The sequence below is a fragment of the Macaca thibetana genome, chromosome 14 (genome assembly GCF_024542745.1).
Source record: "Macaca thibetana thibetana isolate TM-01 chromosome 14, ASM2454274v1, whole genome shotgun sequence".
NCBI classification, from domain to species: domain Eukaryota; kingdom Metazoa; phylum Chordata; class Mammalia; order Primates; family Cercopithecidae; genus Macaca; species Macaca thibetana.
The window spans coordinates 53,503,338-53,647,516 of NC_065591.1; the positions used below are offsets into that span (position 1 = coordinate 53,503,338).

General features: G+C 36.0%; 1 protein-coding gene across 4 annotated transcripts; it reads right to left on the reverse strand.

Moving 5' to 3' along the window:
- Positions 1-2,691: 2,691 nt before the first annotated feature.
- Positions 2,692-118,440, reverse strand: USP47 (ubiquitin specific peptidase 47). 4 transcript variants are annotated; one of them, XM_050757378.1, is made up of 29 exons: positions 117,968-118,440; positions 86,925-86,984; positions 80,510-80,713; positions 76,277-76,390; positions 68,687-68,825; positions 63,100-63,196; positions 58,274-58,419; positions 57,782-57,861; positions 55,570-55,719; positions 40,943-41,038; positions 40,700-40,852; positions 38,306-38,473; positions 31,580-31,711; positions 31,029-31,105; positions 30,408-30,463; positions 28,032-28,144; positions 27,429-27,533; positions 25,172-25,379; positions 23,254-23,369; positions 21,090-21,209; positions 18,527-19,304; positions 13,715-13,890; positions 13,272-13,352; positions 11,819-11,934; positions 11,341-11,459; positions 8,960-9,090; positions 6,888-6,935; positions 6,667-6,797; positions 2,692-5,822 (listed from the first exon to the last, which is right to left on the reverse strand). In XM_050757378.1, exons 1-29 carry the CDS (start codon positions 118,004-118,006, stop codon positions 5,648-5,650), a joined length of 4,128 nt encoding a protein of 1,375 aa, XP_050613335.1. In that variant the 5' UTR covers positions 118,007-118,440; the 3' UTR covers positions 2,692-5,647. The 4 variants fall into 4 exon arrangements, with proteins under 4 accessions (XP_050613335.1, XP_050613336.1, XP_050613338.1 ...); XM_050757379.1 differs by lacking the exon at positions 86,925-86,984; XM_050757381.1 differs by lacking the exon at positions 117,968-118,440 and having other exon boundaries at positions 86,869-86,949.
- Between the last annotated feature and the right edge of the window lie 25,739 nt (positions 118,441-144,179).

Sequence of the window (144,179 nt, forward strand, 5' to 3'; positions counted from 1 at the left end):
GCATCTGAGTAGTTGGAGTGTCTCCTTTACTCAATCTTCAGTGAAATGTGGGAGGGGCTGGGTGGAGGTGGTGCTTGAATATCTTGCTGCTGCTCTCTCCCAGAGCCAGAGTTCCTGCCAAGCCATGGCAAATGCTATCAGGTAAACTGCTCAACAGCTGTTCCCAGTCCCTCCAGCAGCTAGGGCTGGCCCCATGGTCATGGAAATGTAAGGGGAGGGCTACCAGAGTTTCTGGAATTTTTTCCCAATTGACAAAAGGAGTGGCAAACAAGAAGGGAGCCCCTGCCCTCCATCCACTTCCCCTGCCTTTGAGTATGGTGCTCAGGAGGTGACATTTGGCTCTGGGGCAGCCATCTGGTGATCATGTGATCAACAGGGTTGCACTCCTTAGGTCACTGGCATTGCTTGGCTCATGGCCCCCTTCATCTTCAAATCCTGCAATGACAGTTCTGTCCTTCTCAGGTGCCAGCTCTCAGGCTTTCTACAGCTGGGAAAGGTTCTCCACTTCTGGAGAGTCATGTGATCAAATTGCGCCCACCTGGATAATCCAGAATAATCTTCCCATGTCAAGATCCTTAACCTTAATTGCATCTGCAAAATCTCTTTTGCCCTGTCAGGTAAATAATCACAGGATACAGGGTTTAGGACATGGCCCTACCACAAGAAGAGTCTGAGTCCTCGACATTGAGGAGGAAATCAATCCTGGTCTCCACCATCTCTGGACACCTTAAGTAAACCACCGATATTATTATTGATAAAGCTGGTGTTAGCTTTTCTGTTATCTGAAGCCAAAAGCATTTCTGACACCGGAGCTATTTGCATGATGAACCATAGCCTGCAGGGGAACAAAGCCCAGCTGGTTCTCTGGGCCTGTGGGGAGGGAGGATGAGGTTGAAGAGGGAAGGGAGGGGCCTGCTGTAGTGTGAGGGATGAGGACAGGATGAGATAAAAGGCATTAGGTATTCCTGTGGTCTGCGCATCTTCACCAGATAAGAAATGCAATTCAACTATCTGGAGATTACTTTTTGATAGCTATGCTTGGTTTCTAAAATCAGGACAAACAGCCACGGAGCTAGGCCCCTGCACACAGGGTTTGCTGAAAGTGGCCACCTCAGCAGCAGCAGCACAATTGCCCTGCGTAAAGATGACCAAGGGAGGATGAAATCCCCTTTTGGGAGACTGTGGTGGTTGGAAAACAGATTCTTCCCCTCCCTGACACTCCGTTGAGGAAGGAGAGATTAGATTTTATTCCCTTGGCTGAAATCTCTGAGGGGAACTTTGAGACACTTATGGAAGATCAAATTGAGGGTTGAAGACTTGGTAGGGACTAGTGCAGCATGGGATAGTGATATGCACTGCAGAGGAGTGTCTGCCAGCAGAAGGTTTACAAAAGACGCAGTCAGATTTCGTAAGGGACACCCAATGCTGTTAGGAGTTGGGTTCTTTGCTGATAGGACCCGCAGGGCATCTACCTTCATGTCTACAAAAAAGTTACTAGTGACCAGGCAGAAGGGGACAGTAACCTCACCAGCCCCACTGCCAAGAGGTGGTAAGCACATGTCTTTCCCCGGCTCTTCCTGGCCTTGTCCACCACCAGTCAAGCTAGTGCAGGAGCTGCCAGGGACAGCACATCTCGGAGGCACTATGGAGGTTCAGGGGAGCTTTGAATGAAACCACTGAACTTTAAAATCAGATTGTCTTAATAATGCAAAATGACTTAAAAGTTACAGGATTGCACTCAGCGCTTGAGTGCCTATACAGTATACAGCACTATACTGCCCAGTGCATGTATACAAATGCATTTGACAAAACAATTGGCAGAGTTATGAAAAAAATGTAAGCATTGGGTATTTCTATCTCCATAAATCATACTCTTCAAGCAGGTGACTTAAGCAGTATAAAAGAGGCTGAAAACAGGTGGGGAGAGGGCAGCTGGGAAACATGGAGAGCAGAGGGAAGGGGAGCTTGGTGCCCACCTGTGAGGCAAGGTTTTAGGGTCCAGTAACAATTTCCGACCTGGTGAGCGGACACTCACAGTTGAGACCAATTCTCTTGTGCAGGTGAGCTGGTGAGGAGGTGGAAAGAAGCAGTGCTGTCCTGGGGAAGGGGCAGAGCATTCCTCTCAACTCTCTTTTGCCTTCCTAGCTTGACCTACTGATGGCTGCACTCTTTCCTAAATAGTAACACATGCTCCAATGCATGCTTGAGTTTGTGCAGTATTCTTGTTTCTGAAGGTCAAGTTGTGACAATTAATGCTGTATCTAACCAAATGATCACAGCCTCCCTCTTCCCCATGGGAACTACAATCAAGAAGAATCTTCCAATTTCATGTACACTAAACCTAGGTGGCCACAAGATTCATTTGGGCCACAAACTCCTTTGAAACCCTCATAAAAACTGTCCTACTATCTCCCTGGTAAATCACACATACACACAGTTTTGCCTTTCAGGACATATGGCCTTATAAGATTTTGACTACTAGTGACCAAAATGTCGGTGTTTTTCAAAAATTACACAGGATTAAGACGGAATAGTTTTATTTAGCAAACAAAAAACTTGCTAATTCAGAGTATCCTCTAGTCCACGTACTGTGGTTTAGACTGCATTTGCAAAATTAGGGCCTTGACGCTGAACAAAATAAAATCCAGAGGAAGAACTACAGTATCCAATCAAAAAGGAAGTACTAGCAAATGAACCAGAATAAAATATTTTATTGTATTCCATACATTCACAGATCACTTCCAGATTTAGTAACAACACTGCAATGCTATGATGCTCAAACCACAGTGTAAGTTGGTAGCTCTCTCCTGCTCTCTTGGCCTCTAGATGTATCACAATACAACTACTAACTGTGGCAACCAATGCCTATTTCATTGGATTATTTTCTGACTGGAGCCTGGGTTCATCGCTTTAATTCTGGGAAGAATTTTAAAGTACCTTCCCTTACATTATAAGAGATAACCAAACACTTTAGTGTGAGGGCTGCTTCACACACAGTTTTTATCTATCACTATCATGACTGCTCTTCCTTACATACACGTCCTGTACAGACCAGCTACATACGGCATGGTCCTGAGACCACAGCTTTTGTTTCTTTGGCCAGAATGCACCCCTCACCTTCAGTGCCCGCCTTAGAAACGCAGGTACTTGGTTCTCGTGCATGGTTGACACAAGTTCATCTGCCCCATGGCAAAAGCTCTTCAAAACCTTTGAATGACTTGTGGGGAGCAGGGTCACAATTTGTTGCATGTGACCTACCTCAGCCTCAAAAGATAAGAGATCATGAGCCTCCACTGCCCCTGGGCTCAGGGAACTTGATCCACATTGCTAGGGCTCTGCCTGTTAGGTTATGGGTGCTCACCTGACTCTCTGAAGCAGAGGGAGGCTGACACAGATTAGCTTTTATTGAAATTGTTAAAGTGCAACATTGTGTTTTCACTCTATCAGGCACTGAAAAGCAAGAAGCTTTTAATGTCTTCTTTTCTATAATGAAATATATTTTCTTTACTCTTATTTGTATCTGTAATACACCTGCAATTATAAGCAGCAGTTAAACATAAAACAAACAAAGAACAGAGCAGAAGGCACAGTCTGAAGAGTGGGTATCAGAAGAATTTTACCATTTACGCTCAGGAATACTAAACCAAACCCAATCAGACCAAACTCCAAAGCCCATTTTGTTTACAAATCTGCCTCTTCTGTGCGATAGCAAGTCAGTCCTTTAAAGCAGAAACCCCATTTACTAATCCTATATCCCAAGTAAGCAGGCCTGTATTAGAACCAAATAGCCGTCCTCTTACATCAGAAAATCTAAGTGATCTGAAAGACAATTCATCACAAGTGTTTCCAATTTTCTTCCGAGACCATCACCAATCCCACTAATGCAAACTCAGAACATTACTTCAGTCAAGTTTAGCTAAATGCTATAGCTTCTTTGAAATAAAAATTGGCCAGAAAAATACCTAGAAAAGATTTTTTTTTTTCATTGTGGATTCCAGGAGACTTTTAAGACATGATGGAATTCTCGGTGATTATATTCAAATGGCAGAGTCACATTTGCTGACAGTATTTTCTAATTTTATCTTTCTTATAAGAAAAAAAGGGTAAAAATCGGATCTGAAATACAGGATTCCCCAAAGTTAGATAATAACACATCTTTTCATTTCTCTTATGAGAACTTTACGGTAAATATACCTTTATCGTAGAAATGAGATATCCAATACACATTACAAAATGTTATATTTAAAGATGACAAATCTATTCTTAACCCAGATTCTTCATCCACAGAAGTTTAATGACTAAAATAACACAACAGAATGAACAAACGTTTTATTGGCATGTTCATTGTTGTAAACAGCATCTGGCATGAAAAAGTTTTACCAAAACCTTTTTTTACTGATTTTTATAAATTAGATGGTATTTCAAAATTTATGTAGAATTGTGTTCATTGAATACTTTTATTTAGCAAAGCAAAAACTTGCTGATACTAATAGACTCTGCAATGAAATCATGTTGACTGCATCAGTCTGTACCATGACCTGACCTCACTAGCAAGTTTATTCAAAACAATGTTAAGACGTTTCCCAAAAGTTAAACTACATGTAACTACAAATTGACTCTAAAAATTAAAACTGGACTTACAAGCATTCTAGAAGATTCAAACTTGAAGTAAATCTTCAAAACTAGATGTACAAAGAGAAAAACATTGAAGCCGCTGAACAGAGAAACCTCATTAACAAGGGCAACAACAATCCTATGGGACCTAGCACTGAAGGAACCTCACTGAGGATTACATTTACACAGATTGCTATACTTCTCAATGTACACAAATGTACAGAATGAATGATACGTGAAAAGAATAACCATGGGAGATAGTTGAACTGCAATTATGATAACTCAACAGGATCAATTTTATTTACATGCTGAATAAATGAATGAAACATATTCTCTACATCCATAACTTAAGTACAATCAGTTATAATTACAACACTGCAGCAATCTGAGCTGCCACCTGCTGGGAGCGGTCTAAGGGAAACGTTTTGATGTTCCAGAATAATGTTCTTAATACTCTGCAAAAAATGAAACAAAATAAAAACACAACTTCACAATTCCTTACTGGGTTACGGCTGGTTCTAAGAATTTCCTTTCTTCAGCTCCTGTTTTTGCTGCTTTCCAAGAGTCAACACATGTTGGATTTACTTCTGAATTGTCAATGAGGTAATGTGTGTATCAGTGAAATAAACAGAAAATTCATTCATTCATGGCCTTTGCACAGCTTTTATTATTAAGCTATGAGCATCCTGTTTGAGGCTAGTTTTACTAGCGGCTATGTGCACATTTGTCCGCAATAGAAGAAGTTTACTCATTCCCCTGTCCCCTTTTCTAACAGAAGGTTTGCTTTTTTTTTTTTTTTTTTTGCACATCCCTTTTCACTTTACAGTACATTTGACTATAGTGCACAACATGATTCCGAGTCAAAACAGTGGCCCATTGGGCACTGAGCTTCTGATTGGTGTAGGGCAGTCCAATCAGTGCTGGTGTCACCGGGTTACCCCAACCATGTCCGGCCAAAATGGCACTACCCAGTGGTAGTAAACCATCTAATTAAAACCAAAACTCCCCCAGGGAAAATGCTACACTATCAGAGTCAGTCTTGAGTCAGATCTTTATTTGGTGCTCCATCCAGATATATTTTTAGTGCTTTCTCTTTACGAGGTGAGTATGTTACACGATGTCCAGTCTTCTGGAGTCGACTGCTTTCTTTTTTCATCAGTTCATTTCTTTGCTCATCTGTCAATTCCATTAATTCTTCTGTTTTATCCCTACATATAAAATATTAATCACATATTAGGCCAGTAGAGCCTGCCACCTCTATTAATGTATGTTGAATGCTATGATGCTCCTCAGCAAGATAATGAAATCTGTTACAGGTGAACTAATATTATTTTATATATTGGGATGTCCCAGATTTCTAAGGTGTTTATCACAGGAACGCACTGCTTACTTCTAAAAATGGCAGAGAATAATCTCCATGTTATTAGCAGTAGTAACAGCTATCATTACTGAACATCTATTTATAACAGGCACTGTGCCAGTTATTTTACATGCAATAGCTCTAATTCTCATAAAATCCTGCAAGGTAGACATCACTGTTGCAATTTTATAGATGAGGAGCTAGGTAAATCAGAAAGCTAGTTTTGAACCCAGATCTCTGAGGCTCCAATGAGCATTCTTTTTCCTCTACATCTGTGCTGTCCAATACAACAGCCATTAGCCACATGTGGCTATTGAGCTTGTGAAATATGCCTGGTTCATATTGAGATGTGCTGGAAGTATAACAGACATACAATATTTCTAAGACTCAGTACAATACAAAAATGCAAAATATCTTATAAATGATTTTTTATACTGATGACTTGTAATGATCATATTTTGGATATACTGGATTTAAAATATTTTAAAAATTAATTTTACCTGTTTCTTTTTATTGTTTTTAATGTGGCTACTAGAAAACTTCAAATTATAATCATGCTTGGCTGTCACTGTATTTCTACTCATTAGTGCTGCTCCATATCATAAAAACAGTAAAGATATTTATGGAAAATAAGATATTTATGCACACCAAAACTGTATTACTAACAGCAACAAAAACATTGTGAATGTTACCTATAAAATATGACTGCACCATCATCACAGATATAAAGAGGCCAGACATTCAGGGTAGAAACTTTGGGATTCCAGTCTAAATCTTGATGAATATCAAGGACAGAAATATCACAGGGAAATGTTCCTCTACCCTAAAAAGAAAAAGAGTGAATGAATAAATCATGCCACTAGCTGTGTTTATCATGCACAATACACAGATGCAAACATTCTTAGGGCTTTACCTTAGCAAATTCAATATCTTCCAAAGGAATCCCACTGATTTCACTAAGCTGTAAAATAAAACATTTTATTTGAGTTCACTTAAAAAATAAACTTGCCTAGAAAAGTTATTTTCCTTTTACCCCACCAATAGAAATAGCTCAGTTTAAAAACTGTTTGATATAAAAAAATTAGAAGAAAAAGCTGGAAGCGGCCACCCTGCAAATACTATGTCCCAGAAATACCAAGTTAGTATATTCCTTCCAGACTTTTTCCTATACATACACAAACTACACCCACATGTTCCAAAAACATGTAAAATTAGATTAATATCTCTATATAATAATTCTGTTCCTAGAAGAATAGGATACAAAGTGACCACATGCTCTTCAATAACTGAACAATATACATTTTATCTTCTGTGGATGGACACTGAGACTGTTTTCAGTTTTTCCCAGTTACAAAGCTCTACCGTATACTTCCATGAATATATCCTTGCACATGGTGAAACTCCCTCTCTACTAAAAATACAAAGAATTAGCCGGGTGTGGTGGCACGTGCTTGTAGTCCCAGCTACTTGGGAGGCTGAGCCAGGAGAATCACTTGAACCCAGGAGGCAGAGGTTGCAGTGAGCCAAGATCGCGCCATTGCATTCCAGCCAGGGCAACAAGAGTGAAACTCCATCTCAAAAATAAATACATAAATAAATAAATAAATTATTTTTTCTTGAGACAGAGTCTCACTCTGTCACCCAGACTGGAATGCAGTGGTGCAATCTTGGCTCACTGCAACCTCTACCTCCTGGGTCCAAGCAGTTCTCCAGCTTCAGCCTCCTGAGTAGCTAAAATTACAGGCATGAACCATCACAGTTGGCTAATTTTTGTGTTTTTAGTAGACACAGGGTTTCACCATGTTGGCCAGGCTGGTTTCGAACTCCTGAACTCAAGTGTTCTGCCTGCCTTGACCTCCCAAAATGCTGGGATTACAGGAGTAAGCCATGGCACCTGACCTCCAAATACTTCTATAGGTCAAATTCCCAGATGTTTAATTGCAAATCTGAAATACTGACAAATGATGCCAACCGAACTTGAAAAAAGTCACATCAATTTATACACTTATCAAAGGTATATATTGTCTGTATCCCCTAAACCTTGAGAACTCTAGGTATTTTTCGATTTTCTAAATCTTCACCAATTTAAGAAGTGAAAAATAACGTTATTCTTTCAATTTGTGTTTCTTTTTCTATAAATTGCCTATTCATGCTGTCTTTCTTAAAATTAGATTTGTTCCATCTTTTTCTTAAGGTAGTAGCTCCTTATAAATTATGGATAGCATGTCTAATACATGTTTCAAATAATTTCCTCCTAGTTTACTGTCTTTTAGCTTTATGAGTTGCTTTTTAAATACCTTTTTCTTTGGCTGTGCTGAGGATAGGTTTGTATGTGGTCTACAGTTTCTTTTTTTGGCTTCTGGTATTATGCTTACAAATATCTTTCTCCAGGAATATGAAAATATTTTTAGTATTTAATATTTTACATATTTTCACCTAGTACATTTACTTTTTTAATATATAAACTTAATATATTTAGAATTTATTTTTGTGTTTAGTATGAAGTATGGAAATAAATCTTTTTCAAAATCCTCTTTGTGCTGGTACCACGGATTGACTAATTCACCCTTTCCCCAGAGATCCTTAGATATTCCATCTTAAAATGCAAAACAGACCTTTATCTGGATTCTCTACACAATTCTACTTGTTTTTTTGAGACATAGAGCAATTCAATCTAGTAACTTCTAACTAATTCTAACTTCTTAGGACAAAATTGGTCCAAGCAACAGAAAGTGAGGATCCACTTCTGAATGGCCAGGAGCCAAAGTAATTTTTCAAAGAATCAAGAGCCTAAACAACCACAGTGTGCCACAAGGTGTGACAGAAACCGAAAAGAAAAGTTGCTGCATCAGTGTTTGGTACTGCTTCCTAGGGTTTTCTCTTAGGCAACACAGGAAAAATGTATTGTTTATATATTTTATAAATATTATGATATATATATATATATTCAACATAAGATACACGTTTTGTTTAAAATGAACTTACCTTCTCTCGCAATTCGTCAACACTACTGCTTTCCAATACAACCTCCTGGAAGGGATCCAACTTCATCTCTGAAGGCTTCCACCGTCTTGACAAAACTGCAAGCTGTGACATGGACTTCATCTTCTCTACCCCTAAGAATATGCAAGATTAGGCCATCATTCTATTTCCTCTGAAGGTTCATAAATCGACTTTTCCCTTAGTGCCTGACTAAACAAAAAGATTTACTTCAAGTGTTACTCTTAAAAAGTGGGCACAAGAAAAATCCCAATTATCCCAAGGAGTTTTTGAGAATCAAATATTTACTCTCTTCTCTCCGGTCTCAGAAGATAATTCCTCTCTTCTTCAAACTATTGTTCAACCAGTACTCCTAATTGCACTCCCCCCTGACTCCTGTTGAACGCTGCATTACCAGTTACTCTCTTCTCTGGATCTCCAATCGTCGTTTCTCTATTGGCTACTACCCGTATCTAAAATCATAATCAAATTGACTTCACTCTATCCTCTTTTTTTCACTCAAGCTATTATTAATTCTTCTCTTTCCAGTTAATCCCCAATTTAGTGATTCTTCAAAATTGTCACTTTTACATTATGTCACTTTTTAAGCATCAACTCAATTGTCACTTTTCTCTCTGGTGTACACAAGAACAACTTCTACTGATTCAGTCCCTTAGTACCTATTATTTTAGAATGACAGGTTTGCAGTTCTGTTTCTTCCACAGATTGTGTGTACCTGGAGGGCAATAAGTGGTTCTTACTCATTTTTGTAGCACAAGGGATTGCAGTGTCTGGCAATTTACAGGTCAATAAATATATCTTGGATTTAATCACATGACATTTCTTACTCAACTATCTTGATGTGAAAATATACTGAAATAATACTGATGCAGGCACCCACCATCTAGTACCATTTTCAGATGAATCCATCTCTGCTAATATACTTAATCCTTACAAGGGTTACTTCTTTGTCATTTATGATCTCTTCCCGACTTACCCAGGCACAGTGATTATTCCCTAAGACTCCAGATACTCAAAGAAATCACAATCTGGAGCACTTGCCTACACACCATAGTAGATGGTATCCTAGTTGTTCCTTACCTCCCAACTTAACTTGTCAATCAGAATTTCAACCATTTAAATTTATGGTTGAATTAGACCTGAAGCAGCCTGAAATACATGAGGTGTTAGTATTATTGAGCCCTCTAAAAACTAGTATAATCTTGTAACAAAATATCCAGAATTGACATTTTACTTTCTATAGAAGAAAAGGAAAATTAAAATTTTCCTAAGCAACAGCAAAAAAAGAATATAGAACTAGCTATTTACCTTGATGTGATCTTCTAAAAGCCAACTTTCCTCCCAGAGCCTCCCTCCAAAAACCAATACTTTCAATGTACCAATGTTGATAATGAAAACTGGGAGGTGCGACAAACAGGTCTGCTACTTGGACCTCCTCAAGGTCACTATTATGGGTTGAACTGTGCCCCCCACAAAAAGACATGTTGAAATCCTAATCCCTAGTACCTCCGAATGTGACCTTATTTGGAAATAGGGTCTTTACAGTGATACTCAAGGTAAAATAAGGTCTTCAGGGTGGGCCCTAATCCAATAGGACTAGTGGTTTATGAAAAAGGGGAAAACAATACAGACAGACAAGCCCACAGAAAGAACACCATATGAAGATGAAGGCAGAGACTGGGGTGATGCATCTACAAGCCAAGGTTGCCAATGATAGCCCAAAACCACAGAAGCTAGGAGAGAGTATGGAACAGATTCTCCCCCACAGCACTCAGAAGGAACCAACCCTGTTGACAGCCTGATCTCAGACTGTGAGACAATACACTTCTATTCTTTAAGCCACCTGGCTTAGGACACAAATAGTCATTGTTCTTGAGTCTCTGATAAATTATCAGTACCATGTCCTCAATACAAAATAAGCCATAATAATAAAAAAGAAACTAAAGAACAAACGTGGCTAAAAAAATAATAGCAGAGTTTTCTTAAAATGTATTAAAAACCTAACTTTGTAATTTCCTCATAAGGGGGAATTAATATTCTCAACATTCAAAAAAAGAATACTTAAAAGGCAAATGGCAGCATTTGATAGGAGAAAGATAGAAGGCTGAAAGACACCGATTATTCTTTCACAAACAACTTAAGCAGTTACACAAGGACACAGGGGAAGAAAATAAAACTTCCAGGGATAAGACGTAGGTAGGAATCACATCAATCCACAATAAGGATATCGTTATGCTTAATATAACACAAAACACTATAACGTATATTAGATTCCTCGTAACTCATTATTTGATTAAAAACTATAGGCTTCTATTAGCTCTAGAGTATTTCTAACTGATACTTCCCCCCAAAAATATTGAAAATACCATCAAGAACTTCAAGGAAAACCTCCCAGTTGCTGGAAATATTAATATCTTCTTCATAAATATGATAATCCAAAAAGACAGTGCCAGGATTCTTCCACGTTTTTTTCCTCAGACGAAACCTACAAACATGACAAGACATTTAAAATGACTATAATTTGAAACTCTCAATTTAAAGATTGACACTAAACTGACACCAAAGAAAAATGAACTATGTTCAAATATAAAAGTCAAATAATGAGTTGTTAAAATTTGGGGAAATAAAGAAATGTTCCTAGTAATTCAAATTTAGAATCCTCTATAGGAAACCCAAACAAAATTTTAATACTCTTGCTTAGTCCTTGTAAACTAATCTGTTGTACTAAAATTCCGAATAGTACAGGAAATTTTAATTCTCCCAGTTTTAGAAAATCATACCAGTTCATTTCAACTGACCACACAGTCTTTCTTCAAATCACTGATGACATTAATTTTACTTTACCTGTCAATACTGAGCTCTAAACCACATTGCTCCCTGAGCTGAGGAATTAATTCCTCTTTTGATTGCCGTACAGTCATTCCTTTAGCAAACACAGCATCTAGCAGAAACTTGCATGGCTAGAAATGTAAACACAAACAATCAGAGCGTGAATTACACATTAATTAAATACATTAATATTAACACATTAAAATAAAAATTACCAAAACATTTTATTTGCAATTAAGGGCCTGAGTTTCAGAGTCTATCTCCCTTTTCTGACACCTTAGTTCCACTATTTATGAGCTCAGCTATCTTCAGCAAGTTTACTTAAAATCTGTCTCAGTTCTGCAAATTGGGAACAGTATCTTTCTCACTGAGTCATTGTAAAGGTTAAATAGGATAACACATTTATATTTTCCTTCTTATAATAGTTATAATTTTGAAAGCAAAACAAACCACTTTTATAGACTAAAATGAGGGAAATGTATACTAATTCTCCAAATACATTAACCAATTGTCTCAAAAGAGACACAGTTTCCACAGACTCAGATGAAATATGTAAGTCAAAATGACTGTAATGGGTCACATTAAGAGAAATAACAGGTGCCAGCTAAAATATCTTGTATGAATAAAGGCATTTTATGATAAATTTATGGTTTTCACATTTGTTTAGTTGTTCAATAGGATGATATAACATGTTATAACAGAATGTTGTAATAGTAGGATGTTATAACCTTCTGAAAATATGATCTTTGCCTTATTCTTTTGGGTATTTGTGGTAAGGCTAGTATACCACAGGGACTAAAATATTTTATTATTCCTTAAAAAACACAGCCTGTTTAGATCATTAACCCACACCGTTTACAAGTGGTGACTTTGACCAAGAAATACTTCTTTGTGCCTCACTTTCACTTTCTTCATCTATAGAATGAGAATAAGAAATACTGCTTGTATCTTAGTTAATTGATGAGGATTAAATGAGTTAATATTTGCAAGCACCTAAAGCACACAGTAGACGCTATATAAATGCTTGTTACATACTAAAATGACTTTCAACTGCTATTCACCTGTAGCATTATGATTGTTTCCAGAAAGCAAGCACAAAGAAAAAAAAATTTTTCCTTTTAAAAGCAGGAAAATTTTGTCTCATTTCAGCATTTGCAGCAATACTTTAGAGCACAGGGATGACAAACAGTGGCCTGAGGGCCAAGTTCACTGCTGCCTACTTTTGTAAATAAAATGTTGAGACATAGCCACCTCATTGGTTTATTATTGTCTATGGCTCCTTGTGCTAAAATAGCAGAAGTGAGTAACTGCAGCAGAGGCAGTATGGCCTGCTAAACTACAAGGCCCAGAAAAAATTTGCTGACCTTTGCTTCAGAGAAATAAAATGACTATGAATAAAATCTCTACACTGTATGTTTTTAGTAACTGTAAAAAGTAACCTTATATTGTTCTTAAATGTGTTACTTACCTCTTGTTCATTGACCAAAAGCTGGTACACTTTAACTCTGTATTCTCCTTTTTTAAGTGCTCTCCCCAGTCTAATTGTAATCTATAAGTTAAAAACATTTTTTAGACATGCTGCCTCAACAGAATAAATAACCCATTCTCATCCCATTTTTAAACTTTCCAAAATTCTCTAGATTATAGGCTCTCTGAGAAAAGGCACATATTTTACCTCTGAATCCCCAGCACCTAGAATAGTAACTGACACACAGTTAACATTTCACAAATGTTTGTTAGATGAGGGAAGAAAAATAACAACAAAAAACCCCCCAAATTACCATTAATCATTAAAAAAAAAAAAAAATCCTTCCAGTGTATCTACTTCACCTTACTTGGAAGTAGTAAAAGCTGTTCTCGAATCTATCATTTAAAATGGACTCTAACTACTCAAAGATTATTTTAATCAACCTTATTGTCATCAGAAAATGATGAAAGTGTCTCATTCAGCCGGACGCTCTCAAACTCCTGATTGCTGGCATACACTCGAAAGACCTTGAAGTGAGAGGACAAAACTCCAACAAAGGGCTCTAAATGTTGTTTGAAAGCTGCCAGAGTAATTCTTTTATCAACATGCACCATCAACCCTAAGCATAAAAAAAAACAAAACAGGAACAAAAATGTGAAAGAAACCTCTGAGTATAAATAAAACAGATCATATACTTTTTACTATACTGTATGCAGGAAAAAGTACCCCTTTTCAGTTAGACTTTAGCTAATATACCACACTGAATGGACAAAAAACATGGACACAGAGTTTCTGATAGGTATTATCTGATAGCTTAAAATGTTCTGAGCTATTTAAGTGCTTGTTTGTTTAGGTTGCCAAACTCAAAAACAAGCTTCTAGGAATTCTTTTAAAATACATACACTTCTAGCTCTACACAGTAATAGTGTAAGCACTGGTGGTTCCAATCCCACTTCTTCTGCTTACTTATTATATGGGACACCAGCCTCTGTACCTCCATTTCTTCACTAGAAAAATGGAGATGATAATAGTGCCCACCTGAGTGTTGCAATGTGAATTCAGTGAGGTAATTCATTTATCATGCTTTCAGCACAGTGCCAAATACAGCATGATTGCCTCAACAACTGTTAGTAATATTATTTAATTTTCAGATTTTCATTAGAAAAAAATGTCACAACTGGCATACTAAGATGTCTGATTTATCATGTGGTTGGGCTGTAACAGGAACTGTATTTAAATGGATCAGAAACTCTTACCTCTTCCCGGCTTAAATTTAAGCTCTCTTGGTATTGTAATAGGATTATCTTTGATGAGCTTTGTTTTTCTCTAATGCTTATTATTTTAATCTTTTGTCTCTAATTTTATAAGCCACTCATGAGGACACATCTGGAATGCTTCTATTGACTGTGGTCTTCATATTGTAGCAGAAAGCAGAAACCGGACTCTAAGTTAATAAGGCAGGGCTGCCTTGCTGCCTCCGGCCACTGGACCTCCCTGGCTCTAAGGTTCCCTCCATGTTAGGTCTGGTTTTTCTGCTAAAGCTACATGGAAGGTAAAGGATGAGACCTTAAAATACTCCTGGTTTACATTCCCATGTCATAGCAACACTTGGGTTGAATTTTTCTCAGATGACTTTTTGAATAAATTAATGTTGATTGTTTTCCTAGCTATAAAATATAGGCTCATTAATAGAAAATGTGACAAGTACAAATTAGAAGAAAATATGAAGAGGGTGATGAACTTTATTGACTATCTACCTTTTGAGTTTTGAGACAGTTTTTCTCTTAATTTGTTTAAAATGTCACTTTTTAAGCTTTAAGGAGTGCCCCTCTCTCTATGTCAATAATCCAGCTTATGGCAAACAAGCTTGTCTATGCTATCCAACAAGGTACTAAATTTCTTAATAGAAGGGTGTAATGCAAAAATTACTTGATTAGAAATGGAAAGCCTATGTCTAGATTTCAGTTTTGTCACTTTACTCCGATAAATGGCTGTAGGCAGGTCATCCAATCTCCCTCAGCCTCAGTTTTCCCATGTGATCATAACATATAACATTGTTGTGACAAATGTAGTAAAAGTCTTTTCTAAAGCATTACTCAAATACAAGCTTTTATTGCCATTTTGGTTTCTTTCCTAACCTCTAGTAGTGTCGTGTCATAGGAAGACAAAAATGTTTGTTGGTTATTGGTATAGCTTAATATGGTGATTACGACCAACTGGTTCTGGAATTTGATGGCCTAGCCTGAATGAATTCCTGGCTCCTCTTCATATATTAGATTTGTGACTCTGACTTCTCAACTTTTCTGTACTTAAATTACCTTTATTATAAAATGGAGATAACAGTATTTAAATCTCAAAATTGTGTTCTGGGGTCAATACATGTAAAATGTTTAGCATAGCTTTGGCAAAGAGTGTTAATTTATTGGCTATAATTACTTTGTAGTTTTAGATTACCATTGCACCAGTTTTCCTATCTACCTCTTCACACTGAAGAGTCTGTCTTCACAGAACAACCTTAAAATATATTTATGATTTTCCTTTTTCTGTCCTTTCTCTTACGTATTTCTTCTTTTATTCTTTTTCCTTTTTTTTTTTTTTTTTTTTTTTTTGAGACAGGGTCTTGCTCTGTTGCCCAGGCTGGAGTGCAGTGGTACGATCATAGCTCACTGCAGCCTCTCCCCTCTGGGCTCAAGTGATCCTTCCACCTCACCCTACTAAGTAGCTGGAACTACAGGCTAATTAAAATTTTTTTTTTTTTTTGTAGAGACGGGGCCTTACTATGTTGCTCAGGCTGGTCTCTAACTCCTGGGTTCAAGTAGTCCTCTCACAGTTTCCCAAACTGCAGGGACTACAGGTGTGAGGCACTGTAACACTCCTGGATTATAACTGCTATCTTAAGGACCATCATTTTAAATACAGTTTGATTACTGCCTGAGTGAACTGCCTATACTGTGCACAGCGCATCATTCTTCAAATATCAAATTCATTGTCTACATGTTCTTCCTTGCCATTTTATCACTCTGAAGAATGTGTATTATTACTCATCATCCACATGTTTTCCCAGGGACCTACTTCCAGATGACTGAGGAGCTGCAATGAATCAGTCTTAGTACAGACTCAAGAAAAACCCAGTTGCTAGTTGCTATCCCTACTGCCCTATCTCCAAACCAGTTTTCTACACATGAGAAGGCATTTTCCAGGGTCACATTTTCTTTTCAAACAAGACCTTTTCTATGGCTTCTAAAAGCCCAAATACATAAGTTGTAGTGAATGGTTTCTCTTCTTCACCATGTTTACTATTTCAATGAACACTAGTAAATTAGCTTAGTATGAATTTACAAATATGGCCAATATTCTCCATTTAAAAGATTTTATTAACTGTTCTAGGATGGAAATGAGACTTTTCAAACTATAATTCTAAGTATTCCCATTGAATTCTTCCTACGGTTGAGACTATCACCCAGTCAAATTTTTAGCACACCATTCTAAAACAAAGCAATTAAGAGAAATTTCCAACCTTTTTTACTAAAGAGGAACTACTTTTAATTTTTCTAATGTCCTCGATGGGTTGAGTATGGTAAAAAAGCAGAGTAGTTACTACTATTTTTCCTTTACTAAGATGGCAAGGAAAGAAGAGTGGTAGCAGCTATGGGGTGGTGGCTTATGATATCTGAGTCTCACTCTAGCAGTGTGAGCGACTAGCTATGTGACTGCAGGCAAATTACTTAATCTGTTTGACCAATTTTGTCATCACTGAAAATGGTCTAACAATATCAATTTCACACTGCTGTTAAGAGAACTAATGAAATAATGTAAGCTAGTGAGCCTTATGAGGTAAATGCTCCATAGAAATTTAAAGCATTATTATAATATGATTTCCCTCTATTTGGTTCTGCTAATCCACATTTTCACACTTGAGTTTCTGCAAGATATATGTATGAAAGTCGTATGATTCCAGTGTTATTTAACCCAACTAGTTAAAAACACAAATTTAAATACTTGTATTATTTCATAATTTCTACTACTTCCTTTTAGCAGATAGAATTTTGAGACTACAAGCATCACAGCACTTAACTTTTAGAGTGGGTGACTGTGCACCTCCTCCCCATAAGATGAAGCATAAGGCTGCATCTCAGTCATCTCTACTGCTAACAGTTACATAGGGCCTGGCATCTAGTATGGATTTAGAAAATGTTACTTGGATGGATGGATGACTGGATGGATAAAGAGTGGTACTCTCTTCCAAAGGTAAAAGGAACAATTAGATGCCTTCAATTCTAGTAATGGTCCCACTTAACTAGTTATATATACACTTTTGGGCAAGTCATTCATCCTCTATGAGCTTCAGTTTTCTTATCTGTCATATAAGGATACTAATGTTTGCTTTATGAAGTTTGGAGAAGCTTTAAGTGAGAACGAATAAGTATTTTGAAAACTAAAATATAAAAGTATAAGGAGGTAATATTAATATTTTCTTTGTTAGAACTAATGCAAAGTATTTACATTTTCAGCTACTTCTCTTTTACACTCGAAGAAAGATTTTATATCTTAAACCTGGTTGTCTTGCTAATTATTTGGCTGGTCTTAGTCTAAGGTTTTATAAAGGTTCTTTTATTTTAAGTCTCATACAATGCTGTAATGTTTTTGTTGTTACTGCTTATGCCAAATGCCCAAACTCTCAGATCTCTTCCATCTTTCTGAGATTATGCATTGGAATTTCTAGTAACTCCTTGCTTTGGAGCTACTTCAAAGTAACAAAAAAAATTTTAAGAGTACTTTTTCTTTCTCTGACTTTCCCAGTTAATTATGGACTTTTTAAGGGTATATAGCACGGGAATTGTTGTTTGCACTGGAAATGGAGAGAGGGAAGAGCATGTAGAAATAAAACATTTTCCTGGGCATTGAATATCAAATTTTCTAAAGTGTCTCAGCTTTTAAAAAATATTATTTACTTTTTAATATATTCCCTAATCTTTTACTTAGTAATTATATAATAATTCCTTCCTAATATTGAATACTATTTTTTTTTTTACTTCTTATCTCAGAGTTCTGATATAATTACCATCTAATTTATTGCACAGGTCTAAGAACAGTGTTCATTATAACTGCATTGAAAATCAAAGTCAATAATCTTATAATCCAGAAAGTTACAAATGATCTTAGAACTAAGTACCTAACGCTTAACTGAAAATTTAAATAAACTGACAGAAAAACTGATGCTGTTACAAGGACCGTTTTTCTTTTGAAGTACATACATTTATGTCCTTCCCCAGAACCTTCATCTGCAGCATAGGGTTCAGCTTTGAAATACATGTACTGCATTTCTCCCCTACTCTTGCCACTCTCATCATATTCACTATCAGTTCCAGAGTCTTCTTCTGCTGTATCCCATGTTTCTTTTTTCCCTTCATTTGCTTTAGTTCTTCTACTACTTGTGATACTGTGAGAGTCAAGTCCATTAGCCAAAGGGATCTGAGCATTGTCTGCATTGCACAAAGTATCACTGCTATGACTGGAGCTAAGAATATCACTGTCCACTGAACTTGTACTCCTGTCATTATTCACATCTGAGTCTGATCGTTCTTCGGACTGAAAATTTTCTGGATCAGAAGTCTGAATATGTTGTTCAAGTTCTCTATTATCTACTGATGCTGAAGAGTCCCTCTCATTGAGAGGTGATTCGATGTTTTCAAAGTCACTTGTCTCAGTACTTTTGCTGCTGTCCCCATTATCTCCATCCTGCTGTTGCTGCAGTGACAAGCTTTTGAGTTTTTCAGTGCTTTCTTCTAGAATAGCTTCCACAGACTTTAGGCTTCCTACAGGTCCTTTGACTCTTTCACAATCATCATCCACATTACCAGAATCACCTCCAGCTTTCTGGTATGCTGTCCTTTTGGAATAAGATCCTGGGGATTGTTCAGGTAGCAAAACAAATAATCTGATTGTATTTGCATGCCGATCCAGGAGTTTCCATAAATGAGACTCTGCAAAGGCCATCTGGTAATCCAAAGTCTCGGAACTCTCAACAAACACCTACATGGTAAGTCACAGTTTTATTATATATTAATTTTAGTGACATGCTCATTCATCATCGTTATATTGCATTAAGACAAGACAATACACAGTTATGTTACAAAACGTGTGATGATAAAGTTTCTGAAGGACACTGTATTGTTTTGCAGACTGAATAAAATAAATATTAGGCTCATATGTCTTTGTAACTAGCCAGAAGACTACATTAAGATAGAGGGCATGGACATACACATACACATAAACAACTTGTTTATTGGGTTGTCCAATTTCAGAAAGTTGTATTATATATCCTTCTCTTTAGGAAATTAATGCTCTGGTTTTTCTTTAGATTGTATAAATCTTTCACCTTTAGGAAATCCAAGTTTAGCCTGAATTACAGACACAGGAACATGTGTAAAGACACCCTGTGAATATAATACCAAAATCCAGATCATGGAAAAATTTAATGGGCAAATGACCTGGCTTTGTAATAAATAAACTGCAAGGAAGCAAACAAAAAAGACACAGGAAAATTTACAGAAAAAAAATTTTCTAAGATGATCAGAGAAATCTGAACACTGACTAGATATTGGCTGATATTAAGGTATTTCTTAGGTATATAACGTAATTGTCATTTTTTTTAAAGTTCTCTTCATTTAGATATATGTTCATATTATCTATAGATGAAATGATGAAATGATCTTGGAGAAGTTTATCAAATAATCTGGGGGAAGTAGGTGGTTAAATTATAGATGAAACAAGAGATGATCACTGTAGAAGCTGAGTGATGGGGATGTGTGGGGGGGTCACTCTATTTTCCCTATTTTCTCTATTTTTGTTTATGTTTGAAATTTTCCATAATACATCTTTTTTTAAAATGAAATTCGTATTTGGCATAAATTTGGCAATTATAAAGAGCATGTTGGGTGTTGCATAAAAGGATAACACTATAATTATCCTATTCAGTAAATGTTACAAATTGAAACCAGCTAACCATTTAAGAAACAAGAAAAGTTAGATCCCTACGGCACTTCTTACCCTAAAGTAGTATTGGAGGGGATTAGAGATTTTGAAGTTTTACATATACACACACACATACACATACACATACATCCCCCCTCCCCCACCACACAAAAGTTTCAGAAGTGTAGGTGAATAAAAATTACATATTATTAATAAAATAATATTAAAAAGTTAAATGAGATAAAAGACTAGACTGTACTAAGATGAATGAGACTAGAAAGTGATAAAAACATATATGAAAATGATAAATGATGAAACACATAATAATAGCAAGACAAAAGAAGAGGACTAACATGAACTTTCTCATTTCCAACAGAGAAAAATGAGTAGGCAAAGGGAATAATGTTGGGTGAACTCAAGATTATAATTTTCTCTATACCAGGTATGCCTCTTACCCTCACAACGAAGCACTGCTTTATGGGACAAGCTCAAGAATAAACAAAATCCAGGGGACATAATCACTGTGGACAGAAATGGTTATGAAGGCTTCACCAAAGAGGTAGGACTAAACTGGAGACTGAAAACAAAAAACAAAAAACAAAAAACAAAAAAATACAGGGAGAGGAGGAAGAACACTCCAGGTAGGAGTGCATATGAACAAAGGCAAAGAAGAGGAGAACCAGTAGGACTGATTCACAGGACAGAAAGGAGGCTAACCTGACCTGACTACAAAGGAAGGTAATTATTGGGTTGAGAATTTTAAATTAAGTTCCAGACAGATGTTGAATAGCTGTGGAGGCCAGGCTTATAATGAAAATAGTAATTAAAAAATAAATGACATACCTTGTTACTTCTAAAAAATCCTTCAGCTTTCAGGGTTTTACTGGAGACACTGAGAAGACGCAAATCATTATAGCAGCGTTCGAGCACTATTCTCATTGTTTCAGCAGGTAAATGGATGGCCTATAATGAAAGCAATTTAATAAAAAGTACTCTTTCAAAAATAATTCTGCTTGACTTAAAAATATGGGAAAGCAAGACACTGCTGAGTTCTTCTGAAAAGCAGCAGAGAGAAAAATAATTTTAGTAGAGGTTTTAAAATTTTTGAACAATTGAAGGGAAAAATTAGTTATAGCCATAAATTATGCTGCAAATCAGGAGAACAAAGTACCACTGATAAATATATGCTCTGAAACTATTTGAAAGGTAAGGATTTTCTTCTAGAAACTCTATTCCTCTCAAACTTGCCAAGTAAATGAGTGATATGATTCCAAAGAAACTATATAACTGACTTTTTGACTGCTGGTGTCAAAACGTTGAACTTCTTGGCTTTTGACGGGCCCTTCTGTAGTCTGTGAATAGTTGTCAATACTTTTATCAAAGCAATAAGCAATTTTCCTTTGTGTAAAATGAGAAGATTAGTAGGTAAAATTTTAAGTTATTCTGAAAGTCCACATCTTTAATTTTTGGAGTCATTTTATAAATTTTACATGAAAGCAGCAGACAAAAATACATCATTTAAAAGAACGCTATTTTCAATGCAACAAAGGTCATCAGTTATAAATACCTAATTCTTAAGCAGGCTGGTTAAAAATACTGTATTTGTTCACATGATGTTTTGTGACTGCCTTTATTCTCTATAGACATATTTTTCTCAATAAGATTATTAACTTCTTGGGGAAGAAACTATTGTATCTCTTTCTTTTGTATTATGTGTGAGTGCTCATTAAACTAAATTTTTTTACATTTGGCATTCATATTTTAAAAATGTAATATACAGTATATTATCACAATATAGTATGCATTTACAAGCAATTTCATCACAAAATTTCAAAAAATGATTTGTTTCCTGGTTACTACTTTAGCAAAATTGTTAGAAGTCATATATAGAAGTCAAAATACAGACTTTTTTTAAACATAATAACCACCAACTCTTACATGATACCTTACAATTTTTTTCCACAGAGCATTTATTTATTTTTCATTAATGTTCACTACAACTCTGTTAAACAGGTATTTACAACCCCAGATAATGAGATGAAAGACAAGACTACCATAAGATGAATGACTGAAAACTGGACTCGACTTGTAATTATGGAACAACTTCCACTACACCAGGGGATATTAACCTATGGTTCGAGAACCCTGCAAAATTTGCTGGTTTGTATGCTCAAAGTTCTGCAGAGTATAGGACCCTTGAAAGGATGATAATCATTTGTCTGGTGTGGACTAATCCTTTTGCCCTCCAAAATTTGAATGTTTTCATTGTTATATTTTTCCAGCTCAAAATATCTGAATGAGCCTATTTTCTTTATCACTAGCTCATATAACGGTGCTAGTATTTAATTCATCACCTTCCCTGTCAAGTCTACACCCTCACCTTCCTCCTCTATTTCTATTAAATGTATCCCTACTTTTCTGGTTACCCAAGTTTGAAACCCCTGGCTCAGGTCATTGGTGCATCTGCTTTACCCCAACATTTAACAATTACAAGTCCTACAGATTCTCTCTCTCTTGGAATCTATGCCTTCTCTCATTTCCAGTCATACACCTGCACTTGAATTATTTCAACAGTTTCTTCCTCTCCATTCCTGACTCCCCTCAAGGCATGTGGAACACTAATCTAGTGTCACCAGACACTAAATGCAGCATTGCCGTGCTTAAAAACAACGAAAACAAAAACTCGACTTCTTATTGCCTACACCAAAAAGGAACCCAAACTTTCGTGTTTACTGTTTAAAGCTCTTCATGAAATAAACTGTATTTATATTTCCAGTCCCGTATTTTATGATAATCTAGCCAACACATGTAAGTTGTTATATGTACTTGCCTCACACTTTCTTACCTCTACACTTTACTCAATCTGTTTCTTTTAACTATAGTTGTCTCCTAACTACAAATATTAGTTCCTAGAGGTAGAGCATGTATCTTATTCATAACTATCACACAGTGTCTTGTACACAGCAGGCACTCAAAAATGTATTTACAGACCTCTTTTAAAACTTACCTTTGAAATCAGTTGTTTGAACTCTGTAACTGTCTGATTTAAGTAAGCACGAACAGTTATAGGAGCAGCTACAGATTCTGCCTTTAGGTCAACAACATGAACTTTCACCATCACTTCTGTCACATTTGAAGACATAAACACATAATTGGAGGTTATTTTTTAATGTATTTCACATGAGTAATGCATTCTTAAAGTGTTTCTAATAGATGAAAAATCCAAACTTCCAAGTACAGATGAAAACAACAACACTGAATAAATATAAATCACCAGATACTGCAAAACAAATACTAAAGGCAACATAGCACTCCTGCTTGCTTTTGAACAAACCCCTTATTAAGTCACTCAAGACCTTGTTCATCATCAAAGACTTCCTATCCTCAAAATAATATTTTCTATATCCCAAGGAAAATTCCACACAAAAACTGTTCTGATTATGCCTTTGTTTTCTCACTTAAATCCTTTATATTGAAATTTAATCCCAAATTCTTCTCTTCTGTTTTCAGGAGGTTATGTTTATAACTAAACTCTTAATCACTTGAAAAATAAATGATCTTCAAACACTGTATTTCATACATAGTTATTCTGTATCTGTTTTAACCTGTTTTATGTCAACCCTCAGTTTTTTTCCTACGTTGTTAATCTAAATTTGACAAAATATTCCACTAAGATCTTGATTATTAATGAATAAAGACTACTTTATAAGTCTTACAATCCACACTAGCATTTAGAGTTCTCTTTCAAGTAAGAGGTATTACTGCTGACTCATGTTATATCTTAATCATTCTTCTCCCTGTCTAGCAAAAAGAAAAAAAAAAAAAAAGCAAGGAAATGTCCTTATGGGACTCTTTATAGATAGGGTAGAGTCTTAGAAGTTGAAGTAGGCATCATAAGGTTTTCAGAAATAAAATTTTCCCACTTAAGAGAGGTAGACTCCTTGAAAGAATACTATATCTAACCTACTCTGTAAAGAGAGGCCTTCATTTAAAAAGGAGATATACAGGATCCACAGATGAATATTATTGTAAAAGGGCAGAATAAGGTTTTGTAAGTTCAACTTTTAGGAAAAAAACACAGAAAACCTAAGTCTGAATTCTGACTAACCACTGATGCAAAGGAGTTAGGGTCAAGACACAACAGTAAGGATTTTGTAAAATTATATAAACATTTTGCTTTTCTTCTATTTGTTACAATTTACATATGGTAATTATATAAAACTCTGGACATGAACAGACCATGTAACTGTCTACAGGGAAACTGTCTCTGGGAAAACTAGGGGCATGATATTCTAGTTTTCCTAAACAGTCTCAAAGGAAAAACAAACAAACAAACAAACAAACAAACAAACAAAAAACTCAATGTGCTGAGTAAATGTGATAGATTTAATGAAGAAAGAAAAGCTGAAGTCCCTGGGACCTGTAGAAATAGAGAGGATGAAGAAAAATTTTAAATGCTGACAATGATGGGATAATGAATCCACCCTTCCAAAGAAATCCTGAAAAACAGCCTCGACTTCTAAGACTTTATGGGAATATACTTTTTTTGGACGAAGGTCTTCTCTATAAAGAGAAAGAAAGAGAAAGAGAGATCTTCCTAAGACAGCAATTGATAACTTTAGGGATTGACAGCATCCAGAATGATTCTGTACTGCACACTGGAGAAGAAAAAACCCACTGAAGACCATAAGCTAGAAGTTTTGCTGTTTTTTTGTTGTTTTTAAAATTATGCATACAACTCTTTGCAAGTAATCTAGAACTTAATTCCAAGCTGTTGCTGAGTACTTCTCAACCTGTCAAAATTATTCTACATTTTAAGACCATATGAAAAATTTAAATTATGTTCATTTCTACAATAAAAAAAAAAAACTTTCTCATGAACATTTTAAGTACAGTAAAACTAAAAATAGTGTAAAACTGCTCACCTCCAGGTTTATAAGACTGGAAAACCTGATCAGGCTTTCTCGTCTCCAGCAGCAAATCAAACATATATGTTGACTTGACGCCACCTAGTAGAAGCCCCATTGGTGTATCTTCTTCTCCTTCATATGACCGTTCTAGATAATCATGAAACTCATCATATTTAACAAGGCGACAGCAATCCAGGGGTATTACCTCTTCTAAATCCATCATCTAAAAGAAAGTAATCCCCCAGAAAGAAAAAATATATATACATATATAAATACACAGTGTTCTAGTCTGTTGGGTAATAACACTACAATAGGCCCTAACAAAATCCACACATTTATGATTTGCATCAAAGACATCAAAGTTACAGGCACAACTTAAATGTTATTTTTAAATAATTATGTTTCATTATCCCTCAAATCATATAAAGCATGTACTAAATACATTTTTGTTTTTAAAAAGTAAACTTCATAAACTTTAGATGTAGAAACAAAATCAATGTATTATAACAATTGTTCGTAATCAACTAAGCTGGAAACACAGAAGAAAACAACCGAACAGCCAACTAGAATATGCATCTTTTGTTTTCTTAATCCAATCTGGAGTAGAATTGATAATTCATGTATCTAGTAACAATCTAAGTACAGGAGGACAGCATGTCTCATAAAGCCATCACAAAGGGTATGGCTTCTGTCTCTCAGGTGCCACCTCATTCCTCTCCAGATATCCCCTTTCAATATTAGCCTCCAGGATACTTACAGCTCATGGTATAGGAATTTCTATCATAAAATTTCCTTCTAGCTTATGTCACTAATAGATGACATACCCTGGTTGCAACAACTCTCTTGATAGGAAATAAGCCTCCTAGAGAAACATAGTAGGATTGCTTAGAAGTATTCAATGTTCATTTAAGGTTGTGATTACGATTTTTCAAGAAGGACTTGTAAGGCTCAGTGTATCCCCATTGATCTCTACTCCTCCCCAACTCCCACCCCCAACAATGAAGCTCTAGTTTTGGCATATAAGATTGACTTATTTCTCTCTTCTGTTTGTTTCTTTTTATTTGCAAACTTTCACACTTCCTATTTTCAAGACTAATGCTTGCAGTCCACCATTATATTTAAAGAATTTTTACCAAAATGAGGCAAATCCAGAGCCATCCATCCATCTTAATGTTTGTTCATTCATTTATCCATTCAACATACCCAACCATTTTTGACTTTTCTATATACCAGGGAAGAATACTAAAAATAAAATTATGAGCAAAACCAGAATGGTTTTTGCACTTGTATGTGCTTATAGTCTAGTGAGGGACAGTAATATTAATTAAAATAGTCAAACAATTAAATGTAAAATTTCAATACTGATAAGTGCTATGCAGGACCAGATGTATAATATAAATGATTCTCAAACTTGACTATGTCTAAGAATCACCTGATATATGTGTTAAAATGCCTATTCCCGGGCTCCAACAGAGAAATTCTGATTCATCTGCAGCAATTAGCATTTTTAATAAGAATGTGACTCTGGTGCAGATTGTGCTGGATCACACTTTGAGAAACAATGTCAGCTATCTTGTGTGTTATTTTTAGTTATTTTATTGGTTCCATTATAACTACACACAAAATGATGTAGTATGCAATTTTTTTCTCTAGGTAATGATGGTTTAATTTCAGTCATTCTGTTAATGCTTATATGGAAAGGGGAAAACTTTAATTTGTTAAGTATCATAAATGACATTTAGAATGATCTGGTGAAACAGCGTGACCCCATTTGCCTTTCAAACCTCATTAATAACTTTCCACTACTCTTAGAGAACAAAATGCAAACTTCTATTCCACAAAATCTCTAATCTCATTTTATGGTACTCTGTGCTCACTTAAAACAATCTAAACATATGGCTCCTTTCTTCAGTTTCTTAAACGTGCCAAGCAATATCATGTTGTCTTATTCACTCTAATATCGCTAATGTTTCATACAGTAAACACTCAAGAAATGTATGTTAAATGAACAGAAAGAGCAAATAAACATTCTGTTTCTAATTTTAATTCTGGGATCTAGAAAGTTTAAATGGCTTCCAGAGAGAGAAAATTTTCAAAATCAACTGACTATGCTCCAAAGGAGAGGTATAAATATACTCAGTAAGAGATAAATTAACTGGTTACCAAGGTTACTGCCAGTGTTTATATAACTACTATCCATAATAAAAAATTGGGAAATTATGTTAATACTGTTGTATTAGTAAGTAAATGCCAATGATGCAGTTAAACATACCTTATAAGCCATTTCTACTGCTTCCTTTAATGTCTTATCCTTATGAACCTCCAATTTATTTTCCATCATTACTTGTTTTGTAGGATGCAAACAGAATAATTTTATCTAGAAAATGTAAAATATCATCATCAACTCTGCAGTTCAAGAGTCAAAGTTCAATTCTTCTGTAGACAGCATTTTTTCCTAATTGTCAAAGTACTCTAATTTTTTAAAAGAACATAATTGAGATCATTCTTTCTTCTATCCTTTCTCACTTAGTACTTGACACTGATTATGTCTCACACCATACAAAAATTCAAAAACATTAATTTTAACAACTGTATGTTTCCTTATAGGCATGTATCATGTTTATGTAATCATTCCCCTACTGATATACATTTGGGTTGTTTCCAATTTTTCCCTAATTTGGAAAATGCTATAATGAATATCCCTGTAATCAAAGTATTACAGTAATTATGATTATTGTATAGTTGGTTACACTGTTCGATGATCATGATAGCATAACTGTCTACAGAATCAACCCAGTGAGTCAGTCATTAGAATTGCAGTTAACTAAGCTTAAAGATAGCACTTTCAATTAAAAATAAAATGATGGAATTCAACCTTGCATGTATTGCGCTCAATTTCTCGTTGTCTCTTTTCTTGTTCTTCCAACTCTCTCTCTTTCTGCACCAAGTTTTTAATATGTTCTGGGTATTCATCCACTTCTAGAAATTCTATTAGTAATAAAAACAGGATAAAACAGTGTCACTGAAACTGAGCTCCCTTTATTCATCCTGCTTCACTATGCTATCATGGTATATACTTCTACTATAGCACTCATGGAGATATATCTCCATTATATCCCTCTCTCAACTTGGATAACAAGCTTCGTCCAGAAAAGGGTTAAGAGATAGTTAACAGGGACACATGGTTAGGTCTCATATTTTAAAGAGCCATGTATTTATTCAAAATGGCTCTTGGCTCCAGAGCAACTCCAATACGTGGATTAATATTTTAGAATGAAAAAGCTCTCTGCAACTTGAAAATAGAATAATTTCTGACTTCAAATCATGCCATCCCATCAAACTGTGTGACCTTGGGCAAGTTTACTTCTCCAACATAGGTCTCTTCAGCTTATTAATATCATCTACCCCATAAAGTTACTACCTGAGATACAACAAAACTTAATAAATGCTGCTGCTGTTGCTGCTACCAAATACTACCTATTTGTTTACTATTATCTTTCCCGTGTTCTCAAAGCAGTGTTTACCTGCCTCCTAACCAAAGAATGCAGAGTCATAAAACTCACACCTTCATCTACTGGATTTCTCTCTATATGGTCAAGATTCATTTGAATACAAAAAGTGATGATTATTTGTGATATAGTTTGGACATCTGTCCTCACCCAAATCTCATGTTGAATTGTAATCCCCAATACTGGAGGTGGGGCCTGGTGGGAGATGTCTGGGTCATGAGGGTGGATCCCTCATGGCTTGGTGCTGTCTTTGTGATACTGAGTTCTCATGAGTTCTGGTCATTTAAAAGTGTGTGGCACCCCTCCCCCACACCCAGAACTTGCTTGCTCCTGCTTTTGCCATGTGAAATGCCTGCTCCCGTATTGCCGTCTGACATGACTGAAAACTCCCTGAGGCTTCATCAGAAGCTGAGCAGATGCTAGCATCATGCTTCCTGCAAAGCCTGCAGAACCGTGAGACAATTAAACTTCTTTTCTTTATAAATTACTCAGTTTTGGGTATTTCTTTATAGCAATGTGAAGACAACCTGATATAATTTGTGAGGCTACTTTTAAACAATTAGTTAAAAGAAAGAATTACATGCAAAAAATGATTATTATAGACTCACATATAATCATTTTTACAAAAGTTTTTCTTAATAATCACAACTTCATATGTAACTCAAAGTTTTCAAAGGGACAATATGAAATGATGACATCATTTGATGAAGCCAATGATTATTTGGCATGAAAAAGGGAAAATAATTTTTATCAAAAATAGCATGTGTCTGTAAAAGGTAAAAGCTGTTGCTTCTAGGAAAGAACTCTAATTTAAAAAATATTCCATATCATATAATACAGTGCCCTCTGGTGCTTTATAACAAAACTAGAGTTGGAGGAGTAAAGGAAGGCTGAGTTACTGCGTTATTGGAAGGCTGGGTCCACATGAGGGACATGAATTATAATACTGTCTCTACTTCCAGATAGCTATGACCTGGGACAGCTTACTCTTTGGGGTAGTTTCTTTATAATACAGTACAAATGACTACTTCTGCTCTTAAATCTCTGTTCTGAAATGACTTACATAATGTCCAATTATTTTTTCATTAATTCCATAGTAAATTATTGAATGTTACTATATGACAGATCCTGAAATATACTTTATGTGAAAAGATGACTAAGTCCTAAGCCTTGTACCAACTGAATTCACCATCTAATGAGGGTTTACAAAAATGTGAATAAAAACATAATGCTTGAAACAGATTTACTAACAGCAACGGTAGTTTCTAAACAAAGGAAATATATTGAAATCAAAGATTGTGATTACTTTTTTTAATTATGAAAAGACTATGAGCAAACACATCACCTGTATATATATCTGTACACACCCCCCATACATTTGTAATACAGCCTGAGTCAAAATTAGCAAGAAAAAACAAACACTGCAATATTTTAAAAGCAATAATTCCAAATATGTTATGATCCGTACATCAGACTGCACATAATATAATCTTACTACTAATAAACATTCAATTTATTTAATGTAGTTTTGTCTCTTCATATATTAAAAAATAATTCAACAACATTTTTTTAAGGTCTTTACCAGTTGGTATTATTTTATAACAGTCTTTGTAAAAAATTCTTCCAGGCATAAAACAACTTAATTATCTTATCATTTAAAAGTAGTTATCTGGGTTTGCATACTTAGAAAAGAAATTAGTTTATAACACAAATTAAAATCAAATAACTATAGGTAAACATACTTGCATTTCTGGCTGGATCCTTTAGTCTATAGATCAGCATATATGCATTTGTGGAACTAGCAGAAACATAAAAAAGATTAATAGGGATAAAAAGTAGATTATAAAGATTCCACTTCTAAGCATGAAATATTTACTTTAAATCGTGATTTAAAAAAAAAAAATTAGAAAATCATGCCACTGTTCACAGACACATTCAGATTTAAAACATTCCAGATAAGAGGAAAATCACATTTAGAGAAGATTCCGTATCTCTTCTTGGTAATACAGTAAAGTCTTTAACAAAATTGTGTACTGGAATGTCTACATACAACAGTTAAGTCAGGGGCCAGCAAGTTTTTTCCAGCAAGGACCAAACAGTAAAAATCACAGGCTTTGCAGGCCATATGGTCTGTGCTGCAACTACTCAACTATGTTATTATAGTGTAAAAGCATTAACACATAATATAGAAACAAATGGCTATGTCAGTGTTCAAACTTCATTTCCAAAATGTGGAGGCAGGTTGGATTTGGCTCATGGGTTGTAGTTTGTCAATCCCTTGGTTAAATCTTTGATGATAAAAAACACTGAGAAGCTATAATTAATTCTAACTTTTAAACACTGAAAATTAGGAAATTGCTTACCTTGCGAAAGCACTGGAATAATATCCTCTGCTTCCTGAAGATCCGCCATGTGTTTTCTTAATGTCCTCTTGTGTTATCTGAAAATGTGTTACATGATTTTTTTTTTGCAAATTCTATAACACTATCACATTAATGTCAATATGTAACTCAATCTTTAACCTCAGAGTTAAATGCTTTGAAAGACCTTCATGATTGCTCACACAGCTACCAATTCACAAAATTTAATCATAATCAGTGGCTGCTTACCAGCCAGTCAGTTCTAGCATTCCTGATCACACATGAAGCACAAGTAGCACCTATGAAGGCTCAGGCCCAGAGGAAAATTGGTAGTCTATCTCTGGAGATATTCAGCAAGCCCCAAACAAAACAAAGCAAAACAAAGAAATAATAAACAAATGCAAGAACTTTCTAAAAGCAAAAATTAAAGACAGATTTATATGGGTCTTAAGATGTACCACCAGATTCACTCATTCTTAATAAAACTCACTGTTGTTTAGAAGCATTCTTACTCCCATCTTGCAGAGTAATAATCTTAAAGGACACCTCCTTACCCTGCTGACATGTTGATCATTGAAGCTGTACCACTGCTCATCACTGAATGACTTTATACATGCATAATAATGACCACCAGCAGCACTCCCGGAATGAACCATAACAGAGAAGAGTTCATAGATCAAGGAATTCTAAGGGGAAAAAATAAAAGTAACTCAGAGGAGAAGAAAAACACAACCCTTATTTGTGTATTTCCTATTCTCTGTTAACATGCAGAGAAGTAACATGGTTAGTTGTCCTATATATTATAGGTCAACTTTCCCCTAAGGCAAAACAAAAATGGCAAGTTATAAAATAACTGTATATACCACAAGTTACACAAGTTTCATCAGTGCATTCTTTCACATTTTAATTATGCTATAACCTTTGAAACCATATATATCTGTAAATACAAACTTACATATGTAAAAATTAAGTAAGTCTAACATTTCAGAAGCAGATGCTAATTACAATGCTGTTCTAAAATGCACAGTCGATAAAAAAATTCCCATGTAACATACTGTTTCTTACTCAAATTTTATTTCCTTTACAAAAGAGCTGAGGAATATAATTCTTTGGAACATCTTCTAATGCATTTATGCATTATCTGTGATACCATGATCTACTGATTTATCTCTCTCTTATATTAAGAATGAATCCTGAATTATACTATATCTACAGTAAATTAAAATTGTTTCTTTAGCTTCCTGTACTGCAAACAATTCTTTAAAGTTTGGAGCTAAAGATTATTTTAGGCAAACTTAAGTATTTGTGGAAGAAAATCAAGAAAAGAGGCAACTTGTTTAAAAAAATGAGGTCATTTATAATGACTTGTTTTTATATTTAAGACAATCTTTTCTTTCAGAAGCCCACGCACTTCACAACTCCTAAGACAGTTTGAGATACTGGAGACTTTGCAGACCAGTAACTCTATCACAAAAAAACAACAGGTAGGAAGACAAAAACAGAGAAGGTAAGGAGGTTAAAAAGGCAGTCTGACATCAGAAGATTACCAGTTTATGACGGACAAGCTTTATTTTATTTACTTTTCTACAAATACTAGGGTTTCTCTTCTTTATTCTTTGCCTAAAAAGCATTTTAGAGCCTTCTATAATTTTTAAGAAATTCTAATTTATCTTAAAATAACTTTAAACTGACCACAATATATTGTTAATTAGTGAAATTTCTAGAACAAATTTTGAAAATGTCTGAAAACTTGTTTATGTGGTTCAGATTTTATTTCTACAACTAAAATTAATCACAGTGGTGATAGGAAGTTTCAGAATTTATTTGCAATCCAAAATGTGTTTAAAGCATTGAACACCTTATGAAATGTGGTAACTCCATGTTATTAAATTAAAATGCTTTGAATGCAGTAAATACACTAGACAAAATTTTGATATCACTGAATGATATGAACAATATCTTATGATAAGCAGTCTCCCCACTTAGAAAAAAAAAAAACACAGAAAAAGCCTGCCAACCAATAGCTATACATTTTTTAAGTTTCATCACAATGATCAAAGCCAACATAATTATCTTCCTGGAAAATTCTAATAGTAGCAACTTCTAGACGACAGTAATGGTGATATATTCAGAAGACTGAAACACCTTCCAAATTAGAATTGTATATATCTATTTTAAAGCAAAAGATAATACAGTCATGATAGAGTAAGGGTTCTAACGTAATTTTTTAGTTTTGTAAACTAAAACAGTTTCAAATCAAATACACTGCTAAAAAGTAGTAAGGAAAGTAAAGTACCTTTATCCAAATCTAGCATAGTAATTTGTAAATAAAATTACCCAAAAACGTGTCCTAACATTTTCTTCTCTTTTACTACTATTTAACAAAGTAATACATTACTCTTAATAAAAAGAGGATACATCTTCAAACACAGTACTAGCAAATAGAATTACAAATTTCTAAATCTGGGTAGAACAGAAAGCATCTAGTCCAAATTCCTCCAAAATGTAGCAACTGAAAGGCACACAGATTAAATGATTTGCCCAAAGTGATACAGTTTATTAATGGCAAAGTAAGAACTAAAATCTAGATCATCTGGCTCACTAATGCAAGGGTCAAAGAGTGAATATTTTAGGCTTTCTAGGCCATACGGTTTCTGTCGCAACTACTCAACTCTGTCATCATAGTACTAAACCAGTCATACACAATATGTAAACAACCAGAGTGACTGTGTTCTGATAAATCTTTATTCACAAAAACTGGTAACACTCAGCAACAGACCTGGAAGCTCAACACCAAACAATAAATACCCCCCCTGCCCAATAAACCAAAAACCAAAACAACAACAAAATACAAAAACTCCCATGTTTAGGCATATCATGTTCAAACTGAACAAAACCAAAGACAAAAAATCTTCAGGGGAGGCAGAGGGGAAAAACACCTTACCTACAGACGAACAAGGATAAGAATTATAGCACACTGTCATTATAAACCATGCAAGCAAGAAGAGTGTAATGAAATATTTTGTGTTGAAAGAAAAATACCACCAACCTAGAATTCTATAGCCAGAGAAATAATCCTTTAAAAGTGAAGAAGAGAAACTAGAAATAAATAGCAAAAGGAAAACTGGAAAATTCACAAATATGTGCAAATTGTTTTAAACAACACATTCTTGAACAACCAATGGGTCAAAGAAGAAACCACAAAGGAAATTAGAAAATATCTTGAGACAAATGAAAACAAAAACATAACATACCAAAACTTACGGAATGAAACAAAAGAGGAAAGTTTATAGATGTAAATGCCTACATTTAAAAAAAAAAAAAAAAAGAAGAAGACATCTCAAATCAACAACCTAACTTTATACCACAAGGAACCAGAAATAGAAGAACAAACTAAGCTGGGGAGGGGGGATGTAAAAAAAAAAAAAAAAAGACGAAAAAACTAGACTCAGAGATAGCAGAAGGAAGGAAATAAAGATTAGAGCAGAAATACAGAATAGAAAAAAAAATGAAATTAAGAGCTGGCTTTTTGAAAAGATCAACAAAGTTAACAAACCCTTAGCTAGGCTAAGAAAGAGACAAGACTCAAATAACAAAAATCAGAAATGAAAGAGGAGACATTATACTGAAGCCACAAAAATAAAAAGGATCATAAGAGACTACTATGAACAATTATACACCAACAAATTGGATACCCTAGAAGAAATGGATAAATTTCTACAAACATAACAGCTTAGGAAGGCTGACTCAAGAAGATATAAAAAATCCGAACACATCTATAACTAGTAAGGAGACTGAATCAGTAATCAAAAACCTCCCAACAAAGAAAACCCCAGGACCAGGTTGCTTTGCTAGAAAATTTTATCAAACATTTAAAGAATTAACACGAATCCTTCTCAAACTTTCTGAAAAAGTAAAAAGGAGAAAAACTTCCAAACTGATTCTATTAGGTCAGCATGACTTTGATACCAAAATTAGACAAAGATACTAAAAACTATAGAACAGTATCTCTTTGATGAATATTCATGCATAAATCCTTAACAAAACACTAGCAAGCCAAATTCAATAACACATTAAAGGATTATACATCATGACTAAGTGATCAATGTAATACACTACATTAACAGAATTAAAAACAAAACCACAGGATCACTTCAAATGATAAAGAAAAAGTATCTGACAAAATGAAACATTCTTTCATGATAAAAACACTCAACAAACTAGGAATAGAAGGAAATTACCTCAACATTATGAAAGTCTTACACGAAAACCCCACAGCTACCATCATATTAAATGGTGAAAAACTGAAAGCTTTCCCTCTAAGATCAGGAACAAAGCAAAGATGCCCATTCATACCACTTCTATTCAACACAGTACTGAAGTCCTAGCCAGAGCAATCAGGCAAGAAGAAATAAAAGATATCCAAATAGGAAACAAAGAAGAAAAATTATTTCTGTTCACAGATGACAGTCTTGTATGTAGAAAGTAAAGATTCTGCATTAAAAAAAAAAAAAAAAACCCTAACAAGTAAATTCAGCAAAAAATGCAGGATACAAAATCAACACACACACAAATCTGTTGCATTTCTAAATACTAACAATTTATTGTTACACTAACACTAACAATCCAAAAAGAAAATTAAGAAAACAATTCCATTTACAATAGTATCAAAGAGAATAAAATTCTTAGGAATAAACTTAACCAAGGACGCAGAAGACTCATACACTGAAAAACCTTAAAACATCAAGGAGGCCGGGCGTGGTGGCTCACGCCTGTAATCCCAGCACTTTGGGATGCCGAGGTGGGTAGATCACGAGGTCAGGAGATCAAGACCATTGTGGCTAACACAGTGAAATCCCATCCCTACTAAAAATACAAAAAATTAGCCGGGCGTGGTGGCCGGCGCCTGTAGTCCCAGCTACTCAGGAGGGTAAGGCAGGAGAATGGCATGAACTTGGGAGGTAGAACTTGCAGTGAGCCAAGATCACACCACTGCACTCCAGCCTGGGCACAGAGCAAGAGTCCGTCTCAAAAAAAAAAAAAAAAAAAAAAAAAAAAAAGGAAAGAAGTTAAAGACACAAATAAATGGAAAGACATCCCGTGTTCATGAACTGGAAGACTTAATACTGTTAAAATGTCCAAACTATACAAAGTGATCTATAGGTTCAATGCAATCCTTATCATTATTGAAAATAGGAGAACAACAGAAAAAGTGAACAAAACCAAAAGATGGTCCTTTGGAAGAAAAAAGCCCCAATACAATTGGTAAATCTCTAATTAGGCTAACCAAGATTAAAAAGAAGACACAAATTGCCAATATCTGAAATGAAGGAAGGTTCACCCCGACATTAAAGGACAATTAAAAGGACAATAAAGGAATACTTTGTACAACTCTATGCCTCCAAGTTTGATAACGCAGATAAAATAGACCAACTTCTTAAAAATCATTAACCACCAAAACTCACAAAGGAGAAACAGGTAACCTGAAAAGTCCTGTATCTATTCCAGAAATTGAATCAATAATTAATCACTTTCTAAAAAAGAAAGCACCAGGTCCAGATAATTTCCCTGGTGAATTCTACCGAATATTTAAGAAACAATACCAAGTCTCCACAATATCTTCCAAAAATAAAGGCAGAGGGAACATTCCCTAACTTATCACATGAGCCCAACATCACCAAAAGCAGATAAAGACACTATGAGAAAGGAAAACTACAGATCAATGCATCTCATGAACACAGATGCAAAAATTCTCTGCAAAATATTAGCAAATCAAAACAACAATGTATGAAAAGAAATACACACCATGACAAAGCAGGATTCATTCCACATATGCAAAGACAGCTCAACATTTGAAAATCAATCTATGCAACTCAGGCTGAAGAAGAAAAATTACATACATGATCATATCAACTGACATAGAAAAAAAATCTGGAAAAATTCAATACCCATTCATGATAAAAGTTTTCAACCAAGTAGGAAAAGAATATAAAAAACTGGAAGTCAACATTACATTCAATGGTAAGCAACTGAAAGCTTTCCTCTGAAGACTGGGAACAAGGCAAGGATGTTCTCCCTCACCACTCTATTCAACACTGCATTGGAAGTCCCACCCAGTGCAGTGAGACAAGAAAAAGGCATGCAGATGGGAAAGGAAGAATACTGTCTTTATTTGCAGATGAAATTATAGTGTATGTAAAAACACAGGCGAGGGCCCAGGTTCGGCTCTTGAGCCATAGTTTGCCAACTCTTGCTAAAATGCCATGTTTCTATACTAAGTTACAATATACTTATTACATAGCAATCCCCGCTTAACTGTCTGCCCTGAATGAAACAGATAATTTTAAAAGGTAAAGGGTGATAGTGATAATTAGAAGAATGGCCTTGGTCTAAAAACAGACTTTATAAAAGTAAAACTCTATTTTGAAATATTGCCTTAAAAATCCCTATATTTAATGACTCTGTAATACTTGGGTTAGTGATCAGTCTTCACATTAGTGGTTTATTAGTCACACCATGCTCAAGACATTTTATCTACAATCTTTCCCTCAATAAAACAGAATATATGTGGGAAAAAATGGTCTAAAATAACCCTTAAAGTTATTGACACAGGGACAAGATCCTATCCCAGAGATTATGCAATTCTGTGGTTTTCAAATGATAATCCATGGAACTATATTATTTTTCAAAGTGTCTTGAGGACTATTACAGGACAGGGGAGAAAGAGTGGGGGCTGTGGCATTTCCCTACTCAGAAAGATTAGATCTATTATTAATTGTCTCATAAAGTGTTCCATGGCCAGACTTTTAAAAATCAATGACTAATCCAACATTTTACTTTTCTATATAAGAAAACTCAGGCAAAATTTATAGATACTTGCTGCAACCTTAAAGGCAGAGGTGCCTTTAAGAATAGAATTTTGGTTTAGATATTCTTAGAATAAGAATATCTTAGAATAAGAATATTCTAAACCAAGAATAGAATCTTGGTTTCTTAACTACTAGGCATCCTTTCTATACCATCCAGCTTGCTTAGACAGTTACAGTATGGTCTCCCAAAAATTAATGTTCCTACCTGTAAGCAGTTTCTCCTGAAGTTTAATTACAGTCACATATATATACATATATATGCACAAAAAAAACTATACTTGAGAAGTCTTAACTTTCAGAAATTAAGTTTCTTTTAAAGAGAACTTTATCAGTAACAACAGCTATAGAATTATATAGCAAGTCAGAGATTATCCTCACTTTCAACTAAAAAATGAAAACTATAAAAGGTACCTTTTCAAGTCCAGATTTTGAGATCTTTTCGGTTCCACTATTGGTTTCAAGGCAGATTCCTTCATCAACACCATCATCATTGGAGAAATCATTGCTCATCTGATCGCTGTGACAACTACCTTCATTTTCTGCTCCACTGTCAGTGCAACTTTCAGTCTGAGGAGATTTCTTAATAAGACATAATTATCTTAGTTATAAACCAAATACAGAGAAAATATGCTCAACAAAACTTTGCACCTATATACTGCTAATATTTTCACACAATTTAACATATTACCAAAAATAGTTTAAGTATATTTATTTTCTCTTAAAAAGTGAGACCTTAAGTAAAATTAAACAAGCAAAAGTATATTTTAAAAGCATTTCCATCATGTCCTTAAAATTCTAATACAACAAATTAGTGATTCAGAATTCTATTAAACCTCATTTATGTTTATTGTTACAATGTAATGGTTGAAATTATCATTTCTTTTAGCAAAACACAAAAAATCAGAGAAGCTGAGCTCCAAAATGAGCTTCTGGTGTTCTCAAATCATGAAAGAATATCATTTATTTTCTTGAACAAAAAGTTCAACTCAGTTTATCAGTGCATTAGGTATTATAGATAATTAGAAAGAGAAACAAGACATTGCATTTATCCTTAAGAACTTTACGGTCTTTTTACAGGAAGCAGAAATATAATGGTTATAGCACATTATGCTTTTCTACTTTATGGTTTTTAAACCACATTCACACAAATTTAATTTGAAGAATTCTCTTTGTTAGAAATCCCCAAACAATTCTTTCCCCTCTTTCACACTTTATATACATCCCTAAAAATGTTTTTATTTAAATAATTTGATAATTTTCTAAGATGCAGGCTTTTGAAATGTGTAAGGCATTGCATAGAAGTTCTTGAGTGAAACCAAGCAATACACAAAAAGGACAAACTTTTTGCCAGGAACTCTGTTGTAGGTACTACATCTAATATACAGTCTTCATCTCTCAAGAAGGTTAGGTTCAAGGAAAAATGGAGGTGAAATCCAGCTATAGAATTAAGTCTAGAGAGATATAATTCCTGAAACTCCTTAAGCTGAGCCAAAACATTTCTTGTCCCAAGAACTAAACCTATAATTCTCTAGAAAGTTTGTACTAAGCTTCGTATATAGGTTTTCTTTCTTTGGAAAAAATTTTCCTTTATGAGAAATGTATTAGGCATATGCAGAAGACCAATCTACTACTGATCTCTATTTGAGTAGAAATCCTATAAAGATTATCTCTCCTCTGAAAGTCTGGCACACTTTGGGTAGATATCCTAGCTTAAGCACAAGTATCTGAGACATTATTTTAAATTAAACTTTTCAAAATGTTATCGGTCATAGTTACCATTCAATTAATAGCTACTTCATCTAAGGCACCTGGAAATGAGGCTCAAAAGGTTATATGAATTATCCAAGGTCAAGAGGCTAGCAAGTAGCAGGACAAGAATCTGAATCCACATCTAGCTAGGCCTAAAACATGTGCTCTTCTATACCAAACTGCCTCACAGTACTTAATAGTACTAAATAAAACTTGGTGAATGTTTAAAATTATTTTTGAACTCCTGGGAAAAGGCATTTTTTATAACTATAGCAATCAGTTTCAGTAAAAAAAAAAAAAAAAAAAAAAAAAACGCTTCAGGGTAATTCTGAGAATAATAAAGATTTATCACTTTGAAATAATTAGCCTAAGTGATTATAAATATTCCACATAATAAAATCAGAAGAGTTTCCAAAATAATAGAGTGGAATATTATAAGTCTTTCATTGAATAAGGGTAGAGGAACCAGAGAATTCTGGGAGGCCAAAGTGCGGGAAGAAATTGATATGCATTACATCATATGTCACTCAAAATCCTATGCTTAAATTATTTAAAGTTTCAAATTAAAAAAAGTAAAAAAGGAAAACAGACAAAATAGTAAGTAAATACAAAATAGCAAGTAGGTACAAGAAATTCAGCCCATGCTATTCAGTTGGTTCATTCATTCCATCATAGGCATTGTCTGCATTTATTATGGATCAGAAACATGAGTATGGCTTACCTTCACGCTGGTTTCAACAATGACGAAATTATAAAACATAAGATTATCACTCAACTTCAAGAAATAATTCCAAAGCTGAGTTCCTTATTGTCTTTTCAAAGAGTATCATAAGTTACTCTGATCAAACAAGAATATTTAAAATATAATTTATGCAGTAAGGAAAAGCTTATACAAAGGTAAGTCTTTTATTGAACTCCGCATTAGAAAATAAGAAAAAGTTTCCATCAAGAAGACAGTCTAAATGACATCAGTGCTATTACCTCAAACAGCTCTTTCAAAAACATGACTGACTAATGTGGATTAATGAAAAATACTTTAAAATAACAAATATTTACCTCATCTTCAACATCAATAAATGTACTCATATCTAGTTCCTCGGGAAATGTCATTCGATCATTCAGTTTAATCCTATGCATGGTTGTATAATCAAAATCAAATCTTTTCAGCTGTAAGGTCAGCAGATAAGGAAAATGCAAAAACCGAAGGCCCTAAAAAACAAAAAACAAAAAGGGGGAGACCCTATAGAATATGGAATATTATCTCAGATTCCTAAGTATTAATCTGTACATGGCATTTACCTTCCGTGCATCACACTTCTTCTTACAACGTTCACAAAAATATTGATTTGGGCCATCCAAAATCTCTGGCTGAATAAATGCATGTAATGCTTCTTCCTAGTTAGAAAAAAATGTTTTATAATTACTTAAAATATTATATTAATGACAAAATCCTGAATAAAAAAGACTGCAATTACTAAAACAGTTATAAGTAGAATGGTTAGAAATTTAGAAACTCAAAATGTACCAAGGAATCACTATAAAAATTAAGCAAAAAAAATTATTTCAGTCTACACAAGATTTGTCTTTCTTAGTATTGCAGTATCACAGTCACTTCAACCTGATTTTCATTGACTTTACATTGCAGTGTTCGGCTAAATAATCTCTAAAAAAATCCTCAGTCCTTAGATAAAAAGTAATTCTACACTTCTAAGAAAAGCAGTTGCATGCATCATTTCAATCTTCTTATAAAAGGAAGCATTTAAAACTGTACAGTAAATATCAATGCTCTCTAAAGAATTCACACTTTTCATACACTTAAAAATCATGTAAGCATCCTTAATTGCCATAGTTAGGATCAGTCAGTAATCTGCCAGGTTGAAAAACACTGTGCAACCTTCTCAGTGTGTGTGAGACACTGCTCCATTTGGAAATGTACAATGAGGCTCCTGGATTGTTAATTTGGTAGAACCATGTGGTTCTCTTTTCTCCATACAGCATTACAACAGAAGTAAGAAACTTCATATAAATATTATTAAAGAATCAGTGGCATAAAGTTAATTTTTATTTTAATAACTGGTTTTTCACAATTAAAAACTAGTTAATGTAGCATATAAGATTGGATGCATAATCTCAAATTTCATCTGATGTGTTCTCTCTTTTCTTCACACATGGGCTAAGCAGAACTACTGAAAATATTACACATAAACTAAAAGAAATGGAATCATTAAGACAAAGTATCTTCAAATATTTTCCTTTTGATATAGGACAAGCTGTTCCTCAAAAGATAAAGGAGCTTAATGGTCATAGTTGCAAAATAGCTGGCAAAGCTTAGAAAACTACTGTCCACATAATGTTTGATAGAGCTCACTGTGGAACAAGATAAAAATAAGAAGACATAGATATTCAAAGGTGTCTAAACCCATCTGATCCCCTATTTTGTTCTCAGAACACAAGGAAACACGTGGGGAAGAAACCAAACAGCTGGGTTTTTTTCCACATGACCATGCATTTTATTGGTGGTCAAAGGACACATTTAGAAAATGGTTTTTTTTGTTGTTTGTATCTCTCAGGCATATTTTAGAGGAAAAAAGGCAAGTTCTATAAAAACACAACAGAAAAACAAGCTTTAAAAGAAATTACATCTATAGCTTAACACAGACTGATACTAAATGTCAGGCTTTCCAAATAGTGGTAATTCGAACTGGTAAAAACTCAATATTCAAAAAAGGATGGGGGGAGAGGGAGAGTGAGACAATTATGTAACTCAAATTCTACTTTGGTGAGTGTGTATTGGTCTCTGGCTTATAGTTAACACATAGAGATCTTTTAAAAAAATTTAAAACTTGGAAAAAAAAGTTTAAAGAACAGAGAACTGTCAAATACTTTACTCATATTCATCAACTTTTAAACATTTTTGCCAACTTTGCTTTTATCTCGTCCAACCCAACATTATTATCTTTGTTTTAGCCATTTGAGAGTAGGTTTACACCTTATGCTTTGCCTCTTAACTTCGATATAACTTTTTAAGAATAAAGATATTCTTAAACAGTAATCAAACTCTGGAAATTTTAATACTGATAAAGTACTTTCATCATCCATATTCCAATTCTGTCAATTACCTTAATAATGTATTTCTCTCCATTTAGTACACAATCTATCCCAAGGCCACAGATTTTGTTTGGTCTTTTGAGATTCCTTTAATCTGGAGGTGTTCCAGAGTTTGCCTTTCTTTCATAACACTGATATTTTTTGAAGAACAGAGGCCACTTATTGTATAAAATGTTCTGCAATTTGGGTTTGTCTGATGTTCTTCATTATTAGATTTATTTCATACATTCCTTGCTAGGCTACTACGATATTAGCAAAGATGTGCCCTTCTAAGGGTAGCACAGTCACAGGCCATGATGTACCTAACTTTCTCTTTAGCGATATTAGCTTTAATTATCTGGTCAAGGTATCGTCCAGTCTCTCTACTATACAGTTATTATTTTTACCCTTGCGGCTAATAAGTAATCTGTAAGGAGATACTTGGAGACCATGTAAAAATCCTGAGCCTTACTAAATCTTCCACCCTTGATTTTAACATCCACTTAGATTCCTGCCAAAACCAAATTTTAATGTTTGCTTTCTGAACCAACTTGAAAATCTTTTTAATAGGCTATTTAAACCCACTGATATTTGATATGACTGACATGCTTGGTTCTATCTCGGTCACTACTGTGTAATTACTGTGTGTATTAGGTAATATTTATTGTGTTCCTTTGCTGTTTCTTAAATTTTCTTTTGGTATTTAGCAAGGTTTGTAATTTTATTCTACAGTTACTTTTGCATTTATAGTTTTGTTAGTGCCCTTGGACCCCTTTTTTTCCCACCCACCCCCACCCTGTTTACTTTCTTAAGCTTTCAGTGTCTGCCAGTTTTAAATGGTCTCCTTTATTTCCCACCCACACAATAGTCTGTGATCTTATTCTGCTTTCCCTTTCACTCCCCCTTCTGAAAAGTGGTATTATTTGTACTTTGTCTAACGTGTAACATTTCATACTATTCTGCTACCCATGTTCCCACCCTTGTATTTAGGCCTTAATTTAATACAGTAAGTGCTCACAGTTCTTTTGCTGAAGCTGCCCCAGTAATTTCTTGGTTGGGTTGAGCTCATCCTCTAATGAACTCCTCAATGGCTCATGGATATAATATCCAATGAGTTCTTGAATATTCAAACTTGTCTTTTTATAGCTGTCATAATTAAGAAAAACTTGCCTGGCTATCAAACCCCTGGCTAGTACTTTCTTGAATTTCTAGAAATTGCTACTCTGTTGGCAGGATTTGCATGTTGTTCTTCTGAAATGTGATACCAGCCCAATTCATCTATTTTTTCAGAGGAGGTCTTGCTATGTCACCCCGGCTGGAGTACATTGCTGTGCTGGCTCACTGCAGCTTTGAACTCCCTGGCTCAAGCAATTCTCTTACCGTAGCCTCCTGAATAGTTAGGACCACAGGCACATGCCACCACAACTGGTCACTGTTTTTTTTGTTTTTTTTTTTTTTTGTAGATACATCGTCTCAACATGTTGCCCAAACTGGTCTCAAACTCCTGGGTTCAAGGGATCCTCCTGCCTCAGCCTCTCAAAGTGCTGGAATTACAGGGAGCCACTGCGACTGGCCTTAATTCATCTTTAATAGTTTACTAAAATACATCTCAGAGTTTATCATTCCAGGTCCTTCAAAAGGTAGACTTAACATTTCCCTTATTCCCAGAAAGTTTCTCTGAATTATAGTTTATCTATTAGTTCTGTTGCACTGTTTTATTTTTCTTCTTCACAGACTCCAATTATGTTGGACATCCTTTGCTGGTCTTCTCTTTCAGTATTTTTTTTTCTGAGATCCTGCTTACTTTTACAAAAATTTCATTTCCATTCAATGTCGTTCATTAGATTTTCATTCTTTCTATTTTCTCTTGAGCATTTTGCAATTTATTCTTCACTTCTAAGATATTTTTGTCTTTTTCTTCTGTTTCTTTCCTGAATTTGATGAACTCCCACTTCATTTCTTCCAGCATTGTTTTTGTTTTTTAAATCTATTTCTTTGCTTAAGTTTTTGGATACCAGCTTTTGTTTTGCTCATTTGAGAGTATTTAATTCAGTCAGAGTACCATGTTGATAATTCCAGAGTGACAACAGTTTCATATTCTAGATCTTACTGCTCCCCATATATCATGCAAAATGTAATTCTGCAAATCTATTTATTTATTTATTTATTTAATTTGAGAGACAGGATCTCACCACATTGCCCAGGCTGGTCTCAAACTCCTGGGCTCAGACAATCCTCTGCCTTGACCTCCCAAAGTGCTAGGATTACAGGCGTGAGCCACCACGCCCAGCGTGCACATTCTTTTACACTATAATTTTCAGAATTCAGGATAGAACATAAAGAATTCTTACATCCTTAGTTCTCCAACCAAAAAAAAATATGAGTTATCCCAATTTTAGAGTTAATGCAGATAATCTAGGCACAGTGCAATCGAAAGGTATATGCAAGGAATGGTATTGCCTACAAATCCTTTTTTAATCATTTATATGTATATATGAATTATTCATCAATTAAAATCTATTTAATTTTGAATAGAGAAATGAGTGTTAAAACACCACACTTCAATTTTTATATGAAAAAAAAAAAGAAAGATCCACCACTGAGAATTATTTCCTGATTTTGATGTACTAAGCAATTTTTGTGCTACTGATATACAGGAACATGATGTTTGTCTTAAAAATATATTCAACTGTCTTTCCCAGAATATATACTTTAATAGTACTCTTTTTTAACTAGGAAAAGGGCTATATACTTTTACCTAAGCTGTCATTTTTTTTTTCATTGAAACTTTTGAGACAATTGTAAATTCATGCGCAATCATAAGAAATAATATAGAGACTTCTTGTACACTTCCCCCAGTTTACTGGAAACATTTTGCAAAACTATAGCATATCATAACCATGATACTGACATTCATACACCTATCTAATTCAGATTTTCCCAGCTTTAGTGCACTCATTTGCCTGTGTATATGTGTCTATCAAGTTCCATACAATTCTATCACCTGTAGAGGTTCATGTATCCAATGCCTGTCAAGAGACTGAACAGTTCCTATGCATGGGTAACTTGTAGCCACAACCACCTGCTTTTCCTCTCCCTGCTCCCACCAAATCCATAAGACCTGGTAATGGTTAATCTGTCCCACAGTTCTAAAATGTTGTCATATCAAAATCATAAAGTATATAATAACCTTTTGGGACTGGTTTTTTTTCACTCAGAATAATTCCCTGGATATTTTTTCAAGTTTTCGTGTTTATTAATAGTTTGTTCCTTTTTATTTCTGAGTACTATTTCATGGTTTGTATGAACCACAGTTTGTTAAACCATTCACTTACTGAAGCAGATATGGGCTGATTCCAGTTTTGAATATTAAAAACAAAGATGGAATAAATATTTGTGCACAGGTTTTCATGTAAACATACATTTCAATTTTTCTGGGATAAATGACCAAGAGTTCAACTGCTAGAGTTTATGGTAATTGCATGTGTCATTTTATAACAAACTACCCATAACATTTCACATTCCCACCAGCAGTGTATGAGTGATACAGTTTCTCCACATAGTCACCAGTTTTCCATGCTATCATTATTTGTAGCCATCTGGCAGGTAAAGAATAATATATTCACTATGGTTTGAATTTGCATTTCACTAACAGCCAGCAATGTTGAATGTCTTTTCTGTATTTGACATTTGTATATCCTCTTCGATGAAATGTTATGCTTTTTGCCAATTGTCTAGATGAATTTTTCTAAACTGATGTTTTGAGAGTACTTTATACATTCTAGATATGAGTCCTTTGTCAGACAGACAGCTTGCAAATGTCTAGAGCTTCTCTTTATCATATGGGGTTTCAGAGAGTAAATATTTTTAATTTTAATGTTTGCTAATTGTCCTGTTTGTAGACTATGCTTTTGATAGAAAATCTAAAAACTCTTTGCTTAGCCCAGATCTGGAAGATTTTCTCCTATGTTTTTTCTAAAAGTTATATTAGTCTTACGTTTTACATTTATGACCCATTTTGAGTTAATTTTTGTATAAAGTTATTTAAGTCAAGGTTCATTTTTGTGATATGGATGTCCAGTTGTTCTATCACCATTTGCTGGAAACACCATTTTTCCTCCATTGACTTGCCTTTGTGTCTCAGTCAATAATCAGTTAGGCATATTTGTGTGGATCTATTTCTGGGTTTTCTATTCTATTCCACTGATCTATTTGTCTACCCCTCTGCCAATATCACATAGTCTTGATTACAAGAACCATATAATCCATCTTTTTGGCTAAGCAGTATTCCATTTCAAATCACGTAGATTGATAACTTCATTTTTATTTTTGAAAACTCTTAGCTATTCTAGTTTCTTAGGCTTCCATATACATTTTGGAATAAGCTTGTATACGTCCTCAAAAAATCTTGCTGGACTTTGACAGGAACTGCATTAAGACTATGTAATTATCTTTACTATGTTGAATCTTCCAATTAATAAGTACAGTATGTTTCTCCATTTACTTAAATATTCCTTTCAATGTTTTTTTTTGACACATAATACTGTAAATATTTATGAAGTACGTGTGATACTTGACATATGCATAGAATCAAGTCAAGGTATTTGGGATATCCATCACCTTGAACATTTACCATTTCTTTGTATTGGGAACATTTAAAATCTTCTAGCTATTTTGAAATACACGATATGTCACCCTATTCTGCTGTCAAACACTAGAACTTACTGCTTCTATCTAACTGTATGTTTGTACCTATTAACCAACCTCTCTTCGTCCCCATCTCTCTCAAACACACTGTTTCCAGCCTCTGGTAACCATCATTCTACTCTCCACCTTCATGAGATCAGCTTTATTTTTAGTTCCCACATGTAAATGAGAACATGTAATATCTGTCTTTCTGGTCCTAGCTTATTTAACAAGATCTTTTCAAAGTTTCGTAGTTTTGAACACATAGGTTCAGTACATTTTTTGTTGGATTTCCATCTTTTTTCTTTTTGCAAAATTATAAATGGTATTGTACTTTAAACTTCACTTTCTACATGTTTATTGTTAGTATCTTGAAATACAATTTATTTTTTATGTTTATTTTTATCCTGCTATCTTGCTAAACTCACGTATTGGTTCAGGGTTTTCTTTTTCTTTTTTTTTTTTTTGGTAGAAGCCTTGGGATTTTCTACATAGATAATCATGTCACCTAAAAATACAGACAATTTTATTTCTTCCTTTAGTAGTGTTTTTTTCTTTTCTTTTTTTTTTTTTTTTTTTGAGACAGAGTCTCACTCTGTCTAGTAGTGCTTTTCATTTCCTCTTCTTATCTTACTGTGTTGGCTAGGACTTCTAGGACTATGCTGAAAAGGAGTGATAGGAGCAGACATCCTTGCCTAGACAAGCTTGCCATTCCCTAGGAAGAAGGCAGTCTCTCACCATGAAGTATGATGTTAGCTATAGATATTTTAGATATGTTTTTTAATCAAGTTGAGGAAATTTCCCTCTATTCCTAGTAATGAGTTATTATAAGTGAATTTTGAATTTTATTAAGCGCCTTTTCTAAATCGATATGATCATGTGAATTTTCTTTTTTTGCCTGTTAATATGGAAGTTTATACTCATTGATTTTTAAAATATTGACTAGTCTTGAATCCTGGAAATCAACCCCACTTAGTCACAATGTATAATTCTTCTTATAAATTGCTTAATTCCATTTGCTAATATTTTGGAAAGAACTTTCCCAACTATACATATGAGGGATACTGATTTTTTTAAAGAACTATCTTGGTTTAATATCAGGTAAGAATAGTGTCACACAACTATGGGTTTCCTCCTCTTTTTTTCTTTTTTTTGAAAAGAAATTGTATAGACCTGGTGTTCACTATTCTTCGAATGTTTGATACAAGTATCCACTGAAACATTCCAGACTCGGAGATTTCCTTTTCAAGAGGTTTTAAATTGAAAATGTAATTACCTTAACAGTTACAGGGCTATTCAAATTATCTAATTCCTACTGAGTTCTTTTCAAAGAATTGGTTTATCTAAGTTGCCACATTTACGTGTGCAGAGTTGTTTGTTGTGATCCCTTTGGTATCTGCAAGATCTATAGTTATATCCTTTTCACTCCTGATACTGGAAATTTTTGTTTTCCCTTTTTCTCTATCAGTCTTGCCATTTGTCAATTTTATTGTCTTTTCAAGGAGCCAGCCCTTTGTTTTGTTGACTTCCTCTACTGTTTTCCCATTTTCAATGTTACCCGATTTCTCTGCTTTTCTTCATTATGTCCTTCCTTCTGCTTGCTTTGGGTTTCTTTTGCTCTTTTTTCAGGTTAGGTGGAAGCTTAGATTACTGATTTGGCCCTTTTCCTGTCTTTTAGTATAAGCATTTAATACTGTAAGTTTCCCTCTCGGTATTGCTTTAGTTGTGCCTCAAAAAAATTTGGTTATGTTTTAATTTTCATTAAGTTCAAAATATTTTTAAAATTTCCCTTGAGACTTCCTCTTTGGCCCATGGATCATTTAGAAGCGTTATTTTCCAAGTGTTTCGTGATTTTCCTGTCCGCTAATCTGATTCCACTGTTGTTGAAAAAAATCGCACATTCCATGATTTTAAATTTTTTGAGGTCTTATAGTCCAGAGTATATGGTCTATCCTTGTATATATTTAATGGACACTTGAAAAGGACATGTATTCTGCTGCTGTTGGGTGAAGCACTTTAGCAATGTTCATTAGATCTGTTGGTTGATGGTGATGCTGAGTTCTACATCTTTGCTATTTCTGTCTAGTTGTTCTACCTATGTTAGTAAGACAGGGAGGCATACTGAAGTCTGCAACTGTAATTGTAGATTTGTCTTTTTCCTTTTAGTTCTGACAGTTTTTCCTTCATGTATTTTGGCAGCTGTGTTATTTTCTGCATACACATTTAGGATTGTTGTCTTCTTGGTTGTTTGACACTTTTATTACAATATAATACCCCTCTCTGTCTCTGGTAATTTTCTTTGCTCTAAAGTCTTCTTTATCTGACACTAACATGGCCATTCCTGATTTCTTCTGGCTTACTTTGTTTGGGGTTTGCTCAGCTTCTCAGATCTGTAGGTTTATGCCTTTTGCTACATTTGGAACATGTTCATCCATTATTTCTTTGTACCTGTCTTCTTTTTCCTTTTTAATCTCCTTCCAGGACTTTAATGACACAAGTGTTATACCTTTTGCTCTCCTTCCAGTATTCCATCACACAGTGTCAAACCTTTTGTTATAGTCCCATAAGTACTTGAGGGTATATATTTTTTTTTTCAGTCTATCCTCTCTCTGCTGTTTAGATTGGGTAATATCTATCGTTCTATCTTCAAGTTCACAGATTCGATCTACTGTCTCTTTCATTCAGCTGTTCAGCCTATTCACTGGGTTTTCAATTTTGCTTATTGCAGTTTTCAGTCTCAAAATTTCATTTCTTTATATCTCTGATTCCCTAAAATGTTCTACATTCCCATTGTTTTCAGTGTGCTTAGGATTGCTCACTGAAGTGTTTCTATGATAGCTGCTTTAAAATATTTATCAAATAATCCTAACATCTTTGTCACTTCAGTGTTTATGCCTACTGGTTTTCTTTTTTAACTCAAACTGAGATTTGTGATTTTTTAATTGAAACCTGGATATTTGGGGTGTTATGAGATTCTGGACCATATTTAAACCTTCTAGTTTAAATGCTTCCTTTGACACTGTACCATCTGGGGAAAGGGCTCTGCCATATTAGTGCTAGATGGCATTAGAAGTCCACGTTTCCCACTTGGCGTATGTGGACATCTGAATGGAGGAAGCTCCTTGTTAGTGCTGGGTAGGGAAAGGAATTCTGGCTGTTCAGTAGGCCTCTGCTGATATAACCTTGGCTGTAAGGGGCAGGAGTATCTCAGTACTACACCCCAACACTGAAACAAGCAGGAGGGGCTCACCTCCTTACCCCTGGGAGGTGGTGAAGGAACAGAGAATCTAGGCTCCCCACTCAGCACTGGCAGGCACAAGTTGATGTAAGGCCATTTTTTTCTGTGGTGTTTGGTTAGAGCACAGCAGTTATGGTCTAAAAGTTTTCTGGCTTGCTAGGCTTTTTCCTCCTGGTCCTTCAGTTAAAAAGAACAGAGTTTTTCAGTCTGTGCCCATTGTTGTTTCCAGGCTGCCAGTTTCTTCAGTTCCAAGTCTGGGATATATTAGGCAAAAAGAAAACCCACGGAACTCACCACCGTGCTATTCCTTGGGTGCTGAGGTCCCTAGTGTGTATGCCTTCTCTCCACCTTTCAGTCTTCTTAAGTTTTTTTTATATATAATGCTCAAGGTTTTCAGCTGTTTTAGTGGGAGGAATAGGGATTGCCTCATCTTCCTGAAAGCAGAAGTCCCCACTGTTTAAACTTGTTCCCACTATGTCCAACCATACACATTCCTGGAAAAATGAGGGTACAGTCTGTGGAAGAGATTTTTCTTTATCTGATGCTTACATATTTGGACAAATCTGGACCACTCCTTCACCCAAATGAGTTCTGTGGCTGAGTCAGCCATATAAGAATGTCCAAACCACCTGTTATGTCAGGGTAGGACTTATAATATAAACTTGTGTAAACAGTTGAAATGCTTTTGATTTCATAAATACTTACTAATTTAACAATTTTCCATTCAAAACTTTAAAACAATCATTAAACTATGTTTACTTAGGGAACAAGTCTTTTATATAATCTTATTTCTCCAAAGGCACTATATGAAATTAAGCAGCTAAACCCTGATCAAACTTTTGAACACATTTTTTGTCATAATAAACAGGTATTTAAATGTACATAATGAATAACAGAATAAAAGTATCCTAAAAGAAAATGTCCTAGAACACTGTCTGCCATAGAGTAGGTACTAAATAAATGTTGTATGACAAAATATACCAATAAAAAGACAATGTCTAAAATTTTACTGTTAAATAAAAAAGCACTTCCCTAGATAATGTCAAACATGAGGCTACATCGTTTTTCTTTAATTTATAAATTATGCTTTCATAATTAACAAACAAAAAGTTAATATATCTAATTTCTATGTATTACTAGAATGTACTTAGAACTATCTCCTTATTTAATACATTCTCACATGGGGTTGGCAATAAGCACAAAGTTACTTTGATCTAGTCAGTGAACATAGAAGGTTCTGTCTAAGAAGTCATTAAGAACAAAATTATTTAAGGATTACTACAAGTAATTCTTCAGCTGATATTTTCAGGATTAATAAAAAATATGTAAAACAACAGAAAATTGTAACACATATTTTAGTATTCTCACTCCCTCTCAACATCCCAAGGACACAAATATAAACAAAGTAGTGATATTCTTAAATCACCTTAATCTAATGTAGAATGTAGAGCTTCCCATATTACGTTCCTCAGAATCCTAATGTCTCTTGAAATATTAACAGATATCCCACAGAGAAAGAAAATGCTAGGTTAAACACATTTAAACAAACTTCTCAACTACAGGAATCACTGGGGCATTTACAATATAATATGCACTGTGGTATTTCCAAAGAGGATTATTGTTATAGTTTCCCAAATCTATTTAATCAAGGATACCTTCCCCAAAATATTTACTAAATCCTTTTACAGACTAGTATTCAACAGAACTCAATCTGAGATATACAGAATGGCAGAATAGCCTTTCGATATTGATTCCCTACTTGGGTGAGTAAAATGAAGATCAGAAATCTAACAAATATCAGTTATAATAACTAAAAATCTATTGAATAAAGAAAATATTATTTAAAAAAGGCTTTTTTTGGCCTCCCTACTTTACCAGAGCTTATTTTTAAAACTGCAGAAGTCTCCCAGCACTCATTATAAAAATAATCTATTATCATACTAAAAAAGTCCCATGAAAATTGATTGTGGATATTATAATAAATTAGATGAGTGCTAATTTCAGTCCTATTTTAATCCTCCCTGTTATTTGACCATAAAGATAAAACAACTCCAGAAATTGGACATTTTAGATGAAGGTTTAAAAAAGAAAATCCCTGGCTGGGTGTGGTAGCTCACACCTGAAATCCCAGCACTTTGAGAGGCCGAGACGGGAGGATTGCTAGAGACCAGGAGTTTGAGACTAGCCTGGTCAACACAGCAAGACCCCATCTCTAAAAAATAAAACAAATATTTAATCAATTTTTAAAAAGAGAGAGAGAGAAAAAAGAAAAACCCTTCAATTTTTAAAAGACCTCACTCTCAATTATCTGAAATTAAACCCATAATATTGTGGCACACTAAATGAAACATACAATAAACAGAATATATAACCATCAATGTGTATGCGTGTGTGCACATGCATGTGCTAGTGTATTATGTCTATATTTATTTTTTTTTTTTTGAGACGGAGTCTTGCTCAGTCACCCAGGCTGGAGTGCAGTGGTGCAATCTTGGCTCCCTGCAGCGTCTGCCTCCTGGGTTCAAGCAATTCTCCTGCCTCAGCCTCCTGAGTAGCTGGGAATACAGGCATGCACCAACATGCCCGGCTAATTTTTAGTAGAGATGAGGTTTCACCATGTTTGTCAGGCTTGTCTCGAACTCCCGTCCTCAAGTGATCTGCCCGCCTCAGCTATCTAAAGTGCTGGGATTACAGGTGTGAGCCACTGTGCCCAGCCTACATCTATATCTAATATATTAAATAAGACAAAAATACCAGTCCACTAAAAAAGGTAGAATAATAATTTTAAGAGTCCAGTTAAAATTCAGGCCAATTTTATATAATCTGAATGAGTGATTTTTATGATACCTCTTTTAACTAGATTTTTGCATTCCATAATTCCAATTCTTTTTAAAACATATACAGTCCACAAAACACAAAATGGCAAGCAGTCACATATAACCAATTTTAGATGCTGTATGATGATATTTGTGGACTACGAAGAGTTAGGCTATAGATTTGAATTCAGAAAATAATGAGAAATCACTTACCTCTAACTAAAGTTCTCCGAAGGTAGTATCCTCCTTAGAACCCCTATCTTGGGTAGTTTCACCTGCTGTAATTTCCCTCAAGAGATTCCAGCAAAGTCTAGAAAGTTTTAAGTTCTCTTCTGCAAGCCCTATTAGCGCATGTGTGTTATAAACCTGCTCACATACTGCTTCATAGCTGCAACTTCCAATTCCCACTGAACCACCACCACTACTACCACCTATGTATCATCAGTGGAGGATACTACCTTTGGAGAATTCCATTTAGAAATGTGATATTGTTCACATCCCCAGAAGTATCCTCCAAATCACTCCATTACTTTGTCTATTAATGTACTTAAGAGAGTGGTGGCAAATCAGCAGGTGAATACATAATGACATAAAGATTTAGCTAAGCAATTATATTCGCTGAATACTCAAATTAATATGTTAAAAACTAACCTAAATGTATATATGGAAAATTTTTCATAAAAATACTTTAATAAATAAGGTAGAAAAAATAGTCCACATCACTTGGGACTACCGAATATTTCCCTAGTATATACGTCAGAAAAATGCGAGTATTTAAAAATTAGTGGAAATCAGTCATTGAAAGACAAATGTTTATTTTTCAATGATTTTTTCAGTATATCATTTCTACTTTGAACTGCCAAATTAAAGTAAAATAAGGTTTAAAAAATAAAAACCAAAACTAGCCACCCAAACGAAAGCTCATTTAACACACCTAGATGGCCATTTAAAAAGGTAGTACTAAACATCTAAAAAATGTGTCAAATATACTCAGGAAGCTGACTATGAAAAACAGTAGCGGAAAGGAGACTTGATCTTACACTACCCAGAAAAGGTCTTTTACTTAGATGTTTGCTTTGGATCCCCATTGACTGATTCCATAATTTATTGCTGGTTATTTCCTAATAGCCACATAAAGGTAGGAGAAAAAAATCAAAAGGAATCAATCGTCCTAGAGGCCAGAGGACTAAACCATATTTGTAGCACTATCTTAGAAGTATAGAAAAGCTTTTAAAAAACTGATTTTTAGCTACAAGCCACCATCAGTTTAATAACAACATAAATAAGACCAAAACATAAAACATAATGAAATTCTACTTCTTAAAGATATCTTGTTCAGCTTTGAAAGCTTCCCGTGGCACATGGTAGGTTCAAATAAATGTTTTTGAGCACTTTACTTTTAAATATCAACTTAAGTCTTTCCATGATTTTCCTGTCGTATAAGTAAATACGCATACGTACAGATAAAATACAATTAAAAAATTATTAAAAAGCAATTAAGAAATGGATGACAAGCAGAATGAGAAAATCTCAGCTAATCCCCCAATTAGATACTCAGTATGTGAATAATTAAGGTGATTACAGTTTTGATTCTTCAAATTATCTGTGCTACTACAGTGTATGTTTTTTAAACTAAATATTTAGAGTAGGGATGCTTCTTTTTAAAATACGGACTGTTTGTCATAAAAACCAGAGGTGCTTTTTCCAATTTTAAAAGTGTGTGGACTAAAACAATCCCCCCAAAACAAAAAAGTACTTTCCAATGCAAAAGGTGGTCATAATAACAGCATTTATAACATAGACTGTTTAGAGGTGAAAAAAAAGATAAAAGTGAAATCATCTAATCACCTCTCCAAAAGAATAAAACACTGAACCATGAGGCAGTACATTTGCATTCACTTTTTCTCTTATAATACATGCACTATTAGGACTCACTGAAGGGTCAAAAATCTTCTAGATCTTGCTAATTTAAATGCAGGAATGACTAACAACCCAAGAAGGTGTATCTAGGATGATACTTACCTTACAAGAGATTATACCACTGTGCTATTATGTATTCTGTGTAAGGATACACAAGCAGTCAGGTGAAAGGTACACACCACACTAGCAAATGCTTGGCTGGACCCATAAGGTCGGATGACCAACGGAATATCAAGATATGTGTCGATTCGCCAACCCTCATAACCACATTCCAGACATCTCACGTAGTCCTTCAGCTTGCCTTGATATAGTTCATTTATAAGATCAGCCTAAAAATAAAATATTTACATTTTTAAGTGTTCCTTAAAAATAATCTTTAAAATATATAACAATCTACACTTTTTAGAATGGTTTACAAAAGGATATTGATATTTACAGCTAAAATCTTAGAAAACATTAATATTTATCTATAATTATTATATATTTAATATTTAAATTTATCTAAAATTTTATAGAAAAAATTAAAAAACACAAATCACCTAAAAATATCAATAAAATTAGATTAACACTAACGTGAGTCAGTGTGCAAAAATTAACGATTTCAATACTCATCATGAGAAAACCTATTAATGTAAGTTTTGATGAAATTAGTTACCAATTTATTATACCATTAAGCCTCAAATTATCTTTACATTAAGGTAAGAGTAAATCCTAACCTATCACTTTAGGCATGTTAATAATTATACAGCTAAACAACTGGTTGAGTTTTAATAACTTACATATGTCTATCACCACTTCTCACAATAATATATTCTGATGTATAAATCATATCCTCTAGCTCAAGATGCAAATCAAACCTTTTAGCTTTCAGTAATATACATAGAACAATTTTATGTAGAAATATTACACAACAATCTTTTAAAAATGTATGGAAATTCAAAAAAAATCTTAAAATCCACTTCTCTCAAAATATCCTCACCTAAAAGAATGGATCTCTCACCTAGGCCCCAAACTTAGTTAACTAGGGCTTTTCTGACTCAAAGGCAGCAGGTAACTCCCTAAGTAAGAACCAGAGTCTTGTTACAAAACTTAGGAACTCAGTAGGAATGCCCCAACTGATCTTAATGGAAGTGTTGACCCACAGAAAGGGATGTAACAAGGAAGAAGGGTAACTTCAGACCTATGAAAAAGAAACAGCCCCCAATACCATCTACATAGTTACTAAAACACAGCCCCATAAGACTATGGAGAGAAACTAGATCATTAAATGAACTTAAATTTTTTTCGTTATCTCCTAAGTAAGAATAGGCATGAGGATAAGTGTACTACATTTTGCCTCTTTCATAAATTTACATTTCTTCAAACAAATAGGATTTATAAGCCTTTAAACTGGATTGACCATCACTGTCTACACTAATACCACTTATTTAATGAAGCCTTCTTCATTCATCAGCATCAGTCATATGTGACGGTCTTCTTCACCTAGGCCAGCCTTTTGAAGTGGTTCAAACCAGTGTTTTTCAAATACTGAATAGCAAATCACCACAAGAAATTAATTTACACTGCAACCCAGTGCACGCAACTTCAACAAAAGCTTCATAAAATAATACTTACTCTAATGTGATGTTCTCTTGTGCTCTATTCTATTCCATTTTTTGAAAATGCTGTTGTAGGTCTAATAAACTGATTTTATAAGCCATGAATACATTGTAATCTACATTTTGAAAAACTCTGGTACAAGCCATCACAGTAGTTCCAATCAGATATCAGACCCTTCTAGCTACCTTATATACTCTTCCCCTTTTATCCCTGTGACCTTCTTTTAGTATACCCAGTATAAATCCTCCCATGTACTGAGCCCCATCCCATTCAGCCTTACTCCTCATCCTAATATCTAATGTTCTTTCCACTCCTAACCTGCTCTTCTTTCCATTACATAAGAATAGGGTCAGATTAATGAGGATCCTAAATGTCAAATACATAAGACTATACTTCCATTGGTCAAAATAAAAGTAATGCTTCATGACTAGTGTTACAGATCACAGGACATATAATTTACCTAATTATCTGAAAATGCTGTTCAAAAATCATCCCCAAAACACATATATACAGCTTTTAAATGTATAATTTTCAGAGCTAAAAGACAGCTCCCAGGTTATACAGCCCAATTTCCTTAAAGATGAGAAAACTGAAGTCTAGGGTGGTTTAATGATGCTATTTATAATTCAGTTAATGGCTAAATGAGAGCTCAGTACTTTCAATTCCCCATTGGGTACTTTAACCAGGAGACTAATCCCCAAGTTCCAAAACATTCCAATGGAATAAAAGTCATTTAAGGTAATGAGTGATTTATTAGGAAACAGTCCCCTGGATTTGAGAGATGTAAATTACCTGTTCTGTTTGCTTCCATTTCTGTTCCAAAGCATCAAACATGACTCTGCATAGTTCTTGTACATCATGCTGCTGCCAAGCTATTTTAAGATAAAATTCAATTAGAAATAGCAATAAACTTAATGTAATGAAACAATCTGTTGTTTAAAAGCAAATAGGCAGAAATATTGAAAAGTCTACTTTAAATAATGCCAAATTTAAAAAAGAACACAAAAATACATATGACAGTCACGAAAAGGCATTCATACACCAGAAAATAAAGAGATTGCAGCATTCTACAAATAGTATATACTTTATGGTGCTACAATATTTGTCATGTTTGTTATTTTTCATTGTAGAGTTATGAAATGTGTTAGAAAATCTAGGACAACAAACTTGCAATGAAAGGTTTAAGATAAAGGTAATTAAGTTATGTGTAATGTGTTTGTAATATTATTGTCTCCTAGAATTGTCTGAATATTAGAACACTTATCATTACAAGAGAATTAGTACCCTCACTACTATCCCATCCAAAGCTCCTTGTAACATCTGTGGTTTCAATTGCTCTCTTTTTGCTGGTTTGTAACAAAACAAAAAGCCTTTGAAGTTGGTATGGAATACTTGTCACTGGATCTTCTTCAGATTCTTCAAATTCCCACCTATTAAAACAAAATGTTAATAAATTATTTATAAAATAATTTTATTATTTAAAAGCATAATTAATAGCAAAATCATAATAATTTAAGATTTTAATCCTGGAAGCTATACAGAGTTTGAATGCTAATTGAAACGAATAATATCTAATGAAACATTAGTGTTTCCCTAATTCATAAATTCAGAAGAACTTTTGATTTTAATAAGAAAAGGCGTAACAAGGCAAAAGTTCTCAAGAAAAAAAGGCAAAGCTCATTTAACTGTGGCACCTGAATCTGACCATAACCTCTGTCCTAATTATTAATTCACAAAAATACAGGAAACAGAAGAATACTATTACATGAGATACTACAGCATACAACCACCAAAACCCAAACTGTGGAAAACTACAGGATAGATGACATCAGTTTTCTTTCTATTTTTTGTAGGGAATAAATTGCAAGGATGAAAAAAGATAAAAGAGGATTATAAACAAATTAAACAGATTAAGAATTTTATTAATCGATTGCAACATACAGCTCATATGGATCCTGATTTAAACAAACTGTTAAACAAGGCAATCAGGGAAATCATAGCCCTGACCTGAGATATAATTTACAGATGATATGATGGAGGTGTGCTTCCAAATAATCAAGTTGGAGGGTATAGACAAAAACGATTGATTATGAGTTGACATTAATAACATTCAAAGCTGAATGATTGGTGAAGAGGGATTCATTACACTTTTTTTTTTTTTTTTTTTTTTTTGAGAAGGAGTCTCGTTCTGTTGCCCAGGCTGGAGTGCAGTGGGACAATCTTGGCTCACTGCAATCTCTGCCTCCTGGGTTTAAGCGATTCTTCTGTCTCAGTCTCCCAAGTAGCTGGGATTATACACATGCACCATGAAGCCCGGCTAATTTTTGTATTTTTAGTAGAGACTGGGTTTCACCATGTTGGCCAGGCTAGTCTCAAATTCCTGACCTCAAGAGATCCACCCACCTCTGCCTCTCAAACTGCTAGGATTACAAGTGTGAACCACCGCACTCAGCCTACTTCCCTTTTTTTGAATGTTTAAAATTTTCTGTAATAAAAAGATTTTAAAAGGGAATACAAGAAAGTAAACAAAATAATAATTCAGGTAAGATTTTCACCCTCACAAACTTACGATAAACAGCAGTCTAGCCCTAGCTACAGCTACTGTCTCAATAACAAGTGAATTCCCAACTGAAGAACTTAAGATCTCATGGAAAGAAATAAGATTGAGGTACTAAAGTTAGTAATGTACCCACAAAAGTCTTTAAAATAATTCTATATTCATAATATACATCTAAGACAAAATATTAAGTGACAACAATATTAAAGTTATTTTATATCTTAAGTTAGCATTAAGATTGCTGTTTCCCCACTTTTTAGTTTCAAAAGGAGGTTTGAGCTTTAATTTTTCTCTGTCACACTTTACAGACATACTAAAAGGCTTTTTTCTTTTTCTTTTGGGTATGGCTTTCTATTAGAGTGTCCAATATTTTTCTTACTTTAGGACTGAGAAGTCACAGCTCTGTTCTCATCTTCCATTTTTCACACACTGGCACTCCCTTCTGCCTCACAGAAGTGAATGAAGTACATTTCACCTTTTTCTTCTTAAGGCTTCCCTGCAAACACCTCTATTCAATACCTGACTTCTGCTTTAATCCTCCACTCTTCTATTCTCAATCCCCAGCTCCCTTTTTTCTGGTTATCTTCAATAGCGGTTACTTATAACTGGCATTATGAGATCAAAAATTCTCTTGGTAACTGTGAGAAAACATTAGTTAAAACAGAAAATGCTCAAATTTCTTGTGTGGGAAATTCACTAATAGGGAGGAATTACTGTAATAAGACTGAATTCTCACCTGTCCTTTAGTCCTGGTACAAATACCTAAAAAGGTTTTAAATCTTGCTGGTACTTGCCGTTACTTTAGTCACCCAAGTTAGAAACTTTGGTGCATATGTGATTCTTTCCTTTCCTCTACTCCTAAGTATAATTTGTTACTAAGCCATGTTAGTTTTCAATCTCAAATATAACCACTGCCACCATCATCATTCTGACTCTAATATATCCATGCCTGGTTTAATAACAGATTCCTCCAGGGTTCTCTGTCTTTCAAATCAATCCTGCACACTGCACTATATAAATTTCCCTAAAACAATGTATTTAACACATCACATACAAGACTCCAAATCAAGTGGCAGGTTATCTATTGGCCTTCTTCACAAAAAGTAAAGAAAATAAAACCCTATCCTTTTATGCTAGCGCTACTCTCTGGATAGTTTATCCTTTTATGCTAGCGCTACTCTCTGGATAGTCAATTCTTTTACACTAGCGCTACTCTCTAGTCTATCCTTTTACACTAGCACTACTCTCTAGTCTATCTTTTTACGCTAGTGCTACTCTGTGGCTAGTCTATTCTTTTACAGTAGCACTACTCTGTGGATAGTTTATCCTTTTACACTAGCACTACTCTGTGGATAGTTCAATGAGGTTCTTAGTTCTACATTAAGAAACATCATGAGTGCTCTCAGGCTTTGTTTCCCTACCTGCTATAAACTTCACTCTATTCTCACAATCTCAAGGCCTTCCTTTCTGTTTGACCTCATGTCTAGCTCCCACTTCCTTACTCACTGGGATTGTCACAATGGATTTCTAGTTTCTTTTGTTCTTCAAAGACCTTCACACTTCTGGCTTCTTATGCCTTGTATGCTCTTACCATAAACCTTTAGAGGGCTTGTTCCTGTGAAGTTCCTGGAATGTCCTCAGGGAGGCCCTTACTGTCTACTACCTGAAGCTGTGACCCTCCCCGCCTCTTCTCCTGACAATTACTCCTTCCACATTATTCTGCTTTATTTTCTACCTACCATATATGATTCTGTGAAATGAGCTTATATATAGTTTTATATAAGCTCTAAATGAGGTACTTTGTCTTACTCATCACTCTAATCCTTATACCTAAAAAGAATGCCTGGCACACAATAAGTGTCCAATACATGTTAGATGATGAATAACCCTGGCTATGCTCTTAATTTCCCCTACAGTGCTGTAAATTTACAGTCTACTTTTCGAGTATTAAAACAGATGGTTAAACAAGTGCCCATGATCCCCGTTCCTATGCATACTCTCCAAAACAGGCATATCATCCAACTATCTGGTCTGTGCTAGTTTTGAGAGCAGGCTCTGAACTCTATCTATTAACCTCATCCTCCAGTACTCTGACAAAACTCTGGTGATGATCTCCTGGACCCCCCTGCAACACACTGTGCTTGTTGGCATCAGCTAGTGTACAGGCAGAATAGGGTAGTGAATCCTGGCATCTACTAGGTGCAACTTCTAACAGTGTGCTTTCAGGCAAAGCTATTTCTCTGTGCCTTCAGTTACCTTCTTTATAAAATGCTGACAGTAATAGCATAAAATTCATACAGTTACTATGAGAATTAAGTGAGTCTATATATAAAGTGCTCAGAACACTACCAGATACAAACAATAACTAACACTCAGGTAGCTCTTACTATTATTTACTTTCACTTTTGACAAGCCTCCTATCTGCACAGTGTATTCTCTTTCTTCTCAACGTGGCCAAACTATACCTAGCTTCATGACCTACCTGAAGCTTACTTTCTTCTCCAAGTTTCACCAACCTTTCTTCTCTTTAAGCTCTAATGGTATTTGGCTGTCTTTAAATGTTATTTAAACTATTTCAAATATACACATATTGCTATTGTAGAAAGATTTATAAATTACTCAAGAACAAAGATCTTATATCTAATTCCCTCTCTATCCACCAAGTGCCTAGCATTTAAACACTACAGGGCGATACATGCATACGGAATGACATACATCAACTTTTACAAGTTAAGTTCAGATGACAAGCTGATAGATGAATCTAATGGTGATATAATGTTGTTGAGTAATACAATCAGCAATATTAAAAGTTCCAAAAATAACCTATATACATATTGACAGTAATTTAAAGATGTTACTGGAAAGTAACACAAAAAAAGGAAAAAAAAATCAGTTTACTTATACTTAAAAGTATCCTTAAAAACTAAAAAATTATGTGTTTATCTTAAAAAAAATATACAAAGCAAAGGTGTGTTAAATGTGTCATAATAGGATATTCATAAAAATAAATGTCTGACTTCAGGGTTTACTTAAATATAGACTTCCTCCATAGAGCATTTTAAACCATCTGATGTATATTTTAGAAACACATACACACATGCACACGTACACACAGGTACATGAAACAAGCTGTAAATATTATATTTTAATTAGAAACAAAACTTGCAAGTTAAAAAAAAAAAACCCTCTGCATTCTTAAATTGACAGGTGGAAGGAGAGTATGGATTTATATATTCAAATTATCTCAAAAGCAGTCATTTATTTATTCATAAAGGGTGTTAAGGCTACGAGAGAGGGAAGATTTTTACCCTATATGTAAATCTTATCAATTTTATCCTTTTGCTCTCTATATACTTCTGATTCTCTCTTTGCACACATTTTCCATATACCTGTTTTTCACAAGATCTTTGTTATTATGTAAAGAAAGAAGTTATATCTTATGGTGTGAGAAATGCCCCAAATTTTAAAATAACTGCAAGAAGATAAATTTTGTTAAAGGCAATATTTTCATTCTTAAATCAATTTTATTTATAAAATTTTTTGGAATACTCACTTATATAATGCATTCCTAAATTCAGGAGTCATAAAAAGTGTTTGCAAAAGGCTATTCAAATAGCAAGTCATTGCTTGGTTTACTAGTCCCACATATCCTTTAAAGAGAAAATACAAATATACATTAATCAGAATTTACATTAAAAATAACAAAAACATAATAAGAATTTAATTCATAGTAAAGATTCAGAGGTTAAAGTTACAATTCATTTGGAAATTATTTCAATTTGTTCAATAGCACCTAAGAAAAGATCCCTTTTCTAATATGTGCTCTAAGTAGGCTTTGTTTTGCAGAAAATGTCAGGATACCTTGTTATAGATATGTCCAGAGATACACATGGAGATTATATGACATTAAATAACATTTTAAGGGTAATATGTTTAGTAAAGTATGTGTTACTGGCATAGACATAATCTTTTTCCCCCAAATCTAAAAGTTTAAGCATATTAAACTTTTAAACATATTAAACTAGATTATAATGGAAAAGTATAAACATATTCACTTTAAATAGCATCACACACATCCAATGTAGAAAGACTACACAGAACCAGTTATCCCTGTCATTAAGTCCTATAAACCAATTTCTGTAAGAATGAATAACATACAAGATAAATTCACTACATGCAAACTCACAAAAGCTGAGACTCTAAGTAATGCGGAGTGACTTCGTCTGTTTCGACAAGCCTGTCAATGAAATTCTATAGATCAGCATGCTGTGCAAAGGGTAATATGGATCCCACACCATCTGTACTTGTATGATTCCAAGAAAAGACCAAGTATGGTAGCTATCTGCTTTTCACTTTGTACTAAGGTTCAAATTTTTATTTTTTTCATCTTTATTTTAAGAACCGTGTATGCGTGGGTGGTTTATATCTTAATCTACATCATTGTATTATTTTAAAATGCTTCTATTCCAGACTACTCCCCACTTGAGTTGTTCTCATAGGATCCTATATTTAATCCATATTAGAGCCTTTATCTCACTGTTTTGTAATGACCTGTTTGCTTATATGTCTTCCCCATCAGACTGTGAAAGCAGGGGTTGAATCTGATTTCTATCTCTCCTATTAGCACAGTAGCAGATGCACATGAGGAAGCAATGTGTATGACTTACAAGTAACCCAAGTTTGTATGGTATCTAACCTGATTATTAATAATAAAAAACACTATTTCATTAGTTCATACAAACAGATCCTTTCCCACAAACAACAGCACTTTGGACAGGAGACCAGGTTGTTCTGTATCTTCTTCTGAGCTGAGGCTGCCCTGGGATTTCCCTTCTTCTCCATCCTCCTCCTCCTCCCAATTCCTCAACAGTTTGGGGTAGAACCAATCTACTTGGAGCCTTACAAGGTAAATGAATACTATTATCATCCTTTGTCTACATACACATCAATCATGTATCACTTGTTTGTGACCTTGTTTCCCTTTACTGGGCTTAAAAAAATGTTTCACGGGTAGGCTTGAGAAGAGAAGAAGAGAGTAATGGCAATTAATTTTTGCCATAGCTCTTTATTTTACCATTAGCTATAAAAATCATATATAACTCTATGATCTTTTGTACTTCATTTGGCACCATATTTAAAAAGAATGAACACTGTGTCACATAAATGTACTATTTTCCAAAAGTATGAAGATTTTGGCGACACTATTAAAAGTGCTAATGAATTAACAGAAACCTTTCTCATTAGGCATTGTCTAAATCAACAAACTTCAAATGGCAGCTATTAACAAGTGGATTCTACATCTGACATAGTTATGAATCAATATTTTTAGTATAAGTCAGTAAGCGAGAAGAATATAAGAACATATACCATCCAGTAGAGGGCACATGCAAAAAGAAATCCTAAACAGAACCAATCACTAGGAAAGGAGAAATCAAACAGGCCCAGTGAAGTAGAATCAAATAGGCCAACTCTTGAAGTAGATAAAAAGGTTGTTAAAGAAACTGGCCAAAGACAGGTATCATGGATTTAGTTTCTAATCACTTGTAAGTTCACATTAGCCTTCCATCTACTCTTTATTTCTCTCCCACCCACCATCTCCTATCAACAGTGGCTGCCAGTGGGACGTGGTAGGAAAGAGACAGGAAAGAGTATGTTGAGTACCCAAACCCATTGCTTTACTGAAAAATGTGCTTCTAGAGCCCTAAGTTAAAATCATGAGAGCACTGTCTAATAGGAAAATTTCACACATGGTGCCAAAATTTATAACAATTTCTTAAGGAAAATGCAAACTCAGTACTTTGATAAAATAATTTTATCTGATAAAATAATTTCTGAACACAACCCTTGATAAAATAATTTCTGAATATAACCCCTTTGGAAGAGTAACTCAGAAAGGCGGGACCTCTAGAACACTGCAGGAAAACGTACAGGTAGGGAAAGGGAGTGAAGCAGAGGTGTGTGAGGAATAGTAAATGTGAACAAAGACTATGATTACATGGCAATGTATAGCAAAGACTTCTAAAAATATTTTTTAAAGTAAACTTCAACTTACTAATATAATTTCTGGGAATTTTTATCTTTAGGAAATAATCAGAGATGAAAACAAAAATGTATGTATAAGAATGTTCATAATAGTATCAGTAATATTAATAACTATAGTTTAAATATCTAAACCTATACAATGAAACTATTTTTCAGCCATTTAAAGCCCCATATTAAAATACTATTTAATAACATTAAAAATTACTCCTCATATAGTATTAAGTGAAAAACATTGATTAAAAATCTACTCATGATTCCCCCTTTTCTGAAAAGTACACATATAGAGGAAAGATAAGATAAAAATATGCAAAATTGCTAGAAGTGATGCTAGTAACACTGTAAATTATCTTCACTTTTTTATTTTATAGTAAGACAATGACATGTATTATATTTGTATAATCAAAGAAAGAGCGTTTTTAAAAAGCATGTCTTAGTCTCAAGGAATTCACAGGCCTCAGAGAGCCACAGGAAGTTGAAGTTAGTACACAGCACAAAGTAGGAGTTCTGTAAATACTTGGTGCAAAAATGACTGAATCAATTGTCAGAAGACAAGGCAAATACCGCAAGAATCTTGATTTGTTAAATCTGGAACTCTCTCACAGTGTTTCAGTTATCTCAGAATAATCTAGGGTGCTTATTTAAAACAAAATGGAATTTCTTCCAGGCTACTACAGAGCAGCTGTATTAGCATTTTGGGAAGTAATGCCTTGGAACCTACATTTTTTCTTTTTTATTTTTTTGAGACGGAGTCTTGCTCTGTTGCCCAGGCTGGAGTGCAGTGGTACAATTTCAGATCACTGCAACCACCTCGTGGGTTCAAATGATTCTCCTGCCCCAGCCTCCCGAGTAGCTGGGATTGCAGGCACCTGCTACCATGGCCAGCTAATTTTTGTATTTTTAGTAGACATAGGGTTTTACCATGTTAGCCAGGCTGGTCTCAAACCCCAACCTCAGGTGATCTGCCCGCCTCGGCCTCCCAAAATGCTGGGATTACAACAGTGAGCCACTGCGCCCGGCCGGAATCTACGTTTTTAACAAGTATCCCCAAAATTAATTTTTAAAGAAATTAAAATCTGAGAATCACTACTCTACATAGTGTAATGGGAAACAGTTTTATTATCTCCTATTATCTGAAATCAAAGATAATTTTGTATTCTTTTTTATTGCGGTTGTTTGCTACAAAAAGTTCTACTGATAGAAAGGATCCTAACTACCAAACATAATCAGGTTTTACTATTATTTCCAGAACAAATAAACCATTAAAGCTGCACAATAACTAGATATGAGGAAATTATTCTAAATTCTAATTACAAAATACAGTAAATGAAAGATTACAGATGACATTAGAACAAAATCTGGAGTTGGGCACCATGGCTTTTACCTGTAATACTAGCTACTTGGGAGGCTGAGGCAGGAAGATCACTTCGAGACTAGCCTGGGCAACATAGTGAGACCTCGTCTCTACAAAAATTTAAAAGCCAGGCATTGTGGTGCACACCTGCATTCCCAGCTTTGGGACGCTGACGCAGAAAGATTACTTCAAGACTAGCCTGGGCAACACGGTGAGACCTCATCTCTACAAAAATTTAAAAGACAGGCATTGTGGTGCACACCTGTAGTACTAAGCTACTTGGGAGGCTGGGGTAGGAGGATCATTTGAGCCTAGGAGTTCAAGGCTACAGTGAGCTATGATCTTACCACTGCACTCTAGCCTGGGTGACAAAACAAGACCCTATCTCTATAACATAATAAAATTAAAAATAAGAAATCTGCAATGTAACACTATAGTGTTCTTTTTACACTGATATTTGTAATGTAATATTTAAAATCACCTCTGTTTTGAAGTTCTAAGAGTTAAGTTTCTGAAGCCACACTTAGCATGAAACACCATTAATGAGATACGCAATCAAAGGCTTCTCTGAACCCCAGTTTCCATTTCCTTCAACATAAAACATACTATCTATTATTTTATGCATACTATCTATTGCAAAGATTTGTTTTAAGATGAAATAATATGTAAATTTATCAAGATTTATTCATTAAGCGATTACACAATCTTATATGTAAATAAACCTTTGCATAAAAAAGCCATTTTACTTGCTCAATAAAGTGAAAAAATTGAAAAATGTAGGCTTAATCATATTCAGAAAAAAACAGAAATTTCAAAATGATATGATTCATTTCAAGCACAATTAAACTAAAAGATAACACAACAGAACCATAAAATAAGCATGGCCCATGTGCTTCAAAATGGAAGTACTGTTAAAAGTAGACAACACAGACTTTCCTTTCTGGAGGAAGTCTACTTTAAAAATTTAAGAGTATAGTCAAAATAGAAAATTATTAAAAAGAAGTCTTGAACTTTTTTTCTTTTTTCTTTTTTATTTGAGACAGGGTCTCAATCAATCACCCAAGTTGAGTACAGTGGCATCATCATGGCTCACTGCAACCTAGACCTCCCGGGCTCAAGCAATCCTCCCACCTAAGCCTCCTGAGGAGCTGGGACTACAAGCAACAGCGACCACGCCCCACTAATTTTTTTATTTTGATTTTTGTACAGATGGTGTCTGGCTAGGTTGCCCAGGCTGGTTTCCAACTCCCAGGCTCAAGCAATCCTCCTGCCTTGGCCTCCCTAAGTGCTGGGATTATAGGTGTGAGCCACTGTGCCCCAGTACACTTATAATCCCAGTTACTTAGGGGACTGAGGTGGGAGAACTGATTGAGTCCAGGAGTTCAAGACCGCAGTGAGCCATTATCATGCTTCTGTGCTCCAGGCTGGGCAACAGAACAAGACTCTGTCTCAAAAAAAAAAAAAAAGAAAAAAGAAAAAAAAAAAAGAAAAGTCTTCCTTCAAAACATAATATTCGATAATGTTTATGTTATTATTAAATAGTTGCAGCAGCAATATAGTAGAAACAACAATGGGTTGAAGGAAAAGTAAACCACATACTTTTCCTAACTTTGTGGCTGCTAGCTAGTACTCCTGCTCTGGTCTCAGTTTTCTTATCCATAAAGTAAGAGGATTAGGCTTGAAATTGCTAAGATTACTTTGGAGCTAATGCCCTATGATTTTATGAAAACACAACAACAAATCTTACCAGTTTCTGATTTATTCAAAATAGATGAGTAGGAGTAGCTTTGGCTGACATAATCACTGGTAGAACCCACAGAACCTTCTCTTGGAAGCGGACCTATAAACCTGTCATGAACACTGTCTTCCCCAGCACTGGAATCCTCCTAAAATGCAACATATTCAAATAGTTAGTAAATAGCAAATCTTGCTGAAACAACAGCACTCACCATTTCCTGTAGGAAGGTTTGAATGATGCCTGATACAAAACACTTTGGAAAGTTGCTCATGTCCCCTTCCAAAGTGTTACTTTCTAAATTTTCTTTCAAATTTTCTGTTTACATGAGAGAAGATTTTTGGTACTAATAAGTCAAAAGTACCATTGTACTCCCTGATGACAGTCTATCAGTCATTTTTATATCATCCTTGCCAGGTAGGCCTAGCACACAGGGGACACACAATTATTGTTGGATGAGATGGATAGCTTCCTACTGTCTCTAACAAGAAACTTCATTTTAATAAGGAAGATGCTGAAAAGGATTAAGGGACATAAAAACGGCACAAGCAATTGGGACAGAATTGAAGAATTTTTATGCATTTAAAAACATGAATCCCTGTATTGTGAATCCAGAGTTCCCTAATTTAATAGTTATTTTAGATTTCAATGTCACTTGGACTAATCAAAATCTTCTCATGATGTCATAAAAATAAATGATGCAATTAATGAAGATCAGAGAGCATGTTCTGTTACTGCTTCAGTACAGATGGACTGTGTTTAATTACTGTCTAGTGTCCAGACAGGCATTGTTATTCACAATAAACTTCTAAATGAAAAGCATCAAACAGAACAATCTTTCCTGAGCAAAGTGTCATTAAACAGAAGGATTCTGAAAAAGTCCATAAAGCCTTAGATTTCTCAGCCTGTAAAAGAGTGTGGTAAATCAGACCAGGTTTTCTTAATCTTTTTTGGCATTTTAATTTTTTTAATTTTTATTTTTTTCAACTTTTAAGTTCAGGTGTACCTGCGCAGGATGTGCAGGTTTGTTACACAGGTAATGTGTGCCATGGTGGTTTGCTGCACAGATCATGCCATCACCTAGGTATTAAGTCCGGTATCCCTTAGCTATTCTTCCTGATGCTCTCCCTCCCTCCCCAGTGTGTGTTGTTCCCTCCCTGTGTCCATGTGTTCTCATCATTCAGCTCCCACTTACAAGTGAGAACATGTAGTGTGTGGTTTTCTGTTCCTGTGTTAGTTTCCTGAGAATAATGACTTCCAACTCCATCCATCTACCTGCAAAGGACATGATCTCGTTAGTTGTTATGGCTGCACAGTATTCTGTGGTGTAAATGTACCACATTTTCTTTATCCAGTCTATCATTGATGGGCATTTAGGTTGATTCCATGTCTTTACTATTGTGAATAGTGCGGCAGTGAACATATGCGTGCATGTATCTTTACAACAGAATGATTTCTACTCCTTTGCCTATATACCCAGTAATGGGATTGCAGGGTCAAAGGGTATTTCTGCCTCTAGGTCTTTGAGGAATGACCATGTTATCTTCCACAATGATTGAACTAATTTATTCTCCCACCAATAGTTTAAAAGCATTCCTTTTTCTCCACAACCTCGCCAGCATCTTTTGTTTTTTGACTTTTTAATAACTGCCATTCTGACAGGTGTGGGATGGTATCTCATTGTGGTTTTGATTTGCATTTCTCTAATGATCAGTAATGTTAAGCTTTTTTTCATCTTTGTTGGTTGCATGTGTATCTTCTTTTGAGAAATGTCTGTTCATGCCCTTTGCCTACTTCTTAATGGGTCTGTTTTTTTCGTGTAAATTTATTTAAGCCCCTTGTAGATTCTGGATATTAGACCTTTGTCAGATGGATAGATTGTAAAAATTTTCTCCCATTCTGTAGGCTGTCTGGTCATTCTGAGGATAGTTTCTTTTGCTGTGTGGAAGCCCTTTCGTTTAATTAGATCCATTTGTCAATTTTCGCTTTTGGTGCAATTGCTTTTGGGGTTTTCATCATGAAATATGTGCCCATACCTGTGTCCTAAATAATATTGCCTAGATTTTCTTCTAGGGTTGTGTATAGTTTTGGGTTTTACATTCAAGTCTTTAATCTGTCTTAATTTTTGTTTATGGTGTAAGGAAGTGGTCCAGTTTCAATTTTCTGCATATGGTAGCCAGTTCTTTCAGCCCCATTTATTAAATAGAGAATCCTTTCCTCATTGCTTTTGTCTGGTTTGTTGACGATCAGACAGTTGTAGATGCGTGGGCTTATTTCTGAGTTCTCTATTCTGTTCCACTGGTCTATGTGTCTGTTCTTTTACCAGCAGTATGATGTTTTGGTTACGGTAGATTTGCAGTATAGTTTGAAGTTGGGTAGCATGATGCCTTCAGCTTTGTTCTTTTTGTTTAGGATTGTGTTGGCTATTTAGGCTCTTTTCTGGTTCCATATGAATCTTAAAATAGATTTTTCTAATTATGTGAAGAATATCAACGGTAGTTTAATGGGAATAGCACTGAATCTATAAATTACTTTGCGTAGTATGGCCATTAACAAGATATTGATTCTTCTTATCCATAAGCATGGAATGTTTTTCCATTTGTTTATGTCTTCTCTGATTTATTTGAGCAGTGGTTTATAGTTCTCCTTGAAGGTGTCCTTCACTTTCCTTGTTAGCTGTATTCCTAGGTATTTTCTTTCTGTAGCAATTGTGAATGGGAGTTCATTAGTGATTTGGCTCTCTGCTTGCCTGTTGTTGGTATACAGGAATGCTAGCAATTTCTGCCACTGAATTTGTATCCTGAGACTTTGCTGAAGTTGCTTACCAGCTTAAGCTGATTTTATGAAAATACATCATAAGACAATGGGGTTTGCTAGATATAGGATCATGTCATCTGCAAACAAAGATAATAATCTGACTTCTTCTCTTCCTATGTGAATATCTTTTATTTCTTTTCTTGCCTGATTGCCTGGGTCAGAACTTCCAATACTATGTTAAATAGGAGTAGTAAAAGAGGGCATCCTCGTCTTGTGCCAGTTTTCAAGGGGAATGCTTCCAGCTTTTGCCCATTCAGGATTATATTGGCTGTGGGTCTGTCATATTTATTACTGCCTCATTTTCAGAATTTGTAATTGGTCTATTTAGAGACTCAATTTCTTCCTTGTTCTGTCTTGGGAGGGTATATGTGTCCAGGAATTTATCCATATTTTCTACTTTATGTGCATAGAAATGTTTATAGTATTCTCTGATGGTTGTTTGTGTTTCTGTGGGGGTCAGTGTTGATATCCCCCTTATCATTTCTGATTGTGTTTATTTGATTATTCTCTCTTTTCTTATTAGTCTAGCTAGCAGTTTATCTATTTTGTTAATTTTTTCAAAAAACCAACTTCTGGATTTGTTGATTTTTGAAAGGTTTTTTGTGTCTATCTATCTCCTTCACTTCTGCGCTGATTTTGGTTATTTCTTGTCTTCTGCTAGCTTTGGGGTTTGTTTGCTCTCGGTTCTCTAGTTCTTTTAGTTGTAGTGTTAGGTTGTTAACTTGACATCTTCCTAGCTTTTTGATGTGGGCGTTTAGTGCTATAAATTTCTTTCTTAACCCTGCTTTAGCTGCATCCCAGAAATTCTGGTATGTTGTCTCTTGGTTCTCATTAGTTTCAAAGAACTTCTTGATTTCTGCCTTAATGTCATTATTTACTCAACAGTCATTCAGGAGCAGGTTGTTCAATTTGTAGTCATGTGATTTTGAGTGAATTTCTTAATCTTGAGTTCTAGTTTGTGCTGTGGTCTGAGAGACAGTCTGTTGTGATTTCAGTTCTTTTGCAATTGCTGAGGGGTATTTTACTTCTGATTATGTGACCAGTTTCAGAGTAACTGCCGTGTGGTGATGAGAAGAATGTATATTCTGTTGTTTTAGGGTGGAGAGTTCTGTAGATATCTATCAGGTCCACTTGATCCAGAGCTGAGTTTAGGTACTGAATATCTTTGTTAATTTTCTGTTTCAATGATCTGTCTAATACTGTCAGTGGGGTGTTAAAGTCTCCCACTGTTATTGTGTGGCAGTGTTAAGTCTCTTTGTTGGTCTCTAAGAACTTGCTTTATGAATCTGGATGCTCCTGTATTGGGTGCATACATATTTAGGATAGTTAGCTCTTCCTGTTGGATTGAACTCTTTACTACTATGTAATGCCCTTCTTCGTCTTTTTTGATCTTTGTTGGTGTAAACCCTGTTTTGTCAGAAACTAGGATTGCAACTCCTGCTTTTTTCTGTTTTCCATTCGCTTGGTAAATTTTCCTCCATCCCTTTATTTTGAGCCTGTGTGTCTTTGCACATGAGATAGGTCTCTTGAGGACAGCATACTGATGAGTCTTGACTCTTTATTCAGCTTGCCATTCTGTGCCTTTTAATTCAGGCATTTAGACCATTTACATTTAAGGTTAGTAATGTTATGTACAAATTTGATCCTGTCATCATGATGCTAGCTGGTTATTTTCCCAGCCTGTTTATGTGGTTGCTTAATAGTGTCACTGGTCTGTGTACTTCATTTTTGTAGTGGCTGGTAATGGTTTTTCCTTCCCATATTTAGTGCTTTCTTTAGGAGCTCTTGCAAGGCAGGCCTGATGGTGATTAATTCTCTCAGCACTTGCTTGTCTGAAAAGGATCTTATTTCTCCTTTGCTCATGAAGCTTAGTTTGGCCAGATATGAAATTCTGGGTTGGAAATTCCTTTCTTTACGAATACTGAATATTGGTCCCTAATCTCTTCTGGCTTGTAGGGTTTCCACTGAGAGGTCTACTGTTTGTTTGTTTGTAGGTGACCTGGCCTTTCTCTCTGGTTACCCTTAACATTTTTTATTTCACTTTGACCTTGGAGAGTCTGATGATTATTGTCTTGGGGTTAATCTTCTCATGGCATATCTTACTGGGGTTCTCTGCATTTCCTGAATGTGAATGTTGGCCTGTCTTGCTAGATTGGGGAAGTTCTCCTGGATGATATCCTGAAGTATATTTTCCAACTTTGTTCCATTCTTCCTGTCTCCTTCAGGTACTCCAATCAGCTGTACGTTTGGTCTCTTTACATAATCCCATATTTCTTGGAGGTTTTGTCCATTCCTTTTCATTCTTTTTTCTCTATTCTCGTCTGCCTGTCTTATTTCAGAAAGACAGTCTTCAAGCTCTGAGATTCTTTTCTCTACTTGGTCTATTCTGCTATTGATACTTGTGATTGCACTGTGAAGTTCTTCTAGTGTGTTTTTCAGCTTCATCAGGTTGGTAATGTTCCTCTCTAAACTGGCTCTTCTGGCTGTCAGCTCCTGTATTATCACAATTCTTAGCTTCTTTGCATTGGGTTACAACATGCTTCTTTAGCTCAGCAAAGTTCGTTATTACCCACCTTCTAAAACCTACTTCTGTCAATTCAGCCATCTCAGCCTCAGCAGTTCTGTGCCCTTGCTGGAGAGGCACTGAGGTCATGTGGAGAAGAGGCATTCCAGTTTTTTGAGTTTTCAACATTTTTGTGTTGACTCTTTCTCATCTTTGTGGGCTTATCCACCTTTGATCTTTGAGGATGCTGACCTTTGAATAGGGATTGTGTGGGGTCTTTTCTGTTGATATTATTGTTATTGTTTTCTGCTTGTTTGTTTTACTTTTAACCGTCAGGCCACTCTTCCGCAGGGCTGCTGCAGTTTGCTGGGAGTCCACTCCAGGCCGTAGTTGCCTCAGTTTTTCCCATACCTGGAGGTATCACCAGTGAAGGCTGTGAAACAGCAAAGGTGGCCATCTACTCCTTCCTCTGGAAACTCTGTCACAGGGGGTCCTGACCTGTTGCTGGCCTGAATGTACCTGTAGGAAGTTGCTGGAAACCCCCGTTGGGAGGTCTCACCCAGTCAGGAGGAACAGGATCAGGGACATGCTTAAAGCAGTCTGGCTGCCTTCTGGTAGAGAAGGTGTGCTGCATTGTGTGGGGACCCTTCCTCATTTGAACTGTTTGGACTCTCCAAAGCTGGCAGGCTGGATGGCTGAGTCAACCAAACCACAGAGACAGTGGCCTCCCCTCTCCCCTACCCAGAGCTCCATCCCAGGGAGAGATTAGAGCTCTGTCTGTATAACCCTGGCTAGAGTGACTGAAGTCCCTGCAAGGAGCTCCTAGCCAGTGAGGGTGAATGGATCAGGGTCCAGCTTAAAGAGGCAGTTTGGCCACGATCTGGCAAAGCAGCTGTGCTGCACTGGGGGGAATCCTTCCTGGTCCAGACCATCTGAATCCTCCAAAGCCAGCAGCTGGAATGACTGAGTCAATGGAACCACAGAGATGGTGGCCACCCCTCCCACCAGGAACTCCATCCCATCTTGGGCAGACTCCAGCCTGTTGCTGTTGAATTCCAAGCCAGTGAGTCTTAGCTTGTGAGGTGCTGTGGAAGTGGGGCCCGCAGAACAATGCTGCTTGGATCCCTGGATTCAGCCCCCTTCCTAGGGGTATATATATGGATGGACTTCCCACCTTGTTGGGGATCCTGCGGTCGGAGTGTGTAAAACTCTTGGGTCTTTATGTGTGCCCAAGTGGCTGCTCTACCAAGATTCCACACAGCTCTGTGTATAGGACCCAAGACCCTGGTGGCGTGGGCTCCTGAGGGGATCTCTTGATCTTAGGGTTGCAAAGATCCATGGAAGTAGCGTGGTTTCCCGGGCAGAGTCATACAATCATTCACAACTTCCCTTGGCTGGGAGTGGGGATTCCTTTGGCTTTGTGCCTCTCCTGGGTGGGCCATCGCCCCACCCTGCTTTTCTTCATTCTCTTTGAGTCCAGTTGTTTGCCTAATCAGTTACAATGCGAGAACCTGGATATTTCAGTTGAATGTGCTGTATTCACTCGCCCCTTTCATTCCTCTCCATAAGGGCTGTGGACCGCAGCTGTTTCTCATCAGCCATCTCGATCCCTCCCTCTTACTCTTTTTTAACTCATGTCCTCTACAATGGACTGAGAGAAAAAAAAAAAATCTCTGGTGGAATAGCCCTCAAATTGGGAGTTATTGCATTAGATATCTCTAAGGCAATTGGGCTGAACAGGAAAGTCTATTCACTGAAATGTGAATTGGGATAAGTATTAAAAGAATAGAAATGAAACATGTAATGTATACACCAATCATTCCAAAAAAGGTGGCAGGTTAGGGGAGGAAGTGAGAATGGAAATGACCTTCTCATAGATACTGAAAAACCAGACGAAAACCACCGAAGATTTACAGCAACCAAGCAAATGCTTAAACAAAGGAAGGGTCACTACTGAAACACAGGAGATCCTTGTGGCACTTTGACTTATCCTAGACCCACCACCATCCCTGGTGTGCCAGTGGTCTTGAAGATAGCAGTATATGTTAAATCCAACGTGGCAAGAGACTACGGTCTATATACAGTCTGTATACACAAATAATGTTGCTATGGATGTCCAGTGTAACTATGTTATTCTACACACTTATAACAAACCAACAGAAAATTAAAAAATATTAATATATTACACAAATTACAAAACACATCTTATTTCCTTCAGGAAACTGCCTCCTCAAGTGACAGTGCATAAAAATTATAAATACAGGGTTTTCTAAGTAGCTTACCAGCAGTATTTGAGGTTGTTCACCATCTTTATCTGTCAAATGCAGAAAGTTCTTCTTTCCTGGCTCAAAATTAGCGTCAAGAAGTGACTTGTCACTGGTATGATCCAGTGGCGCCTATGGACATAAAACATAATATTTCAGATTATGAGAAACATAAAATAAGTAATCTATAAATGGACACATATCTACATTTAAACAGTATTTGTTTAGCAATGATCTGGTAAAATTCTGTTCATGTAGGCTTGGAATTAACTCATTTATTCATTAACTGGGATAGCTAAGCCCAGTAACAATGCATATACTGATAGGTATCCCAGAGACTCACATTCCCCAACATCTAAAAAACTAAAAAGAGAAAAGGTGAAAGTTAAGAGTGTTAAGTACTACATACACATAAAAAGAATCTATAAACATTTCTCTCCATGTTCTATACAATATATGCAATATGATATTTAATGGAGTTTCATGAAAATTGACCAAAGATAATTTTACATAACTAAAAACCAAAATGTTTTGATATATAAATATGATGAAAAATACCAGATAAGCAACATACTAAGCAACCCAACCAAAATAATTATGTAACATAATTATGTAATGTAACAAAAATATAACTAATGCAGTATATATTATAGCCTTTAGAAAGACTCCTTAAGGAAAAGCCTCTCCTAGTAAATGATACCTATTTCAAATGTACCGCTAGGATTCAGAGGACCCAGGGGGTATGGAAGTGATTGTGATCAGACCTTTGAAAATTAAACATCTAAGATTCAAGTCTTCACCTAACTTATATGGTAGGGCAATTTCAACTCTAGCTGTCATTCTAATATACTCTAGTTGGTGGATGAGAGAGGAAACTCTCTATGCCCCAAGCCCTATTCACTCACTCCAGACCACTATAGAGAAAAATGAGGGAGCAGAGGTAAATATCTTTAAAACTATTTTGTTGCATTAAGAAATGTTTTTAATGTTTCAAAGACATGGGCAGAGTCTCCTTATACTCATTTTATGAAAATGTCTTTATTTCTTAGGAAATTAACACTAATTAACATTGTATAAAAGTGCAGGTACTGAGGACAAAAAAAATTAACCGTAAGAGATTCCGCCACTTACTATCTAACTTTGGAAAGTTATTTCACTTCCCCATGACTCAGTTTCTTCACCTATGAGGGTGTGGTAGCACCTACCTCATAGAGTAGTAGTTAATAATATAAGGATTAAAAAAGATTACATTTGTACAGAGCTTAGAATACTATAAACACAGTGCAAAAGACGTGTTAAGTAAATAAAATAGCGAATATATGTTCTACCTATTAATTTTGGCTAACATCTATCAATCCACAAGAAAAACAGGACACAGAAAACCGGAAGCTGAAAGAAGCCACATGGAAAGAAGAAAGGGATTGCTGGGTTCCTTCAAGTCACTGGTGGGACATGATCAGATGATATAGCTGAAATACACAGGGGTTTTACCTCAGTAAGTGTCTGTATACAAGGTCGTGGGTAGCTAAATGGGCTTAGTTTTCTGAGGGTATCCATTCAGCACTATGTAGTAAGCAGGAGAAAGTAGTCATATTTGTAGAAATGTACAGGAGGCAAATAAAAATACAGAAATAGAGCTCTTGAATACAGTCATAGCTAAAGAAAGAGTAACAGGTAATCCTGACATACAGCTATTTAAAGCTATTGTGGAAGATAATTTAACAAATGCTTTTTGAATGCCTAGAAGGAATGTTTATGGAGGATACGAAATTTACACGAGGTTCCTGTCATGAAAATGCTTACATTGGAAATGGAAAGACATAGATGAATAATACCTATAACAAAAAAGGAACTATGATAAGTGGCTCAGCCAAAGGGGATAGGAGGTCAAAGAGAAAACAATTACATTTAAAGCAGCATGAGGAAACATCGAGTAAAGCTTTTTAAGGGTAAAAGATGAATAGGACCTGGGAAGACACCTAGGACAGTACAGAACTATCCTTTAAACTGAAAAAGGACAACACTAGAAATTATGTGGTGATGTACCAGAAACTATTCAAAGTCTCAGATTAAATATTGTTTATCTTTCTATGTCTTGTCTGACTACCAATTTTACTGGTTAATTTCAGTTTAAAACATTAGTTCTATATTTAAAAAAAAACAAATATATTATGGAATAAAAAGTATAATATGATTTTAAGGGCAAATCAGGCAACATCAAACATCTCTGATTCTCCTGTGGAACCAACTTAAAATATGTACTCCAAATACCATAGGGATACACATTCAACTTCATTGACTGTTAGAGGTATTTTCCTGGAAAACTTAAGACAGAAAAATATGGAAATCTATGTTAAGAAAATAAATCAATGCAGTATCTGGGATTTCAGAGTATAAAGCAAAGCCTTACAGAGCCAATAGTAGCTTGTCTGAGATTTTTAATCAGTGGGCAATGAACAGTGATAGACGGTTACTGAACTAGAAGGTGATGTAAGTGCTACAATTTTGGATGATAGAAAATAATTCTAACTATTATGTAGGATGGATGGAGAGAAAGGAAACAAAAAAGACTATCTAGAATATTATTCTAATAATGCAGATGAGATCCAACTCAGTGGTCTCCTTCCTTAACCACAATCCCAGGCAAAAATGATCAGTGCCTCTGCTATGTTCTGAAGATTTATGTCTCCCCAAAATTCATATGCTGAAACCTAACCCCCAATGCAATGATATTAAGTGGTGGGGCCTTAGGAGCTGATTAGGTCTTAAGGGTGGAGCCCTCATGAATAGGATCAGTGCCCTTATAAAAATGGCCCAAGGAGAGATGTCTATCAAGGATTCCTAGAAATTTTTTTAGTAATTGCAATTGTTTATTTTGGTAGTAAACATTAATACAAAATTAGGTCAAATGATGACCTAAGTACATGTCTCCCAATAATCCTCCCCAAAAGTCCATAAAATGTCAAAAAAAAAAAAAAAAAAAAAAAAAAAAAGCATGCTTAGCAAATCAAAAATTTTGAGAAATTAAAAAACAGAAAACAGACAGGATCAGATCTAAGGAAAAATAAAACTAAAGGGACCCATAGCCCCAAGATCCTATAAGAGAAGACTACTGTGGGGATAAAGGTAGTAAGGAACTTCAGACTAAGGTCAAGACGTAGAGGCCAGGAAACAGTTAAAAGTGAGCAAGTGGGAAAAGGCATTCTGATCAGTTTGGTATCTCCTCTCTTTTTCTCCTTGGACTATGCAGCAGACAGCAGTGCCTATTTCCTGTCAGGGTAAAGAGTGGGCACTGTGACCAGAGAGGCAGTGCAGTGCTGTCTAACTAGGTGCTGATCAACTCCTAACCCTAAAGAGTCAGAAACCAGTCAACCCCAGAACAAATTATAAACACATCACATCTAGCAGCATGTCCCACCCTTTTTCCACAACCACCAAGAACTGAATATGGTAAGTTCAATCAGCATCCACAGAGAAGTATATCAAATCAAATATAAAAATGAGTAGAAAGTAAGAATCACTAAATATTTAAAGAAATGCTACACCATGAAAGAGAGAAACTAAATACAATGGATAAAGGATAAACACTTAAAGAAACAGTTAATAGAACGGAATACTAAAATTACAAAGTATACCCTCAAAGAGATCTGAGAAGACTGTAGTCGTTAAAAATGTTTTTAAGCTTGAGAGTCAAAAGTCAAAAGCTATACACGTCCATACAAAGAAAAATAAACATATAAAAAAAGTTGCCCAGAAATACACATAGACACACAAATAAAAAGAAATAAAATTCAGCAAGAGATAATCTTGGTTAATGTTGGAATGTATGAGGCATATACGATTCCATTTTTCTTACTATGAATATTTTTTCTTCTTTTCCAAAAATCAGATCATAAAATATGATTTTACAATCTTTTACCATGGAAAAACATACGATGATCATCATTCTGCTCAGCAAATACAGACAATATTACTGAATATTTAGTTGAGACAATATTATGAGAGTCACCTTTCATGAATGAAAAAACTGACGAAATGACATTATGTAAACTTTAGGACAAGCAAATGTTAAATCCAGAATGGAGGCAAAGGAAGACGAAGGATCCAATTACTGAGCTGCACATAGGCTCTTACTGTAGTTGTTATACTTTTGTTTATGATTTAAAAAGAGTTCCAGGATTTAACATTATCATTAGTAGCAACAACAACGGCTATAATAACATTTTTAGAAGCTTAAGTCTAGGATTTTACCATATCAGCAGTATTGATTCCATTTCCCCACACCAAATCAAAGGTTCCATTTATGTAGCCTACTTTGTTGGCCACATCTTCAAAGAGCTTTCTGACTGGAGTAGATGCTGGTAAATTTAAAGTGATCCGTTCATTCACTGTCTTTGAATTAGTAGTATCTTGTATTATACATAAGACTCTAGGTTCTTCAGCAGCATTTTCTATCTGAAATTTTAAGAAAAATAGGACTTTATATATTATCTTCAAGGCAAAACAAAAGTATAATTAGCCATAAAATTTTATGATTAAATGTAAAAGACCTCACAAAATATTAAGTATTTTCTCTGTGCTATTTTCTCTGTTTTATTGTAGCCTGAAACACATTCTAATGGATATGTCATACATATAAGCACCATGTAAGTTTGTTTTGGAAACATCGGGGCATATTTCAGAATCAACAATCATTCTTGGAGACATTTGCTTTCACCTTTAAGACTGTAAATCCATGGTCAATAAGCCATGAAGATAGTAATATTTAAGCAATTTTAAGTTAAAAATTATAAAATCTGATCCTTAAAAATGTGTCATTACCATGCTAGCCACAGTCAAATCAAGTATTTCTGGGTCCCCCAAGAAAACAATGGGAATTGTGCAAAAATGCAGTAAGGATTGTCTAAAGATTACAAAATCTGTAACTAAGGGATACAGGCTACCACATCTCCTGATCTTTACGCTGCTGTACCCATAAGTCCAGATGTCCAAAAAGCTCCATTTATTAATGTGTTGGGAGCTGACAAGCTTATCCAAACAGATGAGCCAGGAGGAGCGGGAGGGAAAAACAAGGAAACAGTTTCAATTACCAATACAGAAAGGAATTAGGGTCACGAATTCTCCTTCCTGCTTAAACTTTCTCAAATAAGCTATGCCCTCCCTCAAGCTGTTAAGGTACAGCACTTTTCCACTTTCCACAGGGGTAAAACACTACATCAAAGATACTTTATTGGAAGAAATTCCTTTCCCTCCTTCTATAATGGCTATCTCAATGAATGGCACCATCATCTGCCTAGCTGCTGAAACCAAACAGCTGAACTGAGCATCTTCCTCATCCTTCCCTCTTTACCTCACATAGTCTCCAAATCCTGTCAATTCTACCTTTTGAATATCTCTTGACCTACCTCCTTCACTTTATTCCTGCCTGCAGCAATAAGAATATCCTACAACAAAATTATGGAACAGCTTCCTAAGAAGTTTAACTTCTTCCAATCTTATATTCCTTTAACCCAGAATAGTATTTCTGATACACAAATCTGATTATGTAAATCTCTTGCTTTCCCTGAAAGTCAGGTGTGGCATTAAACTGGGAGATGTCTCACCATCTCCATAATGGGCTATTCAGAAATATGATCTTTACAAACTGGTGGTTTACACAAAAATTTATTTCTTCCTTAGTTTTTACAACACTATCAACCCCAACCTTTTGTTGCTTCTATATTATCCATTTTTAAATAAGAAAAATTATAACTAGCTAGTACTGAAGATGGGATAGCCACAAAGTTTTTTGTTTGTTGAAGTAATACAATTATCATCTGTTTCTGTGACACACACTTTTGGGTTTGCAAGAGATCATTTAAAGTTATTCCAATTAGTTTAGAACAAAAAGTAAGTTGATATAAAAGTATAATATTTAAAATAAATTGTGTAGCACTACAATTCAGACACATCAAATATTTAATTACCAGTAACTTAGTTAAAAAATAAAAAGAAAATACATTTCTGTAAAATAAAAGAAACAAAAGAACATTATCAATATACATTTCAAAAGAGATAAAAAAGCCTTCACCTGTACATTTTAGATGTTATATTAACACATTTAATAGATCATTTTACACATTTTAACTCTAAACTAAAAAACATAGATCTTTTTTAAAATGCTGGTTTATGATGAAAGAGTAAATAACTCAAAATAAATTTCAACTATAAAAGGTACACTTTTATAGATTCAATAGTATACTTCAGGGATAGCTCAGGTCTGAATGATTCAGTGTTCCTGGTATAAAATACTGTAGTAGCCAGATTTTAAAGCCTCAAATAGGCTGGAGTTGATGGTCAAAGGAAGACAACTCTAAGAATTTAGAAATCAAAAGTGCTGTGATAGTAATCATACATAAGAATGGTGATGTGGCAACATCATATGGCCAGACACTAGCAGTTCCTGGTTCTTTCCCTAAATATATGAATGCAGGGTCCAAGCACTCCAGATGCCTCTCCTTCCATGTGGGAAAATTATCCCTCAATGGAAACCTATCTGAAGACTAAATGTATTATACATATAAAAACAAAATTCAATCTCATGTGTGGCTTATATTCTTTTTAGTAATAGCCCTTCTTTTCCGTACATATACATAATTTTGCTTTTTAAAAAATAGTAGGAGTATAAAGGAAAAAATGGAAATAATCTGCAACTCTATAACCCACAGATAACTATTAGCATGCTGGCATATATCCTTCCAAGTGTCTTATCTGCAAACACACACATACACACACACACACACATACACACACACACACAGAGAGAGAGGCTATGCATGCATGCTACATAATCACAAACACTGGATTAGAAGACACATGCTGTTTTCTAACATCTTTCTTATATCATGCAATCTTTCCCTGTAAAGCTTTTCCTAACTCATCATTTTAACAACTAAGTAGTATTTGTTAGTACATGGATTAATAATAATTTACTGAATATTTTATTGACTCAGACTTTATTATACTTTTACAAATAATTCTGTGATGAACACCTACATAAAACTTCATATACTTTGTTTCCTTAAACTCCTTATACATAGAATTTCTCAGCAAGTTACATTTTCCTCTTGAATTCTGTTGTAGGATGATTTAAACAGATAAAAAGCTCTGCTCTTCTTTAAAGCTCTAAGCTAGCCACTGCTAAATTCTACTTTACACTCAACTTTCTGGGCCCATTCTTATTTCACCTAAACTTTAATCTATTATGTGGACTTCATCTGAATTTTAGAATCACCATTGCTAATAGTAATCATACTAAAGTAAAATTTCTCTCCTCCTTTCCCCTCTCCAATTTGGGAACTGAGAAGAAAACAATTTTTTTGTTGTTGCAATTTTAAGATACCACCAATAAGATGTGGCAATAGATTTTTTTTAATAGCTTTTCAAGAGAAAAAAAAACCCTATACATTATAAATTAAACATGTAAGAAACATTTCCAAAACATTTAAATGTAAAAAGTTTTTTTTGGAAATGGGAAATTAGGGCAGCTACCTTCTTAATTTCTTTGTGGCTCTAACCAAGACTGATCCTACTTATGCCCAAAGGTAAAAACAATTATGTCTTGAGATGAATTAAAAATAGCAAAAAATTCTTTGCCATTCTTTTTCCTTTTTCCTTTTCTCAAGAAACTGACCTGGCCACATGACCATCTAAGACCAAGAGAATGTGACAGAAGTGACACTGTGTAACTTAAGGCAGGGCCTTAAGAAACCAGTAGTTTCTGCTTTTGTATTTCTTGGAATATTCCCTCTTATAACCCAGCCACCATGTAAGAAATCCAGTTACCCTGGGATCAGCATGCTGTGAGGAGGCCCTAGCAATCCACATAGAGAGGAAGCGGCCACTTGGTGGAGACACTGAGGTGCCTGATGTATGAGAAAAGCCTTTTGGACATTCCATTCAATGACTGCCACCAACTTAATGGAGCCAAGTAATTCTAGATGATGCCACCTGGAGCAGAACCGAATAGTTGGTGAGCCCTGGCCCCAATCCCATCCCGCAGAAATCTGAACAAATAAACGAATTGCCCTATTAAGTCACTAAACTTTAGGGTCCACTGTTACATAGTAATAGATAAAAAATAAATATACCTAAACACCTTCAAGCACATCCAAGTTCAAGCGGGGAAAGTATGATGATGGTGCTGGTAGGGAGGGAAGGGTACTACTTTTCATTTAAGTACTACATCTAACATTAAGAAAAGGCATCTGAGGATATATCACGATTGAGGGAAGGGAGCAAAAATTTTTAATTAAAAGAGTTCTCTGATGAACCTGAGGTAAGAGAAAACAAGTGCAAAATTCTAGAAAAGCCTAAAACATGTTCCATTTAGAAAAACATTTAATGTAGTTTAGATGCGCTATTTGAAGAGCACAAAGTTTTCTACACAGAAAATCTAGCCAAGTACAAAAAAAAGGTATAAATCCTAAAGTTGAAACTACTTATTTTACAGACAACTCATAGCAATATTACACTTGTGAGACTAGGGGGAAAGTCAACAGCAGTTATAGTTACTCTATAGGCTAATAGAATGCTCGGTGTCTATGTTCATTGCAGAAACAAAGCTAGATTTCCTAGCAAAGTCTGAAGAAAAAAAAACCTTTTTAAAAAAGTAAAAAGGGCCAGGCGAGGTAGATCACATCTGTAATCACTTTGGGAGGCCGAGGTGGGAGGATCACTTCAGGTCAGGAGTTCGAGATCAACCTGGCCAACAGGGCAAAACCCTGTCTCTACTAATAATACAAAATTTGCTGGGTATGGTGGCACATGCCTGTAACCTCAGCTACTCAGAAGGCAGAAGCAGGAGAATCGCTTGAACCCGGGAGGTGGAGGTTGCAGTGAGCTGAGATTGTGCCACTGCGCTCCAGCCTGGGTGACAGTGAGACTCTGTCTCAAAGAAAAAAAAGTAGAAAGAATAAAACCATAGCCTTGTTTATAAAAGGTAAAACATATTGGGATAAAAAACACTGAAAACAGTTTTCTTCCAAAGATACACTTAACTGCTAGAAACATCTAGAAGTTGTTGGCATAGTTCTAAGACATTTTAGAGCCCGCTGAAGGGATCTTCGCCTCTTAAGTCATCTTGTCTCCTTTTCTTGACATTCCCAATACTTTTAAGTTTAAATCTGAGTTCTCTGATAACATCATAATTTTTGTTTCAAAAAAATACTTCCTATGTGTTTCTTATTAAAGAATACAAACTGAGGTTTAAAATTGATGGTATATGTTCAGAATGGCATCAGCATATAGAATATAAGCTAATATCAAACAAAATTCAAAATTATCAAGATTTAAATATTTCTAAGAGAAAAAAATTAAGATAAAGTATTTTTAAATTATGAAGGTACCTCTTTACCTCTAAATTCAACCTATGCTCTCTAAGACTTTCTTCCTTTCAATGTTATTGCGAAGAATAATATGGTTACAAGTTTTACACACACACACACACGCACGTACAATGAGTCCATTTTCTCTCCCTTTTGGTACAGGAGCTGCCATAAGCTAAGTAATAAGGCCTTAGAGCACTACCCATCTGGGTATCCAGAGTTCAAGATTAATGTATTGCCACAGATTTTAAAAGAGAATTGATGGTATGAATATTTTTGCTGGTTGAAATTTATAAAATGTATCAGCTGCCAGGCGTGGTGGCTCACACCTCAGCACTTTGGGAGGCCAAGGCGGGTGGATCACCTGAGGTCAGGAGTTCAAGACCAGCCTGGCCAACATAGCAAAAACCTGTCTCTAGAAAAAGTAAAAAAATTAGCTGGCATGGTGATGCACACCTGTAATCCCAGCTACTCGGGAGGCTGAGGAAGGAGAATTGCTTGAATCCACGAGGCAGAGGTTGCCATGAGCCGAGATCGCACCATTGCACTCCGGCCTGGGCAATAAGAGTGAAACTCCATCTCAAAAAAAAAAAAACTATCAGCTTCATTTAGACTCTGCATTTTTATTTTAACAAGTAACATTTCTAGGGCTATTAATGAAGGTCCTAACTTACATTTGAAAAAAGAGATTTTATTTTTAAGATCCTCCCTTCACCCCACCTCAAAACCGCAGCCAACTCTGATGTTATCTACGTGATCCTTTTCTAATTGGTCTCTTGCCACACTTGGGAAGGACAGGAGAGATTAAATGAGCAACTCCGGGGAAAAAAACAGAGCAAAGGGACTGAAGGAAAAATCAAGTATCAAGTAAAGATTATACCAGAATGCTACATCACATGGAAGTTTAAGTCTGTATTGCACACAGGCTCTCAGAAATTTAGTAGTAATAGGATTTCTGGATTTTGACTTTGTAAATTTTTAAATGATTTAATTTCCTACATTATTAATATCTCAGAAAATAAATATATCTGGGAAAATAGGCAACTATCATACCCAACATCATAACAAAGGGTTCTTTAGTTTTTCCATCAGTTTTTTCTCCCTCATTCACTAGCTAAAAACAAGGTACTATCAGACACAAATTCATATAAGGTGACTTTTTTATTATTAAAATTAGGTAGAAATAAAATAGCCAAACAAGCATAAAACATAAGACATGCCTTGATATTAAACAAAAATACTAACATGCTGTTACTTGCTCTGCTGATTATCACACTAAGGCAATTACATCAGCAGTCTACCTGTAAAAATTTCTTCTTCATTTCATCAAAGATATTTTGTCTGCATCTCCAAAACACATCCTATGGTATATAAGAACAAAATGAATTACAAATTATTTATATAAAATAAAGGGAAAAGACAGTGAAATGAGAACAATTAACCTAAAAACATTTTTGCAATAAAATATTAATTAAAGTATTAGTACATCATCTAGAATTTTATTCATGAATGTGCAAAGTTACTAAAAATCTATGATAAAGAGGTGATAAAGAATAAGATAAATATGGAAAATAGCCACATTTTAACAAAGAATGATAGCTTAAGAATTGTGTGTAAATCAAATGTTGTAAGTCACATAATATTTTGTGTCCAGTAAAGAAATTCTGCAGTTCTCTGCACTAAAGGAAACCAAGAGAGCTCTTGATTTTGCTAGTCTCTAAATTTAAATTTTTCACATGATAGCTACCCTTAAAACAAGGCTGCTTAACAATATCCTTCACAACTATTTTATTTTAATATATATCTCCTTCTTATGAGTTTAACAATTAAATTACAATTAATACAACAATATATAAAAGGAAATAAAAGTAACCTATAATCAAGAGATCATCTCTTGAAAAACTTTGATTTTACATCACTCTACACTTTTTCTGTACATATTTTGTTTTATTCTCCCTTCTTTACTTAATAAAAAGAAATCAACATATTCTTTTAAAAGGTGCTTTTACTTTGACAATAGAAATATATTTCTGTTATAATAGCAACATACAGTTTTCTGAAAAGCAACTCTAAAATAGCCACCATTGCTCTCATCTCATCTTCTCCATTCTATGCACATATTATATAGAGAGAGTACTTTTAACCAAATAGGACAATTTTATATACCAGTATTTGAAATCTACTTCTTGTCCCTCAATACTCACTTATTTTTCTGTGCCAAAACATTTAGTTTAAAAACTGCAGTGTTCCATTATATAGACAAACCATAATTTAATTAATCTGCTATTAATGGGCATTTAAGCACCTCCAAATACATTGCTTGTTTGTATACTTTTTCCTTAAGATAATTTCTTAAAGAAAGAATTACTAGATCAAAGTATATGTACTCATTTTTAGAATTTTTAATACATGGTGCCTTCAAAAAAAAATTGTTGAACTGCAACTATCTTTCAACACTCTTCTCCCAACACTGTTCACCCTGCCCTCAAGGAGGTGATGTTGTGCAGTGGTAACTAAACTATAAACAAATCTAAACTATCAGGCATCCACTATCCTTCAGGGTCTTTATGTATCTGTACCATGTACCTGGAATACTTTTTCCTGGATGTCCTCACCTCCTTTGCTCAAGTATCACTGCTTTGGGACTTTAAAACATGTCCAGAAATTCTTTGACTTGCCTCCCTACATAAAGTAGGAGTCTAACTTGCCTCCAGCAAAAGTAGGAGGCTAATTCCAGTCCCCTTCAATACAGACCAGCCTTAGTGACTCCCTGTAATACACAGCATGATTTTCAAGGCTGGATTAGAAAAGGTGTAATAACTTCCTCCTGGCCCTCAGATCCTTATTATTAGAACCCAGCCTCCATGCTGTGAGGAAGGAAGCCAAGCAGCCACTGGAAAGACTCTGTGTAGATGTTCCAGCCACATCCCAAATGAGATCTCAGCAGACAACCAGCATCAACCACCTACATGTTGAGTGAGGAAGCTTTCAGACGATTCCAGCCCCCCAGCCTTTCTGCTGCCCCCAGCTGATGTCTAGCAGAGCAGAAACAAGCTGTTTCAGCCTAACCTTACCCAAACTGCACATCTATGAGAAAAGTCACTAGATCTGGGGGCAGATTGTTATATAGCAAAAGATAATCAGAATAGTTAATTTCTCAATCAAGTCCTTCTCTCACCATCTTATCTAACATTCCAATCCTGTTGGTGCTCCTTATCTCCCAATGTATGAAACAATGATTTTCAAACACTGAACAAGAGGCAACACAGGTAATGACCCCTGTGAAAGCAGAAACAAAAATGGTGAGCCACCTTCTAGGCTGCAGTGCAGGGAGGGAGAACGCAGGTGGAGTCCAGCAATCTCCCTGAGTTACAAGATAGAGTTGGGAGTTCAGGGGGTGGAAAGAGCTACAATTCGCAGGGCAGGATACAGGGCAGAAGAAAGCTGGACTCTGTGCAAACAGCAAGCTCCAAGAGACCTACAGTGCATCCCCCTAGAGTGTTCGGCTGATTTCTCATCAGCATATGTGTGTAAAGAGAGTGCCTGAGGCAAGGGAAAGAACCACAGGAAAGAATCCCTGGTTCCACAGGAAAAAGAACCACAGGAAAAAATTCCCACCAATCAGAATTTTTTTTTTTTTTTGAGAGAGAGAGTCTCGCTCTGTTGCCAGGCTGGAGTGCAGTGGTGCGATCTCGGCTCACTGCAACCTCTGCCTCCTGGGTTCAAGCAATTCTCCTGCCTCAGCCTCCCGTGTAGCTGGGACTACAGGCATGTGCCACCACGCCCAGTTAATTTTTGCATTTTTTAGTAGAGATGTGGTTTCACCATGTTGGCCAGGATGGTCTCAATCTCTTGACCTCATGATCTGTTCCGCCTCAGCCTCCCAAAGTGCTGAGATTACATGCATGCGCCACTGCACTCAGCCGCCCACCAACCAGAATTTTTTAAATCTCGTAATACACAGGGCATCAGATAAGGGTACTCAAGAGGGTACTGTCTTAGTAGTGGGACCAAATTAGACCTAATCTAAAGACTACTCTGGTCCAACCTTAGAAAGCTTAAAAGCAAAACTCAAAAGGATCAAACTGTTTACAAATAAACCATCTGCATCTAAGAACAAAACTCAAGAATATTTGCAGGAATAAAAAACATCCAGGACCCATCAAGGTAAAATTCTCAATGTTTGGCATCCCATTGGAAAAAAATAAACATGCAAAGAAGCAGGAAACTATGACCCACATGAAGAGAAAAAAAATCAGTATCTAAGATAACAAATAACATTGGATGGTATTAACAAATGTAAGCACTGATGAATATGAATGAATGAATGCTTAAGACATAGCACAAGAAACTATTAAAATTAAAACAAAGAGAGGAAAAAGAATGAAAAGAGAAAGAACAGAAAAGCAGGATAATTTTCTTACCAGAAACCATGGAGGCCAGAAGGAAGTGGCACAGTATTTTTCAGGTGCTTACAGAAAATAACCGTCAAACCAGAATCCAATAACCAGCAGAAATGCCCTTCAAAAACGACCCAGGAATTGCTTTAATAATCAAGTGGAACTCAAGACATTCTCAGATGAAGGAAAACTCAAAAGAATTTGCATCCAGTGGCACTACCCTACAGGAAGGAACAGCTAAAGACAGTTCTTTAAACAAAAGAGAAATCATCAAAGAAACCTTAGAACATCAGGAAAAAAGAACACAGAAAGTAAAAATACAGCTAAATGTAATACATTTTCCTTCTCCTCTTGAGTTTTTGTTAAAGACTTGACAGTTGAGGAAAAAACTAAAACATTGTCTAATGTGGTTACAAGTCAAGCAAATATTTAACACAATTATAAATAGAGTAGGGTAAAAATACATAAAGGGAGATAAGGTTTCTACATTTCACTTGAACTAGTAAAATAACACCAGTAGACTGTGATAAGTTGATATACGTTGTGTCATACCTAAAGAAGCCATCAAGAAAGCTATACTAAGGGAAACAAGAAAAATACTACAAATTACTCAAAATAGAATTAGACAAATGTTCAAATAACCCACAGGAAAACAAGAAAAAGACAACAGAGAAAAAAAAAGAAACAGAAAACAAAAAAATAAAATGTCACACTTAAGCTCTAATATATTAATCATTACATCAAATATAAATGATCTAAATACACCAATTACCAGCATAGAAATTGTTTTAGCTCACAGTTTTGGAGACTAGGAAATCCAATATCAAGATGCCAGCATCTGGCAAGGGCTTTCCTGCTACATGGTAACATGATGAAAGGCATCACATGGTGCAAGAGCAAAAAGAGGGTGAAAGAGAGGGTAAACTCACTCCCACAATAATGAACCCACTCCTGTCCATTCATGAGGGCAGAGCTCTCATGATCTAAATACCTCTTAAAGGTATTTGACATCTCTCAATACTGTCATAATAGAAACTAGATTTCCACATGAATTTTGAAGATGACAAATATTCAAACCATAGTAAAGTTTGATGTAAATCTTATCAAAATCCCAGCAAGACTTTTTGAAAATTTTGATGATTATCCTGAAACTTACAGGGAAAGGCAAAGGAATCAGAATAACTAAAAGGATATTGAAAAAGAATAAAGTGAGAGGTCTCAGTTTACCTGATTTTAAGATTTAATATACACCAACAGTAATCAAGACTGTGTAGTATTGGTAGAGAGATAAACAGATCAATGTCACAATAGAGACCTACACAAATATGCACAACTGATTTTTGCCTAGGTACAAAAGCAACTCAATGGAAGAAAAATAATCTTTCTAAAAATGATGCTAGAACATTTCATTCAGACATCCAGAAGCAAAAGAAAAAAAAAAATTCTCAACCTAACTCTACATCTTATATTTAAATTAACATAAATGTGGACCATAAACATAAACGGAAAACATAAAACTATAAAACCTTTAGGAAAACACATAAGAGAAAATGTTCTCCGAATACAGGCTAGGCAGAATCCTTAGCCTTGACACCAAAATCATAATCCATAAAAGGAAAAATTGATAAATAAGACTTCATCAAAATTTAAAATGTCTACTATGCAAAGATTATTTTAAGGATTAAAGTTACAGACTGGGAGAAAATATTTCAAGCCACATAATTAACAAAGGATTAGTATGTAGAATATATAAAGAACTCTGAAAACCTACAGTAAAAAAGTAAACAATCCAATTAGAACATAGACAAAAATCATGAAAAGACATTTCAATGAAGAGTATAAACAGATGCAAATAAGCACATAAAAAGATGTACAACATACTAACCATTAGATAAATGCAAATTAATACCACAATGAAATATTACCACATAGTTTACAGAATGGTTAAAAAAAAAAATAGTGGCAACATCAAATACTGGCAAAGAAGCAGAGAAACAATCTCTCATGCCTTCCTGTAAAATGGTACAGCTACTCTGGAAAACAGTCCAGTAACTTAAAAAAAAAAAAACTATATATACAACTACCATACAACTTAGAAATTGCACTTTTCAACATTTATCACAGATGAAATAATTATGTTCACACAAAAACAAATACAGGAATGCTTATGGCAGCTTTACTCACAATAGCTCAAAACTGCAAACCCAGATGTTTTTCATCAACTAAATGGTTAAACAGATTACAGTACATCCATACCATGGAAAACTACTAAGCAATAAATAGGAACCAACTATTGATATACGTAACAACCTGAACAAAATTCCAGAGAATTATACTAAATTTTAAAAAACCAACCCCAAAAGACTCTACAATCTATGATTTCGTTATTACAACACTCTTAACCAAGTATAGAAATGGAGAGGAGATTAGTGATTGCCAGGTATTAAAGAGGGAATAGGGAGTGAAACGGAAGTGAGTGTAGTTACAAAGGGCAACATGAGGGATCCTTGTGGTGAAGAAAATGTTCTATATCTTGACTCTACCACTGTCAATATCTTGGTTCTGATACTGTATTATAGTTTCATAAGGTGTTACCATTAGCGTAGATTGGGTGAAGAATACATGAGATATCTCTGTTTTATTTCTCCAAACTACAAGTAAATGTACAATTATCTCAAATGGAAAGTTAGTTAAAACATTGTCTATTCCACTATTTTTCAACCTCTCCTTCCTGGAGACTGAAAGAGGACTGCCTGTTTAAAACCTTGGAGCTGATGAGAGGAGGGTACTCCTGAGAATGTGCAACCACATGCTGGTCTTCATGCTGATTTGCAGCCCCAATTCACACCATCTAGTGGTAAAAAAAAACTCCAAGCCAAGAATTGCTTGGAAAATGGTTCTAAAATAGAGATATTCCCAGGCACATGGCAGAAACAATCATAAATTCTTCCTGGAAGGAATCACATAAGTGCAACTAATTTCCACAAAAAGTATTTTCATAAGAAAAATGAACCGCTCACATTTTTAAAAAACCACTGTGTGCATACGTAAACATGATACCATTTTAAAGAGAGTCAGCTAAGAATAAAATACAGTAGATGACATCCACAAAAACTTCAATACTGAAACTATCAGTTACATTATAAAATAAATGTTTAACATGCTTCAAGAAATAAAAAAGTGGGTTCAAAATTGAGTCTTGAGCAGAATTCCTAGAAAATAATAGAAATTAAAAACACAAAATTTAACAGCATATTTAAAATATATGAAAAAAGAATTAATGAACTCTATGTAAGAGAACTAAAGACATTTTCTAAACTTCTAGTGACACAGAGATGTAAAACATTAGAGCATTAAGACATGAAGGATAGAGTAAGAAGACCTAATATCTATCCTGAAGAGAGAGAATGAAAGCAGAGGGAATATTTAAATAAATAATGGCTTAGAACTTAGAGTTAAGAATCTCAACACATCTCAAGCAGAGTAAATAAAGGAAGAATAATTTATATGTAGTCAGAGAGGGCCAGGCACAGTGGCTCAGGCCTGTAATCCCAGCACTTTGAAAGGCCCAGGTGGGCGGATTACCTGAGATCAGGAGTTCAAGACCAGCATGGCCAACATGGTGAAATCCCGTCTCTACCAAAAATACAAAATTAGCTGGGTGTGGTGGCACACACTGTAATCCCAACTACTTGGGAGGCTGAGGCAGGAGAATCACTTGAACCCTAGAGACAGAGGTTGCAGTGAGCCAAGATGGCACCACTGTACTCCAGCCTGGGCAACAGAGTGAAACTTCGTTGCAAAAAATAAAAGCAAAATTAAAAATTAAAAAAAAAAATGCAGTCAGAGAGAAACAACAGATTACCTTAAAAGAAACAACTAGACTAACGCCTAATTTGTCAATAGGAAAAAATGTGGGTCATAAGACTGGAGCATGATATTTTCATTGTTGTGAGAGAAAATAACTGTTATCCCAGAAAGCTACAAACAGCAAAAATATCTATCAGGAATGTAAAAACAGAGATTTCTGTCACCAATAGATTATCATTAAAGAAACTCCTTAAAAAATGTATTACAGGAAAAAAGAAAGTGACCCCAGAAGGAAGGTGATGAATCCTGACCTAGCCACCCAGCCTGATGACAGTGAAGCATGCCTGATTTCTATTAAATTACCATAGTGCCATCTTCATCTAGTACTATAATCATGTTCATCACCATGACAACTTTCTAGAAGAACCAACACCAACTCAGGGGAACACAATGCCTAAACAATTAGCTCATATATGCCATCTAATCAGGCACAGACAGACTTTGCTTATCTGATATGAAACAAATTGTTCATGGGTTTCAGCTCTAAAAACACCTATCACTTTCCCTCTCCTGAGCCTTGAGTCTTATCCTGACCACCAACCCTTTGTTATTGGATCTAGTTCCCAGCTTAATAGTAAAATTGTTACTCAGTGTTCAATCTTTGGTCACGAAGCTTTTATTTTCTCTTTAACAAAGGAGATAGGAGAGAAATGAATAGCTACAAAGATTAACTCAAAATAGATAAAGACCTATATGTAAGAGCTAGAACTATAAAAACTCTTAGAAGAAAACAAATGGGAAAAGTTTCATGACGTTGGATTTGGCAATGATTTCTTGGACATGATACCAAGACACAGGCAGCGAAAGAAAAATAAATAACTTGGACTTCATCAAAATTAAAACTTTTGTACATCAAAGGGCAGTATCAGAGTAAAAAGACAACTCAGAATGGGAGAAAATATTTGCAAACCATGTATCTTATAAGAGATTAATATCCCAAATATACAATGAATTCTTATAACCTAACAACAGGAAAACCCAAACACCCTGATTAAAAAATGGACAAAGAACTTAAACATTTCTCCAAAGAATATGTAAAAACAAACAACAAGCACATAAACACATGGTTAACATCAGCAATCATCAGGGAAATGCAAATCAGAAATCACAAAGAGTAACGACTTCACACTCATTACAGGATGGCCACTGAAATGAAAAAGAGAGAGATAAGGAAAATAAATAACAAGTGTTGGTAAGGATATGGGGAAACTGGAACTCTGGTAGGAATGTAAAATGGCGCAGCCACTGTGGAAAACAGTTTGGTGGTTACTCACAAAATTAAACATAGTATTACCATAAGATCCAGCAGTGTTTCAACAAGCAATTACTAACATACATGAAACGCCTGAAAAAAACAAAGTCTCAGCAAATAAATAACAGATAAAACTGAAATGAAAACTAATTAGGTGGGCTCAATAGCAGAATGAAGATGACAAAAGAATCAGTGAACTGAAGATAAAAATAATGGAAATTACCCAGTTTGAACAATAAAGAAAAAAAAACAGACCCTAAAACAATGATCAGTGGCAAGCACCTGCATGACTGTAACAAAAGATCTAACATTCATGTCATTCAAATCCGGGAAGAAAAGAAGAAAGAGGGCAAGTTTAAAAAGTACTCAAAGAAACAACTGCTGAAAACTTCCCAAATTTGGCAAAAGACATTAACCTACATACTCAAGAAGTTGACCAAACCCCAAATAAGGTAAACCTAAAGAAATCCATCTCAAGATGCATCATAATCAAATCCTTTAAGAACTAAAGACAGAGAAAGATTTTTTCAAGTATTTAGGGAAAAACCCATCTTAACTATAAGGGTAAAACAATTCAAATGACAGCAGATTTCTCTGATCTCATCACAACAGAGGCAGAAGGAAGTGGCACAACACTTCAAGGGCTGAAAGAAGAGCTGTCAACCCAGAATTACACATCCAGTGAAAATATCCTTCAGGAATCACAGAGAAATCAAGACATTCTCAGATGAAGAAAAACGAAGAGATTTGATGCCAGCAGACCTAACCTAAAAGAAAATGGTTAAGGAAAGTTATCTAAATAGAAATAAAAATGCTAAAAATCTACTTTACATTAAAAATAAAATATGATTATTATATTCTATGATAATGTATAAATATGATATACACACATACACAGTTTCAAAAAGGAATGAAATCCTGATACAATTCCACAACACGAAAAAACCCTAAGGACATGCTAAGTGAAATAAGCCAGTCACAAAAGGACAAATACTATATGAGATACCTACACTAGTCAAATTCATAGAGATAGAAAGTAGAATGGTGGTTGCCAGAGGTTAGGAGCAGGGAGGAATGGCAAGTTGTTTAATAGGTACATGGCTTCAGTTTTGTAAGACGAAAAGAGTTCTGTGGACAGATGATGGTGATGGTAGTACAACAATAAGAATGTACTTAGTACCACAGAACTGTACATACTTAAAGACGGTTAAGATGGTAAATTTTATGTTATGTGTATTTTACAATTTTTTAAAAATAAATTTTTTAAAAATAAATATCTTAACTCCATAAATTTGTGGAAGAAGCAATACTGCCAGCAGACTAGGTTTCCAACATGTCTACATTACAAACACATACTATATATATGCATATTATAAATATGTATAAATATATAGAAGCATAAATAAATTCCTACATTTTTCTTGTAATAAAAAATTTTAACTGTTTATTAAAGAAATTAATATAATTTGAGTGGATATATCCATACATATATAGAGAGAAATAGATATAAAATAAATACAGCTCTTACTCATATATGTGTTTGTGTGCATATTTTCTAGCTCCTTCCACTGAAAGGACTAGAAGCAATGATATCACTGTAACAGTAGTACAATTAGAACCCAGATCTCAATTTCTAAGTATCATTCTTCAGAAAAAGAACCTAGAGGTCTTTGCAGAAATGGCTAATCTTAGAATTAGGGCTGAGAAATTACAAGAATTTGGGATATCTTGTACTGCCAGAAAACAAGCACTCGAAGAATGGCGTTGTGTATCTTAAGAGGTCATAAAAAATCAGATGAAAGGGTTCTCACTGGCCAAATGTGGAAAAATTTAAACATTAAAATAAATAAATGATTTATTCAATGTAAAAGTTAACGTTAAAAAGATAGTTACACAGCATAAGAAATAATCAAATAACAAAGAATGTATTTGTAGGTATTCTGAAAATTTAAATAAACATGTCCTATTTGCTAAATAATACTAAAATACTGACAGTGGACAGTAAAGATTAAAGAACAGTTATAATTGGCTTATTACTCAAGGATCCCTTCAAAAAATTTACTTTCAGTATTAAAATTCACTTTGCTTACTTAAAATCTAAAATGTTAGCTATAGAAGCTAAGTGGCAGAAAGCTGTGTTCTTAAATTAAATATGACAAGTCTGATCATATTCTTTAAAAATCTGACTTTTTACTCAGTGTATTTCGATTTAGGAATAAATGTAAATAAAAGAGAACTAAAAGTAAAAACATCAAATTTGACATTAATCAAGTTATAATTTTTTAGCATTTTCTCAATTTCTAAGTTTTTGAGAATCAAATTGCTTTTCTATTTTTGTGATTTCATGTTTTGAATGCTTCCATTTTAAAGTGAATGAAAACTGAAGCTAAAGTACGTTATTAAAATATACCACATTTCCCATGACTCGTCAATTTAAAAATCAAATCTCAACATTTCTAAATAATCAAGCCTTTCTAATAAACATCTCTAGAAATCACTATATCAGAAAATAATGCAAACTATACTAACATAAAAATTCAAGACTTTCTTAGTATCCACTTTATCTTCAACTCCATTCCCACTAGTATCCCTCTACAATTTCCCCTAAATGGCTCAGTCTTCTTAGCCCTAAGTGGATGGGAGGTGGGTAGATGATGAGAGATTACTTAAAGGGTACAATATATGCTACTCAGGCAATGGATACCCTAAAATACCTGCCTTCACCACTACACAATCTATGCACGTAATAAAATTACACTTGTAGGCTGGGTGTGGTGGCTCATGCCTGTAATCTCAATAATCTGGGAGGCCAAGGTGGGAGGATCACTTGAGCCCAAGAGTTCGAGACCAGCCTGGGCAACATGGCGAGACCCTATGTCTAATAAAGAAAAAAAAATTATACTTGTAGCCCATACATTTATACAAATTAAAAAAAGAGAAAAGTCTTCTTAGCCTTAGCTTTTCTACCACTGTCAAATTATATCCAGAATATCTAGCTGTAGGTTCAAATTTCTCAAAAAATTTTATTTTCTTTATCTAGGATTTATATCAGTTTTTCTAAAAATGTGTAATTTATTTCCTCTTGCTTATATACTCAAGGAAAACAAACATGTCAAAGGATGTGAGGAGACTTGTCAGGAATACACAAACACTTCAGAAAATCATAAAGACACAACAAGAACATGAAAAAAACCCACAATGTATATAAGAAGATAAGTAGATTCTTATGCACAATTCTGCTTAGCTAAGAAATGAAAACAGCTATTTTACAATGTTTACTAGTAAAAACAAATCACAGAATTAGAAAATCTAAGTTCTACACAGAATTCTGTAAGCAAAATACATTCACTCAGAAAAATAATTTCATAATGTGTTATAGCTGAAGCTTTTGGAAGCATAAAGTGTGCTTTAAAAAATTCTAATTTCTAGAAACTGATTTTGAAACAGAAAATTTTGTAATCTCACTTTAAATTGTGAATTTTTTAGTGCAATAAGGGCTTTTACTACTGAAATGAAGTTTGATGATAATCACACTCTGTTTTAATTTGCTTCCTAAATTCAAATCCTCCCATGTGTGTTTTCCTCAAAAAAAAAAAAAAAAAGACTTTGTACCTGTTCTAAAGGCCTAAAGCAGTAAAGAAATTATAAGTAGATTTGCTTTATTATTCTAGTTAAATACAAATTCTGTGATAAAGTAATCTGTTTTAGCACGTGGTATGAATTTTCTGAATTTAAATTAATAAACATGTTATAAATTACATGTCACTATATGACATTTGTTTCTAAATTATATACCATAAAAACACTCAAGTAATAAAACATAACTAGACTGACTTGGATAAAGTATACTTTTAAAATTTTGTAAAAATACTTATTTTCATACCTGCCCACTGTGCTCTAGTATTAGGGTGTCCCTCAGGTAAATGCATTCCATTTTATTCTAAAACAGTCATGAAATAAGCTCCCAGAACCCCACAGTATTAAAATTAGAAAATAAATACAACTCTTTTGATCCTATGTAACTTATTTTTAGTTGTTGCAACAAATTACATCAAGTACTCATTCAATTAACAGGAAACTAAAAATGCAAAGTTTCAGAACTTAAAAAGAATAGTTTACAATCCATTTAACTATGATTGACCTATTTTGACAATTAAAAACCAACCAACCAGATGGCTCATCACACTCAACATAGCTGTATTCAAAGTTGGATGGGGCTGAGTGTGGTGGCCCACATCTATAATCCCAGCACTTTGGGAGGCCAAGGCAGCCGAATCACCTGAGGTCAGGAGTTCAAGACCACCCTAGCCAACATGGTGCAACCCCATCTCTACTAAAAAATACAAAAATTAGCTGGGCGTGGTAGCACATGCCTGTAATTCCAGCTACTCAGGAGGCTGGGGCAGGAGAATCGCTTGAATCTGGGAGGCGGAGGCTGCAGCGAGCGGAGATCGTGTCACTATACTAAAGCTTGGGCGACAGAGCGGGACTCGTCTCAAAAAATAGATTAAGATAAGACAAGACAAGATAAAATAAAAGTTGGATGGACCTTTGAACATCAGATGAGGCTCCTTATTTTACAGATGAAGACAAAGAAATTGGGAAACCTTAAGTGACTTGCCCAACATCACATTTAAACACGGGTCTTTCTAAATAACAGAGGCCTTCTGATGACTGTAAAATGCTGACATGTTTGTAGCATTAAAATTGTGATGTATTACTTTTCCTCTCACTTTTATCCTAATATTCTTCCCACTCTGCCTTGCTTCTTTTAATAATAGAATTGGCCATGGGTAACTCACTAATAATATACTGTAGGTATCTAAACTTAGAAACCAAAACTATTCTCAGGAGGCGAAATAAAACATCCTTTACTATTTCTGTTATCTTTACTTTTGATTACAGCTAAGATTTCCTCTGAGAGTAGGCTGTTGTTGAGAAGCAGTGACTCAGCTTGTGAAATTACTGACTTGTTTATAGGTTATGAACATTCTACTCATTATTACTAAATCAAGGGAGCTTGTTTATATTATCTGTTACCATGCATTTTATTTAAAAGCATGGATAATTCTTAGAATATTAAATTGTTTTAATACTTTAAACATGAAATTATACATCTAAAAAAATGTTAATGCTACTTAACACTTTTTAAAGATTGTTTATTTCCTATTAGAGTGACCTATGGTACAAGAACAATGGACTGCAAAGTCAAAAGATCTAGACTAGACTCCTTAAGTCAAAGTGGCTACTTTTCATCTAGCTGTGTAATCCTACACAAATCATTTAACTTATCTCTCACTCTCAGGGTCCTAAAAGTAAATATATCCTCTGCTCAGTGGTAGGCTGGGCAGGAGAATCACTTGAACCCGGGAAGCGGAGGTTGTGGTGAGTGGAGATTGCACCATTGCACTCCAGCCTGGGCAACAAGAGCGAAACTCTGTATCAAAAATAAATAAATAAAAAAATAAGAAAAGAAAAGAAACAAAATATATCCTCCACTCAGTTTTTCCTTTTTTTTTTTTTTCCCTTCTGTTGACCAGGTTGGAGTGCAGTGGCGCGATCTTGGCTCACTGCAGCCTACACCTCCCGGGTTCAAGCAATTCTGTCTCAGCCTCCCAAGTAGCTGGAACTACAGGCGTGTGCTACCACTCCCAGATAATTTTTGTATTTTTAGTAGAGATGGGATTTTGCCATGTTGGCCAAGCTGGTCTCGAACTTCTGACCTCAAATGATTCGCCTGCCTCAGCCTCCCAAAGTGCTGGGATTACAGGTGTGAGCCACGGTGCCCGGCCATCCACATAGTTTTTCTATCAAAGGGGAGAACTTCTTGAAAATGCTCTATAAATTATAGTAACACCATACAAAAATAAGGTATTATTATAGAACTATCAGTTACTACCCTTGAGGAACATCTGCAAAGATCTTTTGTTTTCTGACCGGCCTTCTCACAAGGTTTCAAAACCTGCATGGAAAGAAAAACTATGTAGATACAGAATTTAGAGACAAAATTTATACCTTATGTGGTCTTACTCATTCATTTAACAAATGAAAGAATAAAACAAAGACCAGAAAGGTTAAGCAACTAAGGTAAAACCAAACCACTGAGTTTTCTGATTCCCAAACTTTGCACCAGGTCAGTTACTATGTAAATCCCTTTCTCAAAAAACCTACCAAAATTATAACTAGCATCATGCTAACATTATTATCGGTTTTCCCTATATAAATCACAAACTCTTTGATGATACTCTTTTTATTCCTCTCCCTCCTATCAGTACCTAGCAAAACCTTAAATATGTAATACATAAATAAAGGACCCTGGATTAAGCTTAATAAAAACCAGTATTAAGCACATGAAAAGATGCTCTACGTTATCAGTCATTAGGAAAATGCAAACTAAAAGCACAAACAGATACCACCGCTACACACTTATTAAAATGGTTAAAAAAAATAATAAACTTAAAAAAAAACCTGACATTGCCAAGTAATAACAAAGATGCAGAACAACCAGAATTCTCAGACATTGCTGTCTAGAATGCACAAACGTTACAGCCATTTCAGAAGAAAGTTTGGCAGTTTTAAAAAGTTAAACATACACTTACCGTATGAAGACATATGTCCACCCAAAAACTTGTATACAAATATTTATAGTAGCTTTATTCAGAATCAACAAAAACTGGAAACAACCCAAATGTTTATCAGCTGGATTAACAAATTGTAGCATTCAGCAATAAAAAGGAATAGACTACTGATAGAATCAACAACATAAATGAATCTCAAATGCTTTATGCTAGATGAAAAAATTCCTACCCAAAACGCTACCATACTATATGATTCCATGTACACGACATTCTGGAAAAGGTAAAACATGAGGTCAGAAAACAGATCAGTGGTTACCAGAGCCTGGAGGAAAGGGAAGGGAACTGATTACAAGAGACAACAGAGAACTTTTTCGAGGTGATGAAGAGACAACGGAGAACTTTTCTGAGATGATGGATATATTCTATATTTTGACTATGGTAGTGGTTGTACAACTGTGTAAGTTTCTCAAAACTTATAAAACTGTATACTTCAAAAGGATGAATTTTTCTATATATAAATAATACCTCAGTAATACTGATTAAAAAAAAAAATCTCACTTATGCCCTTTCATTACCTGAGACCCTAAGTAACTTAATGAGTTTCTATGGCCTTTATAGTTTTTCTTACCGAGAAAATGGAGGGGCTATAACATTAGTATTTAACCGTCACCAGTGGAGCATGTCCAGGTTCTTGGCGTTTTGAACAAATAATTGCACAAAATGCACTGACAAAGCAAGGAAAAGAATGAAACAAGAGCAGAGATGTACTGAAAACCAAAGTATACTCCAAAGGGTGGGAACCGCACCAGCAACAGCTCAAGGGCCTGGATACAGAATCTTCTTGGGTCCAAATACCCACTAAAGGTTTCCCATTGGTCACTTGGTATTCACCTCAGGTAAATGAAGTGGTGCCCAATAAGAGGCTGAAGTGAAGCTACAAAGGTCACTCTCCTATGCAAACATCTGATTGGTTGTGGAAAGCAACCAATCAGAGGCTGAAGTGAAGTTGCAAAGTCGCACTTCTATGCAAACGAAGATTTGGCCTGCAATCAGTCTGTGCGCCAACAACCAATCAGAGACTGAAGTGAAGTTACAAAGTTACACGCCTTTGCAAACGTCTGATTGGTTGCTTTCTGCAACCAACCAGAGGTACTTTCAATTTTCCCTCTGCCACGCAGAAAAGGTAGGGATCCGAAAAGGGAGTAGCCTCCGGCTCTTTTGTTACTTAAGCATGGAAAGTGAGGGTTTTCCTTTCAATTTAGTTCTAAGAAGTCAGCGTGAAATGGCCTTAAGTTCCCTGAGTCCAGATTCTATTCTCCTGCCTCATAACTACTGCCTCCCTTCCAGTGTTAAAATCATATTACTCAACTGTAGAAACATTTTTGTATCCTGTCTACTTTTCCTAGAACTCTTAAAATTACATTTGTGTTGTGTTAATGGTAACTAAAGGTAAATAAATATTTCAAGACATATGAATTTAAAATGTCAAAATTAAAGCAATATTTCTCAGATATATTTTAATAAGGTGTGGTTGTTAAACATAATTTTTCACCAATTCTCTTGTTATCACAAAGTACTATATATAGACATAAAATAATAGATTATATAAACTGGTGTAAACTTAAAGGCAATACAAGTAAAATATCTAAACACATAAAAGGACAGACACTATAAAATGAAGGAAATGTATATAAATTCATTGATAGCTTATTTATATTTACGAAAGCAACATGCTGCATCTTTCTGGAGATGAGTCATACAAAAATTCTACTTATTAATGCAACCTGGAACTAGGTTTATAATCCAGAGCTTCTCTTGATTAAATATCTTATTTTTATTAAATATTATTTGGAGCACTGTGGATATCCTTAGTAAGATTCCATTAATTCTCAAATTAAAGACATTACTTATGTTGTTCTCAGTTACTGCACTGTGACTGCCACCAACAGTCATCACTGCCTAGCACGGTGTCACTTTTAGCTTGCAGAGCTTCAGCCAAGAGGAGAAGTAAATAGGGAGTTCTCTACGCTACAGTTCCTACCAAGCCAAATGCCCACAAAAAAGCCAGTGGTAAAGCACACAGGAAGTAACTAGCTACAAAAGCCACTCACAAGAATATGTTGCATACTAGAAAGGTTAAGAAACCACATCATTATAAGCCTTGTACTGTGGCTCTCAGTGAAAATCAGAAGTTATCAAATGTACACTGAACTTCTCATTTGCAAATTTCCCTTCCAGCATCAGCTGTGAGAACTTCAAAACAGATCTACACTTCCAGAGTGCAGCCTCTGACACTTTTCTAAAGGCAAATGAGGCCTACCTGGTTAGCCTATTTGAAGACACCCACCTTTGTGTTATCCATATCAAATATGTAACAATTATGCCTAAGGACATCCTGCCAAAAAGTCTCGTATGTAGAAAATGTGCTAAAATGTATTATGAAAGGAAATTTTTATTCTTAAAAAACAAAAAAGTACCTAATTATGAGATTGCAAATGGGGAAAAAAATGGATGAGAGAATAAGGTATTAGCAAGTTTTTCCCCCACTTTGATTTGTATGCAAATTTTTGGTATTAATGTTGGGGACAAAAAACATTCAAGCAAGTAAAAAATGTTTACATGAACAAGTTTCAGCAACTAAATTTTATAATCATTGTAAACAAATCTGTTGACTTTTTCTGGGGAAAAAATGTGTTTTGCCCCCTAATGTCTACACAATAAAAATATAAACTCTGGACACACAAAGCCTTTGGAATTTTTAGACACAACCTGCCAGAACGAGGCGTCCCATGCGTCTACACTAAATTTTTTGCCACTTCCTAAAATGCACTACAAACTTTCTTGTTTCGAACACTATTCCTCCTTCTCTACATAATAATCAAGTCAGCCTTTGTGATTACTTTCTCACAGAATCCCCTAGAGAAAGCCAGCTGCTCCCCGCTCTATGGTCCCACTTTATTTCCACATTATATATTTGTCTGGTCACCTGTTTGTCTCTTCCATTAGCCTAGACTAGGATCTAGAACTAGGCCAGATTCCTTATTCATCTTTGAATATCTCTGTAGTAGTTCTTGTTAGCTACTAACTCAATGTTTAACTGAATGAATTCTATAAAATCAGGAGCCATGGAAATCTACACTAAAAATAATGAAAGTGTATTCATTATTAAATACAAATAAGTATTTAAAACAAGAAAGGTATTTGTAGTAAACTAGAATTCTTTGGTTGTACTAAAAATTTTCACAGAGTTTGTAAATGAGGTTCATTATTTTCCTGAAGTTAAACCTATAATCTTACCAAAGGTATCGGATTCACATCTTTATATAGAAAGATTTAAGTTCTAGACCTTTTTCTGAATTATGTCACTTAGCCTTTCTTTAATTTTTCTCTACTAGAAAGCCACTTTATTTAATATAAGCATATTACACTAATATTTGAAAATTATTAGTATAGAAGCAGTCCACTACACAGCATCAAATCTAAAGCATCATCATAGTACCACTGATAGGGACAGTCTCTTCTATCCATGTCAACTAGTTCTACACCAGAGCTACAGAAAATCAGAATTATCAAACACATCAAGTTCTCTCAGAAACTTTGTCTTAATATGGATCCTGCTTTAAAATTTCGCACTGAATCCTACTAAACAAGAAATGTGTTAATCTAGTGAATTATTTTGACAACCACCTATATAAACCAAACTAATTTTTCTCAGAAGCTCATTAGCTTAACTCAAAATTTCTTTTACTTTTAATACTTTCACTTTGTTATGTGTTCCAATTTTCAAAGCTGTAACAGTAGGTCTTACTTGATCATATAAGAGAACCTGTCAAATCTAACAATAATTTAGGATTAGTGCTATAGACATTAAGATATGTAGCTGACAGGCTGTAATCAGAACTATAACTTCAAATGACTTGCATAACTAAAATATAATTTCATTTTCATTTAATCCACAAATATTTGTTGAATAACAACAACGTACAGCACATTGTGATGGCCCCTGGGGGAGGATATAGAAATGAAGGTAATAACAGAAATGATGGTAGTAACAGAAGGTGGTAATACCTAACATCTATTGATAGCTTATTGTGTGCATGACACATTACATGTATTAACTCACTTAATCTTCCCACCAATGCTAGGAGGTAGTTAGAATTATCCTTAATTAACTAAGGTACTGACAAGTTAAGGAATTTGTCCAACGTCAGACAGCTGGTATTTGAACCTAGGGATTCCAGCTGTAGTGTCCTGACTCTGAGGAACCTCCAATCTAATAGAAGGTATTAACTGAAATAACAAATAACTTATAATAAAGACGCAGAATTTTTCAAATGCCAAAGGTGCTGTAGGATTTTAGAGTTAAGAATATGCAATCAGGTTGAAAGAGGAGAATTTTCAGGCTGGATTTTGCTGGTTGGATAGGATTTTAAGAGCATGTTTTAAAGAACATCAAAACTTGAGACACAGCTCAGTAATTTTTACAAAAACTGTAATCTCTCAACAGCAGGTTATATCAGTAACAGTTTTGCATAAATTAAAACATTCATATACATGGACACTTTATGTATGCATGTTTCAGTTTAGTTTCATTAAATGAAAGAAGAGGGCAATTATTACTTCCATACCTAAGGACAAAGTAAATGGAAGTATGCAGTAAGGTACAGAGGACATATCTATTTACTCACACTACAACTACATCCGTCCCTTCTTACACTATACCAGTAAAAACCAGGCTCAGGAAAAAACATATTCTTCAAGAATGTTGATGTGAAAGATCACATCGTTTTTTGTCAGTCATCTGCCATCACTGCCAAGCACAATCATTTTGCCAAGTACTTTGTCACAATGGAGAATGTCTGTATGTTAGATTTGAAAATCTGTGTCATAAACCTCGTAACAGAATACGCCTCTGCATATCATGCCACCTAAGCATGCTGCCTGAACTGAAGAAGGTCCTTAACACCAAGGAATTTGTTCCAAAAGTAGATGTCTTTTGCAACTTTAATTCACAATAGGTATTTAAATATATATTTAATGCTATGTTTTTTGCAACCCCTGTTTTTGATACAATCTTTTCTTTCTAATTTGGGCTATCACCATACCCTACTATTCTTGAGATGCAGGAACTCCTCCTTTCCATTTGGCAAAAAAATTACAGTATCTGGGCACTAAGAGACAAAAAATTTATATGACTAATCCAAAAAAGAGAAAATAGAAGATAGGCAAGAATCCTAATTACTCAAATAGTTGTTTTCATGTAAAATCAAAGTCCACCCACTTAAAGCTCCTTAAAAACTGGAGGACAAAAAGAAATACTTCATGGTATTCACTCAGGGCAAGGGTACAGAAGTGATACATGAACATGTAACAGCACATCTGGGGAACAGCAACTAATGTAGTGGAATGTGGTTTGTACAAAACTGGCTTGGGGCATGAGACAAAAACATTAAGAATCTCTGGTTAAAGAGGATAGACTGAATATAAGGATTTAGTTCTGATGCTTCCCAGTAAAGAAATTTTTGAAAGACTATTAACCCCAAAGAAACAGAAACATAATTTTAAAAGCTAGAAAACAGAATAAGTGGCAATGACAATTACACCTGGGAAGGCTGAATTCCACATTAGCCTAGAGGAAAGCCAAAGACACCTAGTTTATATCACATTGACATTTAGTATACCAAAAGACCTCTAAACTCCTTGGAGAAGTGTTGGGGCAAGGAAAACATAAGATGGGCTGAAGCATTATGTGGTGTTGGAAAGTAAAGAAGTGAGTGCTCAAAAAGCAAAGATGAGCACAGAAGCCCACCAGAAAAAGTGCCCCCTGGCCAAAACTGGAACAGCTTGATCAACAAAATAAATGACAGAAAACTGGATTATAATCCAAAGAAGAAAATAAATATCCATAAGTCTACACTGATATAAATAAGTAAATAAATGGGGGGGAGGGACAAATTCTCCTCACAGAAGAATTTCAATTAATAAATGTAGAAATAATGAGAGAAATAGAAAATCACTATTATTAAGCCTCAGTAATAATTGCTGCAGACAAGATCACAGATAGATGATAAAATTAGTGGGCAGAAATTTAGGGGGAAACAGGATATCTGCATGGTCTCAAAGAATTTGATCTTTAAAAGCTATTTTATTTTTAAAGTTTGACCCGCCTGGTTGAATAACTTTAAATCAAAGCATTTAATAATTGTTACAGGGGAAAATAGTAAATTGACAGTGGAGAAACCTAGCAGACACCCTCTTACCCAAGTAAGTGATCAAGGGTAACATCATCAGTAGTACATATCAGCATCATGCCCACACCCCTACAACATAATGCACTGAAAGGAACACATCCCGTCTGTGATAATCCTTCTTTTCAATTCACAACCTCAATCTATTCCTGAGAGAACACCCACAAACCCAAATTGAGAGCCATTCTACGAAATAACTGACCAGTATTCTTCAAAAGTGTCAAGATCTTGAAAATGAAGACTGAAAAATTATCACAGATAAAAGGAAACTAGGGGATATAAGTAAATGCCATGTGGTATCCTAAATTTGGATCTTGAAACAAACAAAAACTATGAGTGGGAAAATTGGCAAAATCTGAATAAATTCTGCAGTGTAGTTAATAGTATTATACTAAGGTTAATTTCTTACTTCTGATCATCGTTCTATGGTTATATAAGATGTTAAGATAAAAAGAAGCTGGGTGAAGAGTATATGGAAACTTTGTACTCTTTCTGCAATTCTTGTGTAAATACATTAAAGCAAACAAATAAAAAATAAACTAAGGGGCTCAGGAACTGGAAGTTTCAGACACTCTGGGAGTGAGAGTGGAGTCCAAACTAGAACTGACTGAAATCTAAGAAGTAGTGAAAACCCCCAGACCTCCTCTTCTACTCTTCAACCCCTTCTGATAAAAGACTAAACAATCCCTGGAGAGCATATAACAGGACATATCTAGACTAGAGGACAACATGCTCAATTGAATTTGAAGGGTGCCATAATGAAAACTGGGGAATTAGGTTAATCTGCATGCTTAAAGATGAGACCCATGTCCCCTTTTCCTACTCAGCTCTCAAGCTTATTCTCTCCTGGCAAAAGATGAGAAATTTTGTCTGGGAAAACAATCCAGCACAAGAGAAAAGATGTGTCACTGGGTGCCCTGGTCTAAATGCCTATGTCTCTTCACCCCAAAATTCACATGTTGAACCCTACTTACCAATATGATGATATTAGGAAGTGGGATCTTTGGATGGTGACTGGATCAAGAGGGCAGGGCCCTCATAAATGAGATTAGCGCCATTGTAAAAAAGGCTCCAGAGAGCTTCCTTGTCTCCTTTCACCATGTGAGGACACAGCGAGACGGTGCTACTCTGTGAACCAGAAAGCAGGCCTTCACTAGACACCAAATCTGCTGGCACCTTTATCTTGGACTTCCCAGCCTCATTCACAGAAACTGTGAAAAATAAATTTCTGTGGATTACAAGCCACCCAGTTTATGATATTTTGTTTTTGCAGTCCAAATGGACTAAGACTGGGAGTCTGCAAGGAAATCATCCAGATTTACCATTCTACAGAGAAAACCATAATCACACAGAAGCAGAGCTTCCATTCAGCCTAGGGCCTCTCTCTTAAATAAGCACAGACTTCCAAGGATCATGAGACATCTAAGAAAAGCAACAAATATGAAAGATAAAGACCAAAGTAAACAAACAGAAAAAGGAAATTTGGAAGAAAAAGAATACGCAGACAAAAAAAAAAAAACTACCAATATTTCCTAAGAGAGATAAGACGCTGCATCCATAAAACAAATATAGGATTTTTTTTTCAAAAAAAGGAATGGAAACCATACATATGACAGCAGAAATAAGGACTTAGTAGAAGAACTGGAAGACAAAGTTGAGAAAAATCTCCCAGAAAGCAAAGAAAAAAACATAATGAAAATAGACAAGAAAATTAGAGAAACCCATCAGTAGGCCCAACATCTAACAATAGGAATTCAAAAGAGAGAGGAGAGATAAAATGAAGGAGAGGAAATCAAAGAAATAAAGGAAAATTTATAGAATTTATGAGATAAATTCCAGATTGAACAGGAGTAGCAGAATGAATTTAAAAAACACACATATCTAACTACATAATACAATAATTTCAGAACTCTGGGGACAAAGATTCTCTCTCCAGCTTGCAAAGAGAAAAAAAGAAAGTTTCAAAATAGTTGAAAAGGATCTTCTAAGCATCTGATCTCAACATCAACACAGAAAAATAGAAGAGAGTAGAGCAATGCCTTCAAAATTCTTCTGTTCTCTGCCCAGTCAAACTATCCATAAAACAAGAGGGGAGAAAAAACATTTACAGACACATAGAGTCTTGAAAAAACTCTATCCCATCCAGAAAACAATTTAAAGTGGCCCTTCAAAATGAGAACGTAAACAAAGACAGCCAAAGATACCAGATACAGAAACAGCGGCTCCAAAACAAGACAGAACTGAGAGAATCATTAAGATGACAGTAAAGCAAGTCCAAGACAACAGCTGCACAAAAGTTCTAGCTTTAACGAGTTCAAACTGGAGCAGGTCAGAGGGCCTGGGAAAGAGCTTCTTATGAAGTCAAAATTGGTAGGTTTGAAGATAAGCCATCATACACTTGAGAGATAGTTTGGACTAAATCAGGGTTTCTCAACAACAGCTCTATTGACATTGCGGGCCTTTTAATTCTTGGTTACAGGAGGCTGTCCTGTGCAGTGCATAAGAATACTTGGCAGTATACCTGGCTTCTACCCACTAGATGTCAGTAGCACAAACCCACACTCTCCTCCACTCCCCCAACATTGTCAAATGTCCTCTGGCGTGAAAATGGGCCCCAACTGATAACCACTTGGCTAATTTAATAAGTATACAGAAAACTAAGCAAAGCAAAATTGTTAAAAATTACTAACTCTGGCCTGGCTAACATGGTGAAAATGGAGTCATTATAAACTTTGAAATACTGATGTATCCAGGCCGGGCATGGTGGCTCACACCTGTAGCCCTAGGACTTTGGGAGGCTGAGGCAGGAGGATTAAGTCCAGGAGTTCAAGACCAGCTTGTGCAATAATAGTGAGACCCCATCTCTACGAAATACTGATGTATCCAAACAACTTGCAGTATGACAATATTGGGAGTACTGGGCAGGGTTAAAAAGTGTGTTTGTGTGTTGTTGGGGATAGTGGTAAACCCTCATTTTTACTTAGACTGAAAAATACCTTAAACTGAAAAATCAAGAAGTAACACTATAAAAACGCTAGTTTCGGCTGCGCATGGTGGCTCACACCTGTAATCCCAGCACTTTGGGAGGCCGAGGCGGGTGGACCACAAGGTCAAGAGATCAAGACCATCCTAGCTAACACTGTGAAACCCTGTCTCTACTAAAAATAAAAAAAATAGCCAGGTGTGGTGGCGCGTGCCTGTAGTCCCAGCTACTCAGGAGACTGAGGCAGGAGAATCATTTGAACCTGGGAGGCAGAGGTTGCAATGAGCTGGTGTCATGCCACTGCACTCCAGCCTGGGTGACAGAGCAAGACTCCGTCTCAAAAAAACAAAAAACAACAACAACAACAAAACGCTCATTTCAAATATGGAAGTAAGTATCAAAAGCCTGAAATGATGGGAAATTTGCAGAGACCTACTGTTTTTGTAAATACAGTCATGTGCCATATCAAGACATTTTGGTCAACAGTGAATCACAAATATGACAGTGGTCCCATAAGATTATAAATACCGTATTTTTACTGTACCTTCTGTATGTTTGAACACACAAAGACTTATGATGTATTACAACTGCCTACAGTGTTCCATACAGTAACATGCTGTACAGGTCTCTAGCCTAGGAGCAATAGGCTATGCCATATATCCTAGGTGTGTAGTAGGCTAAAGCATCTAGGTTTATGCAAGCACATTGTATCATGTTCAGATGATGTCTAATGATGCATTTCTCAGAATAGATCCTCGTCATTAAGTGACAAGTGACTGTAGTTCTGCAGAGCTATTTGACTCTTATAAATATGTGCATGTATTAAATATAACTTTGATAAAAATAAATTTAAAAAATCAACTGAGTCCATATTATCAAGGACTTTCCCACTGGTTAAAGCTACCTTGATTTAGAATCAAACAGCTATGTAACTTTGAGCAAGTTACTTAACATCTTTAAGCCTAGTTTCTTCATGTGTAAAATGGATAATGAAGAATAATAGCTAATACTATCATACTGTCAAATGAGATAATATATGTAAACTGGTTAGCATAGTGTCTAGCACATACTGTTTACAAATAGTACCTATCATTCAAATTGCAATCAGAGGGTAATAATTATAAACTTTAAAACAGGTAAATATTAATCTCATCTGTTTTGGTAAGGAACCCTGGCAGTTGTGGGGAAGATGGTTAGGAAAGGAAAGGCCTTGGAAGCAGAGTGACCAATTAGAAAGGTTACATTGGAGAAAATACAATAATTAGACAAAGGCAGAGCCATGGATAGAAAGATAACGACACAGAAATATTTTCTTTTTGTGTGTGTGTGTGTGTGTTGAGACGGAGTCTCGCTCTGTCCCCCAGGCTGCAGTGCAGTGGCGCAATCTCGGCTCACTGCAAGCTCCGCATCCCGGGTTTACGCCATTCTCTTGCCTTAGCCTCCCTAGTAGCTGAGACTACAGGCACCCGCCACCTCGCCTGGCTAGTTTTTTTTTTTGTATTTTTTAGTAGAGACGGGGTTTCACTGTGTTAGCCAGGATGGTCTCGATCTCCTGACCTCGTGATCCGCCTGTCTCGGCCTCCCAAAGTGCTGGGATTAGAGGCTTGAGCCACCGCGCCCGGCCCACAGAGATATTTTCTAAGTGGTGAACTACATGTGAGAAAAAGGAAAAGAGAGGAGTCAAAAACGGTTCTAACTTAAGCATATAAATAGATGGCGATAACACTAACTGAAACAGGAGAACACCAAGAATTGGGTTGCGAGAAGGAAAGGAGAAATAAGCTTGATATTACCTATATTTAATTTGTGGGTCCTAGAGTACAACCAAGTAGAGATATCCAGTATGCAAGTGGAAATCTGAATCTAGAAGGGCTCAGGGCTAGAGATATAAATGTGTAAATCACAATCAAAGGTTGAAGTTATACAAGTGGATCCGATTACTCAAGGCAAATACACAGAGTAAGAGGAGAGGGGAAATAGGAAAATTGTGAGCACAAAAAATTAACAACACTATGTAAATACCCCCGAAACTACAATCAGATCATCTTAATTTGTTTTTGAAAATAATGTACATGGTCATTTTTAAATATGAAAGTCTAAATATGTATCCCAATAATCCAGACATCCAGAAATAGCAACTCTTAATATTAGTGTATTCCTTCTAATCTTTCAATGCATATAACCCTAAATTGTTCATTTTTTCCTTGACAAAATTAGAATCATATACAACTCTGCATTCAGCTTTGCTTTCATTCATTAAATGAGCATTTCCAATGATATCTAAAATAATGACTTTTATTAAACACTCCAATTTGTTTACAACCCTGGCAGGTATAACTTGACAAACTTGTCTCTTACTGGTAAGAGACAGTCAACATCTGAAATTTAAGAAAAAGGCTCATTTTAAAAGAATCACTAAAATCAAGAAGGACAATTGCAGCACATTTCCTCAGGTAATTTAATTAGGAAAAATAAAATTAAAAGAACATGCATTTGATATGTTCTATAAAAGATACTGATGAATGGATTTTATAAGAAGTCAGACAATAGAAATAAAAACAAGTTGTTTTTGCTATCAATATGTCTTATATATGTACTCTGAGGTTGCTGTGAAGCTCAAATGAGTTAATACAAAGTACAACCAACAGTATCTGGTATATAAATAAATGCTCAATAAATACTGGTTATTACTATCATCATCATCATTAGATGCCAAAACCAGTTCCAGACAGAAGTAGTGATTGCATGAAAGACAGGAGAAAAAAATCCAGAGATAAAGAATTTACATTTCTACTCTTTTTCCTTCATTTTTTCCATTTTCTCTGGATTTACAGAGTCCATGAGCACTACTTTAAGTACTGCAGTTTAAGTATTATTTTTGAAGCATCAGTAAATGTGTACCTTATCCTTGATTATTCTATAAGATACTTGAGAGAACAAATTTTTCTATTCTCAGTTTTTCCTATTTGGCAGAATACAGTAAGATGCACAGTGAGTACTCAATGAATATTAACGACACACATCCTTATAAGAAAACAGAATAACAAAATAGCAACCAAACAATAATTAAAATTGGGATGATATTAAAAGAGACCTCAAAGCCAAAATCAATATACTACAATTCAAAGACATATAGCAGAATGAAACAGGTGAAAAGCTTTGTTCTTCACCACAATGAAGATACCACTCTCTTTGCTCTTTCTGGGTACAACAATTTAGGAGGAATACCAAAAACCCTGGATTATGTCCAAAAGAGAGGAACTAAGAAACAGTTAAAGAACTGAGGATGCTCGGAACAGAAGAGGTTAGTTCTCCTGCTGCCCTCTTCCATCTTCAATGATGAGAAAAACTATCCAATGGGAAATGCTTTAACATTTCTGTAAGGCAACTATCAAAAGATGGCAGCTATAGAGATCTAGACTTCTCTCAACTCAAAAACTTAAAAATAACATCTCTTCTAAGACAAAGATGTTATCAAAGATTAGTCATGAAAGTATGTATTAAAGCAAAAGTTGGAAAACAGCTTGCCAATGATGCTGTGGAAAACCTCCAAGGACAGGATAATTGGTTAGAATGCTAAATTTGCTTACAACCCTGTCACCACACCAACGAATATTTACTGAATATCTGCTCCAGGAAAGACGCTGTCTTAAACCTATAATACAAACCTACAAAAACGAAAAACAAAGAAAGAGAAACACACACAGTCTTTGTTGTCAAGGAATTCACAACAAATAATATATAAAATGTAGATTACAGTTTCAGATCATAATAGATGTCGCCAAGCACCATCTTGTAATTGCCAAATGAATTCTATTCCCACATAAAGGTCTTCTAAGAGTGAGAAATCTCTAAGGTTAAAATGGTCAGAAAAGGCTATTTAGAATAACTGAGATATGAGGTACTTATGGAAAAATGTGTATGAAGTTTTGAACAGGAAGGAGGGGACAGCACAAATAGAAGCAAAATGCAAGTTAGAGAGAAACCTGTTTGACTACATTAAAAACCTGTTTCATGGGAGAAGAGATAAGCTGGAAGGACAGGTTGTGGCCAGAATCAATTGTACTGGGCCTTGAATACCAACCTAAGTAATTTCAAATTTATCCTGCATAGAGTCTCTGTAGCAACTACTCATCTCTGCTGTCGTAGCGATACAAAAATACTAAATAAACAGCATAGCTGTTCCAAGACTAAAATTTGAATTGCATATTATTTTCATGTGTCACAGACTATTATAATTCTTTTGACTTTTTTTCTTCAACAATTTGAAAATGTAAAACTCATTCTTAACTCACGGGCCATACAAAAACAGGCTATGAACTGATCTGGACCACTGGCCGTGGTTTGCCAATGCCCGTACTACACTAAGCTGTCTTCTTCAAGAGTCCTCTAAAGGTACATTTGTCCTTGAGTTTCAGGGACCAAAATATATTATTCACTGAACAACTATACACATCAACACATGCATGCACACATGCCCACATCTAACCAAAATCTAAATCTAGTAGGGGTCAGAGGTTCCCTATACAAAGGTCCTCAAAAAAAAAAAAATCTTTAGATTGATAAGTCATTAAAATAAATGCAACAAATTTTTTAATTTGCCATTTATTTTCACATGGTATATGTACTTAGAGTTACAAACTATTCTTACAGAGCCTCTAAATTACATGGAGGGCTCTGTAAAATAGAGTATAATCAAGGGAATAGTAGCAGAGGACGTGAGTTCTAGCACTAGGTCTGCCATTTACTCATTATTTGACCCTGAACAAGTCACTTTCAATCTTCTGGGCCTAATTCCCTCAACTGTGAAGTGGAGGGGTAACTTAGATGATGATTATGCTTTCTCTTAGCTTTAGCACTGTATGATTCTACTACTACTTAAAAAGACCTGTCCGGGAGCTTCAAGGATCACACAAAAGTGCTAATTAAGAATACAAAAAAGATGACAAAGGCCTTGAACAAATGAGTGGGCAGATAGGACAAACAGGTGGGAAAATGACCAGAAAAGTGGAGTATCACTAAAATAAAGAAATTGGTTTTAAAAAAACTATCAAATCCTGCAGAGAATTCAAAGAGCAGAAGAGGCAAGGAAAAAAAAAAAAAGCCAAAGATTTTGGTCATTTAAGAGATAACTGGTGACTTTCAGAAAGTTTCCAGTAATCCAGAAGCAAACATGGAAGTGGAGGCAATCACTTTAACAAAGAATGAGTGTGGCCATCAAAGAAGAAAAAGCTAGTTGGCTAGCTATAAAAGGTAAGAACCACAGATCATGCTTCCAGGAATCACGAAAGGAACCAGGGAAAAAGAAGACTAAAGATGAGACTAAGGAATAGACAATAAAGGCATACGGTCCATAAAAAGTAGAAAGGGGGGGGAAAAAGTTGTGATGAATGTAAAGCCTCAGGGAAGGGATTTAATCTTAAAGGACAGGCATTTAATCTTTAAACTTTCATTGCTGCTATCACTTTTTACACAACAGATGTTTCTGCAAAGCTCGGTATCTATTATTATATCATGTTTTCTATAAATCAAGTTAATAGGGAAATAAATCTAATGTTGAGTTTTCTTAAAGCAGAGTTCCACCTATATGATATTTTTCTAACGATCAAAAAAATTGAGAAAGAATATTTTTATAAAAATGAAAACCAGCAATATGAAGCTCTAAAACGAAACACATATTTACACCTTTCTTACAGCACCTATCACTTCCTTCCTTGCATAATTACTTATGTGGTAAAGTACCTAGTCCCTAATTGGAGTTCAACAAACACTAGTGTTCCCTTTCTTAGTAGCTCAGAAAGTTCCCAAGGCAAGAATTCTGATTAACTCATCTGCTTATCTGCTTTGCACAGAGTTGGTGACGCTTGATGAACACACACTGACACATAACTCTCAGCCTTTTACAAAAATCGTCCTTGCAAAACAACTATCACTGTCCATCTGACAAAGCTGGGAAAATACCTGTATCATACAGGTACATAACTCCAATAATATCACCTTTGCATGGTGTCAGTGCTTGCTTAAGTAGCAAAGAATTGCTACAAAACAAGTAAAACAGGCACAAAAAAATTTAAGAATCTGTAAATGATCACTCATAAATTTCAAGATTCCACATAGCTAATTTAATCCAACACTTGTCTCTATTTAAGGTATATGAGAAATAAAAATCCAAAGCATTAGCCTGATGATCAGCCAGTTAAAAATACACGTTTGAATACGCCGAAGATATTTATAAAGCCAACAGAGATACTATTAATATGTTGAAATTCGCTGGCCAGTGCTGGATTCTACCCTTAATCTTCTACTACTATTCAAGAGAACCCAACTAGTCAAGGCTTCTCGTATCACTTAAGTCACTCAAATTGGCATACACAACCCAACCTCAAAAAGAAAAAAAGAGTTCAGCTCTCCATATGGTAATGTTCTCCTATCTCCTTCCTTTACATTAATGTCCCATGTACTACTTTTCCACGATCTTAGGTAGGCCTCATTTAAGCAGGCCAATAGTACTACCAAGTAACAGGAGTTGAAAAAAAAGTCGTAACAGTTAAGTCTGCCCTCCCACAGATCTCACTTGGGTGTAGATTTCACAAGCGCTGAAAGCTATACGCTGCCACTGTCAAACCCTGAAGCCGCACCGTCACCCTGCTGTGCCCATAGGCAACTGTTCCAGAATGTTTTCTTTGAAATGATCTCTCTCGGCTCGACACGTTAAACAAGAACTTAAAAGGCCACCTTCTCCCCTAAAGTAGAACCTGATTCCTTCCCGTCCGCTCCTTTATTCGTCCAGCCCATAAAACCCGAGGCGGGAGGTCCGCTCCCCGACCCCTAGAGCCAGCGGGTCTCCCAACTGCTCGCCGCACCCACCGTCCACCCCCGACTGCCTCACGCCTCCTCCTTCCCCCACGGCAGAGCCTGCACCCCGGCCGGGCCCGCAGCCGAACCCCGGCCCGGGCCTGTGTTGCCGGGAGCGGCCGCAGGCCTCAGGCCTAACCTCCTGTGGGGGCCCTCACCTCTTTCGGGACCAGTTGGTTCTCCTCGCCGGGCACCATCGCTGACTCCGGCCGCTTCTCTCCGCCCTGCCGGGGGAGGGTGGAGGGTGGCGGCGGCTCGCTAGCTCAAGAGAGAATGGCAACGGCAGTCATCCTCTCCACCGCCTGCGCTCCAGCAATCGCGGAGGCCTCACCCTGGGCCTCAGACACCAGCGCGCAGACACCGACCCAGGGCTCCGCCACCGCCGCCGCCGCTACCACCGCCGCCTTCGTCGTCGGCCCCTCCCCCAGCCCGCTGCAATCAATGGAAAAATGGCGGCGGCCGCTCTCGCGAGAATTCGGCCCGTCGGGCTCCAAGCCCGGCGCCTGGCGCCCGAGGTGGCCGGCACTTGTCGCTCGCTTCTAGTCACCTTGGCTCTTCCTCAGTGCCGGGAAGTACAGAATTGGCAAGACAGCCATGCAAACGCTTTTCGTTAGAGGAGAGCTGGACGTTCCATCTCGGGACTCCCTCTGCCGGCCGGGGAAGGACCAGGCCCACTGTCCTCCCTGCCTTCTGGGGCTCTTCCGACTCTGCCCAGCAGGGAAAGACCAGCCGAAAGTTCCTTCTCTGCCCCTAGCAACTCATACCCTTCTGGCTTCCCGTTAGCAAAGCGCCTGGACGTCATCCCCTCTTCAGATACCCCAGGCCTCGTCCTGGTAGAGACACCACCGCGGGTCACCTCCCGGCCCCCGCGCTTAGACACGGCTCTGGCCCTTCCAGTCGGAATGAACAGCGTTTTATTTGCTCCCGTTCACTCTCCTGACGTTCTTTTCCCCTCTCCCCACCCTCCTTCTCAACGGCCCCCAGCTGGAGGGACCTCAGGGGCCACCCCCTGCTGGGGGAGGCAGCCACCCCTTCCCTTATGAAGCGGTGTCCTCACCGCCCGCCCCCCGCAACTACATTGGAGAGGCGCTCCCCTGCCCCCTTCCACAGAACTTCCTTCTCCATCAGGGCCAAGTCTGAGACTGAGCTAGCCTCCAAGAGTAGAGCTGTGTATGCTTCAACCTGTGATCTCCGTTAACGTTTTTGGAGAACTTTAATCTTCTCTAGCAGTAAGCATGGTGCTTTGTGTTACACTAAACAAAGTTTGCTGTGGTCATTTTTCCAAATCCTACTTCCATTATGGAGACTCAGCGGGGCTCCTTCATGAAGACTTTTATGGATGCAGTGATCTTACAGCGTGCTGAGATAATATAATCTTGTCATGTTCCTAACACCCACAGCATTAACTGCCTGCACTTGTGTTCTCCAAACTTTTTTTTATTGTAATCCCGTTACCAAAAAAAAAAACCATATACTTATGTAAGTTTTATACGTGTCCTTCTGTGTGCAGAATTACAAAACATTTGTAAAATGTAAAAAGGCTAAGACAAAGATGAAATAAACATTTAAAATAACTGAGTTATTTTCCATATTAATGGTATAAAAATCTTTGTTATTCCCACTAAAAATATTTAGGGAAATCAATATGATTGACTAAGTTACATTAATTTTAAAAATAATACTTCGTGAAATAGTTATTAAAATGTCTGATTCAACGTCAGGTTACTTCTGTATTTGGTTTTAATGACTGTCATAAACTGGAAAAAAAGGTAACTCACAAAGATGTAGATCCTAAAGGAAGAAGTACATCCTTGAGCATTCTTCCTAATGCATGTTAAGAAAGATTTAAAAAAAAAGTTTCATTTTTATCCATTCCATCCACCAACCATGCAAAGGTTTTTCCTGAAATTCAACTAGTAGTGTTCCATCTTTCCTGATGTCAACCAGAAGACGTTGCATTTTTATATTTTTACAAATGATTCAAAGCTCTTTGGAATAAATTGCTTAGAAGATTTTTAAGAGGTTGAAAATTTCTGTCTTCAAGTTTTAAGCATTCATGTATGAGTTTTGAGGGGTTATAGATCTTGTCTTTAAGGTTTTGATAGTTTGATTATCATGGATTAAGATGAATTTTGACTTTTTAAAATATTGCATTAAAATTAGTTGTCTTGATTATTGAATTTTTGGCACCACCCCTTAAATTTTGTGCCCAGGGTGAATGGTTTTCACCTTGAAAACCATTTGCTTCACCATAGTTCCAGCCTTGGGTGGCTCACATATATCATTTTTGCATCAAAATCACATGATGGAAATATTTCCAAACTTCTATTTACAAAATGTCATCCCATGACTTAGTAAGGTGTCTTCTGTAGTGCTGGCCACTGCTGTGGTGCTCACACTAGAAGTAGAAATGTCATCTGTCATCATCTTTTTTGCTTATGCTTGCAGTATTGTTTCAAACTCATGTTGTCTTTCCAGAAATCCTTTTTAGCCACTTTCATTTTAGTACAGGTTGATATAACGAAATAAGAAGGTAATTGATAAATCTACTTAATTCAGCACACATAAACTGGAATAAGTCACAACATACTAAAAGAAAATGAAGGAATCTCTGAATTCTCTACATTGCAGAACTCACACTTTTCATTCAGGAATAGTGAGATGCCAGTGTTTATATATTCAATATAAGTAAAATTTAATTTTGTGTTTTTAGATTAAAATAAATAGAAAAAGAAAGTCTAACATTTTCTTCCCACAATCCCCCTTTTCTGATTGCACACTCTTTTCTTTATAGGCCACTGGCTTGACTATTGCAGGAGAGCCTAATAGGTTGGTAAGTATACAATGAATATTTGTGGAATAAGTATGTGGATTCATGAATGGATTAATGAATAAATGGACAAATACAAATATATGCCTACTCTTCCTAATATATTGTTACTGAGATTACATGGATATGTGTTGATTTACTTTATATGTGAATTTTATTTCTCCAGTCCTTACCTCTCCCATAGGCTGTAAACTCATACATCTACCTTTTTAATGGCTCAATACATCCCAAATTTAAACTTGACCTGAACAGAACATTTGATTTCCAAGCTTTCTCTACCTCCTGCAACATATCCTCTATCAGTTCTCCCCAACCTTGCTAAATTACACCATCATCAATTCAGTTTATCAAACCAAAAACCTGAGACTTACATTCTTCATCTTACATTCAGTCCTTTCATATGGGCTGTTGCTTCCACCTCTGAAACACATCTCAAATCCATCCACTTTTCTTTCTATCCACTACTGCACATCCCACTCGAATTACTTTATTCTTTTGCCTGAACTACTGCAGTTACCTCCTAACTGGGTTCCTGTTTCTAATCTTATCCCTCAACAATCCATATTCCATAGAGCAACCAGAGTGATCTTTCAAAAATATGTCATATCCCTCCCAAATCTTCCAAAGACATCTCATCCCTCTTAGAATAAAATTCATATTCTTTGCCATAGCCTGTAAGACCCAATGTAATCAAGCCCCTGTCTGTCTTGCTCCAGTCATCTGCCACTCTTCCTCTTACACTTAATGACCCAGCCACTCTGCCTTTACTGGGGTTTCTAAATACATAAAGTTTGTCTCTGCCCCAAAGCCTTTGTAGTAGTTATTTCCTTTCCCTGAAATGTTTTTCCCCCAGATCTTTCTCTTATCTAGTTTAATCTTGTCATTTGGGCTTCTCAAATGTTAAATCTTCCAAGAGACCTTTTATGATAATCCTGTCTAAACTGGTTGTCCTTAATGCATCCTCAATGTCTAGAACAATGCCTGACACATAGTAGGTCATTAATAAATTGTTGTTGAATTTAAAACAGAAAAACAAAAAACAAGACTGGTGTGGGTCAGAGGCTGATGATTTTTCTTTTAATTTCTTTGGGAATATTTTCCTTTTCCTTTTCAAATGAAAAAGTTCATAGTATAACCCCAGTCAAAGTATGAAAAAAAAAAAAAAATCACACAAACCCAGTTTGGAGGACATTCTACAGGATGCCTGGTCAGTACTCCTCAAGACTGTTAAGGTCATGAAAAACAATGAAAGAATAAGACACTGTCGTAGACCAGAGGAAACTGAGGAAATATGACAAGTAAATGCAATGTGGGACTCTGAAGTGGATCCCGAAACAGGAAGAAGCCATTAATGAAAAAAAATGGTAAAATTCAAATAACATCTGTATTTGGTTAATATTTATGTACTAGTGTTCTTTTCTTAGTTTTTAAATTTTTTAAAAAAAGTTAATACACTTCATTTTTATTATTATTATTATTATTATTATTATTTAGACGGAGTTTTGCTCTTCTCGTCCAGGTTGGAGTGCAGCGGCGTGATCTTGGCTCACTGCAACCTCCATCTCCTGGGTTCAAGCTATTCTCCTGCCTCAGCCTCCTGAGTAGCTGGGATTACGGGCGTGCACCACCACGTCCAGCAAATTTTTTATTTTTAGTAGAGACAGGGTTTCACCATGTTGGTCAGGCTGGTCTCGAACTCCTGACCTCAGGTGATCCACCCACTCAGCCTCCCAAAGTGCTGGGATTACAGGCATGAGCCACCACAGCCAGCTTTTATTTTTGTTCTTAACAGCAAAGACTATATTTAAATAGTAAATGAGAAGAAATTGTAATTAAACTGGTTTTTTAGAGCAATTTTAGGTTCACAGCAAAATTGAGCTGAAAGTACAGAGAGTTCTCATACACTTGCTGTCCCTACACATACACACCCTCTCCACTATTGACAACTGCCACCACAGTGGTACATTTGCTACAACTGATGAACCTACATTGATACATCATCATCATCCAAAGTCCATAGTTTACATTAGGATTCATTCTTGGTGTTGTACATTCCATGTGTTTTGATAAATATATAATGATATATATCCACCATTGCATTATCATACAGAATAGTTTCACTGCCCTCAAATCTGCTGTGTTCTGCCTATTAATCCCTCCGTCCCTCCTAACTCCTGGCATTCACTGATCTTTTTACTGTCTCCATAGTTTTACCTTTTCCAGATTGTTTGAATCATATGGTATGTAGGCTTTTCAAATTGGCTCTTTTGCCTAGTAATATGCATTTAAGTTTCCTCCATGTCTTTTCATGGCTTGATAGTTCATTTTGTTTTAGCACTGAATAATATTCCATCATCTGGATGTACCACAGTTCATTTATCCATTCACCTACTGAAAGATATCTTAGTTGCTTCCAAGTTTTGGCAATTACCAATAAAGTAAATACAACCATCCACGTGCACATTTTTGTGTAGGTATGAATTCTCAATTCATTTTGGTAAGTACCAAAGAGCATGACCGATAGATTGCACAGTAAGGGTATGTTCAGTTTTGTAAAAATACAGAACAAAACAAAACAAAAAAACTGCATGCTTTACATAGTATTTTTACATAGTTTTGTAAAAAAAATTAAAATTTAAATTTAAAAAACTGCATAGTTTTACAAAACTAAACATTTCAAAGTGGTTGTGCCATTTTTCATTCCCACCATCCGTGAATGAGAGTTCCCATTACTCCACCACGTCTTTGCCAGTATTTGACATCATCAGAGTTTTGACTTTGACCATTCTGATACATATATAGTGGTATCTCTCGTCGTTTTAATTTGCAATTCCCTAATAACATATGATGTTGAACATCTTTTCATATACTTACTTGCCATCTGTTTATCTTCTTTGGTAAGGTGTCTGTTCAGGTCTTTTGCCCATTTTTTAAATTGGGTTGTTCATTTTCTTATTATTGATTTTTAATAGTTCTTTGTATATTTTGGATAACAGTTCTTTATCAGATGTGTCATTTGCAAACATTTTCTCCCTGTCTGTGCCTCATCTTCTCATTCGCCTGACATTGTCTGTCACACGGCAGAAATTTTTAATTTTAACGAAGCCCAGCTTATCAATTACTTATTTCATCGATCATGTCTGTGGTGGTGTATCTGAAAAGTTATCACCGAATCCAAAGTCATCTAGGTTTTCTCCTTTGTTATCATCTAGGAGTTTTATAGTTTTAAAGTTTACATTTAGGTCTATGATCCATTTTGAGTTCATTTTTGCATGGTATAAGGTCCGTGGCTAGATTTGTTTCTTTGCATGTGAACATAAAATTGTTCCAGCACCATTTGTTGAAAAGACTTTTTTCTCCATTATATTTCCTTTGCTCCTTTGTCAAAGATTAATTGACTGTATTTACGTGGGTCTGTTTCTGGGCTCTCTATTCTGTTCCGTTAATCTATTTGTTTATTCTTTCACCAATGCCACACTGTCTTGACTACTGTAGCTTTAAAGTAAGTCTGGAAGTCAGCCCTCTGACTTTGTTCTTCTTGAATATTGAGTTGGCTATTCTGGGTCTTTTTCCTCTCTATATAAACTTCGGAATCAGTCTGTCAATACCCTCAAAATAATTTGCCAGAATTGTGATTGAGATTGCACTGAATCTGTAGATCAAGATGGGAAAAACTGACATCTTGACCATTTTGAGTCTTCCTATCCATGAACATGGAATATCTCTTCCTTTATTTAGTTCTTTGATATCTTTCATTAGACTTTTGTCACTTTCCATGAATATATATACCTCATACATATTTGGTTAGGTTTATAGGTAAGTATGATTTTGGGGGGTTCTAATGTAAATGGTAATGTGTTTTATATTTGAAATTCCACTTGTTCATTGCTGATAGTTTCTTAGTTTTTATAAGTGTAACATGGTAATGTAAGATATTAGCAATGGGGGAAAGTGGAGGAGGTATATATAGACTCTCTGTCCTGTCTTCATAACTTTCTTGAAAACATAAAATTATTCCAAAATAAAAGGTATATTTTAATGTTCATGGCAATACTTAAGATTTTATTTTCTTTCTTTTATATTTCAAGACTCTTCATTGCACAAGTCTAAGCATGTAGTCAAAGTCATACTATGCAATTTAAGAATCAGTGAAAATAGAAGGTTAAATGTGTATTATAAAAATGAAAAGAAAATTTCACCATGACTATATTTTAATAAGGTTAAGGAGAAAATCTTTAGTCAGTGTAATGTGGCTTTGGAGCCAGATTTACCTGTTTTGAAATCCAAGCTCTGCCACTTCCTCCATATAAGACCTGTCTGAACCTCCATTTTCTCAACTATTAAATGGGGGCAATAAAGTAGACCCTTGGCATTTATCAGTTTAACATTTGCCGTGTTGACTGGAAAAGTCCATGACATGTAGCACAATTGTTATAGAAAGGAAATTTGAACTTTATACGTTAACCAGAGTACAGAAGACCAAGGAGCTAAGTGTTTGAAAGAATAAGCTGAAAATACATTATTTGAGTTTGAATCCTACCTCTGTTATTATTAACTGTATGACATGCCTTGGGTAGATCTCTTAAATCTACCAAGCTTCAGTTTCTTATCTGTAAAATGGGGATGATAACAGCCTCATTTCACAAGGTTGTTGTATTAACTAGTAAGGAAAGTAATAATCACAAAACTACAACACTTAAGATTGGTTGAGGCAGGGCGCGGTGGCTCACGCCTGTAATCCTAGCACTTTGAGGGACCAAGGCGGGTGGATCACCTGAGATCAGGAATTCGAGACCAGCCTGGCCAACATGGTGAAACCCCGTCTCTGCTGAAAAAAAAAAAAAAAATGCCACACATGGTGGCAGCCGCCTATAATCCCAGCTACTCTGGAGGCTGACATAAGAGAATCGCTTGAACCCGGAGGGCAGCGGAAGTTGCAGTGAGCTGAGACCGCACCATTGCACTCCAGCCCGGGAGAAAGAGCAAAACTCTGTCTCGAAAAAAAAAATTAAAAAAAAAAAAAAAAGATTGGTTGAATAACCAGGTATGGTGGCTCACGCCTGTAATCCCAGCCCTTTGGGAGGCTGCCGCGAGAGGATCACTTGAGCCCAGGAGTTCAAGAGAAGCCTAGGCAACATCGGGAGACCCCATCTCTACAAAAAATAAAAAATTAGCCAGCTGTGGTGGCGCACCCCTGTAGTCCCAGCTATACAGGAAGCTGAGGTGGGAGGATCCCTTGAGCCTGGGAGGTTGAGGCTGAAGTGAGCCGAGATCACACAACTGGACTCCAGCCTGGGTGAGGAGAGAGACCCTGTCTCAAAAAAAAAAAGGTTGAATATGTAGATTGAGTCCTGCTCTAGATCCTTCCTTTGATCTTTTTTTTTCCCCCCCGAGACAGCGCCTCCTTCTTTTGCCCAGGCTGTAGTGCAGTGGCACGATCTCGGCTCACTTCAACCTCCGCCTCCTGGGTTCAAGCGATTCTCCTGCCTCAGCCTCCTGAGTAGCTGGGATTACAGGCATGCGCCACCATGTCCGGCTAATTTTTGTATTTTTAGTAGAGACAGGGTTTCACCATGTTGGTCAGGCTAGTCTAGAGCTCCTGATCTTGTGATCTGCCCGCCTCGGCCTCCTAAAGTGCTGGGATTACAGGTGTGAACCACTGCGCCCGGCCCCTTTGCATATATTTTTTATTCAGTTCTCTCAACAACTTTATGCGTAAGTACTTCTAATATCCCCATCTTACAAGTGAGGAAATGCATGTAAACTGTTTAAAGCACTCAACACACACTGTCTGACAAATACTAAGCAATCAATATATGCTGACTCTAATTATCCTAGCAGTAGACTGAGTTTCATGAGGGAATGCACAGCCCTCACAATACCTGGCATATAGTAGGTGCTTTTAAATTCATGTTGAATAAATGAATAAATAAACTAGTCACTTAGCTAGTGAGTAAGTCTAGTTAATTGTATGGCAACTACACTTTGATATAGTTTCATTTCTACCTAGTCTTCTCCACTTACGTAGTTCTTCCATGAATTTTCTTTGTGGAAAATGACTCTGAAAAGAAATTCAATTATTAATAATGAGATTGAAGAAATTATTAAAGTGATGGATCTTAGCCACAAAATAGGCCTTCTGTCTAAGTTAAAGAGTGGGATGTAAAATTAGTCAATGACTTATATTTATGGTGGAAAAGACACCATCAATAAGGAACAAGAAAAAGTAATTTGGGAAACTATTTAAATGAGTGCATCCACTAAGGAAAAAAAGCTCATCAATTAAGTTAAAAACCACTGAATATTGAAAAGATGACTAACTTTTGGTGTGAAGATGAGAATAGAAAAAATGATGCTCAAGAAAATGTAATCTGGGAGAAACCTAGGAACATTTGTATAAATATTTTCATGAGGTAAGCAAGTGAGGACATTTGTGGGGCTCTTAACCCATTGTGACCTCAAAAAAAAAAGATTGTTTCTGTGACCTAAAGTAGCATTTTTCTATTGACATTTTATAAAGATAAAAGTCACTGCCACAGAAGTGCTTTCTGGCCTCTTTCTAAGCTGAAGAAATTCATAAAGAAAAGGTTAATAGGTCAGTGTGTTCAACAGTATTAAAAAGAGGCTCTTGTCAACAGAAAATGCCTTGGTAAACATATTGAAGGAGGAGAGGCAAATATCAGCGCCCAAGGCAACCAAAGACAAACTGACCACGATTCACTCAGCTTTCTTTGGGGTCAACAAGTGCCCAAATTTTAAGGTGCAAGAATAGGAAGGAATCTAGCAAAATAAAGTTGGGGTCACAGTGTTAAACTTTCTGAAATGATTTCGTAATGTCTTTGAAATAGAGTAATATTTGTAAATTTGTCATTTGAAGAGATCTCAACACTCCTTGAGAATGTGAAGGCTGAGTTGTAATAATTACTTGGCAGCATTGTGAGAATTAGAAATAATGTATACAAAGGTGAATATTTTATAATAATATTGATTTGAAACAAACCAAAAGCCAGAAGTGTAAAGGGAAAGATGGTAATTTAAAATTTTTAACTCATGTATAGCAAATATTAATATAAACAAAGTCAAAAGACAAAATATCATCTGGAAAAATATTTGCAACAGATATGCCAAATGGCTATTTTTTTCAGTGTAAAAGAGTGCTTATAAATCAATAAGGAAAAGATGAACAACCCAAGAGAAGAATGCTTAGAAGGTAAGTTAGCACCTCATAAAAAATGAAATATAGGCCAGTCACGGTGGCTCACACCTGTAATCCCAGCACTTTGGGAGGCCGAGGCAGGTGGATCACGAGGTCAGGGGATCAAGACCATCCTGGCTAACACGGTGAAATCCCGTCTCTACTAACAGGTACAAAAAATTAGCAGGGCGTGGTGGCGGGCGCCTGTAGTCCCAGCTATTCGGGAGGCTGAGGCAGGAGAATGGCACTGACTCAGGAGGCAGAGCTTGCAGTGAGCTGAGATCGCGCCACTGCAATCCAGCCTGGGGGACAGAGCAAGACTTCATCTCAAAAAAAAAAAAAAAAAAAAAAATTTAAAAAATGAAATATAAACTGTCAATAAATATCTGAAAAGATGCTCAAATGTACTTATAATTAAATAACTGCAAATGAAAACAATGAAATGATATTTTCACTCTTAGATTAGCAAAATTTATGGGGAAATAAAAGCTCTCATTTGAATTTGGTGGAATATGAGCTATTAAAAGCATTTTAAAGGCAATATGTCAACGTGTATAAAAAATTTCAAATGTGCCTATTCTTTGACCCAACAATTCTAAGATCATCCTACAGCACAAGTGTACAAAGACATATGTATATTGATGTTCATTATAGCATTGTTTGTAATAACTCAAAACTAGAAATAGCATAAATATTTGTCAGTAGGATCATGTAAATTGTGGCACACTCATACTATATAATACTATGAAGTTATGCAAATAGAATGAGGTAGAAAAATAAAAACTGTTAAGGACTAAATACAACATGATGTGTTAGACTTGATCCTGGAACAAAAAAGAACATTAGTGAAAACACTAGTGAAATTCAAAGTCAGAGTTTGGTTAATATTAATGTACCAATGTTAATTTCTTATTTTTGACAAAAGTACCTTTGAGAGGTGAAGCCAGCTGGACTTCCTGGGTCCAGTGGGGACTTGGAGAACTTTTCTGTCTAGCTCCAGGATTGTACATGCACCAATCAGTGCTCTGTGTCTAGCTAAAGGATTGTAAATGCACCAATCAGCACTCTGTAAAATGGACCAATCAGCAGGACGTGGGTGAGGACAAATAAGGGAATAAAAGCTGGACACCCCAGCCAGAAGTGGCAACCCACTCGGATCACCTTCCACATTGTGGAAGCTTTGTTCTTTCGCTCTTCACAATAAATCTTGCTGCTGCTCACTCTTTAGGACTGTGCCACCTTTAAGAACTGTAACACTCACCACGAAGGTCCACAGCTTCATTTGTGAAGTCAGTAAGAGCAAGAATCCACCGGAAGAAGCAACTCTGGACACACCTTGATTATGTAAAATGTTAATATGCAACTCTACTGTAAATCCAAAATTATGCAAAAATGAAAAATTTATTTTAAAAAGGTGAGATAGCTCAAGATACAATAAATAATAAAAAGAAATTTGCAGGATATTATGTATGGCATTTGTGTACTAAAAGATGGTGTTATAAATATGTGTACCAGTATAAGCATAGAAATCTCTAGAAGAATATGCTCCTTCCCCTTCCTCCTCTCCTCAAAAATGTTTGTAGTGATTATCTCTAAGTCACTGGAATGGAAATTCTCAATGTTGGTGGAAGTAAGGAGTTAGTTGGAATCTTCTCTTTTTCTTTCTTTTGGTTTTTTGTTTTCATTTTTGTTTTTGTTTTTGTTTTTTTGAAACAGAGTCTCACTCTGTCACCCAGGCTGGAGTGCAGGGGCGTGATCTCGGCTCACTGCAACCTCCACCTCCCAGGTTTAAGTGATTCTCCTGCTGCAGCCTCCCGAGTAGCTGGGATTACAGGCATGTGCCACCACGCCTGGCTAAGTTTTGTATTTTTAGTAGAGACAGGGTTTCACCATGTTGGCCAGGCTGGTCTTGGACTCCTGACCTCAAGTAATTCTCCCGTCTCGACCTCCCAAAGTGCTGGGATTACAGGCGTGAGCCACGGTGCCCAGCTGGAATCTTCTCTTTTTCATTTTCACACTAAATCATACTGTATTCTTTTAATTCTTTTAAAATAATTCAAAGACAACGAATTAAATAATGTATGAAAACTTGTTAGCATAATGACTGACATAGATGCTCATATAAAAACTTTCATGTTTTCTTACTGGCCACTTTGGTTCATAACTTTTTATTATATCACTAATGACAATCACAAGTTTTTGTAGAGTACTTACTCTTACTATGATCCAGGCTCTGTATTGAGTATTTTATACACCCTATCTTATTACTCCCCATAACAACTTTATGATTTGGGAACAATTATTATCCTAATTTTCAGACAAGGAAACAGGAATTGAGAAGTTAAGTAACTTCCAAAGACATAAAGCAAATAGCTAAATGATGGAACTGGGATTTAAATCTAAGCAGTCTGACTCCAAACTCTTTTATCATAGGTGAAGCCTTAGTTGCTTCTACAGATAGTCTTTAAACCTTCTGGTTGGTTATGTGGTAACTGCATCTACCAATAGTGGAAGAAAGCAATGTCTAATCATTTTCACTCTTTAGCAGAGTTGGATGATTTGAAATCTCTGGATCTTTCTTTAAAAATTTTAGCCAATGGGCTTTGTAGCTTGATTCTTTAAATTTTAAATGTTCCTACTTGTCTAATTGTTTGGTGATTTTCACTAAACTAAATGATCCCACTTCCTCATCATTTTTTAAGAGATTTAATTGTTTAATTCTTGTAGTTTCTTTTCTGGAAGACTAACAATCTCCTTTCCTAAAAATGAACTTTTTTTTTTTTTTTCTTTTGAGACAGAGTTTCACTCTTGTTGTCCAGACTGGAGTGCAACGGCATGATCTCAGCTCACTGCAACTTCCATCTCCCGGGTTCAAGCCTCCCAAATAGCTGGGATTACAGGCATGAGCCACCACACCTGGCTACTTTTGTATTTTTAGTAGAGACAGGGTTTCTCCATGTTGATAAGACTGGTCTCGAACTCCCAGCCTCAGGTGATCTGCCCACCTTGGCCTCCCAAAGTGCTAGGATTACAGGCGTGAGCCACCGCGCCTGGCTGAACATTTTCTTTAAGAAGGTAATGAACAGCTGCTATTCCTTTCTTCTTCCTCTGTCTTCATCTGATAGATCAGGTAGTGTTTTTGCATAATTCCACCTAAACTTGTCAAAGTCTTTCACAGACCAGTACATGTTAGTAAAGGAATATCATCTTATCTTTTTACATGAGTCCTCTGGTAGAAAAAATTGAAAATGATACTTAGATGCTAGCTGTTAATGAAATTTTCTACCGGCACAGCTAACTAGGTCATCTTTTATTTAAAAATATTTCAGAAATGTTATCTAATTTTCTAATGTGTTGGCAGAGCATAGGCTTTTAAACCTAATTATCATCACCATCGTTGCCCATAATCAACACTTATTGGATTCTTGTCGCTTACATGGCACTGTTGTTTATGAAGAATCATAAATTCCTAGCCAGACTCAAAGTCTCATTTGATTTAACCACAAAAACTTTAAAATTTATTATGTGTGTGAGCACTGCAATTATACAGGCTTCTTTGGAAGACAAAATATAATAAAATTTAGAAGGTAGATTGTAAAAATAGATCAGAAAATGTGATAGAAAGAACAGAAAATGAGCAAGGGTCATTTATCCTAATAAATTAATCTCCGCTAAATATCCCTAAGATGTTTGACATTGTGATAGATGCTTAAGAGAGCATAAAGTCAATTTGGTGACTTATTGCCTGCATAATTGAATAAAGGAGATTAAAAATGATGGAGCATGTCAGAATTTTATGTTGGAAAATGTACTCTGAAATTCAATTCAACAGATATTTATTGAGTCTTCTGACAAGGCATGTTGCCAGGAACTATGTCAAACAGACGACTAAGAATGTTCTCTACTCTCAGGAAGCTCACAATTTAATGAGAACGGCGCTAGCCAATGCGAAAATTGGGGAAGGCACTCCAGAACTCACAGCTGGATGAGAACAGCTTCGGCTAGACTTGAACCTTCACTCACCCTTAGCCAGGCATCTGCGTACATTGCACAACTTGAACAATCACACACAGAAGCCCTAGCTATAACTACAACAAACAAACATGATGGAAAGATGGAATAATAAATGTGCACATATAAACCTGAGTGTAGAGAAATGGGTTCTGTGTGAACATGACAATTGAACCTCAAGATGATTGGTCAAATGTTTTACAGAGAGAAAGAAGGTCCCTTTTACCTATGATTGGCCCAGTATAGGTCATATGCCTCATGCAGTGGCCAAGACTGAACTGAGTGCTGATTGTCCCAATAGACACACAAGTGTAAAGACATTCCTGGCAGACAAAAGCAATGTAGGAATCCTGGAGAAGAGAATTACAAATGTCATGCTGAGAAGTTAGGCATTTTTTTGTTATTAGTGGAGAGATCTATTAGAAATAAATTTTGTCTTTATAAAATGTTTTATAGTAGTTTGGGAAAATTCAGTATTATTTAAGTCTACATGTAGCAAGTGGAATTTGAATCTTAAAACTGTTTTCAACACACAATCTCATTTTCCAGAAAGTAAATGCAATAAACATTTTGGAATGTAAGCTTCTGGACTATCACAGAAAGTTGTTTAGCTGTTAATTTTGGGGGCAGTGGTCTCCAATTTTTTTTGACCAGATGTTTATTTCATAAATCACTAATATATATTGATTAATTTGTTTATAAACTCAATACATGTCTTACTAGTATTGGCTAATGTCCTGAGACTTAATAAGCAACTTAGAGCAAAGTTCATCATTAAAGACAGTGGTGGCCACATGCAGCGGCTCACACCTATAATCTCAGCACTTTGGGAGGCTGAGGTGGGAGGATTGCTTGAGCTCAGGTGTTCGAGATCAGCCTGGGCAACATAGGAAGACTTCCATCTCTACAAAAACATAAAATAAAAATAAATAGCTGGGCATGGTGGCGTGTGCCTATAGTCCAAACTACTTGAGAGGCTGAGGTTGGAGGGTGGCTTGAACTCGGGATGTCAATGCTACAGTGAGCAGTGATGGCACCACTGCACTCCAGCCTGGGTGACAGAGCAAGAACCTGTCTCAATAAATAAATAAATAAAGACAGCGATTGCAAATCCATATTTCAATATCTTCTTGATCATTTTGCAACACTTTGTTTTACTGATGCACTTGTCAGACTTGACAACACTGTCACAGATTTAGCTTCCTAAGATGGCCCCTGAGGTGTTGTACCAAGAGGAAGAGGAATGTTTGCTCTGCCATTTTCTCATCTCCTTGTGTTTACAAGCAGCATTATGTTGTGGTTAAGGCCACTGACCCCAGAGAGAAACTGCCTGGGTTGCATTGCAGCCCTGCCATTGACTAGCAACATCTTTAAGCTGTCTATGCCCCACTTTCCTCATGTTTAAAATGGGAATTAAAACAGTACTTTCCTCACAGGGTTTTTGCATGGATTAACTAAGTTAATAGAGATAAAACACTTAGGCCAGTGTCTGGCTGGTACTAAATGCCACATAAATATAATTGATCCTTGAACAAGGTGAAGTTTAGCTCCCTTCCCCTCCCCAGTCAAAAATTTGGGTATAACTTTTGAGTCCCCCAAAATTTGACTGCTAATAGCTTACTGTTGACTGAAGCCTTCCAGATAACATAAACAGTTTATTAACACATATTATATATTAACACATTATTATATATGTTAAATGTATACTATATTACTGCATGCATACTATATTACTTTATTACTAGAGCTACAGAAAAGAAAATGTTATTAAGAAAATGATAGCAAAGAGAAAATATATTCACTGTTCACTAAGTAGAAATGGATCATTATTAAGGTCTTCATCCTCATCGTCTTCACCTTGAGTAGGCCAAGGAAGAGAAGAGGTGGGGTTGATCTTGCTGTTTCCAGAGTGGCAAAAGCAGAAGAAAATCCACCTGTATATGGTTCCATGGGGTTCAAATCCATATTGATCAAGTGTTGACTACATTTTATATTGTTGGCATTATATTTAAGCTGTAGTGGTTTTTTTTTTTGTAAAAATCTTTTAAAGTTACTTTTCTATTTTTTGAGGGCAAATTAGTTAAAACCAAATAATGTAATCTGTAACTCTGCCTCACTGAATCCTCAGTGGCCCCACCTCTTTGCTGTGAGAGCTCCCCTCCCCCACTTCCCCTCAGGTGACCTGGGTATGGTGTACACCAAGAGATCATGAGACATGCATGCCAAGTGGGGGAGCTGATGTTAGTCCACACATAAAAGGTTAGTACATTTTTCTTTTTCTTTTATTGATAACAAGTAAATATATATGTGTATGTATATATGCATATGGACATATATATGTATACATGTATATTTGTATATATACAGTCGTGCCTTGTTTAATGATGGCTATACATTTTGAGAAATGATTAGTTAATTTTGTCGTTATGTGAACATCATGGAGTGTACTTACAAAAGCTTAGATGTACACCTAGTAAACCTACTATACACCTAGGCTATATGATATAGCCTGGATATGGTTTGGCTCTGTGTCCCCACCCAAATCTCATCTTGAATTGTACTCTCATAATTCCCATGTGTTGTGGGAGAGACCACGTGGGAGAAAATTTGAATATGGGGACAGTTTTGCCCATACTGTTCTCATGGTAGTGAATAAGTCTCATAAGATCTGATGATTTTATCAGGGGTTTCTGCTTTTGTATCTTCCTCATTTTCTCTTGCTGCCACCATGTATGAAGTGCCTTTTGCCTCCCACCGTGATTCTGAGGCCTCCCCAGTCATATGGAACTGTAAGTCCAATTAAACCTCTTTTTCTTCCAAGTCTCGGGTATGTTTTTATCAGCAGTGTGAAAATGGACTAATACAGTAAATTGGTACTGGGAATAGGGCATTGCTGAAAAGATACCCAAAAAAGTGGAAGCGACTTTGAAACTGGATTACGGGCAGAGGGTGGAAGAGTTTGGAGGGCTCAGAAGAAGACAGGAAGATATGGGAAAGTTTGGAAGACAAGAAGATATGGGAAAGTTTGGAACTTCCTAGAGACTTGTTGAATGACTTTGATAAAAATATTGATAATGATATGGACAATGAAATCTAGGCTGAGGTGATCTGAGATAGAGAAGAAGAACTTGTTGGGAATGGGAGCAAAGGTGACTCTTGTTATGTTTTAGCAAACAGGCTGGTGGCATTTTGCCCCTGTCCTTGAGATTTGTGGAACCTTGAACTTGAGAGAGATGATTTAGGGTATCTGGTGGGGGAAATTTCTAAGCAGTAAAGCATTCAAGAGGTGACATAGGTACTGTTAAAGGCATTCAGTTTTAAAAGGGAAGCAGAGCATAAAAGTTGGGAAAATTTACAGGCTGACAATGCAAAAGAAAAGAAAATCTTATTTTCTGAGGAGAAATTCAAGTTGCTGCAGATATTTGCATAAGTAATGAGGAGCTGAATGTTAATCCCCAAGACAATGGGGAAAATGTCTCCAGGGCATGTTAGAGGCCTTTGTGACAGCCTCTCCCATCACAGACCCAGAGGTCTAGGAGGAAAAAATGGTTTCATGGGCAGGGCCCAAGTTCCCCATGCTGTGTGCAGCACAGGGACTTGGTGCCCTGTGTCCCAGCCACTCTAGCTGTGGCTGAAAGGGGCCAACATAGAACTTAGGCCATGGCTTCAGAGGGTTCAAACCCCAAGCCTTGGGAGCTTCCATGTGGTGTTGAGCCTATGGGTGCACAGAAATCAAGAATTGGGGTTGAGAACCTCTGCGTAGATTTCAGAAGATATATGGAAACACCTGGATGTCCAGGCAGAAGTTTGCTGCAGGGGTAGGAATCTCATAGATTCTCATAGAGAATCTCTGCTAGGACAGTGCAGAAGGGGGATGCAGGGTTGGAGCCCCCACAGAGAGTCCCTACTGGGGCACTGCCTAGTGGACCTGTGAGAAGAGGGCCACTGTCTCCAGACCCTAGAGTGGTAGATCCACCTACAGCTTGCACTATGAGCTTGGAAAAACCACAGACATTCAATGCCAGCCTGTGAAAGCAGCTGGGAGACTGTACCCTGCATAGCCACAGAGGTGGAGCTCCCCAGGACCATGGGAACCCACTTCTTGCACCAGTGTGACCTGGATGTGAGACGTGGAGTCAAAGGAGATCACATTGGAGCTTTAAAATTTGACCGCCCTGCTGGATTTCGGACTTGCATGGGCCTTGTAACCTCTTTGTTTTGGCCAATTTCTTCCATTTGGAATGACTGTATTTACCCAATACCTGTATTCCCAGTGTATCTAGGAAGTAACTAGCTTGCTTCTGATTTTACAGGCTCATAGGTGGAAGGGACTTGCCTTGTCTCAGATGAGACTTTGGACTGTGAACTTTTGGAAATGAGTTAAGACTTTGAGGGACTGTTAGGGAGACATGATTGGTTCTGAAATGTGAGGACATGAGATTTGGAGGGGCCAGGGGTGGAATGATATGGTTTGGCTGTGTCCCCACCCAAATCTCATCTTGAATTATATTCCCATAATTCCCATGTGTTGTGAGAGGGGCCCATTAGGAGATAATTTGAATCATGGGGGTGGTTTTTGCCATACTGTTCTTGTGGAAGTAAATAAGTTTCATGAGATCTGATGGTTTTATCAGGGGTTTCCACTTTGCATCTTCCTCATTTTCTCTTGCTGCTGCCATGTAAGAAGTGCCTTTCACCTCCCGCCATGATTCTGAGGCTTCCCCAGCCATGTGGAACTGTAAGTCCAATTAAACTTCTTTTTTTCCCCAGTCTCAGGTATGTTTTTATCAGTAGTGTGAACATGGACTACTACAAGTCCATTGCTCCTAGGTTACAAACCTGTACAGCATATTACTGTAGTGGATATTGTAGGTAGTTGTAACACATGGTAAACATTTGGGTATCTAAACATGTCTAAACATAGAAAATATGTTAAAAATATGGTATTGTAATTTTATGGGACCACCATCATATATGTAGTTCATTGTTGACTGAAATGTTGTTATGTGGTGCATGACTGTGCATGTATATGTGTGCATGTGTGCATATATTATACATACATGTGTATGCATGTAAGCATATATATGTATGTTTTATATGTATATATGATCTATATATGTATGTGTGTGCATATACATGCATATATATGTATGTGCAGCTAGGTATGTGCATATACATGTGCATGTGTATTTATGTATGTGTATACATACATACATGCATGCATGTATACAAATGTTTGTGTGTATATATATTTGTGTGTATATATGCAAATAGCATATATATATCTGTGCAGAAATATATATATGCAAATAGCATATATATATCTGTGCAGAAATATATATTAGCAGATGTATATATTCTAATATTTTCTTCTTGAACCTCAGTAGACTTTCTAGGGTATTCCCTGTGATGTGTACACACCACTTTGGAAGCCCACAAGCTAGAGGATTCACTGCTGAGAACGGATCTGCAGACTGTCACGGACAGTGACAGCTATAGAAGCAGGACTTGAGCAAGACTGAGCCTTAGCTAGGAGAAAAATGTAGGGGCAGGAAAAGGCAGGTAGAACAAAGGAAACCTGGCAAAAGCCCAGGAATCAGATTAGCTATAGACATAATCTTGCTCTGAAGGCTCTTCCTTTGCAAGTCAGTGAGGCCTTGGATTTTCAGATACAATATATTCCAACAGTTCGGACATATTCATTGGGCAAGTATGAACTGAGCATCTACTATGGCTCAGCACTGTGATAAGGGTGCTGAAGGTATGTAGTCACTTAATCCATGATTTTATAGCCTTTGATAGAGGTGACTAACACCAACATACAGCTTCAAAAGGAATAATTTGTTTGTATCTGTTAATATATAAATATACACATAATTTATGAATAAATAGTATAGCCCAAAATGCTGTAACAAACAGAAATTTTCAAAGGAAAGATTTCCTGGAAGTAAGTGGTAGTGCCTGAGATAAGTATTGAAAGAACAAACTTTGTTTTATTAAATTGTGTGTGTGTGTGTGTGTGTGTGTGTGTGTGTGTGTAAAGACAGAGTCTTGCTCTGTCGCCAAGGTTAGAGTCCAGTGGCCCAATCTCAGCTCACAGCAACCTCCACCTCCCGGGTTTAAGCAATTCTCCTGCCTCAGCCTCCCGAGTAGCTGGGACTACAGGTGCATGCTGCCACGCCTGGCTAATTTATTCTGTATTTTAGTGCAGACGGTGTTTCACCGTGTTGCTCAGGCTGGTCTCAAATTCCTGAGCTCAGGCTATCCACCTGCTTTGGCCTTCCAAAGTGCTAGGATTACAGGCGTGAGCCACCATTTCCAGCCTATTAAATGTTAAGTAAACAAAGATCTTCTTTTAGCTGTTTATTAAAGATGCTATCATTAATGACCCAGGATTTGTAGAGAGCCACTATAGACACTAGAATATAAATTCTACGAGGTTTTTTGTCTGTTTTTGTTCACCACTGTGTGCCTCATGCCTGAAATAATGCTGGACACATAGTAGGTTCTCATTTGTTAATATCATTAGTGAATGATTAAATAACTGTGTATGTGAAATGTTGGGGAGGAGGCTTCATATTTCCTCTTTAAATCATAGAATGAGTATGACAGGGACCCAAGACTTAATCTAGTCCAAATTCCACAGTTGAAAAACTGAAGCACAGAGAGGCCAAGTAATCACCTGCTATGGTTTGAATATTTGTCCTCTTCCCAACTCATGTTGAAATTAATTGCCATTGTAACAATATTAACAGGTGGGAACTTTCAGAAACAATTAGGCCACGAAGGCTCTGTCTTCATGAATGAACGAATGCTGTTATTGCAGGAGTATGTTTCTTACAAAGGGATGAATTTGATCCCATTTTGTCTCTCTCTCCACCTCTTTTTGACCTTCTGCCATAGGATGCTGCAGCAAGAAGGCCCTCACAAAGCACCAGCTCCTTGATCTTGGACTTCCCAGGCCTTACAACCATGAACCAATGCATTTTTTTCATTATAAATTACCTAGTCTCAGATGTACTGTTATAGTAGCAAAAATGGTCTAAGACATCAACTCAAGGCAATCCAAGAGGCCAGGTATAGAACTGGAGTTAGAATTCATATTTCTTAACTCCTAGCCCATGATTTTTCTTCATAATCCAATGGCACCTCCCCAAAAGTACCAGATGGCCACAACTCATCTTTTGCTATTTAGACCTTCTTGAGAGCCAGAAATGAATGATTCCAGAAGGTTGAAGAAAATTAAGACACCTAAAGATTTTTATGTCCAGCTGCTGTGTTCTGTATTTGGCTTCACCTAAAACCAATAGTTTCCATTGTGATGAATCCCTTTCCTCTCAAGAATGAAGAAGAACAAAAAAGTAGCATTATATCTGTAGGTAAAATTTAAATTACATAATACAAACACATTCTCTAACTACTTCAATTATTTTCCAAGCAAATAAACCAGGCTAATAATTAACCAATGTGTGTAAAAGAAGTTAAACAGAAATATGACCTGAAGGTTTCACAGTTCTTCATTGTTCTTAAGGACATAATTTGAATACCCATCTATTCATAAGTATTATATGAACATATATTCAAATTTTATATAAATATATGTGAAATGACTGTGCGATCTATAAACTTATGTTTTATGTAAAATATATAATGTGTGTGTGTGTCTGTGTGTATCTCCAATAACTCAGCATTTTTTATTTAGGTTTTAGGCATGAATTTGACCTTGCCATGTGACACCTTAGTCCCACACAAATGCCATTATCTCAAAGAATACTTCTGTGTCACCCTTTCTAAAATAGGGCAATAAATAGGGAATTCCATGATTCTTACTTAGTTGTTTTTCCTATTTTTTAAAAACAAATTCATATGTTAATTGTTTGACTTTTTAGGACTTAGCTGTTTGGCAACTCTAGCTCCTAAATATATATCAAAACTGCCCAAGTTTTTCCATCTCCACTGCCATAAGCTAGACCAACTCACTATCATCTCTCATTAAGATGAATGAAATAGTCAAATGGGGAGGTGGGTGCCTATAGTCCCAGCTACTTGGGAGGCAGAAGTGGGAGGATTGCCTGAGCCTGGGAGCTCAAGGCTGCAGTGAGCTATCACTGTGTGTATGAATAGTCACTGCACTCCAGCTTGGACAATGTAGTGAGACCCTGTCTCTAGATAAAAGTTTTTGTAAAAGGCTAATTAAATAACTTCTTACCTCTGCTCTCTTTAATATCTTTCCCACACAGCAGTTAAAATAATCTTTTAAAAAACATTTCATGTAACATTTTTGCTTAAACATCTGTGAATACTTCCCATAGCTCATAAGGTAAAGACCAATGTCTTTAACATGGCCAAGAAAACTCCTCATGATATGGCTCCTGCCTGCTCACTAGCTTTCTTTTGGGCACTGTCCTTTTTGTTTTAGGGCAAGTCTTGCTCTGTCACCCAAGCTGGGGCGCAATGGACTGATCAAGGCTCACTGCAGCCTGGACCTTCCAGGCTTAAGGGATCCTCCTGCCTTAGCCTCCTGAGTAGTTGGGACCACAGGTGTGTACCACCACACCTGAATACTTAATTTTTTTTTTTTTTTTTTTTTTTTTTTTTTTTTTAGAAATGAGGTCTCCCTGTATTGCCCAGGCTTGCCTCAAACTCCTGGGTTCAAGTGATTCTGCCACCTTGACCTCCTGAAGCGCTGGATTACAGGTGTGAGCCAGTAGGTTTTTCCCTTCCCCCGGGCCCTTGCACATGCTGTTTCAGCTTCCTGGAATGCTCTCTACTATAGCACTTTCTCCCATTCCACACACCTTCTTTGCCCAGTTATTTTCCTTTAAAACAATTTTTTTTTGAGACAGGATCTCGTTCTGTTATCTATGCTAGAGTGTAATGGTGCAATTATAGCTCATTGCAGCCTTGAACTTCTGGGCTCAAGTGATCCTCCCCACTCAGCCTCTCAAGTAACTAGGACTACAGGTGCATGTCATCATACCTTGCTTTTTTTTTTTTTTTTTTTTTTTTTTTTTTTTAAAGATAGGGTCTCGTTATGTTGCCCAGGCTGGTGTTGAACTCCTAGCCTTGAGTGATCCTCCCCAAGTGCTGCAATTACAGTTGTGAGCCACCGCACTGACCTGCCCAGTTATTTTCTACTTACCCTCAGAGTTCTGCTCAATCACACTTTTTCAAAGAAGTCTTTCTCTCTGGATGTAGTCAGGCCTTGTCATATTCTCTCTTAACAATCTATTTTCCTCATTTTTAGCGCTTAACAAAACTGCAATTCAGTACTTACATTATTGGTTTTTCAATGTTTGTCTACCCCAATAGAATGTAAGGTCTTTAAGAAATGCCTTATTTATCACTGTCACAGCATTGGCAGGAACAAATATCTGTTTGAATGAATAAATAATACAAAAATAATTTTGTAAATGAAAGATTGTGTGTCACAACGAGGAAAATTTAATTATGAAAATGAATAATTGAACATATAGATAAACATAGTATAAATATATATTGAGAAACAGGCTACACATTGCTCTAAAATAAAACGCGCACACACACACACACACACACACACACACACACATTGTACCTCTCAGAAAAGAGGTCAAGGGAAAAAATACGCAGCTCTAACTAGACGTGTCTTGCTAGAGCAGAAAGGAAGCGGGCAATGCCCTAGATCAGGTAACTTGGGTGGTTGAAGGACCTGGTTCCCAACTGAAGAAGACATAGCTTCAACCTAGTGGGGTCCACAGGGGCTCGCCTCCTCTGGGGAGTCCTCCATGCTGCCTGTCAGGGAGAGAGGAAGGAGAAAGACTGTGGACTTGATTGAGACAGGAGAGGCAGAGAAGCAGACACTCCAGGCTTCTGGGGGCAGGAGCAGGGAGAAAATCTGAGGCAAGGTACATGGGTAGGGAAAGGGTGCCTTAAGCAGCTGAGCTTCAACCAAAGGCCTATGACTCTTCCCTCTAGCAGTGTTGTACTGTGGAAGAGGTGTCTCTGGGTTTCAGAACAAAGCCACGTATGGGCCTCTGGTGGCTCTCGGTGCCCAGAGATAGAGCGAGGGGAGGGCAAGGATATCCTTCCCTGAGCTCCTAGTAGTTATGAGAAGTTAAATAGACTAGAGAGGGAGAACGTTTTGGCTCAAGCTCCTCTTGTGTTCTTGGCTTCTTAAGTGTCATACCCAGGATAGCGGCTTATGAAGCTTTATTCTATTTCTCTTGACAATATTTCAATAAAGTTAATTATTGTTAATTTATAGCTATGTTGTAAATGAGTGCTATATGTTTATGATTGGCCATAGGATATTTGAATTACATCAATAGGATTACGTCACGCAACAGCACATGGGTAACTATTTATTAGAAATTCACATTAGAGAAAATACCAGCTGTTTATCTTTTTTTTGGTGTTTAGAGTTTTTTTTTTTTTTTTTTTTAAACCTGTAATACAAGTGGGGTCATCTGGTTGGGTATTTGGAAGTTAGCTTTTGGCTAACAGTGAATACTCATTCTGACTGTGCTAACATCTGCACAATTATGCAAAATAAAAGACTGATAAATTAAAAGTTAACTAAAAGATGTCCATGTCAGCACATTTATAACAGAGCATCCCATCTTCCCGTCAGGACCATCTCATACATTTCTTTTTTTTTTGAAATAGAGTCTCGCTCTGTCACCCAGGCTGGAGTGCAATGGTGCAATCTGCAACTTCTGCCTCCTGGGTTCAGGCAATTCTCCTGTCTCAACCTCCCGCGTAGCTGGGACTACAAGCACACCCCACCATGCCTGGCTAATTTTTGTAGTAGAGATGGGTTTTCACCATGTTGGCCAGGATGGTCTCGAACTCTTGACTTCAAGTGATCCACCTGGCTCAGCCTCCCAAAGTGCTGGGATTACAGGTGTGAGCCACCACACCTACCCCATCTCACACATTTCTGTGAGTGGCAACTGCCATACCTTTTGGGACTGAGGAGCTACTGGGAGCTGAAGAGCCCTCTGGCGTGGCTCAGTGCAGGAAGATGAAGGGAGAAGCAAAGAGAACTAGTTTTTGAGGAAACCATGAGGTATTCTTTGGAGACTTACAAAATAATTGTGAAGAGTCTTGGTATGGCTGGATTTTGGAGAGAAAAGAAGCAGGAAGACGGGGAGGGTTAGATTAAAAAATACATTGTTCTGGATCATGTAGGTTTTTGTGTGTTGTGTTTGATTTTCTTTTTATTTTTCCTGTTTTAAACTGATGTGCCCTCAATAAGAAAAGCTAGCTAAATTCATGTTCCCCAGTAAGTCTGGGTAGACACAGAGGGGCTCTCTGCATATTTATTGACTTGAAATAAATAAAACAGAAGAAACAGTTTCTGTCTAGAGTGCTTAATAATATATTCAAAACAGTAGCGGCTGTTGATTGAACTACATGTTTCATATTGTACTTGTTTCATATTTAATCCTCATAATTAACCACAGGTGAATGTTTTTAAGTTCACTTTTTTACAGAGAATGATACTGAGGCTTAGAAAGATTAAGCTACTTGTCTAAGTCATAGCCAGTAAGTGGCAGAGCCAAGAGTCAAATCAACAATTGCCCAACTCCATTGTTTGCAAATTAATATGTTCCACGTTCCCATGCTGCTCTGCCTTTCTGTGTTACTGGAGAATCAGAACTAAGGCAGTTTCCTAAGTGATAATAATCAGATTTCCTGTTGAATTATGATGTATGTTTATGTTCTCCACTAATGTGTAAACTTCCAAGGAGGACAGACCTATCTAATTCCTCTTTTTGTCCCAACTGCTTAGCACTTAGTTCAGAGTGCTCTATGTGTAATAACTTAATCCCTACAATAACATTATCAGATAGACAGTATTATTATCTTCACTCCACAAATGAAGAAATAGAACCACAAAGAGATTAAGTAATTAGGTCGAGATGTCATAGAGGCTTTTAGTGCTCACCCTCCCCTGGTTCTGCTTTCTTTCCAGACATGTGGGAGGATCACTTTTCTACCTTCTTGCAGTTAGAAGGCCTTGTGACTAGTAATGGTCAATAAGTTATGAATAGAATTGATATGTGTCACTTCTGTGCTGTGGACCACTTTTCTGCCTTAGCATTTAGCTGCTGATATGAGACCCTCTGGTGCTCAAAAGAGTTGAAGTGCATATATAGTTGCAAGACAATAGAGTCTCCATAATCCTAGATTCCTGAGTGATTCTGTGGAGCAGAGCTCCCTCTTCTCCACATGAACATGTAGCATGAGTAGGAAATAAACTTCGATGTTTTAAGCCACTGAGATTTGGGTTTTGACATGTTATCATAGCAAACCTAACTCATCCTGACTAATACACAGGATCAGAACT

Excerpts from the sequence above, each read along its gene's own strand:
- USP47 (XM_050757378.1), bottom strand. The coding sequence starts at position 118,006 with ATGGTGCCCGGCGAGGAGAACCAACTGGTCCCGAAAGAG. Across the intron at positions 19,305-21,089 it reads GATTTTTTAGAAGTAACAAG|GTGTTTGTTGAGAGTTCCGA; the intron begins GTATGTCATTTA and ends CTTACCATGTAG. Across the intron at positions 13,891-18,526 it reads TTCTGGGGAAGGACATAAAT|GGTTGATGGTGCATGTTGAT; the intron begins GTATGTACTTCA and ends TTTTATGCTTAG.